Here is a 144,179-nt window from a genome sequence, read left to right as displayed (position 1 = left end):
TACCGTCATACTCAGGGATCTCCAAGCCCTTCTCCCCCCAGGCACTGGCCCCCAAAGAGAGGAAAATCCCTAAAAACACCCAGGCCCACTTCATTGTTGTTGTCTCCTGCTGGCTGCAAGAATGCCTCCTCTCAAAGCCTGTTGATGGCAGGGTAAAAGAGCAACAAAAATCTCTTAAATTAATGTTGTCCCTAACTCGAGTTGGTGTCTGGAACAAAGTCTTCTTCTTCCTGTCCCCAAAGGCTAGAGAAGAGCAGGCCTGACGTTGACGTCCTCCTTTTAAAACAGAGCTGCACGTGGTTTTGCTGATGTCACTGGCCAACTAGAGAGGGTGCTACCCTTTTGGGGTGCAGTAAAGGGGGGCACAACACTGATCCTGCCCATCTACAAGCCATAAGGCTGCCAAACAAGAAGGAATGACAGTGGTGGGGTCAGATTCCTGAGCAGTCATCAGAAGAATAGTAAATGGGAGGCAACATGGGAGGAGCCATGTTTAGGCTATAGAGCCACCTGTTTGATGCTAAGGCTATGAAAAGGGACAACGGTCGTGCTGGGTGTTTGGAGAGCTGCAGATACCAGCTCAGTGTCTTGGAGGACTGAAAGTATGGATGGATGGATGATGAGAGTGGGCAGAAAGAAGAGCTCCAAGATGCCTTTCCCATATTAAGTTTTGCAGGAGAGCCACACTCTCGCTAAAAATAAGACCTCTATGGGACAACACTCTGGAAAACACGGTGTCCATGGAGTCTACATAGAGGGTCAGAGGACAGTTGTCCTCGAATAGACGGAGAGAAATGGGGACACTTGTTTCTTGCTTTGAAAAAACATTTGTTATTTCTTCAATTGTCTCACTTTTTGAACCAAAACAGGATCAGAGTTTAGATTAAATTAGCTATTTCAGTTTTACGTTGAACAGATTTGTACACTGAATCTCATCACTCCATCAAGTTATATGATTCACTGGGTTCGGTGAGTGCAGCTGCTCAATGCCATGGGCAGGATAAACAGTGTTTGTAAAGCTTCAGTTCGGCATTGTCAAGCTGTGCTCCATGACAGGTGTCAGTTATATTTGGTAGACTTGTGATTACAGCACCCAAGTATGGAATACAATCCATCCTTTTGGGTCAAAAGTCTCACTCTTCTCATTGTTCATTGACAGCAAAATGAAAGACTTTTACACTCTACCAGAGCTGACTACATTTATTTTAAATCTGCAGCAAAGATTGCTTCAGAACACATCAGAGAACCCGTGGGTCTTCGCAGAGAGATTCTCTATATGCACTGTTGCCATAACATGGTTGTTCAGATGCAATAAGTCTTGGTCTTTCATCAATAAACCATCACAATTCATGACAGTTTGTTTTTGACTGAAGACAGAGATAATATACTGTATTGTACTGTGGCTGGCTGATACACGAGTGTCCTCTGTGCACACTCCTCAGGGCCTGTGTGTGAACTATATTTGAATCGGAGCGGAGAAATTAGATTTAACAGAGGAGTGGCACAGAGAGACTCGGAGACAGTGTGAGAGCGTGTCAGCTATTAGTTTACAATGTGAAAGGGGAGAGGGCGGCTATTAATAACAGTTTGTAATATGATTGCCCTTCTCATTCTGCGACCACGGGGGGGTCAGGTACCATGTGTGTGAGGGTGCTGAACAGATGAGGCATTTTGACACCAAGTTTTCAAATGTAAGCATATTTAGCTGCACATCTGCAGGTGTGTGGAACACCCGATAGTCAGTTTACAAAGGAATGTGGTGGGAACACTTTTTAAATCATTAAGATTGACCACATTGTTTTTTTATAAAAGAAAAGCTTAGATATTGATGTTAATTAATATAGAACATATTTACTTTGTATGTGTGTACAGTATTGAGCCATGCCCCGTTTCTTTATATTTTGCTAGGAAAATGGGAAATAGATACAAGAATTTCTTGAAACATGCAAACATAGACTGTGCAATTCTAATGAGCTTGAAAGTCATTATTTGGTGTGACCACCTTTACTCTTCAACACAGTCTGAACTGTCTTAGGCAGCTTTTTCTTGTAGTTTCTTTTAGCAATCTTCAGGAATAGTGCTCCAAATTTACTGAAGGACAATCAAAGCTCTTCTTTGGTTCTTGGCTGCCTTTTGTTCTATTCTCTGTCCAGCTGACCCCACACTGTTTCAATAATGTTGAACTCTGGGCCAATCCATGACTGATGGTGTTCCATTATGTGTTTTTCTATCCAGGTATGCTTTAAGTGCATTAGCAGTGTGTTTGGGATCACTGTCATGCTAAATAGATGTTTTCCTCTTTCCTGCATTCATAATTCCATCATTTCTGAGTAGATCTCCAACACCACTGGCTGAAATGAAGCTCCAAACTGTGACAGAGCCTTCACCATGTTTTATAGATGGCTGTAGATACTCACTGATGTGCCTCTCTCCTGACCTCCTACAGTAAATACACATTGATGATGATTTGAACCAACAATTTTCAAATTCCAGTTCCTCACTCCATCAGTCCTGTTGTCACTGATTTTCAGTCCAGTTCTTGTGTAGTTTGGCATACCTCAGCCTTCTCTCCCTATTTCCCTTCCTTAAGAATGGCTTCCTGACAGCCACCTTTCCACTGAGACCATTTCTGATGAGGCTTCAGTGAACAGTAGGTGGATCAACTGAAGGCCTACATGCATCTCTCAGGTCTTTTCAGGATTTTTTTTTTTCCCCATTTCTTAAGAACATGACTTTCCGGTACTGTTCGTGTGCTGTAGAGCCTGTAAGGCCTGTCAATTTTAATCTCCACTTGTCCAGTTTCCACAAATCTTTCAGCACAAAGTTTTCAGCTAATAGCTCTTTGCAAATCACCTTGTTGGCACAAAGGATGTACTGAAAATGAGTGAAAAAGCAGCCAATGTCCAAAGAAAAACTTTGAAAGTCCTTAAGAAAGCCTGAAGAACTATCGCTCAAGACCCCTTTAAAAAAAATGTATGTATTCACACTATTTGAGCGCACTCTTGCAACACTTCTTGTTTCATGCTCTGTATCTTTCAATATTGCATTCCATTAACCAATATTCTTGTCCAATTTAACAGAAATGTAAGAAAGCCACAGTTTCAAATCCTTTGGCTGTGTTACAGTATCTACTCTCAAATGCCAAATCCATGATAAGCAGTCTATAAATGTTTACAAGAGATCCACAGTAACAAAGCAGTCAAAAATCTTTTAAAATTCCCAAGAAGAAGGCAAATCGCCAGAAAGTCGCTAAAAGGGTGGCATGAATCCAATCTTTAGCAATGATGGCAGAGTAGCAAGATTAGACAAGCAGTAAAATGCACAGTAGACGATAAGGATATACAAAAGACACTTGACTGGAATATTCTGCTCACTAACTAGGACACGTATTATGTAATGCTAGTGCAGTGCCTACTGGTGTGGCCATATGCTGCTGTTGGTCGCTGGCATCTCTGTGAGATCACTGGTCACAGATGATGTCGGAGCATAAGAGGATTTGATGATGACGCCATCAACAGACTGTGACAGGATCTGCACACTGACTGCCAACACCCTCAAAGTGAGACCACCTTTTATTATTGTAGGATCTTTACCTTACAGTATAAAGCACTTTGAGGTGGTTGAAGAGATGACTACATTTTACTTTTAAACATAATACTTTGGAAAACTAACAAAGGGAGGAACTAAAAATGACAAGGGTGCAACCTTTTAGCGTACAGCTTTTTGTAACAGTGAATTAACCAATCGCTCTCCTCTCTGGTGCTGCTCGTCCTGTTTAGCAGATTTTCTTTCCGAGTCCAGTATTTCTTTGACTTTCCTCGTCTTTCCTGCGGCTGGCTTTCAGTCACTGATCTTGCATGTTCAGTGTAAGTCTGATGCATCGCCCCCTTTTTCACTGTGTTTACCTTATCGACTGCTTTCCTGTGCACAACCTGTGATTTGCGTACTCAACTTTGGATTATTGTATGCATGTAAATACTATGTTCTAAGCCTGAATCATTACAGTAGAGTATTATAATAAATGAAGGCACAAATGAAGATAAAAGAAAGGCAAAATAAGAAAAAGGATGTTCTAAGAAGTTCAAGACTACCCAGATTTTTGAGGCGCTCAAGCAAAACCCAGTTGCATTTTTCTTTTCTTCTTTACTGGAAGTGCATAAAGGTCTGCTGATGAGCTTAGACTACATTATCAACTCTGAATGGAGTATTCTGAAAAGCCCTCACAGGAGAGACAGTTGTGGGGTCTGGACGATAACTGCAGGATTTTATATTTCCCAAAGACTCATCAGAGAACATGCTGACTGACACAGAGACACTAGCAGAGTGCACATTTCCTCTTCATATTCAGCTTCCTGATATATCATTAGGGAGAACAAGTAATAGGAATGAGACTTTCACTGAGAGCTGGTGCTTCCTGTTAAATATTAACAGGTGGGGGACTAATACCATTAGCTACTGCTGCCTCTTTCATTCAGCTATAACTGTGTCTGCTAACTGTTGCAGATCTGAGGACAGCTCCCTCCTCTGGTTGTTGCCCCAATAACCCTCTACCCTTTTGGCTTGTTATTGTCCATCTTCTCCCTCTCATCCTCTTTAGATTGTCTCAAGCAAGACAAGTAATAACAAGCAATGACACGGTTTGTGCCGAGGTCATTAAACTGTGCGTGTGCTGTTGCTAAGGCGATTGGTAGGCTGACTCAAACAGCTTGTTTTGTGAGGAAAGAGAAGGATCACTGCAAATGTGGCTCATGCAGAGCTAAACCAGATCTATCGGTTTCAATTAATTATTTTTGTAGTGATATGTCTCTGTTGGAGAATGAAGGCTAATTTTCCACTGTTTTGCTTTCCAGATTTAAAAAAAAAAAACAAAAAAAGCTTTTAAGATGTCTCCATTTATGACTTTCATTTTTTCAGCACAGACTTCGCTGTACTTGTACTTTTAGTTCCATATTGTACGTCACCTCCTCCACCAATGTCATGGCCGGGGAGGAAACGGGCAAGGAAGGGCAAAAACGCAGGACTCCAGGGGTAACTTAAAAGGGCGTTTATTCCACCGGGGAAACACAAAAATACAAAAACCTTGGAAGGGAGGCAAATGAAACTAATTACACAGGGGAAGCAAAGCTGAACACAAAGCACAGGAAAACCAGACTGTCAAAATAAACAGGAAGTGACAAACCAAGGAACATACTGACTAAACACGGGGAACAGGCACAGACTCAGGACAGAGACGCAGACATATCACAACACTAGGAAATAAACTAACACAAAACGCTGGGCCAACGGCCCAGGACATGACAGTACCCCCCCCTCAAAGGCCGGCTCCCGACGGCCAAAACCAGAAAACAAAACCAGACAAGGGCGGGAGGCGGGGGACCAGGAGGGAGGGCCCGAAACAAAAACAAAGACAGGGAGCAAAACAGAAATCACAGCGCGTGAACAAAACAAATCAAACCCGTACAGGAAGAAAACAAAAACACAGGACCAGAACAAAAGGCGACGGCACAAGGCCGGAGACAGTCCAAAACAGGGGGTCGAAACAAGGAACAGTCCAGGAGCTATGACAAAACAAAACAGCAGGGGAAAAAACAGTCCACAGTTCAGGGGAGTCAGTGGGAAATCCAAAACAAAAAACACACAGGTCAGGAGGCCGCAGGGGCCAAGGGGCCACAAAGCAAATTCCCAACGAGGGAGGCCGACCGCGCTCCCAGTGGCGGCGGCGACGAGGACGAGGAGGAATCACTGGAGGCCGACCGCGCTCCCAGCGGCGGCGGCGACGACGAGGGGGAGTCACTGGAGGCCGACCGCGCTCCCAGCGGCGGCGGCGACGACGAGGGGGAGTCACTGGAGGCCGACCGCGCTCCCAGCGGCGGCGGCGACGACGAGGGGGAGTCACTGGAGGCCGACCACGCTCCCAGCGGCGGCGGCGGCGACGGGGAGCAGGCACCGGAGGCTGACCGTGCTTCCAGCGGCGGCGGCGGCGGAGACGCGGAGAAGACACTGGAGGCCGCCCGCGCGGCATGCGGCGGCGACGAGGAGGGGTCACTGGAGGCCGACCGCGCTCCCAGCGGTGGCGGCGACGAGGAGGGGTCACTGGAGGCCGACCGCGGGGCGTGCGGCGGCGGCGACGGGGAGCAGACACTGGAGGCCGACCGCGGGGCATGCGGCGGCGGAGAAGGGCGACCCCGGGCTCTGGTGGGGAACCCTCTGGCGCGGAGTGCTCGGACTGAGCGGGACCCCCTGGCTCGGACTGAGCGGAGACCCCCATCGGCTCGGACTGAGCGGGACCCTCTGGCGCGGAGCGCTCGGACTGAGCGGAGACCCCCATCGGCTCGGACTGAGCGGGACCCTCTGGCGCGGAGCGCTCGGACTGAGCGGGACCCTCTGGCGCGGACTGAGCGGAGACCCCCATCGGCTCGGACTGAGCGGAGACCCCCATCGGCTCGGACTGAGCGGGACCCTCTGGCGCGGAGCGCTCGGACTGAGCGGAGACCCCCATCGGCTCGGACTGAGCGGGACCCTCTGGCGCGGAGCGCTCGGACTGAGCGGAGTCCCCCATCGGCTCGGTCTGAGCGGGACCCTCTGGCGCGGAGCGCTCGGACTGAGCGGGACCCCCTGGCTCGGACTGAGCGGAGACCCCCATCGGCTCGGACTGAGCGGGACCCTCTGGCGCGGAGCGCTCGGACTGAGCGGGACCCTCTGGCGCGGAGCGCTCGGACTGAGCGGAGACCCCCATCGGCTCGGACTGAGCGGGACCCTCTGGCGCGGAGCGCTCGGACTGAGCGGGACCCTCTGGCGCGGAGCGCTCGGACTGAGCGGAGACCCCCATCGGCTCGGACTGAGCGGGACCCTCTGGCGCGGAGCGCTCGGACTGAGCAGAGACCCCCATCGGCTCGGACTGAGCGGGACCCTCGTGCGCGGAGCGCTCGGACTGAGCGGGACCCCCTGGCTCGGACTGAGCGGAGACCCCCATCGGCTCGGACTGAGCTGAGCCCATGGGCTGAACGGGGCCTACATAGTGAGGCACCGGATGCGTAGGCTGGGACCGCGGAACAGGGCACACTGCTGCTTTATTGAGCAGCAGGGGCTGCTCTGGGAATAGCCGAGGTGCAGGGGACTGCGTGGAAGCAGGCCGGGAGACGACTGGCTGCGTGGAAGCAGGCCGGGAGACGACTGGCTGCGTGGAAGCAGGCCGGGAGACGACTGGCTGCGTGGAAGCAGGCCGGGAGACGACTGGCTGCGTGGAAGCAGGCCGGGAGACGACTGGCTGCGTGGAAGCAGGCCGGGAGACGACTGGCTGCGTGGAAGCAGACTGCGAGCTAGGGAGAGCAGACTGCGAGCTAGGGAGAGCAGACTGCGTGGAGGCAGACTGCGAGCTAGAGCATGCCGACTGCGTGGAAACTGACCGAGAGCTAGGGAGATCTGGCTGCGTGGAAACAGACCGAGAGCTAGGGAGATCTGGCTGCGTGGAAACAGACCGAGAGCTAGGGAGATCTGGCTGCGTGGAAACAGACCGAGAGCTAGGGAGATCTGGCTGCGTGGAAACAGACCGAGAGCTAGGGAGATCTGGCTGCGTGGAAACAGACCGAGAGCTAGCTGACACTGGGGCCTGAGAGGGAGCTGACACTACAGAAGGAGCAGGAGCAGAGGGAACTGGGACCAAAACCGAAGGAACTAAGACAGGGGCTGAGGGAACTGACTGAGAGGGCACTGAAACAGCTGACACTGGGGACCGAGGAAGAGTTACTGGAGCTAGAGCTGACTGAGGGCGAGGGGGAGCGACTGGAGCTAGAGCTGACTGCGGGCGAGGGAGAGCGACTGGAGCTAGAGCTGACTGAGGGCGGGGGAGAGCTGCTGGCTGCGTGGGAGCAGACTGATGGAGAGCCGACTGCGTGGAGACTGACTGAGAGCTAGAGAGAGCTGACTGCGTGGAGACAGACTGAGAGCTAGGGAGAGCTGAGGCTGAGGGAGCTGATGCGGGGAGAGCTGGCTCTGGGGAAGGTGAAGCGGGGAGAGCTACAGAGGCTGACTGAGACTGAGCGGTGGCTGGAGCGACAGCTGACTGAGACTGGGAGGTGGCTGGAGCGACAGCTGACTGAGACTGGGAGGTGGCTGGAGCGACAGCTGACTGAGACTGGGAGGTGGCTGGAGCTACAGCTGACTGAGACTGGGAGGTGGCTGGAGCGACAGCTGACTGAGAGACAGGCTGAAGAGGCACTGTGGATGACACTGAAAACTGCTGTGAAGGCTTGGACCTGGCTGCCCCCACCCGCGGAACAGGAGCGGGCGCAGAGGTCAGCCCGTCCGTGGCTGCCTCCCCCCGCGGAACAGGAACGGGCGCAGAGGTCAGCCCGTCCGTGGCTGCCTCCCCCCGCGAAACAGGAACGGGCGCAGAGGTCAGCCCGTCCGTGGCTGCCTCCCCCCGCGAAACAGGAACGGGCGCAGAGGTCAGCCCGTCCGTGGTTGCCCCCACCCGCGAAACAGGAACGGGTGCAGAGAGCTTCACAGAGGCTGGCGGAACCTGGGGCTCCTGGAGACGAGCTGGCATCACAGCAGACAGGGGCGAGCGCGACCGGGGGGGAGCGTGACGATGCCGGGTGCGCTGCTTCCTCCGCTTTCTGTTGGAGTGGGAGGCACGATTCTCTGCATCCAGAATGTCCACTAGCAGAGGAGAATCAATGATTTCAACATCTTGCGGCAGCCAACAGAGGTCGGGCTGCGCGACGGTGGAGTGGGAAAAAGTCTCATCACTTGCCGCAATAATATCGAGCCCGGTGGTACTCACGGAGGTGGTGGCCTGTGCGTGAAGCGGTGACAATGTCCGCGGCGTTATACCGCTCGGGTCTTGGGGAGAGGTGAGGGGAATGGAAGATGGCAGGGCCGGAGAGCAAGGCAGTGCCGGGTGCGATGAGGGGCCATGGAGAGGAGGAGACGAGGATAAGCCGTCTGGCTGCAGGAGAGGTGCATTAGTGATGGCTTGAAGAAAAAAATTTGAGTCCCTGCCCTGGACTGGGCGGCCAATATTGTGCAGTTCATATTGTAGGTTCTTTCGGAGCATGATTATTGAATGGGCAAGTGAAGCGGTGTCAGGATGGGTGAGGAGCCAGGTGGAGGACGAAATAAGTCCACAACAGAAAGCTAATTGTATTAACCGGTGGTGACTGGTGGGGGCCTGAACAATTCTCTCGGAGAAATCCTTGAGCTCCTGGATCTTCTCTTCTTGCTCAGAGAGGGTCCTTATATCTGCGGGGTCCATAGTTTGGTCGCGTCGTTCTGTCATGGCCGGGGAGGAAACGGGCAAGGAAGGGCAAAAACGCAGGACTCCAGGGGTAACTTAAAAGGGCGTTTATTCCACCGGGGAAACACAAAAATACAAAAACCTTGGAAGGGAGGCAAATGAAACTAATTACACAGGGGAAGCAAAGCTGAACACAAAGCACAGGAAAACCAGACTGTCAAAATAAACAGGAAGTGACAAACCAAGGAACATACTGACTAAACACGGGGAACAGGCACAGACTCAGGACAGAGACGCAGACATATCACAACACTAGGAAATAAACTAACACAAAACGCTGGGCCAACGGCCCAGGACATGACAACCAAGGCAAAGGGTGAAAGTATGACACATTCGAGTTGGGGTGCTAATGAGATCTAAAGGCTTGATCACAAGGAGAGAAAGTGGGAAAAACGAGGGAGGTGAAAAGGTGTGACGGGTAATTTTAGGTGAGAGACTGAAAGGTGGAAAAGAGGGGAAATAACAAATAGGTGGGGGAATGAAGAAATTAAATAATATAGAAAACAAGAGCAATTGCTTTTGTGACTAATAATTGGGGAGAATTTAATGTGGTTACAAAGTTACCACAATAGAATGAAAAAACACAAACTGATGATCAAAACATTTGGATGGTTCAAACACAGCAGGCAGGTTGACTCAAACACTACACCCCTGGCGGACGTCACGCTCACCCTACCAGTTTAACCAGAGGGGTAACAGCATAATCCTCCATGAAAGCATCTCGGACGAATGCTCAAACTACTGTCCAAGGCTTACCCAGAGTAATCTGGTCCTGGGTGAAATTCCACCTGGTGTCTAGCCACATACCACTGATCTCCTGTGCACCAACCACCTGCATTGGCGATGAGCCTGTGTCAGCTCTTTATTAGATTTTTTTTTTCCCTATTTTTTAAGGACATGATTTTCAAAGACTGTTCGCCTGGGACCATGAGAATTGGCAGCATTATTACATATTACAAGTACATGATTTGATAATAATAATCTGCCATTTCACAGAAGCCATTTCTTAATTCCTAAATTTGGAATGGTCATTGTCATGTTCTGGAAATATTTACATCCTAACATGTCATCATCCTGTGATACTATAAAAAATAATAATCAGGCTTGAATATGCAAAGACATAATGAATAAGAATCTCTGAATGTGGCAGAGGCTGTGGCATTATTCTCATATTTTGCTGAATTTAACTTCAAGGAGGAAGCAATGGTTTGAAAACTGAAGACAGCCTATGCTATTTATTTCTCTTTATGTCTGACAGAAACAGTAAGTGGGGGGAAAAAACCCAGAGTAGTAAAATATCTTCAAATTCTCAACTGTAGCATAAATCTGGCTCAGCCATGAAAAAGATGTCCTTGGGGCTTTTTTCTCCCTTGGACTATTCCTATTATAGATGGTATATGTGAATACATTCATTTTAAAGAAAAGTATAAAATATTTTAGCTTTAAGATGTAACAGCATTAGCTTCCAGCCACAGTGGGAAGATATTTAGAGACTTTAAGTGGGAGTAAACACATGACATCCACCTGTTGCATGTTTGCAGTCATATTTATTTAATTGTGAGTCATATCACAATGCAGAAGCAGAGCTGACCTGAGACAAGTTTTGACTAATACGTTATCAGATCTAAATAATGTTCCAAATCAGACCCAAGTCACAACCCTCCACACACCTCCTACCAGGACCAGTCTGGCCCCGGTGCTCACTGCCTCTCTGTCCCACACCCACGGTCCGTATGCTGGCTTAAATGTTGCTAAGCATCTCCTCACAAAGCTGGTGCTTTCTCCCGCACTGACACATGATCAAAGTTTAAGAAATTCACACAACAAGATGTATGTAAGCAGATTGTACAACAGAATTTTTAACAAAACATATACACAAGTGTTCAGACGCACAGCAAGAAGAAAAAAATACAGACCACACACACACACACACACACACACACACACACACACACACACACACACACACATTTCTTTTGGTAAACTAGTGGGTTGGCTCTCTGTGTGAAACAGTGGCCAGCCTTTGTGTTCTGGTGTCCAAGCAACTAGAGGGGGCAGAAACGCACACAGACACACACACACAAATGCACACACACACAGAGCAATGATAGATAAGAGGAGATTCTGCGATGTGCAGTTTAAATTATTAGCAGTTAAGGCCTTGACATTTTCAGAAGAAAAGGGAAAAGTGTTTGCAATGTGGCCTTGAGTGAGTAACTTTTTTTTATAGTTCAAAAATCCCCATCTTTAAAGTGAGGCACTTTGAGGGGCTGTCAGATTTCACCTGGCTTCCAGGATGGCAGTCAGCTGTGAAAGAAAGGGTAGTGCAGTTTGACTTTAGATTCAATCCTTGACTGTGGAGTCAAAAAAAAAGGCCTGAGGCTAAGCATAGCTCATAAACAGAAGACTGCTGACAGAAAGAGTGATGGCATGCTGCAAGGAAAGAAGTATTTAAATTTCATTTTGAAATTGTGAGAATAACTGGACACTGTCAAAAGAGTGGCTTGTAGTAAAGAACCAAGAAAGAAATATCACCTCGATGTGCAGCTCTCCTGGGCTTCAAGGAGCTGTATATGACTGAGCTGAACAACCACTATTTTACTTACTTATGTCCACTTTTATGGAATTACTTTTATTGGCAAAAATGTAGCTTATCAGTAAAATGGTGGCAGCAGGGCTAACAGCAAGTTACTGTCAAAATCCCACTTCCTATAACATTACTGAAATAGGTTTCAGCACAGAAGGCATACAGTTAACAAAGGCAGCACCAAGTAAAATATTTCATTTGTTCATTTAATAAAATTGCTAACATTTCAATACAGACAAAAATGTTGCTGACATTAAAGGAAATATGCTACAATTGTTTGAATTGTATCTATCTGATAGATTCCAATTTGTGTATGCAAATGGTAAAACTAAAAAACTGGTGTCTAAACATGTCATTACCCTGGCCTCTAGTAACACTGTGAGAAATCTTGGAGTCATTTTTGATTGGGATGTGCTTTCTTTCATCTGCACAATAAGACTAAAATTAGAAACAGCCTGTCTTTAAAACTGAAAAGCTAGTTCATGCATTCATTACTTATAGGCTGGACTGTTGTCTTTATCATCAGACTAAAAAAATCCTTCGAAAGTCTCCAGTTAATCCAGAGTGCTGCAGCGAGAGTACTGACAGTCTGTTTTTTGTCCTGCCTCCCTATGCTTTTCTTTTCTTTTCTTTTCTTCCCCCAACCAGTTCCAGCAGATTGCTACCCTACCTTGAGCCCACTTCTGCATGAGGTTTCTTCCTATTACAAGCGAGTGCTTCGTTCCTACCGTTGCAAAGTGCTTGCTCATAGGTGGTTACTTGATTGTTTTCTCCAGGTGTCTTACAGTATAAATCACCTTGAGGTGACTGTTGTTGTAATTTGACACTATATAAATAAACCTGAATTTAATTAAACACCGGGTCAATACCAATAAAGCACCTGAAAATCTAATATTGGAGGTCAGATAGAAATAAAGTCTGAGACTATGTATAGTTTTCATCCAGTTAAGAGGACAAAAAGGATAAAAGTGAAAGAAAGAAGAACATTCATGCTTCATTTAAACAGAGGTAATGTAAGATAAGATAAGATAAGATAAGATAAGATAAGATAAGATAAGATAAGATAAGATAAGATAAGATAAGATAAGATAAGATAAGATAAGATAAGATAAGATAAGATAAGATAAGACTTTAATGATCCCACAACGGGGAAATTTGCGCATTACAGCAGCTCAGTACAGAGAAAAAATGAAAAGGATGAGTAAGAACAAATAACTAAACTAAAACTAAAATAGAATAGAATAAAATAAAATAAAATAGCAAAAAAACTATACACATATACATAAGCACTATATACATAAATATATATATCAATGTCAATACACACATCAAAAACACTACATACAGATATCAAAATATTATATACATTTGTAGCCGGTAAGGTACACAGCATACACAGCATGCATTATATGGGTGAGTGTAATAAATAAAATGTATCTGGACTGTATGGATAAAGTGATGCCAGAGGAGGTAAAGTGTTCAAGTGACTCAAGACATTATGATGTGTTATACAGTCTAACTGCTGTTGGGATGAATGACCTGCGAAAGGTTAAAAAGGTTATTTAACATATTACATCCCAATTCATTGAAATGACCAAGAAATGACCACACGTGTTACAAAAGGGCCAACACTCTGAAGTTTTAAGGTGTCTTCTAAGGTCTTAGGGTGTACTCACACTAGGTGTTCTGTAGAGTGCCTGAGAACATTTGACCCCTAAAGTCAGTTCATTTGACTGGTGTCATCAATGAGTGCCATTAAATCATGGCATCAAGTCGACTTGAAGAGGTGGACCCAGGTGCAGTTCAGCTTGACACATGCATGGTGCACATTTATTGTTATCGCTAACCACACCCAACCACAGGACTCCGATAATTCCTCAATGACAGCCTCCATGAAAATCCATGTTAAGTAGATATAAGGCATGTGAGAAGACAGAAGACACTGTTTCCAGAATTTGCTCCAATTAAACAACAAAATGCATGAGATCATGGCCCTCATTGTTCTCCATGAAAGCGGTTTTGAAAGTGTGAGCTCATGGAAGCGAGAGAGAGGAGGAGTGAGGGTTTGAGATGCTGAGACAAACTGAAGCATACTTGTCCCGGATCATTGAGTACATCATCTGAGTGCAGGCCAGAGGCAGAGTGCTCAGGTACGGTACAAAGCAGCTGTGTCTAGTTTGAGTACGCTCTTATTTATAACCCCTTCTACGTCTACTCTTTCCTCCAGTTATGGGGACACATTGAAATTCTGCACTCTAAATTCAATCTCAACAGACTGCATCCTGTCCTTGAAGCCTCCAAAGAGGCAAAACAGAATATGCTAACCAGAAGATAATGAGGTCATTACATTCAAAAAAGACTTTATGAAAAAGATTTTACTAAATGCACAACAGGCTGATTTGAGCAAAAATTCTGTAAGAACCTTGTGGTTGATGAGGAGCATGGAGCCTGATCTGTTCTTATGACTAACAACACAGCATTTTATGTCCATGTGCCACAAATATGTCAATAAAAAGTTATTTTGGTTTAAATTTATTTTTAAATGTCTTAAAATGTATGTTTTTTTTATTTTATTTTTTATCATTAACCCAATTGATAAAAAAAAAAATAAAAAAAAAATAAATAAAAAAAATAAAATAAAAAATTTTCAAATTTTCCCATTTTCCATAAATGTGGGGAGGGATACTTAATTGACCTATTACTGATATTGGGCTGCTTTAAACAAGCCATTCATGCTCAAAAACCCTACAATGTGGCTGAACAGTTCTGCAAAAAATAGTGGGCCAAAAATTCCTCCACAATGATGTGAAAGACTCTTTGCCAGTTATCACAAACACTTGATTGATGTTATTGCTGCCAAAGATGGCGCAACAAATTATTATGTTTAGGGGACAATTACATTTTCACACATGGCCAGGTAGGTTTGGATAACTATTTTCCCTCAATTAATCTCATTAAAAATGAGCATTTTGTATTTACTTTGTTTGATGATCTGAAACATGTAAACATTCCAAATATGCAAAAAACAAACAAAAAAATAGGAAATCAGGAAGAAGGCAAATACGTTTCCACAGCATGCACATGTGGAAAAAGAAAACTTCAGGCAATGTCTCCACCTGATTTTTTTTCTTTCAGAATTCATGTGCAAAAATGGCTTTAGTATGGCAAATTTCACCATCCACCAAACTTCACACTATCAGCACTGAAACTTTTCATATGGTTTCCAGAAAGCAACTATTTATTTCCTGGGGAGCTGATGAGTGAACTAACTTGGGTACTTAAATCAGGAGCCCCCTAATAAGTTATAAATCTTGTGTAAAGTTAGATTGTCATACGGGTAAATAACCCAGTGCTTTTGTATTTTTATTTATTTATTTATTACTAACACAGTAGTTTTAGCACAGCACTAAAATGTCCAAGCAACTGGAAATGTTAGCATGATGCTGACAGCTTTTCCAGCTGCTTCAGGCTGTGCTCTTGGTTTTCTACCTTTTTTTTTTTTCCTTACGGCAAAAGCACCAGATGGAATTCCCCAGTTTCACATCAGTCGTGTTGGACCACAGCAACGTGCTTTTGTATTCACCCAGAATATTTTTAAGCCAATGTCAACATAGTCAAATGAGGAGAAAGCTCACAGACTTCTAATTAGAGGTACTTTGAAGGCTTTGCTGCTCATTTTTTATGAATATTTGACAGGGAAACAGAAGTTAATTTCTGACTCCCGTGTGTATGCACTGTGAGACCATTTAGTCTCTGTCAAGAAATGTCAATATGAAGAGACTCTTTGACAGCTGGCTGATGACTGGAGGATGAGATGTTGCTAAGAAACCAAAAACCTGACAGACTGAGAGATCAAGCTTCAGACCGAACAGTTGGCGTGTGTAGGACGGGTATACGTGCTGTAGTAAGTGTGTGTGTGTGTGTGTGTGTGTGTGTGTGTGTGTGTGTGTGTGTGTGTGTGTGTGTGTGTGTGTGTGTGTGTGTGTGTGTGTGTGTGTGTGTAAATCTGCAAACCAGCAAAAATTAAAGTGCCTGAGGCAGGGTCACTGGGTTCATCCTGTTTAGAGAGTGAATGCAAACTGTATGAAAAATAGATGGCATGTAAAAACTAAATACATACAGCAGCCACATGATGCAAAACAACCCAAAAAAAATACATAAATAAATAAAAACATTATCACCGCATTATCACCATCATCCGGTGTCTGTCTAATGCTGCTTGTTAACACATTAAGCAACAACATCATGACTCATTTGGATTCATGCTTGTAGCCACCTGGCAAAATGATATTCAACGTTCACCTTCTTCAAGCTTTCTTTCAAGCTTATTCCAACTCCACAGGGAATGTCTGACTCCTGAGCTGCTAAATGGTGCATTTTGTTCACCAGCTGGTCACTGTGCTGTGCTGGTTAATGCTTTATTTTGTTTCCTTGTTTTTTGGGTTTTTTTTTTTTCCCCACTGGCAACAGCTGCTTTTTACAGACAAAAATTATGATATTATGATAACGGTGAGCCCTTCTACTCAAACTGGCCTTCCTGTTTCTAAGTTACTGTCCGCTGTCTAGTGATGAGCAGGTACTGCGAAGTTCATAATGTGTTGGACAAATGCACAACTTCTGCAGTTCTGCCTCTGTACACCACCACATGGATTTAAACCAAACAATAATGTGATTGAAATGCAGAATTTCAGTTTTAAATCAAGGGTGCAAAAGTATTGCACTGACTGTTTAGGAGTTACAGGTATTTTTATACACAGCCCTCCACTTTATATTAATTAACTGACAAGCAGTTTCATGGCCACATAATGTCCATTCCCTTGTTATTTCATATTAAATCAAGTAGACATGATATCTGAAGTTGATTCAGTGTTGAATTTATAGTTTTTAGCTTTTCACTGTAATTTTGAGGCCTAAATAGAGGTTAGTGCAAGTGAGGGAGACCATCATTAGGCTGAAAATCAAACCTCTGACAAAGAGTCAGAGCTCTGTAGAGCCAAGTATAGTAGATTTGGTAAGATCGTTATTCACGTCCGCAGTAATGACACCCGGTTACGCCAATCGGAGGTCACTAAAATTAGTATTGACTCGGTGTGTAACTTTGCAAAAACAATGTCGGACTCTGAAGTTTTCTCTGGGCCCCTCCCCAATCAGACCAGGAGCGACATGTTTAGCCGCATGTTCTCCTTGAATCGCTGGCTGTCTGAGTGGTGTCCAAAAAATGACGTGGGCTTCATAGATAATTGGCAAATTTCTGGGGAAAACCTGGTCTTGTTAGGAGAGACGGCATCCATCCCACTTTGGATGGAGCAGCTCTCATTTCTAGAAATCTGGCCAAATTTATTAACCCTCCTAAAAACTGACTACCCAGGGTTGAGACCAGGAAGCAGAGTTGCAGTCTTACACGCCTCTCTGCAGCTTCTCTCCTCCTGCCATCCCCCCAAAACCCCATCCCCATAGAGTCGGTGCCTGCTCCCAGACCACCAAAAAACAAAGCTAAAATCAGCAAAAAGCTATTTAAGCATAAAAATTCAAAAACAATAAATAATACAGCTTCATCAACTGCACCAAAGAATAAAACAATTAAATGTGGATTGTTAAACATTAGGTCTCTCTCTTCCAAGTCGCTATTAGTAAATGATTTAATAATTGATCAACGTATTGATTTATTCTGCCTTACAGAAACCTGGTTACAGCAGGATGAATATGTTAGTTTAAATGAATCAACACCCCCGAGTCACAGTAACTGTCAGAATGCTCGAAGCACAGGTCGAGGAGGAGGATTAGCTGCAATCTTCAATTCTAGCTTATTAATTAATCAAAGACCCAGACAGAGTTTTAATTCTTTTGAAAGCCTGACTCTTAGTCTTGTCCATCCTAATTGGGAAAATCAAAAAGCTGTTTTATTTGTTATTATCTATCGTCCACCTGGTCCCTACTCAGAGTTTCTGTCTGATTTCTCAGACTTTTTATCTGATTTAGTGCTCAGTTCAGATAAAATAATTATAGTGGGTGATTTTAACATCCATGTAGATGCTGAGAATGACAGCCTCAACACTGCATTTAATCTATTGTTAGATTCAATTGGCTTCTGTCAAAATGTAAAGGAGCCCACCCACCACTTTAATCATACTCTGGATCTTGTCCTGACATATGGCATTGAAACTGAAGACTTAACAGTATTCCCTGAAAGCCCCCTCCTGTCTGATCATTTCTTAGTAACATTTACATTTACTTTAATGGATTACACAGCAGTGGGGAATAAGTTTTATTACAGTAGAAGTCTTTCTGAAAGTGCTGTAACTAAGTTTAAGGATCTAATTCCTTCATTGTTATGCTCTTCAGTGCCATGTGCCAACACAGTACAGAGCAGCTACCTAAACTCTGCTCTCACTGAGGTCGATTATCTCCTCAATAGTTTTACATCCTCACTGCGTATGACTTTGGATACTGTGGCTCCTCTGAAAAGGAAAGCTTCAAATCAGAAGTGCCTGACAGCTTAAAGCAGATAACCCGAAAGCTGGAGAGGGAATGGCATCTCACTATATTAGAAGATGCTCATTTAGCCTGGAAAAAGAGTTTGTTGCTCTATAAAAAAGGCCTCCGTAAAGCTAGGACATCTTACTATTCATCATTAATTGAAGAAAATAAGAACAACCCCAGGTTTCTTTTCAGCACTGTAGCCAGGCTGACAAAGAGTCAGAGCTCTGTAGAGCCGAGTATTCCTTTCACGTTAACTAGTAGTGACTTCATGGATTTCTTTACAAATAAAATTTTAGACATTAGAGAAAAAATTATGCATAACCATCTCAAAGATTATTCTTCATGTTCGGCTGCTTTCAGCACTGCTGGTATTTGTTTAGACTCTTTTGCTCCAGTTGATCTTTCAGAGTTAACTTCAATAGTTACTTCCTCCAAACCAGCAACATGTTTGTTAGATCCCATTCCTACTAGACTGTTCAAAGAAGTCTTTCTAATTATTGATGCTTCAATCTTAAAAATGATCAATCAGTCTTTATTGGTTGGCTGTGTACCACAGACCTTCAAGGTGGCTGTAATTAAACCTCTACTTAAAAAGCCATCACTTGACCCAGCTGTCTTAGCTAATTATAGGCCAATCTCCAACCTTCCTTTTCTCTCAAACATTCTTGAAAGAGTAGTTGTAAAACAGCTAACTGATCATCTGCAGAGGAACGGTTTATTTGAAGAGTTTCAGTCAGGTTTCAGAATTCATCACAGTACAGAAACAGCATTAGTGAAGGTTACCAATGATCTTCTTACAGCCTCTGACAGTGGACTCATCTCTGTACTTGTCCTGTTGGACCTCAGTGCAGCTTTTGATACTGTTGACCATAACATTTTATTACAGAGATTAGAGCTTGCTATAGGTATTAAAGGTACTGCACTGCAGTGGTTTGAATCATATTTATCTCATAGACTCCAATTTGTTCATGTAAATGGGGAGTCTTCTTCACACACTAAGGTTTATTATGGAGTTCCACAGGGTTCTGTGCTAGGACCAATTTTATTTACATTATACATGCTTCCCTTAGGCAGTATTATTAGAAAGCACTGCATCAATTTTCATTGTTGTGCAGATGATACTCAGCTTTACCTATCAATGAAGCCAGATGACACACATCAATTAATTAAACTGCAGGAATGTCTTAAAGAAATTAAGGCCTGGATGACCTCTAATTTCCTGCTTCTAAATTCAGATAAAACTGAAATTCTTGTTCTCGGCCCCACAAATCTTAGAAACATGGTGTCAAACCAGATACTTACTCTGGATGGCATTACTTTGGCCTCCAGTAACACTGTGAGAAATCTTGGAGTCATTTTTGACCAGGATATGTCCTTCAATGCACATATTAAACAAATATGCAGGACCGCTTTTTTGCATTTGCGCAATATTTCTAAAATTAGAAACTTCCTTTCTCAGAGTGATGCTGAAAAGCTAATACATGCATTTATTACTTCTAGGGTGGACTATTGTAATTCATTATTATCAGGCTGTCCTAAAAGCTCCCTGAAAAGCCTTCAGCTGATCCAAAATGCTGCAGCTAGAGTACTGACAGGGACTAGAAAGAGAGAGCATATTTCTCCCATATTGGCTTCTCTTCATTGGCTCCCTGTTAAATCTAGAATAGAATTTAAATTCTTCTCCTCACATACAAGGTCTTGAATAATCAGGCCCCATCTTATCTTAAAAACCTCATAGCACCATATCACCCCAACAGAGCACTTCGCTCTCAGACTGCTGGCTTACTTGTGGTTCCTAGGATACTTAAGAGTAGAATGGGAGGCAGAGTTTTCAGCTTTCAGGCCCCTCTTCTGTGGAACCAGCTTCCAGCTTGGATTTGGGAGACAGACACCCTCTCTATTTTTAAGATTAGGCTTAAAACATTCCTTTTTGATCAAGCTTATAGTTAGGGCTGGATCAGGTGACCCTGAACCATCTCTTAGTTATGCTGCTATAGGCCTAGTCTGCTGGGGGGTTCACATAATGCACTGTTTCTTCTCATTCACCTTATTTACTTTGTTTATACTCCACTCTGCATTTAATCATTAATTGATATTAATCTCTGGCTCTCTTCCACAGCATGTCTTTTTTTCTCTCCCCTCAGCCCAACCAGTCGCAGCAGATGACTGCCCCTCCCTGAGCCTGGTTCTGCTGGAGGGTTCTTCCTGTTAAAAGGGAGTTTTTCCTTTCCACTGTTGCCAAGTGCTGCTCATAGGGGGTCGTTTTGACTGTTGGGTTTTCTCTGTATTATTGTAGGGTCTTTACCCACAATACAAAGCGCCTTGAGGCAACTGTTTGTTGTGATTTGGCGCTATTTAAATAAAATTGAACTGAATTGAATTGAAACCTGTCAAATCAACAATCTAGTTGTTAAAAATAATGAATGCACTGACCAGCTCAGCAACATCAAAGGAGCTGAAAGACCAGAGAAGAAAACGAAAGCACGCAACTATGGCAGAATTAGTTCCATAGTAAAATATTAAAAAAAAAAAAAAAACCTTTACAACATCTAACCAAGTCAAGAACACTCCAGGAGGTGGGCATATCATTGTCAGCATCTATAGTCAAGAAACACCATCATGAAAGGAAACAGAGGATTTACAATAAGGTGCCAAGCACTGAATAGAATAGAATAGAATAGAATAGAATAGAATAGAACTTTATTGTCATTATACATACAACGAAATTAATCATTATACAACGAATTATACAACGACATTCCATCATAATACTGAAAAACTGTATGGAAATGGAGAAAAACAGCTCATGGTCCAAAGCATATCACATTATCTGTCAAACATGGTGGAGGCAATGTTATGGCATAGGCATGTATGGCTGCCATTGGAACTGGTTCACTGGCGATTATTGATGATATGACTGCTGCTAGAAGCAGCCCGATGAATACTGATGTGTGCAGGGTTATACTTTCTGCCCAGATTCAGACAAATGCTGCAAAACTGATCAGACAGAGCTTCACAGTGCAAATGGATAATTACCCAAAGCAAACTGCAAAAGCAACCCAAGAGTTTCTCAAGGCAAAGAAATTGGATATTCTTCAGTGAGAATATCTAAGCCTCAAAGTCAGTCAACTGATCCCAATCAAATACAGCATGCTGTTCCGTTATTAAATACAAGACTGAATGCAGAGAGACCCACAAACAGGCAGCAGCTGAAGGTGGCTGGAGAAAAGACTTGTCACAGCATCTCAAGGGATGAAACACAGCATTTGGTGATGTCCATGGGTTCAGGCAGTCATTAGCAGCAATTGTTAGAAGCAATCCTTATTGTTAGTTTGCTCAATTTTGAGCCTCTGAAAATGAGGGACAAGTTTAAAAAATCTAATTAAAACCCATTGAAGTCTGCACTTCAATTATATCCTGATTGTTTGATTTAACACCCACTGTGGCGGCGAGGTAAAACAACAAAAACTGTGTGATGGCTGAGAAATTATTGACCAAACAGTATAACATGGACAATATTATTGCTGGTACCTGAAAACAGTGACCAGAGTATTCTCTTTGTTTTCACTGTTTTCATCTACCAATGCACAAATGCTACTAAAGGCACAGGTTTCAGTAAACATGTATAGTGCTCCAAACCTGCAGGACCATCTCTGCAGGTTTCTTCTTACCTGTTGAAACTTGAGCTTTGGCTGTTTGGTTGGGGTTGGCATACACTAAGCTTTAGAATTTCTGATATCTGGACATATCTTGTTGCTCGCATACACTGTATATAAAAGATGGACATCACCAAAGACAGTTAATAAAGTCCCTTTGGGAAGCCTCCAACTACACACTTGGTGCTTAGAAATGACATGTGATGAACAAAGGCTGGATCTGACTGAGACATACTACACTCTAATACAACAGTATTATGTCAGTCCCACTTTATCCCTCTTTTTTTTTAACTAGCCCTGCAATAGGGACTGGTGAATTTTCCAGGGTATATCCCACCTCTGCCATATGACAACACGACCATCCATCCATCCATCCATCCATTCTCTTCCGCTTATCCGGGGCCGGGTCGCGGGGGCAGGAGCCTAAGCAGAGAAGCCCAGGCTTCCCTCTCCCCAGCCACCTCCTCCAGCTCCTCCGGGGGGACCCCAAGGCGTTCCCAGGCCAGCCGAGAGATATAATCTCTCCAGCGTGTCCTGGGTCTACCACGGGGCCTCCTCCCGGTGGGACATGCCTGGAACACCTCACCCAAGAGGTGGCCAGGAGGCATCCTAATCAGATGCCCGAGCCACCTCAACTGGTTGTGGAGGAGCAGCGGCTGTACTCTGAGCCCCTCCCGGATGGCCGCACTCCTCACCTTATCTCTAAGGGAGAGGCCAGCCACCCTTCGAAGGAAACTCATTTCTGCCGCTTGTATTCGCGATCTTATTCTTTCGGTCACTGTAGCTACTCTGGTCTGCTCAAAAGAACTTCACGCTTCGTACTGATGTCCACAGACATTTATTTCTTTTACAGGTCATAAAAGATGCACGGATCATCAATGGAACATCTGGAACACCGGGAAAACTAAAATAAAGGACAAAATGGCTTCGTTCAAACTCTCGCATTCATATTAAACATAAATCACACATTTCAGTTGTAACAAATATTAACAGCATTTCAAATAATCATTACCGTGTGCGCCTGTTGACCAGCAGTAGAATATTGTTAGCAGATTTGTGTCTTTTATCGACGATTTCGTTACTCTCTGACTTCTCTTGTGTCCGTTCTCTCCCGCTACTGACAACACACACTTCCGGGTCATGCAATTCCATGACTTAATACAAATATAGTTTTCTTTTAAGCACCGGTAATTTTACAAACAAACATTAACTGAAATGCCATATAAAATAATTGTGCCATTATTAAACCAAAATTAGTGAATAAAATCTCGTAGCATATTCCCATTTCCTGTTACTACGGCAACCCACACAGACCACATCCCAAAGATGTTATTTTAGTGGACAAAAATGCTTTAAAAATGTTTTTGCTGAATCTATTTTCAGAGATACTTTTATTTGTTTCCCTGGAAGATTTTTTTATTGCATTTTACAAACAATTTCTTATGATCTCTTAATTTAATTCTGATATTCTTTTTCCTGGCACACTCTGCCAAGCAAAGCCAAACAGTCTTGCGTTTTATGAGGAAAAATATATTTATGGTCATCATTTCTTTCACTGCATCGTTTCTCAGCTACAAAACGCAGCAGCCATTCTGTGTTGTGATTAATGAGCTGTAATCAATCCCTCTGCAGGTTTCTGAGCAACACCTAATGTAACAACCCCTTTAGGCAGAAATTGCACCACAGTTAACGGGCCTTGTGAGGATGGTATAATTAAGAAATGTGGGGTAATGGAGACCAGTTGTCGATGTACAGTTGTCTAACTCAGACCTGGCCTAATGTTCCTGAGAGAGAAGGCATGGTGGAAGCAGTCATGAAAAACACAACTACAAAAAAGGAAGATACATAAAAATCCCCATGTTGTGCTCACTTGTTGTCTTGTTGTTATAAAGCTGTCTTTATAGATGTTTTCCAGCATATCTGACGTGATATCAAAAATATAGAAAAGAAAACCTAAAATACAAAGAGGAAAAGATGCCAGGAGTTTACTTTGCCTGTTGTACATAATGAAAGAGAAACCCTTTATCTTTATGTGCCATTTACAGTTGTATAATATCCTCTGTGAAGGGCCCATTTTGTGGCGTGGTACAAAAATTTTAAAAAGGCTTTGGTTTATTCAGTCATTACTCATTGTAGCACCAGTCAATGTGAGACGTAATTAACAGACTGCACCAAGGAGTCATGACCATCTGTAACACTGGGACACGTTTAGTCGAGGCTGGAGTATTTCAGGAAAGTGGCAAACAAAGACCCGAATGACTCAAGTCGCCCTGAGGAGATTGGGCTTTTGACTCATTATTTTAAAATCTATAAATTTACTTGGTGACTAAAATTGGAAAGTGCAGCTGGAATTAATTGGAAGATTTTCCTGAAGCTTTTTCTTGTTCTGTAACTGAAAAACACGTGTGTCGTGTACATGCACTGCATTGTAAAATGTCTTCTTTTTTGCTTATGGTTGATATCAGCTTGCTATATTGTTTGTGGATTTTTTTAGTTGTAGAGAACAACTGTTGGTTTCTGTTGAGTTTGGTTTTCTTGTCATTCCTGGATTAAAGTTAGATTAATTACACTTGGATGGTTCAAAAACAGTAAATATATCAAAGAATTATTCCATCCATCCATCCATTCGCTTCCGCTCATCCTGTTCAGGGTTGCGGGGGAGGGGGGGGGGCTGGGCCAAGGTGGAATCAAACCCAGACCTTCCAAATGTTGTTCTAACTGTGAGACAGCAGTGCTGACCACTGCACCACCGTGCTGCCCCAAAAGAATTATTATCAGAAAAAATTAATGAGAATATTAAAACATTGATTTTCATACACAGCTGATACAGAACATCAGAATCCATTTGAAGTTGTGTTTTAGTCCATCTAACTTTTGCCACATGGATTTAACTTTCACTGGGCTGTTGTTAGCTGTCTCTTCATACTGATTGAGGTGAGAGGAGGAAACACACTCGCACCCAAGATTTACATGCCCATGCTACAGTATTGCTTGGTCTGTTCATGCTATTGGTAAACTGATATACTAGGGGTGGTAGATCTTGTTATATAAACAAATGGGAGATAATTGTGAGACTTACTGCATATCACTAAGGCATTTTATAAGGCCCAGGTCTATATACCATACAAATTTTAGTAATTTAGTCATTTTAGTCTTTTGTTAGGTGGTTACCAGGCAACTTGACAGTGTCATAATATCATACATATCATATAGCATAATATTCAGGATTTGTGGATGTAAGCCTTTTATAAGGTGTTATCGGTGCACAAATGCTAAAAATTGGTCATTTTAGCCCAGTGGTAGGTGGCTACTATACAACATGATGATGTCATAATATCAAACCTAGATAAGAACCTCAAGGGGCTTCATGGCTGCAACCAGCTATGAGATCACCAAGATCTGGACCTCAGAATTTTATTTCAAAATAAGACAGTAAAAACTGACACCACTCAATGTGGCACACTCTAGATGGCTTTTACTTCCAGGTTCCTCCCACAGTCCAAAGACATGCAACTGGTGATTCTAAATTGCTAACAGGTGTGAATGTGAGTGTGAATGATTGTTTGTGACAGGGTGGTGGCCTGTCCAGGCTGTACCCTGCCTCTCACCCTACGACAGCTGGGATAGGCAGCAGCGACCCTGAAAAGGATAAACGCAATCACTTGCACTAGTTTTAAATAAAGAGGGCATATGATCAAATAGAGTGCCACCATTTTTCATGCCACAAATTTCACTAATTTCTAGAAATCCTACACAAACAACACCTATCTCAACATTTAGAACAATAATTCATTCACATAATGTGTGAGTTTCATGAACTTACCATTACTACTTTCTATGTTATGCATAGGCAAGGGTGAAAAACTAAATTTCCCTAAATTTGGAAGAACGTTGAAGGTTGAGATGCTCCAGGCCATTACTGATTGGTCAGATGCAACAATGACACTATGTGTATACTGTGATCTTTGCTGATTGGCTGGGTGAAATCCATGTGGTTTTGCAGCCTCAGAGAGATGCACAGAGAGGCCAGTTTTGATGTCCATTGAAGTTACAGTATATGGTTCCTCGCCACATAAAGGGTTAAGAGAAAAAAAAATTCTGGACCGCACTGATTTCTAAACCTCAGTTACAGATGTATCTGAGTGCCAAGTTTGAACTCACAAAATGTCAAGGTAAGACCCTGAAACACAACAGTCCCCCCAGCCTTGGGCAAGTCCATGATGCCAGTCAGAGAGAAAATTAGCAAAAAAAGAAGTTAAATTAGTTCTAAAACCAAAACAACGAGTTGAAATATGGTTGAAAACAATAATGAGTACAGGTCAGGAGAACAGCAGATTTTATGGTTATTGTCTGTAAGGCATTTTCTGCACTCCTCAATCATCTGTAATGATTCCAGCTTGTTCAAGAAAATAACTGCGATAGGAACATTAGGTGAAAGTTGAACAGCAATTTGGTTAGTTAAATAAACTCTTTCCCTTCTGAACAACTTTTTCTGATCTGTGGGTTCGTTTGAATATTGTAGCCTATAATTTCCAGGCTGCTCCTGTTGCGTACCTGGTTAAATAATATGTTATTATTACCTCCATGCTAAAAAGAAAACTATGAAAAAGCAGCAAAACAATCCAAGCTGTATCAACATGAATATAAATTATCTTCTATCTGAGACACTTCTACACACAGAACCCTGAAATAGCAACAAATTTATACCTGTTGTCCACCTGTCTGGACATTAATTGAAACTACTGAACAGGGCATAATAATTACTATTATTGATGGATTGTCCATGGTAGCAGTAGTAATAGTTGTGCTTTTAGTGTTATTATTTAATCACAGGAAAGAGCCCAGCAGAAAGCATTAAATGGTCACGGTTTAACAAGGGAGGGCAGAGTTGTCTGTCTGCCGGCTGCTTTGCAGCACTTGTCATTACTGCTCTGATCTGGCTGCCTCTGTGTTTATAATAGGGTTGGATGCCCCGAGCTGCCGGCCTGCACTTAGTGCAGTCGGTGATTAGAGCTCAGCCTTTAATTTCTGCTACAGAGTCAGTGTCATCGTGTGGAAGGGTGAGGAAGTGAAAAAAAGAGGGAGGGGATGACAGCAGGACCGATGCTAAACAAGGAAAATAATGGCAGTCTGGAGGAGGCACTTGTTTAAAGTGGAAAAAAAATGTTTATGAGGGAGAGAACGTGCAGGTAGGCAGTGAGCAATGAGAGAAGGAAGGTGAGCTCATAACATGGCAAATAAAAAAGATGCAAGCTGGAGGACAAAGTAGACAAAATTTGTGTCAAACCCATCATACATGTTGTGGTGCATTACCGTGCTTACCTCATATTATGACTGTACATTTTCTTAAAAAGGAACTCCAATTTCACATTAAAAGTCTTTTAAGAGATCTTGAGAATAAAATCAGCCTGAAAAATAGCAAAGAAAACTGGAGCTCTGTAGCCCTAATGCTTACTGTTTTTCTATTATTGTTATTATTATTATTATTTTGTGGGCGCTCACAAAGCTGGTCTTGACTGCTCCATCCCTGGATGTGTTGGTCAAAAGTCCTTGTTCCTTTCGCAGCTTTGCTAACAAAGATTCATATCTCTGTTCCAGCTCTGCATTAGTCAAGTTCTTGTATTTCTCTGCATGTTTAGTCTCGTAACAGGGATTCAAAGTGTAATCCTGCAAGAGCAATCTGCTCTCCACAAACTAAGCACACGGCATTACTGCTGTCTTCAGTAAAGAAATACTTAGAAACTTTAAATTTTTCATCAATCTTTCTTTTTTTACAGTGTGAGCTGACACAGTTGCAAATTCTCACTTCACAAGCTGCATTTGGTTGCATACACATACATTCAGAAATTTAAAAAAAAAGCAACTACAAAAGCAACAAAGTTGTATTTTGTATTTTGATTTCCCACAAAATTGCAAAAATAAACAGTAAACCATTCTCTGATAGGAATTCTGTGGGCTGAAATAATAAAAATTGCATGATGTTTACTTATTTTGCATTTGAATCCTAATTTCCCACTGACCTCATGTGGGCTGTTAGAGACAACCGGGTGTGGTCTGTGACCCATATAATGCTGAGGTCTGGACTAGACTCAAAAAGAATTTTGTTAATGTTGCTAGAAAGAGTGTGCATGAAAGAAAAATACTGAAATATTAAACAAAAGCTAATGGTACAGTGTATTATAGTGATTATTCATTGAATTTTTTGAATATTTGCTTTCTAGAGTATGTAAACTGTTGTTTAATGATGAGAATATTATCTGGCATATCAAGTTGATGTCTGAATCTGAAAAGATCAGACTCATTTTCCAAATGATTTAAAAGCAAATTGGAAAGTTACTCATGGCAACAGGTGGCAACAACCAAGAAAGCTATGAAGCTTAATTCAGTCATTAATGGTAAGCCGAGCCTGCTGGCATCATATCATCACTTTAGTAGCTTTAGGAATTCACTGTTTAAATGGCGATACATTTCAATTTAAGCACAAAAATTAAGGATGCATATGGGTAATGACACCTGGGCCGGATTCAAAAATATGAGTCTATGCTGCTTATTCTCACTGATTAACAGTCAACACAGTCAACATGTGAGTAAAGCCTTTAAAACAACAGAAAGGAAAAGAAAGTTAGGGAGCATAAAAGCAATAGTATATGAGCTCTGAATAAAAAGAGGTGCTGTGACTCTGCATTTTCATTGTTTCCCCTTCCACTGACTCATCCCTCTCAATAAGCACATTCACACACAGTGACACAAAAGTCCCCCTCTCTCTCTCGCCCTCTCTCTCTCTCTGTTTGTCTGTTGTCTCTTTTCTTTCTGTCCTTTCTCCATCCTCGTTTTGCTCTTTCTCCCTCCGTTTATCTCCTAATTGTGGTTTATTCTTTTATGTTTCTTATGACTTTCTCCTCCTTCCTTCCTTCCTTCCTTCCTTCCTTCCTTCCTTCCTTCCTTCCTTCCTTCCTTCCTTCCTTCCTTCCTTCCTTCACTCCTTTCTTTCACAGCAGCCAAACCCTCACAGTTTTGCTTGGAGTAGCTTCCTCTCTGGTCTTTCATCTCTCCTCAAATAAATGAGCCAGTCTTGTGATGGGAAGCAAGAACTTCCCTATTTAAGTTGTTCTGGGAAAAACACACATGCAAACAAAATCACACGCACACACACATCTGTACACGCTCATAAAGCTTCTACACTACATACTTTATGGGGACATAAACCCCAGTTTCACACAAACATGCTCTACATTTAATGCATTTTACTATTAAATTGTGGTTTAACCCAACCTCAGATTAGTGTGTGTGTGTGTGTGTGTGTGTGTGTTAGAGGGAGGGCTGGGGTGGGGGAGAGAGCCTTTTGTATTTGATCTGGGCCCTGTTTGTCTGATAGGACAGCCACTTCCACATTCCCAGGCTGCAAACACACTGAATACCCCCGTGCTGTTCGCTGCACATTTTAAGTGCAAAAGTCGCACCCAGGAATACAGGAAAATGTTCCAAGTATAGGATAAAATTCAGCCTTTCCAGAAATAATGATTATGATCTTATGATCTTGTGACCTCCGCAAGAATGGTACTAATATCAAATGAATGGATTACTTCTCAGACTCTTTTCATGGATCTTGGTGAAATCTAGTTTTAGTCACTGTGTACTGGAGCAATGGGCAGAATAGTCAAGTTTATAATATATATTATATATTATAATATATATATAAACATGGGCTTAAATAAAGGCTTAGTATCTTCACACCAGAGTTTTATTTTTTGTGGCTTTAATGAACACAGGCTGCACAGGAAGAGTTTTACTGACCAGCCCATCATCACAGATATTTACCTGATAGAAGACAGTCTAATAGATCGATGCTCCATCCTGTGTCAGAGGATTTTTTTTTTTCCCCGCTGTAATGGCACTGTTATTTTGCTACTTCAGTTTTTTTCTTTAATTCAAAGTTCTTGTGAAAGGTTTTTGTTACCATGGCAAGCCTGAGCAAATGTGTTTATTTTGACCCTAATGTTTTTCATATAACTGTTGAGTAGTTGGAAAAAAAACATAAATCTCCAACCAGATGTGACAGAATCACAGTATTGTTCAGAGATATTTCAGAGAATAAAGGAGATGGTCTCATTTAGAACTCTTGACATGGAAATGATTGAAAGATTAACTCTTCATTGTTCTTTGAGACAAAGTTGGGGAGCTGCTGTTTGTCATGTTGAAAATGTTTCCATAAATCCCAGCATGCTAATCAGCATATGGCCTCCTAGGCGAACAAAGATTGCCAACTGACTTATCCATCACCCACTGAGATCTATTTGAATATCTGACATGTGATGTATGAGTTAGAAACATAAGCTGCAGCATGCCACTTCTTTTGTATTTGGGAAGTCTTGATGTGTTTGGTTTTGTTCATGAAAATGTTTAAAGTTAAGAAGAAGAAGAATTTTCTTATATTAAACCCATAAAGAAAAAAAAAATTAGCCTTTGTGTGGAGGCTTGTGTATCTGTGTATCACTGTGAGTCCAAAGAGCAACACCATTGTTTCTTTCTCCATTTCAGATGACTCTGTCCTTAAGTGCATGCATTAACAACAGTGTACCCATTGTTACAGTGAAACCAGACTCTGAGAGGACTCATTTAAATGGTGACAGGTACAGGAAATCTGGACCATCAACAGCTGCAGTAGTCACTGTACTGACTGCTGTTGGCAGCATAATGATGACAATAATAATGTGCTATGGATTCAAACCTTTGGAGAAAGAAAAACAACTGTTTTGCTTTAAAGGTGGCACTATGAATTAAACATTTCATGGTCTTGCCCAGAAATACATTTCAGTCTTCACATCCAAGCATGTTGTTGCTCTAACTGCCCCTCTTTGTTCTATAAATGAATAATAAACCCAAAACCAAAGTTAAATTTGACTTCTCCCGTGCATTAACTTTTGTTTTCTTTCAGGTTAACCAATGTGTCTGTAATTAAAAAAACAAAAAACAAAACAGTGATGTTGATATGACAGTGTGAGGAATTTAATGCTGTTGGTATTAAAGCCGTTTCACACCGGATGCATTGCATAAAAACGACACAAAATCTTTTGGATGTGAACTTGTCGTGTAACCTACATACACAATGGACGCATTGCATTTTAGCAAATAAATCGTCATAAAACGCACTGTGAAAGAAAGGAAATCGATATCAAATGATGATGTAATGAGGTTGTGATGTTTCTAAACAAGAGGAGGAAGAAAGAGAGATTCTGGGTTCATCCAACTCATAAGAAAGCAGCAGCTGGGAGAGTTTTAGCTGCATCACGGCCGCTTTCACGCATATTTCAGGATATCAGTGGGCAGTTTGATTATTGGCAGAGTTGGGATCACATGTGAGGAGGCAGAGAATAATTTCAGGGAGCCGACTGACCCGGAGCAGCGTGTAGCTGTGTGTCTGAGGTCAAATAGTTTGATTTTATTGTTCCCACATCACTGTATATTCAGTACATTGGTGCGCGTTTTGAGCTATGACCTCACATGTTGCTTAATGCAGCGCTCTGATTGGTCAGACCTGTTTGTTCGCTTGTGAAAGCCAGAAAAATCGAACTTGATCCGAAAAAATAAATGCCGCAAATTCGTCCTGTGAAATGACGTTAAAAACAGGCGAGTCCGAAAAATATTTTTAACGCACGAAACATTCGCACAGAATTTACGTGTCCAGTGTGTAAAGGCCTTTAGAGTTGATTTACAGTACTGACTTAAATGGTTATGCCAAGGCTGTTTTAATTAACAATGTAAACCGCTAAGAAAACCACCAAATTGTATTCATAGCATTCACTTATTGTGTCTTAAGTGATTTGTTATCTTAGCATAGCTTTTAACTTAGCTCTTAGCTGAGTCAATAGCAGCGTGACTTTTTCGTCTGTTCCTTCCACACTTTCTTGCTCAGTGTGTCAAATTTTTAGTTACTTCTCAGCTTCCTTTGACAGAAATGATACTTAGATGTAGTAATAGTAATAGTAATAGATGTAATAATAGATGTAGCCAGTTTGCAGCCTTGGAGGCCAGGCTCAGTGAATTTAAGACTCGGCTCCGCACCCTTGAAAATCCTGCAGCTAGCTAAGCCCCTGTAGTCAGTCCAGACCAAGGTAGCTTAGCCACCGTTAGCTCTCCCCCAGGACATTGTCCCGAGCAGCTGGGAAAGCAGGCCAGGTGGGTGACTGTGAGGAGGAATTGTAACCTTAAAACAGAACCTCCAGGTACACCATCAATGCATTCACGTTTTGAATAATTTTCCCACAATCGGAAACATACCCGCCGAGGAACAAACTTTGGTTATTGGTGACTCTGTTTTGAGAAACATGAAGCTAAAGACACTAGCAATATTGTTGGCTGCAAAAACCAATGTGGGTTTCATAGATAATTGGGAAAGTTTCTGGGGAAAACCTGGTCTTGTTAAGAGAGACAGCCTCTGTCCCATTTTGGAATGGAGCAGCTTTCATTTCCAGAAATCTAGCCAAGTTTATTAAAACCCACAAAATGTGGCTACCCAGGGTTGAGACAAGGAAGCAGAGTTGCAGTGTTGCATGCCTCTCTGCAGCTTCTCTCCTCCTGACATCCCCCCCAAAACCCCAACCTCATAAAGATGATGCCTGCTCCCAGACCACCAAAAAACAAACCAAAAATCAGCAAAAAAAAAACTATTTAAGCATAAATATTCAAAAAGAAGAACAATATAGCATCCTCAACTGCACCAAAGAGTAAAACAGTTAAATGTGCATTATTAAACATTAGGTAGCTCTCTTCTGAGTCCCTGTTAGCAAATGATTTAATAATTGATCAACATATTGATTTGTTCTGCCTTACAGAAACCTGGTTACAGCATGACAAATATGTTAGTTTAAATTAATCACACTGAGTCATACCAACTGAATCCTTGAAGCACAGGCTGAGGAGGAGGAGAGGCAACAATCTTCCACTCCAGCTTATTAATTAACCAAAGACCCAGTCAGAGTTTTAATTAATTTGAAACTCTGACTCAGCCTTGTCCTCTCTAATTGGAAAACTCAAAAAACAATATATTTGCTGTTATCTATCGTCCATCTGTTCCTTACTCAGAGTTTCTATTTGATTTCTCAGGCTTTTATCTGATTTAGTGCTTAGTTCAGATAAAATAATTATAGTGGGTAATTTTAACATTCATGCACATGAGTGACAACGCTCAACATTGCATTTGATCTATTATTAAATTCAGCTGGCTTCTCTCAAAATGTAAATGAGCCCACCCACACTCTGGAGCTTGTTCTGACATATGGCATAGAAACTGAAGATTAAAAAGTATTCCCTGAAACCCCTCTTCTACCTAATCATTTCTAAATAACTTTCAAATTTGTAGTGATGGAATACACAGCATCCAGCCAGCCAGCCAGCTGTCTTTCTGAAAGTACTGTAACTACATTTAAGGATATAATTCCTCCACTGTGTGGAAAAAGAATTTGTTGTTCCATAAAAATTAGCCCTCTGTAAAGCTAGGACATCTTACTATTCATCACTGATTGAAAAAATAAGAACAACCCCAGGTTTGTTTTCAGCACTGTAGCCAGGCTGACAAAGAGTCAGAGCTCTGTTGAGCTGAGTATTCCTTTCACTTTAACTAGTATTGACTTCATGAGATAAAAGTATTCATAATCATCTCACAAGGGCAGCATTACATACAGCTACTCTCAATACTCCTGATATTAATTTAGACTCTTTCTCTCTGATTGATCTTTCTGAGTTACCTTCAATAGTTACTTCCTCCAAACCATCAACATGTCTATTAGAACCAGTTCCTACATAACTGCTCAAAGAAGTCCTACCATTAATTAATACTTCAGTCTTAAATATGATCAATCCATCTCTATTAATGGGCAATGCAACACAGGCTTTTTAAAGTGGCAGTTATTTAATCATTACTTAAAAAGCCATCACTGACCCAGCTGTCTTAGCTAATTATAGGCCAATCTCCAACCTTCCTTTTCTCTCAAAGATTCTTGAAAGAGTAGTTGTAAAACAGCTAACTGATCATCTGCAGAGGAACGGTTTATCTGAAGAGTTTCAGTCAGGTTTCAGAATTCATACAGAAACAGCATTAGTGAAGGTTGCAAATGATCTTCTTACAGCCTGTGACAGTGGACTCATCTCTGTGCTTGTCCTGCTAGATCTCAGTGCAACTTTTGATACTGTTGACCATAACATTTTATTACAGAGATTAGAGCATGCCATAGGTATTAAAGGTACTGCACTGCAGTGGTTTGAATCATATCGCTCTAATGCCACATTTCCATTAGTACCTACTCAGCACGGCTCAACTCAACTCAGCGCGGTTTGTTCCTGTGATGCACTAAGTGTTTCTTCTTCATTCACCTTCTTTCATTCTCTCTGTGTTTATACTCTCTGTTTATAAACTTTAATCATTAATTATTATTAATCTCTGGCTCTTTTCCACACCATGTCTTTTGTCCTGCCTCCCTCCCCCTCACCCTCAGGTGGTTGCAATAGATGACTGCCCCTCCATGAGCCTGGTTCTGCCGGAGGGTTCTTCCTGTTAAAAGGGAGTTTTTCCTTCTCACTGTGACCAAGTGCTTGCCCAGAGGTGGGTCATCTGATTGTTGGTGTTTTCTCTGTAGTATTGTTGGGTCTTTACCTTACAATATAAAACCCTTTGAGGCGACTGTTGTTGTTGTGATTTGGCGCTATATAAATAAAACTGAACTGAATGGAATAGAATTGATTGTGAAGACAAGGTTTAGCAGTATGAAATAAGAAGGCAGTCATTACTGTGTGTCACATGGGAAGTTTTCAGCAAAATAAGGCATCATGAAACTCATCATTTTTTTAAGTATTTTTAAGGCGTTAAAGTTGCTTTTATTCTTTTAGCAACATAAAATGGTCTTTATACATCGCTGAAGTGAACAAGCTTTCTTTTCTTTTTGCACAAGTTTTTTATGCACAAGTTGAACATGCACATGAACTTTGAAAAAAAATAAAAATTGATATTGCCTGAATGTAACTCCAGTTCTGTTGAGTATGTAAACAATCTGCCATCTGTCTTTATCACAAAGAAAATAAACAAATTTAACCCCAATAAATGTGTGCTTTGATATTTAGATTTCATGTTTTAAAAAAGTGAAAGGGATATGTGTGCTTGCTCTGGTGCTCTTGCACCCTTGTGAGTGGTCATGTGTACATGCTTGTGAATTAGTATGAAAAGGGAACTTTTTCATTGCCTCCAGGTCAAAGACCCGAAAAGAAAAGTCTTATTCATAACCTCGAGATTTGATGATCCGCCTCATCATGTGTTACAGACCAACAACAAAGTCACAACTCTGTTTCTGATGAAGAATAAAGTGCAAACGGAAAGATGGTGAATCATGAGATGCACAATAAAATTTTGGAAATTTCTAGACCACAAAGTAGCAAAGTGACGGGTTCATTTTGAAATCTTCCTGAGCTCAAAGATCAAATTTGGGAATGTAAAAAATGGTCACAGTTATTTTAAAGCACTGAAAAGAAAGTGTGTGAAGCCATTAGATGTCAGTTGTTTCCAGCAGAAACATTTCTTTCAATGGCCTAAAGTGTAGCTGTTGGACCTTTGGTCTACAACACCTGTGAACATTGGGATTTAATTTACACTTTGCAGGAGTGAATGCAGCTGTGCACTTCACACCCACATACGCACATTTCTGAAGACCTTTGAAAAGGAAACTGTGGGGTGGCTCAAGCAGCTTTAAATAGGAAGCAAATTTTGAATATGTTTTTGTTGTAACCTGGAGATGCTTTAAAACAGGAAATGTGACATCACATATGAAGGTATTTCTGTCACACGTACTCATTATTTTTAGTTGTCTGGATGTAGACCATTTTACTCAATGTCACTGACTGTCATGAAGAAAAACGGGAGTTGTCTCCTTTTCATAATAAACCATTTAATGGACTAGCTGGAGTTTAGAGTGTGCTACAACCCTTTATTCATCAAGAGTAAATACATACAAAAAGTTTAATTTGCACAAAAAGCTTGTAGGGTGAAGCAGGAACTTGAGGGAAATTTGCCACTAAAGCTTAATTTTTAGTTCTGTATTGTAGAGCCTACGACATAGACTATGCAAATTGCTAATGGCACTGCCAGTAATTTTACCTGTGCTTCCGCTGCTCTAAAAAACTCCACTGTCAAAACACTAGTTGGCAGTCAAATCGAAGAAGATGAAGTAGATGGAAATGCATAGGCGGAAATCAAAGTTGTTGTGGGCTACTGTAATGGTCACTGTAATGCTGTGTACTGCCACATGGTGGCACCTCTTGCCTATTGTGACTGTTAAGTTACCCTTTTTCTTCGTTGTTCTGTAGAGAAAGAGAGACCTTACCTCTGTGTGTATGCGGAATGGTGTGTTTCTCAGTAGTGTGTAGCTTAAACCAGTGCCTTATTTTTTTTTATGTTTGGAATAAACCACCCTTTTTGTGGAATATTACCAGTCGTTGCTCTTATAGCTATCCACCTGCACACCTCCGTGGTTGGCTTCACCTCGCCTTACATTACATTACGTAGTAACATTTCTAGCAAAGGGCATTAATAGCGATTACTGTGGAAATTAGGGCTTAGAGTTTCCAGTCACCAAGCTGGACATCTTGACATGTTTCTGATGTTGATGACTTCTGACTAATTTTAAATGCAATTATCTGTCAGATAATGTGACAAATAACATCTATGTCTTATGACTCTTTTACACTAGCACTTCCTCGGCTCAACTCAACTCATTTTCAGTAATTTTACCATTACAACTGAGTACTATCTCAGTGTCCCGTGCCATAATTACACAAACAGTTGCTCCATCTATTCCCTCTGGATTCTGTTGTCAGTCACCAAGCACAAAAACATCCGCACCTTGTCGCTGGACCACAGTGTTGGTTAGTGTGTAGCCGTTTCCCTCATTGTAGGGTTAAAAAAATGCTGGGTTTAATGCTTGTGAAGGAGTCACTAGAAGGACTCATCTAGTGACATCACTCCCTAGCCAGTCAGTCTGTTGACATCACGCTTTCAGCTCGCTTGGAACCACAGCTGAGTAGACACTAAAAAAGTACCTGATACCACGTATTACCACCTAGTGGAGAACCCTAAAAACTAAGTAGAGTTGAGTCAAGTCAAGCCAAATAGGTACCAGTGGAAAAGAGGCATTAGCATTGTTATAATGTATGGATGCACCTCACTAACCAAACCTGCTAGCTTTAGCTGGTAATTTAGCACTTAATCTGTTGATCCAAATATGGTCACTTCTGGCCCACCCAAAAAAGGCAAAGATTTTTCATGACAAACTGCTAAACATGAGCCTTTAAAACAGGTTTTCACTAGCCACTCGGTCACAACCACATGGCTACAGTCTATGTCAAAGGCAGGTTCAATCAGCCACTTGCTTTGTGTTGTATAAAAAGTCCTTCTACTAAAGTCCAACTGAGCAATGTGATGGCAAATGAAAGAAGACCTAGATTCAATCCAAAGGCTAGACATCTAAAACAATTTTCTGACAGAAAAATATGTCTTCAAATCAATAATTATGGTTGTGTTTTCCCACTTGTGTCCATTTTCATTGTGCAAAGTGGTAACCTTTCTTTGGGAGGCCAGAGGGGAGAAACTAATGAATGATTTAACTTCATTTGAGGGATCAGCACCCAGCAGCACAGCTTCTGTTGGCTCGCTGTCACTTTTAAAAGAATGGAGTCGAAGCTGGGGGTGAGGGCTGGTGTTTTGGATGATGATGTGATGGTAAGAAAGGAACAGGAGGAGGGATTTGCAGACCGGATAGCTCGGTGACATCAGCTTCGAAAAATGTGTGTGGAAATGAAAGTGTGTGTGTGTGTGTGTGTGTGTGTGGAGTCAGAGGGAAGGAAGGAAAGAGTTCACACTCTGCTCGTTTTATGGAGAACCAAAAAACGTAAAATATTGCTCAAGCTTAACAAATCATGTTAATCCTGCTGCTGGCAGACTTGGGATAAAGCATGCTAAAATTCTACCTTTAATATGTGTTATAAAACCAGAGATCAATTAAAGAAATGCATATGACATAAAAAGACAATTTAGGTCAATTAATGTCAACTTTTAGTTGTTAACTGTCATGAGTATCATTTTTTTAATCTTTCTCTTTGCCACATAGCTATAGCAGAGGAAGTAATGTATAAAGACAAGCACAATCATCACTCAAGCGGATGGGATCTACATAACAATCAGTTTGCTGTTGGAAAAGACCAAGAGGAGCAGATATCACTGTCTGGTGCTTTTAAAGGGAACAAAGTATGCCCCTAATGATGTATTCTTTTATGGTCCATTAGCCATTTGAAAATTCAAGATGGTATTTTCAATATGGCTGAAAATGAATTAATATAAGGTAAACTAGATTTAGAGAAAACAAGAGGAAAGAAACTCAACTGGTTACCCAGTTCTCATCTATTTCCCCCAAAAACTTGTTGTTTATGGTGGCTCAAGATTTAGAGCAGGTTGTCTCCTGTTTAGAAGGTTGTAGTTTGATAACTATCTCCTGCAAGGGCCCCCCGATGCAGCCATGTGGGTTTGCATTAAAAATGTGTCCATGGATGGATATAAATGACAGTCCGTTTACGCAGGACTAAACTAGGAGAAGGTAAGACAGACAATACTCGGAAGGAAATAAGTTCTTACAGAAGATTAGACACTGGTGCTCACTGCTGTGAAACTCGGCTTGAGGTTCATTAACGGTGTATTTAGATTAGTTACATGACTAAGCCAATAAACAAAAGCTAAACCAATAAAACAGCTTGGCAGCACAGTGGTGCAGCAGTCACTTCACAACACGAATGTTCCAGATTTGAACCTGACCAAAGATACTTGTCAGGTTAACTTGTACGTACAGTAAATCTAAAGTGGTTTTGATGTGACTTTGATGGTTAGCCCGTCCATGTGAACATCGCATCTCAGCCAGTGTCTGGGATAAGCTCCCATGAATTGGATAAGCATGCCAGCCTGAGAGAGCTGAGCCAAAAGTAAAGGAGCCTTCATGCATGGAATACTTGAAATTTGTGAACACGGACATGAATAAATTGGCACCGGGTGAATGTCTGAACCATTACTATCAAAGGGTTAAAATCGTAATCCCTCAACCTGCATAGCACCGTGCAGCTGCAATTCCCACTGGACCAACATGTAACATATGTCATTGCAATTACGTCAAACAAAGAAGCAGTGAAGAAGTTTAAGAGTATAAATTTTACTCACATATATTCAAAAGTATTAAAACTCAAGAGTAAAACCTCTATAATTTGTTCAGTGGTTGAAATTCTGTAGTGAAACAGCTGTTTCCTAAGGTGGAAAGGATGGCCAGATTAGAAAACTTTGAAATTTTAAAAATTAAAGAAATTCAAAGGAATTTTCAAAAATAATGGCTCTAAAACATGCAAATTTTGGTGCTTGTATCCACTTTTGGACTATTGTTTCAGTCAACAGCTGCCGTAAAATACAAAACATTGCATATAATAATACAAGTCTTTTAAGAATCAGTTGTCATATAAACTCTGCAACAAACTGGCAGCCTGTCCAGCATCTAGCCATGCAGTCAGGCTTTACAAACATCTGTGTAATAATGTGTTGTTCTAAAGAGATTGCTGTATTCGAGTGTGGTACTGTAACATGATGCAACAAGTCAGCTTGTGATATTCCTTCCCTCCTAGATATTCCATGAATAACCATAAGTGGTATTACAGCAAAGCGAAAGCACTCAGGAACTGCAGCAACTCAGCCAAACCTCATCTGGCATTAACATCAGCACATAAACTGTGCGCTGGGAGCTTCCTGGCATGGGTTTCCATTGGCAAACAGCTCCTGGAAGTGTAATGTGTAGCAAATACAAAGATGGTAAGTAGTATCTGACTGAAAAACTGGGCACACTGCAGCAAAGAGATCCTACTTGATCCACATTTTTTATCCTAATGTGAACCATTGTTTACAAACTGAAGATATTGCTGTATTTAACAGGTCTTTATGCAAATTAGACCATAAAGCCATCAGCAAAGTGTTTACTGAGGTTATAAATTAAGTGAGCAATAGGGTCATTTCACCATGGATTCATATGGACTCAGGCTAGTTTATGCAACCAGAGGAGTCGCCCTCTGCTGGCTATTGGAAAGAAAGCAAGCATTTTCTGCATCGGCTTCACTTTTTTCAGGCCACATCCATCTTTTGGGCACATTCATAAAATTAGGTAACAATGCAGAGTTTCTAATAGAGTTATAATTTAACTGGAGTTATTTACAAACAAATTAACAAAACCAATTGACAGTTTGCTGCAGGGAAGTTGTACCCATTGGCAAATCAGCTGAGAAGACCGGCTTGCATTTTATTCTTTTATGATTATTCTCAGGCGCCATCGGCCCCTCAGGTCTCCTTTAAAAACTACTATTATTATTATTATTATTATTATTATTAACATCTTTCTTATCTATGCAGACATTTATAGCGTTATGGAGTAATTCCTAATAGAGTGAACCGTTGTTTCCAAGAGACGATCTCTGGGTGAATCAGACCAGCGTGCTTAACCGTGACCGAGAGAGAGAGCGCGCGAGGAGGGGGGGGGAGAGAGAGAGACAAAAGGCGTTTCCACGTTTCAGCAGCCGGTTTCAGAGCGGCGGACAGCGAAGCACACGGACACAGGGAGACATCACGAGCATCGTAAACCCAGCTTTTCTCTCGTGTTATCCCCAAAATCTCACTGACAGTTCATCTAACCCGTGTCCCCTTCACGGCCGCGTTTTGCCACGCTGATGAAGCAGACTCCAATTCATCACTGAGCGACTTGAAGACACATAAGTGAAGCGAAACCAAGCGGGACTGACCAGGTGGACTTTCTTCTGCACCACGGCTGCTGTCTCTCTCGGGCCGGCGTCACATTCACACAGACCAGCTTTCTGCGTGGTGTAGAGGAAATCTTCCTTCCCACAGACTCACGCATCTCTCTCTCCCCCTGTCTGTAGCTGACTCGTTTGTGCTGCGCTCGGGGTGAGTACATTTCTCTCTACCCCCCCCCCCCCTTTTTTTTTCTGCTTTTCTCACATTACTTTTTTTTTGGGGGGGGGGGGGGGGGGGGGGGGGGGGGGGGTTGTTTCTTTAAGTCACATTTCCTCCCAGAGTGTATTTCATTCATATGGCCGTGCTGGGCGTCATTCCGCTCTCCATTCATGGATATGGATCTATTGTTGCATACCGTTACATGATGACTGTGTTAGAAACTCGCCTACTTCCCAGTCTGCTGTTGATAAAAATGTAGCCCCCATGAATATAAAGGACATAACCATCTTCCAGATTAAATCATTCAACTAGGTACTTTGCAGTTTTTCTGTAAACAATTTAAAAAAGTTAAACATTAAAATTTAGAGAACTGCCAGCAAACGTTTAAGTGCGTGTCCTTATTTACTTGCCATAACTCATTCATGAACTTTTAAATAGCAAATGGATGGATGTTTCATTCTCAAGAGTGCACTGAATACACCATTGATTAAACTAATTGGATTGAGTGTGGTGTGGATGTGGGCAGGCTATTCATGCATCCAGTGTCCTTTTCATTACACCCCTGCTGAATATCCCTTTATTTTTTCCATAGAGACTGGACTCTGTGATATTACAATATTCTCCCACTGAATCTCACAGCTATGTATGTGGCTTTTTGTCTGTGATGTTTTTAGTAGATCTGTATTTATGAGGATCACATGATCTGGAATATTCTGGCTCTAAGCCAGAAGAGCAGATGATGATAAAGCACTGGTGACCACCTGTGACTGTCCCGGATGGCTGAGAGTGTGTGTGAGCGGATGGGGAAGGGTTGGGTCTTTTATGAATGGATGTGTCTAGATGGCCAGCACTTTGTGTGTATATATGTTTGGTGGGCCGGGTGGGGGGTGAGCAGAAGTTTTCTTCAACTATCTGAACTAAGCTACTTTCCTTATTCCCTTGTGAATAAGGGAGCATGTTTGATTTGGCAGATTTTTAACCGGATGCCCTTCCTGACACAACCCTCAAGGGGTTTGTGTCTCCTCCCAGGACTGAATCGGGGATCTTTAACTTGTGAGGCAAATGTGCAAACCACTACACCATGGAGCCACTGTGTTATCTAAAGTTTCCATACTGTCTGTTTTTAATCATTTTGATACTGTCACAAAAGCTGCTTTAGGCCTGCAGTGTTTTTAGAATCAAGGTAGGATTTGTTATACACAAGCCACAGGTGTGATGAGCTCAAACCTACAAAAGGCATTAAGATGGAAAAACAAAACTAAAGGGGTAACTTAAAGATACACTTATTAGCTTTTCTTTTTAGTGCGTTTGCACTAATGTTTGAGTGAAAAAGCTGGATTGGGTATTGGTGCCAGCAATCTGACAATCTGTTGAATTAAATCCTTTGTTGTACTGTGTTTACTACAGACAGCGAGCATTTGACACGAGCAGCTAACTCCCTGTTAGCTCACTCTCCTTCAGTTTGGTCTAACTCTTGTTGGGAAGCTTTTACTGCACCTATGCTAACACGCTAACAGGTGTTAGCCGATGATTTCAGCTACTGTTTAGTTCTCCTGTCTGCTCCACTCCATGTGTTAGGGGCCCATTTTACTCGCCACATTGGGCAAAGTTTAAGCAGAGCTGGATACTGCCTTAAGCACAGTTAGAGCTTACTAATTTAACACTGGTATTGGACGGGTATTTGGCTAATACTGGCAGATACCCAAAGTCAAGGTATTGAATTGGAGCTGAAAAAATGTTAAATCTGTGCACCCCTAGTTATGTACATATAGTGCTTTTAAAGGTGAATCCCACTAAGATAGTAATTATAGTACTTGTTTTTTAGCTTATTCATAGTGAGAGGTGATACTGTTACTCAGTGTCCTGCTAGGCCTGAATTGACCCCCACCTCACCCAAGTGTGGGATAATTTAGTGGTTTTAAGATGTTTTGTGATACAGGTCTTAACTTAATGTATCCGCTTACTAACATATAAAAGCAGCTGATTTGGTAGCATGAAGATGTAACAGAAACAGGCATTTTTTGTGATTTGATGCCGCTTTACCATCAGCCTTTCTCTCTAATCTAGTCTGATCTTCACTAATAAGCCCATGGTGATCTAAAATATTTATTGCTGTATGTAAATGAAATATGTGTTTGCTCATATTTCCCAAGCCCAATGTCAGGACTCCACAGTGCTTGCTAACATGAACTCAGATATGTTCAGTTTTCTGTGGTCAGAAAGTATGGACTGAACATGCTGATTGACTTTGTCGCTGACGTGTAGCTCCTGCTCTAATTTTTTTCTTTTGTCATTAATTCCTGCATATTCCCTGCATTCTGACCCCATCTGCCACACTCATACAGCACATCGCACTTTAGCCTGTAACACATGCACAGTGTGACAGCTGTCAGTCCATTTCCTGTTAGGCCACATTCCACTCATTTTATTCCCAAACAGTGTGGACTCTTTGCAAGCTGTCAGACATTCCCGTGAACTGATAATACATCTTTGTGAGGAGGTTTTTTTTTTTTAATATGAGCATATTTTGACTTTGCCTGAGGGTAAAGCTTAATTTTAGGTTATGAATAGAGCTAAAGGGTCCTCGCAGTTAGACAAATAAAGGCTTGTGTGTGTGTGTGTGTGTGTGTGTGTGTGTGTGTGTGTGTGTGTGTGTGTGTGTGTGTGTGTGTGTGTGTGTGTGTGTGTGTGTGTGTGTGTGTGTGTGTGTGTGTGTGTGTGAGCCTTGACTCAGCTTTTGGAAGCTGGTTTTCTCTCCTTGGTGATACATATCGATCTGTCGTTATGCACACAGGAAAAAAAAAACTGGGAGGCGCAGCAGAAATGTGCTTCCTCTCTCAGGTTCACTTCCTACATATATATATGTGTGTGTGTGTGTGTGTGTGTGTGTCTGGGTCTGTCTGTGGTATCGGATGTCCCCCACCGCCGTCAGGGGAATGTTTGTGGTCGATTGTTTGCAGGCGCTGAGTCAAATACAGTTTTCGGGTGTTAAAGTAGTGCTTGAAATAATCAGCAGGAAAGTGAAAATATGCTGTTCCATTTTGTTTATGTTTTGCATGCACTTTCACGACTTCCTCTTCAGCAAGCTGTTGGTTGTCACACATTAGAGATGACCAACAATAGAAACCTAAGAAACCCATTTGTGCTACAGTTTTCAGCCCAAAAGCGTTAAAAGGATGTTATTTTTGGTAGAACATCGCTTTACCACAATCTGAAAGCCAAACATGCACTCCATTTTAGCCTATGTGAAAGTCCAGTGTTGCATATGGTTGTGTCTCAAACTACAGGAAATGAGGAATTGAAACCTTACCGAGACAAATCTGGACTCACTAACATCCGATGCATTTCCTCTAACCTGCTTTTAGTTTCATTTGTTATGCGATGCCACAAAGTGCACTACATTTCCTCCTCACGCTGTCTTGCAGATGTAAAGGCATTTTTAAAATTGTCTTTATCTCAGAGCAACAAACATGTTCAAAACAATCTAATACATGTACTTCCCCAATTTCAAGAAAGATGGGATGCTGTGTAAACCATAAATAGAAACAGAATTCAATGGTTTGTAAATCTCATAAACCCATATTTTATTTACAGTAGAACATCAGATGTTTAAACTGAGAAATTTTACCATTTAAAGAAATATAACAGCTCTGAATTTGATGGCAGCAACATGTCTTTAAAAAAACAAAAAACAAACAAAAGCTGGGACAGGGCCATGTTTACCACTGCGTAGCATCCCCTCTTCTTTTAACTGCAGTCCTTAAACATCTGTGAACTGAGGAGAGCAGCTGCTGGACCTTTGAGAGAGGAATGTTGTCCTGTTCTTGTCTGATAGAAGATTCTAGCTGATCAACAGTCCTGGGTCTGCTTTGTTGTATTTTCTTGTTTCATGGTGCTCCAAATGTTTTCAGCTGGTGAAAGGTCTGGACTGCATGCAGGCCAGCTCAGCACCTGGACTCCTCTACTGTGAAGCCATGCTGTTTTTAATAGATACAGTATGCTGTTTAACATGGTCTGAAATCTGCAAGGCCTTCCCTGAAAAAGATGTCTGGATGGGAGCATATGCTGCTCTAAAATCAGAATATACCTTACAGCATTGATGGTGCTTTTCCAGATGTGCAAGCTGCCAATTCCATAGGCACTGATGCACCTCCATACCATCAGAGATGCAGGCTTTTTAAGCGAGTGCTCTCCTCTTTAGTCCAGAGGATGCAGCGTCCATGTTTTCAAAAAGAATTTCAGATATTGATTCGTGTGACCACAGAACAGTTTTCCACTTTGCTTTAGTTCATTTTAAAAGTGTTTTGGCCCCGAGAAGATGGCAGCGTTTCTGGACCATGTTCACATATGGCTTCTTCTTTACATGATAGAGCTTTAACCTGCATTTGGGGATGGCACAGAGCACTGTGTTCACAGTCAGTGATTTCTGGAAGTGTTTCTGAGCCCGTGCAGTAATTTCCATATTGGTTTTGCACACAGAGATTTCTCCAGATTCTCTGAGTATTTTCATGATATGTGCTGTGTCTTCATGATTTTACATTGAGGAACATTATTCTGAATGTTTTTATTCTGAATCCCCAGCTGAATGAAAACTGTTTCCAGTGAAAGCTTTATTAATTTGAAAAGTGCTGTATTTCATAGAAAATACCCAGATATATTTTGAGTATTGCCATTCAACCTATAATATGGAGATATACATTTTTTTTTATCATTTTATTATTGCTTAGATTTCGAAGTTCTTAAAGAACTGCATTTTTTTGAAGTGGATAAAAGTCTCTGAAAAAGCTCTTACTTCCTCGTGAGACAGATGAAAACCTAGCCTAACCAGTTCATGAGTTGCAGATGACACTGACATCCATTATTAAATAAAACCCAGTATCAGTGTGATCTGACAACAGTGCATGTCAACACATCGCACTGGGTAATTAAGCTCACATCATTGCTGAAAACGAATACAAACGCGTGTGGTCTTAAAGTGTGGACTCGGATATCATGAAAAGCAGCCCGTGTTTCTCAGTGAAGATGCCTCGCTGTCACTCTGGAGGGATCGTTTCCTGCAGCAGGAGATCCTCTGACATCCCTCTTGGTTCACAGAGGGGAACAGATATTTCACTGTCAGACTATCCCTGCCTTTTGTTTCTCGTGGCCTCCCCTCTTCTGCTGCAGATTTATTTATTTTCACCATGTGTACAGTCCGCTCCCCAGGAAGCTATGAGTTACAGAAGGTCAGTGGTATTATGGCATCTTACATCACTGCCTGTAATCTGCACTTACAGCTCCCATCGTCCTGCAGGCTGCGCTTCACGGCTGTGTTCTAGGTATCCACTGACAGACTAAACTGTAGGAACAGATTCCACTTTCTATCCACAGAGGAAAATGCTTCTTAAAGTCACCAATCAGCCAACACTTCCTGTCCACACAACGAGCAAATGAACTTAATAATAACATAAAAAATACAACAAAATTTGCACTGGACACTAATCTTCTATAAATGTGCAGGTAGTTAAGCTTAAAAATGGCACTCAAAAACCCTCTAAATCCAAGAAATCTTATTCTTTTTTTTTTTTCCTTCCACCAGTCACTTTTTCCCAACAGGCAACCTGCCAACCTGCAAATGAAGGTCGACTCTATGTCATTGTTTAACTGGCTAATTGTCTCAAAGGATCTTTCTTTCCATTGATCCTGACTGGATTTAAGAAGCGTACCACCTAAACATCAATGGATTTAATCATCAGTTGAAGCCCCTGATCCTGAACCTCAATTGGACCACTGTGGTTCTTTTTAACTGAGTCATTGCTCACTCGTTTCTGTTAGCAGACTCCTCCACTATTCAATGCGGTTGACTTTTTAGGTCAAGCGTGTAGAAGCGCCATGCTTCATTTTGCAGCTGTTTTAAAAGCAAAAGTCTTTCAGGAAAAACTTTTAATTTGTCATAATCTTATTTAAAGCATATTGAAGACAGATGTAGTCATGTTATCTTTATACGTAGCCGACACAAACTTAAAACCTAATAATAATAATAATAAAAAACTAAATATTGAGCCTGCTTGGATAGGCTCTAAGTGCTTAGAAAATGGATGGGTGGATGGATGGATGTGGCTCAGGAGTTGGAGCAGGTTTTCTACCTATCAGAAGATCAGTGGTTTGATCCTTGACTCCTCTAGTCTGCATATTGAAGCAGGGATAGCGCTAAGATGTGTCCATGCATCCCTGAATGCATGGAAGTTATCATTGGCAACTTTTTGCCTTCAGATTTTAGCCAAAACAGCCATGAAATCAAGGTTTGTACACCTTCCATAGGCCCTTCCTTAGCCTATGGATTATGGAAAGAATTATCCAGTTACTATATATGTAATAAGAGAAAATCCCAAGCTAAAATAATGCAGCATAGTTTCCTTCCCCACCACTCTCAGCCCAAGCCTCCCCCTAAGTCCCTAGCATTTCCAAACACTCAGTAGTGGCCCATGCCTTCCCTCTGTCTGAGTCCCATTGCTGTATAACAAGTTTGAACTGCAATTTCAGGGTACAGGCAAATGTACAGTACCAGTGAAAGGTTTTTGACTTTTGACTGGTACTGTTGTGAAGTATTAACAAGAAGGTATCTCTGCTGTTTGCCAGTAGAGAGTTATACTTCTTACTAATATAAAATAATTCATTGGACACCTGCATTTCTTTCGTTGAATTATTTCAAAACATCTTTGTTTTCAAGACGTCTTCTTCAGTTTACCTTGGACGCAGCCCACACAGCACAGCTTTGCACATGAGTATGTTGATTGCCTTTCAAAATTTGGACTCAAACAGTTTTGATTTTGGAAGAAACACGAGTCCACTGATGAAAAAATGGACTCACAGTTAGATTAAAAGCACTGAGGCATAGAAAAAATTGTTTGTGAATGAAATATGCTTATACTGTAGTAAGAAAGTGCTTTTAGTCCTCAAATAGAGTAGAAAGTACAATTTATCATGGATGGATTGTGTAGGTCCCCCTTGTGCCACCAAAACAGGGGATTATGTTGATTGGTCCCAAGAACTTGGCAGCAGATCCTTTGGATCCTGTGGGGTGGGGCCTCTGTGGATTGGTCTTGTTCTGGGGCATACCACAGATACTCGATCAGATTGGGATCTGGAGAGTTTGAAGGCCAGATCACCCTGAGGTGTTTGTCATGCTGTACAACAATTTTTGGTGTGGCAAGGAACATTATCCTGCTGGGCAAGGCTGCTGCAGATAGAAAGGGTGTGATTGCTGTGCAGCAATGTTTAGATGGGACGTCGGTGTGAAATTAACATGAATGCTTGCTTGAATGCTATATTATCCATATATTATCCATAACTGTACATCATGTGGAACATGTCGCTGCTTCAGTCATTGGTGTCACAGGATGTGATACCGCCAGCAGGACCAAGTAGTGGTCATAAGTGAAACCTGGACCTGCAGCCAAGTTTGCCACCCCCACTGGTTTTTAAAAATGTCAAACACTGTTTACTGTTGAAAATTTACCCGGAGCGCTGGACACTCCACTCTTTGGCAAACAGGATATGATGCCTTGAAGGGGAAGTCCACATTTCCAATTACATCACCAGATGTAATCTGTTTCTGTTCCTTTGCCCTGTGCTCTTGTATTCTCGATAATCATCCTATTATGTGTTAACCAAATCCACCTACACGCCTTCGCTATATCATAATGTTCTGTTGTATTTCCAGGTTAATGTACTTGGCAGATGATGATGATGTTGATGTTTACCTTAAAAGTTAGCATCGTGTCCTGTATGTACGTTATTGGGGAAAAAGAAGAGGAAATGAGCAGCCAGTCATCATTAATCATGCATTCATGCTAAAGGAGAGATTTACTTTGATGCATTGTTTGTGTATCTGGAGCATGTGTGGTGATTTGTTTAAAAGTCCCTAGTGCCACAGAGGTTAAGCTCTCAGGCTGCAGCCGTCATGCATCCCAAAAAAAAAAAAAATCACCACAGAATTAATCCCTCCAGCAACTGCTTGGTTGCGTGGTTGGTTGGTTGCTGTGCTACAAGTGACGCCTACACAGCTACTTTGTAATGCTTGCTTCCACTTTTGAAAATGTTCTTCTGCACTCCTCTGTGTTGTAAGTGAAGCTATGCAAAGAAAACACACTGCAGCTTTCCTCTTTTAGGGTGGAGCAGCAACATGTCTGCATGGTAGCAGGAAGGTGTGATTCCAGCATGGTTGTTGGCTAAACTGGAGAGATCCTGTTAATCACTTAATTTTGTTTTGTTTTTTTGTTTGTTTGTTTTTTAAAGGACAGAGGGAGAAACACAGGAGGGGTGTGTTCTGCTTTAACACAGCTGTGTAAGTGTTTCATAAGCCCAATCTGCCTGACTGGCAGTGTTTCACAGTGGCCAGAGTAATGGATAAAATGATCCACACACACACACACAGTATACCTAAGCTTATGCAGAAAGGCCAGAGTCACACAGACGGCAACAGCGCAGACTGACACATGCACACACACAAGCGCTCTCTAACACTGTTTTACATGCACACACAAACACACACACACTGATTAAGGTCATTCCTCTTCATCCGCGTGCATAATCTTCTCTGCTGCTTGACTCTGAATGAAACGCCTCAGTGGGGCTGATTGGATTTGATAAGACTTGATTCGATTGAAGCAGGAGATGGAGGCAAAAACAACTCTGCTGTGTGTGTATGTGTGTGTGTGTGTGTCTCTGTTTGTGTGTTTGTGTATCTTTCAGGTGTTAAAGGATATTATGTCAAAAGTCACCTCGTATTGTTCCTCTGTTTTTGTTCAGTCATTTAACACTGACTGATGAATCATTAAGGCATAACATAGGCACCTGATTCAAGGGATGAACCAGTGTTGTGTCTACACTATATATATATATATATATATATATATATATATATAATATATATATAATATATATGAGAGAGAGAGCTAGATATATATAGATATAGATAGATAATAAATTATTTTTTCTTTTTTTTTTTTTTTTTTTTTTGTAGAAGTGATGAAAGCAACATTATGTTAATCTAGGATGGTAAAAGCCTACCTGTTTCCTTATGTCTTTTTGCCTCTGTGCTAAGCTAAGCTAACCTCATTGGGGCTGTAGCTTTAGATTCACTTCATATATTCTACTTTTAATTGGTGTCAGTCTAATCATGTTGCCCGTGACAAGAAAGTCCATAAATGGATTTCTGAAAATATTCCCTTTAGTGTGAGATTTTAGAACAGTCCATTTATAATATTACAGACAATAAAAGCAAATAAAATATTCACTGCTTTTTTCCCCCACCTGCTGTCATTTCATCATTAGAGAGAAAACTGAAAGTAAAAAATAAAAAAAATCCCTAAACTACAGTAACCTTGTTGAGTGTGTTCATCTGTGTGTTTGTGTGTCACAAGCAGCTAACTTTTTTTTTTTTGGACAGTTTTTGTTTTCGTGTTGCAACAGACGAGGAGTCAGCCTGTGGCGCCGTGGAGAAGCTGGCAGTGCCCGTCGGGGGGTCTGTTGTGTTTGTGCTTCTTCATCTGCTCGTTGGATGATGATGGATCTTTGTGTGTGTGTGTGTTTGTGTATGTGTGTCTGTGATGAAGAAGCTTGTGGCGTGGGTGGAAAGCACGGGTGTATAACAGTTGCTCTGATGAGCAATGAGTGGCTTGATGAGACACTTTGTGTTATTGAGGTGATTCAGAGCTCCAGCCGCCTTTTATTCTGCCCTGAGTTGGACATAAACTGAACCAAATGTTGTCTTTATGTGCCTCATGCTTTTGCAGTCTTTTGCGTGCTTTACTTTTGAATATCGTGATTTTTCAGATATTTGTTTTCCGCAGCTGTCTCAACTCTGAGCATCCACCCATGTCTCAAAAAGGATGTTTGCCTCCTGAACGAATCAGTTAAAGCCCCCGAACGTGTCTTTGAATGTCTCGCTGCTGTTTCCTCTGTCTCCTCGTCAACTGTTACGCATGTGTTCAGTATTGTGCGCGTGCATACTTTATGTGCGGTTGATAAAGCCTCAGGAATCAGGTTAACCTCTTTGCCACAGAGATGAAAAATTCAGAGGACATGCAGACACACACGTACATGTAGATGCAGCTTCTCTGTGCTTCAAATGAAACTGATAAAATGCGATGCAGGTGTCGAACTTGTTCTGGGTACGTTGTTTATGTAACCCTCTGGGGACCTGTGTATCCACCTAGTGTTGGAGGTATTGCAGCCTGCACTAATGCGTTGTACCATTACACAAAGACCCGACTAGAAGCTTTTATGTAACACCTTTTCACGACTTTTTTGGAGCCAATAAATATGAGGTGAGCAACGCGCTGCCTGCAAGCCACGTCTGCCCTTGTTGTTTAGTTTCAGTCTGATCCCAGCACTTCAACGTTTTAGGAACCTCTTCAGATTGCATGACATTTTGTGCAATGATCAAAGAATCATTATTAGCTGGAAGCATATGGGTCTTTGTTTCTGTACATTTAAAATAATGAAAACTGAGAAAACTGTGGCATTTTACTTTCAGTTATATTTGAGCTGATAGGAAGCCAACATTAACTCAAAAAAAACCACTTGTTACAACCGAGGTTTGCAGGAGAGCATCTCTGAATGCACAAAGCATCGAACCTTGAAACAGATGGGCTAAGATAAGGAAACTGAGGCTATAATTTGTGTGGGCTCACCAAAATTGGAAAACAGAAGATTGGAAAAATATTGCCAGGACTGATGAATCTTGATTCCTGCCTGCAACACTCAGATGGTGGGGTCAGAATTTGGCATAAACAACATGAAAGCATCGATTAATCCTGCTTTGTATCAACAGCTTTGGACCCCTTTAGTACCAACTGAGCGTTTTTTAAATGCCACAGCCTACATGAGTATTGTTGCTGTACCAATCCCTTTATGACAACAGCAGGATAATATGCCCCGTCTCAAAACACTTATCATCTCAAACTGGTTTCTTTTGCACATGACAGTGAGTTCGCTGTGCTCAAATATCCTCCACATTCATCAGCTCTCACTCCAATATAGCACCTTTGGGATGTGGTAGAATGGGAGAGTCACATTATAGACGTACAACAGACAAACCTGCAGCAACTGTGTGATGCTATAAAGCCATTATGTACAAAAATCTCCAAGGAATGTTCCTCAGAGATATTCATGATGGATACTGGATATCCATGATATCCTTTTTTTTCTGGTTTTTTTTTTTTTTTTTTTGGAAAGCTTCCATTAATATTACAAACTGTATGAAGTGGTTATTTAAATACAACCAAGGGTAAATATTATATTTGCACAGAGAAAATCTGCATGTGCTTGCTGTAATATAATTTAATGAAGCAATTACACTTTTTCTCACAGACTTGTATCCACTAACCGAGGAATCTTATATGCTCTTCGTTCTTCTTTAACTGTGCCACTAAAGGGTGTGAAATGTTTTAGTTTATACTTTTTTATACCCAACTGTTTCTCATCTGAGCAAATATTGCCATTCCTTCAGATGGTGTCACAGAGATGTGCACAAGATGTCCTTTGGCATTGGCGCTTCAATGCACTGAGCCCTTTTATAAAGAGCAACAACGTTCACATTAATCGGTCGGTGTTGAGCAAGTTAGTCAGAACTGTGTCAGCCAGGAGACTGGGATACGTGTCCTGTTTGGGAGCTTTTCTTTCCCTAGCTTAGCTTTTACTTAATTTTACTTTTGCTTTCGGTTACTGCTCACATTTTGGCACTAAAACTATTTGGTTAATCTCAGGAAAGAATAATGTTTTGTGTTAAATATGCTAACATTCTAACATTAACTTTACATGTTGAAAAGTGATGCGTGCCCACTGTGTTCAAATATGAAGCCAAGGTGTCTTTTACAAGGAAAGGAAGTAGTGTGTGAGGCACTCTGCCTCCTTACTTACCTGATAATTGTTGAGTGCCATAAAAATTTTCATAATTCAGTTTCCAGACAGAGCTGGCGTGTAAATGAACACTCGCTGTTTTTTTGTTCGCAGCCACAGCGACCTTATAGCTGGCCTCCAACATGCAGTTCAATATTTGACTCACACTCCACTCTTTGTGCACTCCATTATTACAAACAGCCCTTTTAGTCATCAGCGATATGCACTGTTGCTCATGTTGTGCACAGTCTCTTGGCAGACAGAGTTTGGAAAGATGTTGAACTATTGAGCAGTAAAGTCAATCGTACTAAAGCGTTAGCAGGAAAGGCAAAGCACACACACGTCACTGCTGCTGGATCGCTGTGAATGAAAGCATCAACAGAATTAAACAGTGAGAGGCAGTCGATTTAATAACCCTCTCGTGTTCCTTGTTAACCTTTTATAGGACCTGTACAGATCGCCAGCCTGTCGCAGGGCTAATGACCTTGTTTTTCTACAGGAAAATGAAACATTTTGAAAAATGCTACAAAAATAATTGAGCTTTGTTATGTCCTCCAATAGCATTTGAAGGTTGAAATCTTGAATTTCAATGAATGTCCTATAAAGGGTTAAAGACCTTAGACAGCATCTAGTCTCACATTAGGAGGGCAACAAACATGTGCAAGAGAGCAAATGGAGCCTTAATGGTTGTATTACATAAGCAGTAATTGAATCCAAGCAATCTCCATGATAAAAGTTGTATTTCACTGATAATTACAGCAAGAGCTTTAAAGCAGGCAGTTTGGTAAGCAAGGGACTATTTAGCAGTGTTTCATAATAATACTGCTACTTATCGTAGTTAACATGTGTTTTTAATGAAAGGGGATAAAGCTGTTGCTTCACTGTAATTTTGGATACTTTGATGGCTGTTCTTTATGTACCAAAACTAAAGGGCACAGAGGAAACTCTTAAAGGTAGTAAAGAAATAATTGCCGTCTTTATTCAGAAGTTTCCTTCATACTTGTGAAAGAGTTCCCAATCTACTTATATGTAAGAATTTTACTTTGGAGATGCCAATATCAATCAAATAAGTTGGTCTAGACAGCAAGCACTTGCCGGTTTTACATAAAATGTTGTGCCAGATGATGAATTCAGATGGTTTTAGTAATATTAAACCCCTTCTAAATGTTGTCAGCCCATTGAATGGCTGCTGTTATAAAGCCCTATACTGTGCATATCTCAATTAGTATCAATAATTTTCATCTGATTCAGTGGAGGTTGTTCCAGTCTGCTGAATGAAAGCAGTGGGTTTGTGTTTACTCAACAAAATTCGGCATTAAAGTGAAGAGGGTGCCCACTGACAACTGTGAGCATAAATTTGAGGATGTAGTTTTATTTATTTATTTTTTTTGGTTGGGTTTAGTCTCCGAAAGTTCTTGGTTGCACAATGACCACAGTTTGGGTTGAATGCTCCATATCACAACATTAAGCACATAATACAGGGCTCTATTTACTAGCTTAGCACAATAGTTATTGTATGTCCTTCCTTATACAACCACTAGAGGCCTCCTACATAACCTGCATTTATTCCTGATTACAGTGATATGCACGATAATCATAATTACTAATAATGGCCTTTCAGTAAAATCTAAATCAGAGCACCTCTGACTTTCTATAGCGCCGCAAGACTCGCAGAGCTGCTAGCATGATGTGTTCAATAATAAGAGGCGCCACTTTTGCCATTCCTTTTTAACCACCAGGTTGCAAGCACAACATGACCCTTAATATCACCATATTCCTTCTTTGCAAACTTATTTTTATGTTAGTTATTGCCTCAATAATGCAGAGGAGAAATTCTTGCACTTGGAGTTCTGCAGTGGATTCGTGTACTGTTGTCTTATTAGAGAGATCCATAATAGGTAAGGTGAAGAGGTGATGAGGGCTGGTAGGTAAAGTATACCAGTTAGATGTCTTGCGTCTCCCCAATGCAGGTTGATGGACTGAGTTTAATTTTCTCTGAATTAAACCCATCGTCCTCCCTGGTACCAGCATGCTCAATCCTCTAATGGAACAATACAGTGAAGTGAGTGATAGAAAGGGAGCCTGAAAGAGGCAGGGAAGAGGAGGGAGGCAGACGAGCCAGCAGAGTAATTTGAAATTTTGAGTCATGCCTGGAGTCTGAAACATAGACTGAACAACTTGTTTAATCTCTAATGGACTGCTTGGGGACTCCAGCCCATTTGTGTGTGTGTGTGTGTGTGTGTGTGTGTGTGTGTGTGTGTGTGTGTGTGTGTGTGTGTGTGTGTGTGTGTGAGGGGTCAGTGACTCCAATATAGACAGCCATTCCCCACAGTCCCTGACCATTTGACTTCATGTCCCTGTTAGTGAAAGAGACGGGGAAGCTGCCATTAAAGATTTCCTCTCCTCTATGTGTGTGTGTGTGTGTGTGTGTGTGTGTGTGTGTGTGTGTGTGTGTGCGCGTGCATTTTTGTCTCCTCGCCACCCTTCGGCTCGTGGTTGTAACTGACGATGACTCAGACTGTCCCCCCACCCCCTTCCTCCACCTGTCCCTCATCTTGCTTTTCTTTTTTTCTTTTTTTTTTAACCTCCTCTTCCTCTCTGCTGTTCCCATCTCTTTTGCTCTAAGTGTCAGAGTAGCTGTGACTTTAGTGTTTTTAGTTAAAGTAACTGTAAAATTAGGGTACACATATGTCCAAGATCAAGAGTAATCCTTATTCCCTCAGTGAGGCCTCATTCACACAGGTCTAGAGACTGGTCACCAACCCTCGCAGCATCCTTTGGTTGCTTGGTAAAAATATGTATTCCCCAACTGGTTATTTGAGATTACTGGCCAGGTGAAATCAGCTGCAAAGATCACTTCCTTGTGATTGTTTTGGTCACTGGCAGAATGCCGCTGTTGCTCATAGTTTGCATGGAAGATGCCGACTTGTCCACAAACAATCACCAGCTGTAAACCGGAAACGGAGCAGGTTTACCTTCAAAATAAAAGCTGTACCTTTTGAAACATGTTGGTTGCAGCAGTAAGGGTTTTACTTTGAAGGCGAACAGTCTCCATTTCTCAATTGCGTCACATTATTCACAGTTTTACTATTAACACAAGGCTGGAAACAATATTGGTCAGAAGTTGGAGGCGTTTGAGTCAGTGAGGGGTCAGGAGGTCACTGAACAAACTGCTCTCCATCATGGACAACCAGTCTCACCCACTCCACACTGCTGAGGCAGAAGAGCTCCTTCTCCCTCAGACTGATTCAACCATGAAGAACGCTTCAGGAAATCCTTCTTACTGTTCTCTATGAAACTGTATAATAACTCTGTGATAGGTGAACACACCTGTCAGGACATAAGATCGCACACACACATATTTTTTTTTTTGTATATCTTCTCGTGACAGTCTTTTAGATTCCTAGTGTACATGTTATTTATTAATGCAATTTGCACAGTGTCAGTCTTAATATTACTCTTCTTCACCTACATTTTTGTATTTCATTTATTTTGTGTTTTGTCACTGTTGTATGTGTATAGTTTTGCACTGTGGCATTTCTACTCTCACTTTGTTGAAGACCAGGGGTGTCAAACTCAATCACAAAATGGACCAAAATTGAAAACATAGTCGCGGGCCAAACAGGATTAACATTTATTGAACAGTCTAAAATGAAAAAAATGTAATCAGCCAGTTCATCGCACCTGTGTGATTAAGGCACGTCACCAAATTCAGAAGCTATTCCCTCCGAAACTGCCGCTGATTTAAACCTTTGCCTCTTATAAAGTTCCCTGTCTGTGTTACAGTGCTTATGATGCGTTCTGTCTTCAGGACTTTGCTGCGCAGCGTTTCCTGGTGTGTGATGCACTGTCAGCTCACCTGGGCAGGTCTCCCTCTGCATCTTCTCCTGCATCAGTCCCAACAATCCACTCTTTTCCCCGCACATCGCAGGCGGGGGAAAAGAAATACACGGGTTTACCTCTGATGGTCCTTCACCTCCCACCTGTTTTGAAAATTCCTCTTTTCAAAGTCCACTTTTCATTTGGCCATTTTGGGGGTTTTCCCAGCTTAAATGTCACCTTAAAAGCATGATTTTATCTGCTGACCACTGATCAATGTGTCACTGGCAATGCAGGAAAACGGGTTAGTGCGCAGGTCTTGACCTGCGAGGCAGCTGTTGCAGTGCATAGTGGGATTTGCAGTATAAGTGATGGGAGCGCTATTTACCAGCGGACCATTAATAATAGCCATACCTGCGGGCCTTGAGTTTGACACGTGGTAGACTGTACTTTTTCTTGGTGCTGTAACATAACTTTCCTTGCGGGATCAATAAAGTATCTGTCTTTCTGCTACTGCTCAGCAAGTAGTTGGCAAGTGTTTGCAGACAAGTCTTCCTCAAAGTGAGCAACTATGGCAATTTGTTAGCGACCAAAATTTCAAGCAGATTTTCATTGTTGCACTATTTACCTTTTTTGCGACCAGTTTCATCTAACACCTGAGAGCAACCACTCACCATCGGGGGTATTTTCCCCTAGCAGCCAGAGGGTATCAGGGGCTCGCCAACCACTATATAGGCCTGTGTGAGTGAGGGCTTATCAGACTAATCCACAAGTGCAGTTTACAGGGAAAACAATCAAACCTGTCATCAATAAAACATTGAAATTGAAAAGCCTGGTATGTTGGTTTTGCAGCAGTGTCATATCCTCTAAGATTAGAGCGTTGCGACAGTAGAAAAAAGATTGCTGCAAAATGTGAATTATGCTGCAGCCTGTAAACTTAAGGCTCCTGCAGGAAATCAAAGAGGCAAGGAGATGTTATTATATAACTCAGGTTCTCAGATGTGTGCTTGTGTGTCGGTGTCAGAGCTTGCAAGGTGTGTTTGCGAGGAGACACAAAAATGCATGAGAAAAAGTATAAAATCAAGGAATATAGTCAAAGGTTTTCTGTGTAAGAAGTGCACAAAATGTGCTTGTTTTCTGAAAATCTGCTCCTGCGTCAGTGTGAAAGCTGAAGGTTGAAGGTAAATACCAAAACAAATCCACATAACTACATGTAAATTAAAAAAAATGTCTTATTAGGGCCTTCTCTTTCTTCCCTGCTGTGTTTAAGGATCCAACCAGCTCTGGTACAGAACTATAAAAAGAGGCTTTTTGGCTTCCTCGTCTAAACGGGTCAGAACGGGGCGGAATAACATTCTTACTTCTCAGCGACAAATCCTCTCACACGTCGCGGCTCCTCTGCCTTTCTTGTCACACTGAAAATACAACAAAAGGCAGTTTCTCCTCCTCCCACTTCTCTGCCGTTTCCAGCTCCTCCGCCACCTCTACTTTCTCCTCTTGTCACACAGTGGAGCTGCACAGTTGCAGCCGACACTCTTCATGAAGTGTGCTCCATGTGAGAGTGCGTATAAACATGATGTTGACATGTACTTGGACCACTTCTGTCGCGTCTTTAATCGGATGCCCCTGAGTATGACTGTCTGTTTCTGTCTTTCATACATGCAAGCATTCATGTGGGTTGATGGTGCTCTGGCGCGTGCGTGTGTGTGTCTGTGCGCGTGTGTGTGTGTGTGTGTGTGTGTGTGTGTGTGTGTGTGTGTGTGTGTGTGTGTGTGTGTGTGTGTGTGTGTGTCTGCAGCTGTGGCTCTTGTCCACTGTGTGAGCCGAGGTTATGGCATCCTGTTCCTTTTCCTTGCTGCCTCTCCATCTGGAGCAGAGCCAGCCTCAGTGAACTGTGCATTACAGTGGGATACAGCCCCATTATCACTGTGGAGAATGCCGGCATCCGGACCAAGGCTGGCTGTTCAGTCGTGCATCTGTTTTTGTGGGTGCAAACTCATGTTTGCGTGTGAGTTTATAACTAAGAGAAAGAGCTCTTCAGTTAGATTTACCTGAAAAATCCTTATTAAAACAAAGTTTTACTAAAGTACTAAGACCGTGGTGTATGTATGACTTTAGGTGTATGCCAATGTGTTAGTGTGGGTTTTGTGTTTTTACTCCTGTATATATCTTATATCTTGGTGACTCTTCAAATGATGCATTCAAATGATTAAAATAATTAATCTGCATCAGTGATCCTTCCCTGTTTGGAAAACACAAAAACAATGTGGTTGTTCTGCTGGGACTGGCACCAGATCCGTGTATGTGGTTTGTGTTTGAGTCGTAGGACTTTGCAAACATCATAGCAACCAAATTAAGTGGTCACAGCTCTTCATTAGGAGGAAACTATACATATTTTAGAGCCACCATTTAAGGCCTTCAAACATTAAACTGGTTGATGCTTAAATAAGCTAGTTAGGCTTTGGGAGAGCTATCACATTTCTGCTCCATCTCTAGCTGAGCCCAGGATTTACAGTAATAGTTTTTGTTTATATACTTGTCAAACTATTGCAGCAGTACCCTGCCGCTCGCCCGGATATGACCTGAACATCCCTGAATTGGATAAGCGTGGATGGATTAATATACTCTGAGCAGTTCATCCATTGTCTGAAACAAGTTCTCTTCCCTTTACATCCAACTTCTCTTTAAGTCAGCTTTCTTTCCACTGGCTGCCCCTCGGTTTGAACAGTGAGTGGGTGGGGCTTTAGTTCTCACAGCTCTCTGTGTCTCTGGGTTCTCTGGCTTCAGAGACGTGCGTGTTTTAGGTTAACTGGTGACTCTAAATTGGCTGTAGCTATGCGTTAGCCCTGCACAGACTGGTGACCTGTCCTGGGTATTCTGTGGTTCCAGCACCCCCACCCCCCCCACAAACACACACACACACACACACACTCTGAACAGGATAAGGGTGGATGAATGGAATATGAGTATCCATCATTCTAGCAATATGTATAAGACAGATAAGAAAAAGCATAATGGCTTTAAGCCTAAAGCATCAAGGTCAGTGAAAGTTCATCATAAAGTAAAACTGTGTAAGTTTTCATCACCTCTGTGCAGCCATGTTCTGTCTCTACCCTGGCAGCAGCTGCTGTAATGACAGTGAAAAGCACACTAAACACACCCGGAGTCTCAGTCTAACACTCATGCCTAAACACCGCATATGCTTCACAGTCATTACTACAACAGGCCAACAACAGGAAAGGCAAACAGGGTTGGTTTTTTTTTTTTTTTTTTTTACAAAGGCGTAATGTTCACACATTCATGTCAGGCTGCTAAATGCAAGAATGTGGGTTTGTGCAGGTGTATGTCAAATACACACTCGAAAGCATGCAAATACACCCACACAGTGGGACAGTGTGCAGCAGATGAAGTGTAGGATGCTAGCTGGAGAAAACCAGTATGTATTTTGGTGAGTCCCAAGCAGAATAAAACCTCCCAATTTCTCAGCTCATTATATGCAGACTCATGAGCAAGAAGTTTCTCTCGCTCATCTTTCTTTCCTGTCTTGCCCAAATGCTCCAGCAGCATATTTCCATGTAGTTTCTCCATTTGGGATTAGGCAGGAGCCAAACAGGAACTGATCTTTTTTTTTTCTCAGTCTGCAGCTTGAAGTTATTTATGCAAAGGTGCTGTGTGCAAAGCGAGTGGGGAACTTAGCCTGCACCATCAAAGTCAGAGTGGGCCTTTTATCAGCGTTGCTTTGCATGTCTGCATAAGTGATTTTGACCCAGTGTGTGTCTCTCTCGGCCCCCGTGCTTGTTTCACTGGCTTTGTTTGCATATTGCTGAGAGAAACACAAAGAAGATAGAGAGAGGAAGTGCAGTGTATGTGTGGCGGTGTTGCTTTTTAAAGGTATGAAAGCCACATCGTGTCCAAAGCTGTACTCGCCTCCTGATGCCTTCTGTTGTTTTAAAAGGCCTCCACAACAGGAATATCAGAGTACGAATCTCATCCCACTTTGTTGTAGATTATGTGGGATGCAGCCTTTGAAGTTATTTCCTCAGCAGACAGAGATGGATGCTTTTGCTTCTTAAGTTTTCAGGACATAAAGAGCTCAAAGCCATCATGACAGCATTGTTGACATTTTACTGCCACATCACTGACAAACTGATAAGCTGACTAGTCACTGCTCTCAGCCAAAAAAAAAACTGCCGACTACTTCCTATAAAACCAAAGCAATTTTACACTTTGGTACAAATCAAGCAAACAAGGTATAAATGTCAGTTTGAACATATTTTATGCTATGCTAAAGTAAAAGGCTGTCTGCACTCTTAATACTTGTAGCTCCAAAATGGCCAAGCAGCTGAGCTACAGTGTCACTGATTTAACTTTGAAGTGTTGCTTGGCCTTGTTTATGTGTGCACAATTGGTTGATACTTCACTAGACCACTGCGGCAATAATAAAGTTGTGGGCAGCTCAACTCTGATTTGTTGCATCATGCCCATTGTGCAGTGGCTACTGTTGAACTTCGGTTTGTAGCTTCACTTCACTAGGCTGCACTGAAAACAAGTAGGTAGTGTGAACCAAGCAAAAGAAATGCAACCTACATGTTTTTGGGGGGTTTTGCATTACATAATTGCTGCTTCAACTTTTTAGTATTTGCTTTTTTTGAGAATCTGCGTTTAATTGCTTTAACATAACAGAGTATAAGAGTGTAATAATAAAGAAAAAGCATCTTTAAGTTAAACCTGTTTAGTCAAGCTATTTAAAATATGCTGCAGGCATTGAACTGCATGTACATGTGCAATAAAGTAAATTAGAAAGTTAGTGTGCTTAACTTAATTACTACTGAGTGTAGATTTAGTGGATACGCCACGTTAAATGTCATTTTCATTTAAGTCAGAAGTTAAAGCAACTTCTCCACCAGTCAGAAGGGTCGGTGCTTCAGTCCCCAGCTCCTCCACTCTGCATGGGCTTGAGTCTTTTGCCAAGATCCTAGACAGCTGTAATCACATTACGTTTTTCAGTAATGTCACATGTTACTGTACTAAATTCAGTAATCATATTACAGTTATGATGTTGCTTGGTGACAAAGGTTCTTTAATGCATAATGAATGGATAGAAGGGGGAAAAACATCAAACATGCTTTTTCTTCCTGTGGACTTGTGCTACAATCAGCTGATCTTAGTTTGTGCGCAGGCTGGAGGAATATGATGGAGCGGTCTACTGCAAACTGCATCCAGGACAGAAACCACTGCATTTTTCTGCTAACACAACTATAATCTGTGTGCATGAGACAAAAGTTGATTTCACACATTATTTCTGGGATCTGAACTGGCACGAAGAAAGGCAGTTTACCTTCAGAGTCAAGATTAGTGAAAGTTTAAAAAATAAAGACCCACATATCCAGTCATAGAAGAAGCTAGCTACTTTCGACTGCTCCCGTATATTGATTTGTCAGAGTTTTTATGCCAGATTTATGTCTACTCCCAGGATCAACCTGGGCAGCTTTTGCTTGTTAGGCAAATATGTGGAGCCGATAGATGTGCCGCTAATCGTGGAGGGTGAAATTGTATTGACAAACAAAACAGCTGCACATAGTTTGTTAAATTCATGTCTGAAACTTAACAAGAGAAAAGTGATGGGAAGGTGCAAATGGATAAATGGATGAAGTAAAGAAACAAGAAGACATGGCAACGAAAATGTGTTGCTATAAAGATGTGAGAACAGATAATGAGTCCATTATCAGTTTTGAGCCAGGCTACCCCCCCCCCCCCCCCCCTTCATTCGTGCAGGGATTTTTTTCATCAAAACATCAGAAACATAGAAGCAAAATATTATTATTTTGATTGTGGAAAAAAAAATCATTTGTATTTAAAAAAAATACAGGATGTATTTAAAGTCTGACCTGTATGTGGACAATGTGTGTAGCTCTATTGTTTTACTGTATGTACTGTAATATACTCTATTACTGTATATTCATGCAATCTAGTGGTTACATTTCACATAATGAACGCTTCTCTTAGCAGCAGTTACGACTTGGCATTGTTTGGTCGATAGTATTCTGACCTAACAAGGTGTCCCAGAACCTTTTGTGTTGTAAGCTTTTCTCCAGCACCTCCACACATTACAGGGCATTTATTTTTGAGCATATGTTATCCCCAGTGTTTTTTCATTTACAGGCAGCAGGGTTCTGATTGCTTCATTTAGGTCTCTGCCGGTTGTGACCAGTGAAAAACTGAAAAAAATTCCCGTTTATGTGCGAAGAGGTGACAAAGGAATCTTAACCAAAGGGAAGCTTTTTGGATTTATAAATTACAGGCCACCAAATATCCTGGCTTAAATGAGGACTTTGATTATACTCCTTTTTTTTTCTTTCTCAAACCTTATTTGCCTTTGGAGATACATTCATGTGGTCGCTGCTGCTCTATGTGTTGATACCCTTTTGGGCTGCTGCCTCTGTCCAGGTTTCGAAGATCCCTGCTTAATGGAGTTTCTCTGTTGGAATATTCCACTGTCATCCCAGGTGGAAGCTTGCCATTAGTGGAACACCACAAGTGGAAAGTTAGAAAAGATCCAGTGTTTTGAGCTGTGTTTAACTCCCAGATGAAGGCTTGTGTGCCAAAATGTGCTGGAGTTTTTAATTGTAAACATGACTGTGCTATAAAGGCATTTTAAATTTTATTTGAAAAGATTGTGCCTTGGAGTTCTTTGGTGATTTAGCCTACTGTAGGGGTTGAAACTTACAGGTTAACTTGGTTGGGGTTAGGTAAAATCAAGTTAAAGTTAATCCTCTAGAAAACAAATGGTTGGTGTCATGGATTAGCCTAAACTTCAGGTTAGGCAAAACAGAATTTGACCTGTCACTGAGCTAAAGTTGGGCTTGCAGCAGTTACCATCATTTCCTGTGGGGAAATCATGGATTTGTAATAAAAGATAACTGAATTACCAACGTAAAAATTCATCCCACTGAACCTTTATCAACAACACAAACTGGCTTGTTAAGCAAGTGGGACTGCAGATTTGCATGGAAATCTGATAAAAGCTCAAATGTTTTTAGGACAATGAAGACTTTTTAGTTTTTAAACCAGGTTGTGTTATTTATTTATTTATTTTCCGTATTCTTCATCAAACTCCTGTTTGAGCAGCCGCCGTGCTGCCGTCACGGGCTTCTGCTAAACTCGATTTACACCTTCAAAAGGTGTTATTAAGACTTGGCATGAGTTGACTTATTTCAGTCCACAGGAAAGAAGATGGAAGAGGTGTTTGTTTGCTGTTGAGCTTGAGCAGCAGTTTGGGGTGATGAGGTTATCATCAACTGCTTTTCTGAATGCTTCTGAAGCTCAGTGTTTTAACTACTATTAGAAGTGTTACATCGAGATGGTTCATAATAATGTGTTGCTAACTGAGCCATGTGTATTTTAAACTGTACTTAGAAATTTGTGGAGATTTCAAAATTAAAGGAGGCTTTAAATTTCATTATAGGCTTTTTAGCTACTTCCTGTCTATGGAGCTATGTCTTCTTTACCTCTTCCAATGATGAGTCAAGGCTGTGTGACCTTTAACATCTTGAGGAAATGAAGCACCATTAACTAGGCACCAGTGGCTATTCTGCTGTGATCTTTGATCAATAAAGGTGTCTTAAACATAAGTCACAGCGTAAAATGCTGCACAACTTTAGCATCTCAGCACTGCCTGATTCCTCTTTTATCCCCTCCTCTCTTCCTCTTCCTCCTGTCCCTCAGGTCTCTCCCTGCTTGTCTTTTTAATTCTGTGCTCACGACTCAGTGCACACACATACAGAAATGCACAGCCAGACACATCAGCAGCAGAACGTAAGAAACCAGCCAGACTTCCGTCTGATTTTCTTGATTATTGGACAACCAATCAAAACATCTGACAGTGTTTCCCTGCAGGCTGACTGTGTCTGAACAGTTTTGGCTCTTAATTAAATTTCCTGCCTGAGCACCCAGCCACCTGTTTCTCTGGCTTTCTCAGAGAAAGAACTGCGCCTTTTGGGGCAAAATTCACAATCCTGTTCATTAATCCTTTACAGGACAAGTGACTATTTTTGATAATTTCCACACACTTTATATATGACGCCCATCCTGCGCCTCAGTGAGGTTAAGAAGCATGTGGTTATGAAGGAATACCCAAGGTTGTACAAAGTCATAATGTGTATGTTGTAATGTTCTAAAATACATGTTCCTTTCACCATATATGTGTTTTTGTTCTACAATTCTTGGAATTTTTGGGCAAAGAATCAAATGTGGTTCACTTGCCTTGATTTTCTACATGAAACTGAAACATTTGAGAAATATCACAAAAGTAATTAAGACTTATGTCCTCCAATGAAGTTCTAAATGAACCAAAGCTTTGTAAAGCATTTGTTGATTTACTCAGCTGTTCTGTGTTGTTAGCCACTTATTTCAAAAACATAACAAAACATAATACTTACTAACAACATCTTTTTAAAAACTCTTGCTTTCTTTACTATTTGAATAGATTAATTGCCAAATTATTAGTTCCATTGCTTCTCTGTAGCCCTTTCCAGATGGTATGGCATGGTGGATCAAAATCTGATCAAATCTGTTTTTCTGTGCTCATAATTCCATCAGTTTTGCCAAGAGCTCCAACACCACTGGCTGAAATGCAGCCCAAAACTGTGACAGAGCGTCCACCGTGTTTTATAGATGGCTGTGAGCACTCGCTGTTGTACCACTCTTGTCTGTAAATACTGATGATGTTTTGAACTAAAAATGTCATATTTGGATTCATAACTCCATCAGACCTGTTGCCACTGATTTTGAGTCCAGTTCATGTGTAATGTGGCATACCTCGGCCTTTTCCCCGTTTCCCTTCCTTAAGAACGGCTTCATGACAGCCACTCTTCCACTGAGACCATTTCTGATGAGGCTTCAATAAACAGAAAATGGATCATCTGATGGGTCTGATGTATCTCTCAAGTCCTCCGTCAGGTACTGTATATCTGCTGTAGATAGTTTTTTAGTCCTGACGGTTCTTCGTTTGTCCTCCACTTGTCCAGTTTCCTCAAAATTTTTTGAGGACACACTGCACACCATGCCAGGTTTTCAACTAATAGCTCTTTAGGAATCACCTTGTTGGTGCAAAAATCCATTTTTATGCCTGTCAAACTGTTGTTTTTGGCATTTTTTTTTTTTTTACAGATTCCGCTAAAGAAATGGGAACAAATGTGTTTTTGCAACAGGCTGCTTGTAACAAAGTACCTAAAGATACCATTTAAATTTGGTTCTTTGCTAAGTTGTCTGACACAACACTGGTTCATCCCTTAAGTTGGATACCTTTCTTATGATTGAGTGATTCATAGGTCAGTGTTAAGTGGATTAACAAACAAACTGTCCTCTGAAAATGGTCAGTCAAAAAGTAGCCAATCTCCAAAGAAAAACTTTGAAAGACTTTCAGGAAGCCCAAAGAACTATTGCTCAAGAGCACTTTAAAAATGACAAAGTCTGGCTCCTTGGAAGCAAAATAGAAAGGAAAAAAAAAATGGGGGGGGGGCTTGAGATTTTTGCACAGTACTATAGTTAGAATAAGCATAATATATTTTTATACATACCATTAAAGTCTGAACATATGAAGTCAAAGGCATACATCTGCATACATCTGGAAATCCTAGTTCCAGTTTGCGTTACTGCCAACCTCAGAAGAACAAAAACTTCCCGCCTTTTGTTTATTTGACCTGTAAGTTTTTGAGTTTGCTTGAGGTAACACACACCAGGAATTTTAAAGAGAGTAGAACAAAGGCGTGTTAAATGATAAGCCTTTCTGCATGCAAGCTGCATTTCAATTTGAATTTTGGATTACCACTTAAGGAAAAAGGATGGAGAATCCATCACTTGTACAGCAACGTTTTACCTTTTTAGTTATTTTGAACCCATACATTTTTCATGTTGAAGTGACACACATACGCGTTTAAGGCAATCGAACAATTAACATGATCATTGAGATTAAAGCTTTAAAACAAAAGTTAGTCATTTTTGCTATTGGACAGTCTTTGTATTTTTACCTTTTAATGTGATCAAGGGCGGTTTAGTTGAACCATCTCACTTGTGTTGCATCAGGATTTTGCTCTTCTTTCCATATCCAGGGCTGAAATATTTAGACATTAAAGCTGGTGCTTTAAAAAAAGCAAGGTTCCTACACCATAATGTTCCTGCAGGTCATGGTGAAATGACTGGATCTGAAATTGGTTTAATTTGGTATGACACTCAGTTTAGTCCTTTCATCTAGTCAAAACAGGTCTGAAAGGTGTCACACAGTTTGTGGCTAATTGCTGCTAACAGCTTTTTGGACAAGCCTGGAAAACAGAGAGATTTGAATGTGTCTAAATTTGATTTTAAATGGTTTAATTATACTTGAAATGTGTATGTATATTTTTAGACAAAATGATCTTTTCTCTTCAACTTTTAGCTACAAAGCCACTTTTTTGTTTGTTTTTTCTTTTATCCCGATCACCAGCGTGTTTTCATGCGCTGCTGCGTACGTTCTTACAAAAGCCTGCAGAGTTGTTTTGACGAAGGAGCTGGAGGAAGAAGTGAGGACGGGAATCTGTGTGAAGGTGGCAGAGATGAGGTGAGGAGATATTTTTGACTTCACAGCCGAGTGTCTGAAGAGGCTGACGTCAGCTCGTGAGCGGCACCTTTTGTCATTTTTTTTTTTTTTACCTGGAGGTTTTTGCTCAGAACGATGTGGCTGTTGCAACCCTGGCCGTGCACAAACACACAGATCGACATTTGCAGGAGGAAAAAGGAAAAAAGAGAAAAGAAATCCTCATTTCATCTACACACACACACACACACACACACACACACACACACACACACACACACACACACACACACACACACACACACACACACGTTCATGCATACGCTCGGCCCCTCCCCTCCTGATCCTCTCTCCTCCCAGAGGCACAGAGATATTTTTATCTCCCATAAAGCCCAAACGCTAATGAAGCATCGACGACACAAATACATTTCCATGATTTTTCATATCTGGCTTCTGCCGCTGCAGTCATGACACACAGGACGCAGGATTTCTCTGCGAACTTGTCAAGGCGCATGACGTACCAGATTATTCGGTTGCATTTCAGTGGTAATTGTACATTTAAAATCACTATTTAATCATGTATGGAGTCTTAAAACCTCATTAGGTGAGAGAGGCAGCAAAGCGAGATTATTCCACTTATTTCCAGTCCATTAACTTGTTTGGAGCATTTTTATAAAGCAGCACGCAGTGTTAGAAAATAAGACCCACAACAAAATGTAACACTTGGATGTAACCACCACAACTGCTGGATTCGGTCATGTTTACAAAGGGTAGGGGGGGAAAAAGTGTAGCTATAGATATAAATGCAATACATCCTGGAAATATTTACTTTATTGCTGTGTCACAAGATTGAAAATGCCCTCAAATCCTAAATCTGTCACCTGACGCACAAGCCCAGCCTCACAAGCTCAGAGCTGTATCACGTTATTGCTATCGAGGGATGTGCTCTCAGTCTGCATGATGCAAGAGGCTGTCATCAAGCCTGACGTTTGGAGGCAGTTTAACTCGTCGGCCTTGTGGCCGGACCGCGCGGCTTCATCCTACCAGAGGCATCCTGGCAGCACATGCAGCACTCGGTGATAATGATATACATGTTTATGTAACAACATGATCCCCTGCAAACATACAGTATGTATAGTGCAGTGGGTCATGGCTAACATCTAAAAGCAGTGGATCCAGATAGTCTTCAGCTCACCCTGCTCATGCTGTGTGAATCAAGTAATTCCTACAAAGTAAGAATTAATAAGCCATGTGAAGGTATCTAATCCTAGTGCTGTACAATTTTCCAAGGTAGAATGTAATTAACTCAAGTGTTATACTCACTAAGAGTGTTAAATTACTGTCTTTTAAAACATTTTCCTTAGATTGCTTTTCTTGGATATTTATTTTGTTTGACAGCTGACAATTTCAGCTAAACACAAGATGACATGGCTGCAGATGATGGATTTTTGGAGCTTAATGCAGGAAGACAGGAACGCATCGGCCGCAGACAAAGGCTTGTATTGTAATGCAGTCAGTAACAGTAAACTAAGAAAACTGACAGCAGATTGATAATTAGTCATTTGAGCAAAGCTTTATTGCCTCAAGCTTCTCAGATATTAAAATATGCTGCTTTTCTGTCTTATATGATTAAATTTGTATTTTCTTTTTTAGGTAACTGGATTTGTAATTCATTGGCACTGGAAAGGTTGTGTGCATGAACATTTTAGTACACTCTATAAAGGGCTGTATTAATAACACAAAATGCTGAAAACTGTCAAATATCAGCTGGCAGTGACCATCTACCACATTCTTAGTCTTGTTTACTACACTATATGGACAAAAGTACTGGGCCACCTACACATTACACCAATAGGAGCTGTTCACCCATGGAAACCCATGAAGCTCCCAGCACACAATTTATGAGCTGATGTTGATGCAAAGGGACGTTTGGACCCCATTCTTTCCCAAAAGCTTGTAAAAGCAGACTGCATGGCTAGGTGCTTGATTTTTATACACCTATGCCAATGGGACTGAAAACACCTGAATTCAAAGATTAAGAGGCATGGCCCAACACTTTTGTTCACATAGTGCAGCTTTGATTAAGATAGTAAGTAGTAAAAAATATAGAAATAAGAATAAAATATCGAGGGCTTGGCTTGGAGCCCTCGATATTTTGGTCAAAATTGAGATCTATATATCAAATGAAAGCTCTTGATGTGCTCTATCTACTGTCAAAATTACAGAAGTGAAATATTAATAGAAATAGTTATTCAACAAAAAACGATAAGACTTAACTCTGAATGCACAGAAGAAGTTGGTGCCTAAAGGGCGTGAGTGCATTTTTTGTTTTGGCTCTCCTGTAAAGTTGGTGAGATGTCACTTACTTTAAGCCCTCCATATGTAATTCAAACACCATGAAAAGAGGGAAAAAATAGATCTGATTTACTGTGGCACTTCTTTGGGTTACTGAAGAGATGAAAAGACAGCTTTAACCGGTACATTGGAAATTTGTTTTAACAAACTAGATTAATTAACTGGATTAAGAATGGACCAAGCTATGCTGGAGTCAACAGTCACAGTCTGCTTTTGCTTTTATAAAAAAAAATAATAAAAATAATATGACTGATTCAGTATTTTTATGTGAGTTAACCTGTGAATGCAATTTTAATGTTGCATATGGAGAATGGCTGCAATAATTTGAATAAATACTCCACCAGTGAGAATTTGTCTTTTTTTTTTTTTTTTTTTTTTTTTTTTTTTTCAACAGCGTGGGAAATTAGCAAAACAAACTGCCCCTTCATCTCAAAACCAGTCCCACTGAACAGATGATGATGAACCATTAGCATATTTTGGCTGCAGCTAACAGAGGCTCAGCCCAAGTGACATTATGCAGGCCATTATGTGAGCAATTATGGTAATAATTTTCAAATGATAATGTCTGTCAAGTCCGCTGATCGCATGGAACAGAAGAGCTAAATTATATTTGAAGTGGTTTGTTGTGCTAATATTGGTGACTCCTTGATTCTTTTAGTAGATGCTGAGCTTTCTGGTTATCAGCTGCATGTAACGCTTTCAACAAAAAGTTGGCGCACGCACGAAAAGAATTTAAGCATGGGAGCCCTGCTGAGAATAACGCCTCAAAAAGCTCCAATCATCAAACAAAAGAAAATACCATTACTAAGAGCTCTGCTGGCAGCTTAGAACCACACTAAACCATAAACGGCTTGTAATGACTGTTGACTGCGCCGACTTACGGGATGCTGAAGGTAACTGACTTGCTTAAGGTAGCTCAGCCCCATGGAAGCAGGGTTTTAATGGATTAGAGAATTAGAGCTGACGGCGGCTCAGCATTGTGGAGGTGCCTCGCATGAGATCGCGCTTTTGTCGCCTTGTTTGGCTGACTACCGCAGGGTCACTGGATCGTGAGGTATGTCTTGAACACACAGGTCTTGGCTTTGGTTAGAGGAAGTAGCACAACCACTGATTTTGTGTGTGAGACAAAATTAATGTGAGGACTCAATAACTCACTCCTGGTATTTCTGTAAATGCTCTGATTATTTATCTTCATCTGATCTGCATGTGTGCCTAATGCATCTGGACTCTCTCTCTCTCTCTTTTTCTCCGGTTTTAGTCATGGCCATCTGGTCTTTCCCTGCAGCCACAATGAAACGTTTGCCATTTAGAATTTAGATTAAGTGGAAGGCAGCTCCCTTGACGGGAAGGAGTACTCTCTCTCTCTCTCTCTCTCTCTCTCTTCCTCTCTTTTTATTTCTGTTTTTCTTGATCACCCCGGTGGGGTTGGACAGGGGTGCACCTACAATAAAATGTTGGGCTTGTTCACATTCAGGTTGTAGTTGATGGATAGAAAAGCTGTTACACTCAATTTGTCAGACTCATTGTGGATTTATGATCCGACTTTCTTTGTCAGATCTAGAACTCAACTTTTTGGTGATCATCTTTGCAAAATTTAGCACGGGGATGCGGTGGTTAGCACTCACAGCCAGGAAAGTCATGGGTTTTAATCCATCGGCCATTTGGGCCAGTTTGCATGCCCTTTCCTTGCTTGGGTTCTGGCCAGGGACTCTGGCTTCCTCCCACAGTCCAAAGACATGCATGTTAGGTTCACTGGTGATTCTAACAAGGCTGTAGGTATGAATGTGAGCACAATTATTTTTGCAATTATTACCTGTCTTTCTCTGTGTTTGCCCTATGACAGACTGGCAACCTGTCTAGGGTGTACCCCAAATTTTGCCCTACGATGGGTGGGATAGGTTCCAGCCTGGAACCGGATCCCCTTCCTGACGCAGCCCAAAAGGGATTCATGTCTCCTCTCAGGATTTAAAAAAAAAATAAAAAATGGAGAGCTTTTGCTTGTTGGGCAAACGTGTAAACCACTACACTAAGGAGCCGCAGATGATGGAGAGAGACTAAGAATAGTTATTACTGAATTACTGCATAAATAATAATGTTGGACTACTGTTTCTTATTTCATAGGCTATTTGGGATTTACATTGATGAATATAATAAGTAAAACTAATGAAGCATTTAGAATTGAGCCTGAACTTTAGTATTGGCTGATCTTGGCCTATCTAAGAAATATATGCATGCAGTAATTTAGAAACATCACAGTGTTCATAGTATATCACAGTAAGTATTCTGCTACCACTAAATGTCTTGTGTACTGCCTGAAGTTGTTCCTTTGGATGTTTTTGAAGCATCTCCATCAGCGTAGCCTTACGAGTGTGGTCCAATAAAAGAGAGCCACTTTCATCATAATATCTCCCCACAAACAATCCAGTCAGTGAGAAACCGGAGAGGACACCACTGAACAAACAGACAGGATTAACTCCAGTTTTAATTCCGATGGCGAGTCCACCAGCTGCTTTTACTTCTCTCCCATTCTCACTCTCTTCATCTTACTTTCTTTCTTTATTCTCTCTCTGTCCTCTCTCTTACAGAGAAGGTTTTTTTTTTTTTATTTTGTTTTTTTCATTGCACTAAACCCAGGGCCAGGAAGTGTGTCCATGGTGACGGCAGGAAGTAAAGCTTAGGCTGGTCAGTCCAAGCCAGGTCTCTGCGGCACAGAACACACTGTCTTGAACTCTTTGTGATGTTTTGTTTTCACATTCATCTGAAACCCTTACAGTGCTTTAACTCTTGCGTCTCTGGCACTTCTAATGTGTTCTAAAGCTAGTCTAGAATCAAAAATGGCAACACATTCCTTTCAGTCTGCTCTAATATAATGGAATTGCTTCCTCATTTACTGTGATATGTTGCTGTGCATGTGTGCATTTTCCTGTCTGTTGGTTTGCGTGTGTACACATACTGGTTTGTGTGTTTGAGAAAACAGCATCTGGTCAGTCTCTTGCACCACTGAACAACAAATGCAGCAACATGTACTCATTCTCACATTTTCATGTTTTGAATTTCTTCCAATGTTCACATACCAAAAGCACTGCCGTTTATTTGCGGTGAGTCTCCTGCGCTGTTTTCCCTTTTCGGTTTGGTGACCTTCACCCTGTGGCTTTACGCAAGCTTGTGCCAAAAAATGAGGAGTATCTGTATGCAGGACACATCCACACTGTGCCCAGTGTGTGTGTGTGTGTGTGTGTGTCTGTGTGTGTGGCTGTGTGTGTGTGTGTCACTTGGGAGGATTGATTGTTGCTTCTGCCCACACAAGCTCTCACCAGTGCTATTCTTCTATAGAAGAATAACAAGTTAAAACACCCACATACATGTAAACACATACGTGCACATGTGCGTACCTTAAAAAGTATAATGTTGAAGTGCACGTGAATAAAAAGTTCACCTTCATGGGTTTTTGTTTTGGATGCTTTTGATGAATTTGTGTTTTTTTTGTTTGTTTTTTTTTGTCTTTTTTTTTTTGGTCTTTTTTTTAGTAAATCGTGACACTGAAAACAATATTTGATCATTTCTATGAAGCTTAAAGAATCTGTTCAGAATTTGTGAACTAGTATTTTTTTTTTTTTAATTATGAAACAGAGTAAAGAGGGAATTATTTGTGGAGTAACAGATGAAGTGTTTGAGGGTTGCGGAGAGCACAGAAAGTTCAATTCCACTTTGTTCTATCTGGATGGCTGCAGAAACCAAAACTGAGAAAATATCACAATCTGGACAAAGAAACCCAAAACCCGGCTATATTTGATGCAAACTATGTTTTCCTTTATTATTTCGGGGAACTGACTCCTGACTCATTAGACTTCAGCACATTCCTTTCCAGGCAATAAGAACTCCTGTTCTTTCCTAATCCCGCTACCTTAATAAAAGCAGGAGTGCTAGATGGAAGGAGATCTTACAGGAAAGGGTGAAAAATAACATTTGTTGGATTTGTTCTTTTAAAATTACAGGTTCAGCAGCACTCCGGCATATTTTACCATTAGCCATCTACACAGTGCACAAAGTCTCATTCAAGTTGGGTTTATTATTTCATTGATCAAGTCTAATCAAATAATTATTCTTTGAAGCATACTGTAGATTACATTTTCTCATTGTTTATGAAATCTTTTGCTTTAACGCATTATCATATAGAGAGCAGTTGCGTAGTAACAGTAACAGCAGAGGATTATAAGTAAGGCTGACAGTAGGTTTTATCTTTATAGACAAAAGCAATGTCACCACTCAGAGTTTGTGAGTCAGCTTCCATTCATATCCTTTTTGCAGTTCTTTTTTGTCCATCAGCAGAATAAAATATGGACGTAGCCACTGTGACGTCACTCATTGGTTAATGCAGGATGTGATTAAGGGAGGAGGATCATAGAGACTTTTAACTGACGAGATGTCAGTCAGCGATCACACCCTGGTTTATCCTCCTTTTTGACTCAAATAATGACCTTTACAGAACTTCATATTTCCTATTCTGTATAATCAGAAACTAGCAATTGAGACCAAGACAGTGTTTACTGGGGTCACTTAACAAGAGAGCTGAGGGTCTTTTTTCCCGAAAGACTTAGCTACAGCTGGATGTTACAGAGGAGTCACCCCTTGTGGCCACTAAAAAGAGTGCAGGCTTAATGTACTTTTGCATTAGCCTCACTTTGTAGACCTTGGAGCTACCTGCTACTATTTATACTGTTTACAGCCTTCATATTTAGATCCACTATTTTAAACAAAAAACTCACCACTTTTGATTTTACCTTTAAAATTATTTTGGAAACATTGCAAAAATAGCAAATTTTAAAACTCTAATTTCCTGCACAATTTAGTCTTTGGCAAATATTACTTTATTGTATTTGTTGGAACCATTTTCAACTGCAGATTGAAATACATTTAATGAGATGAAGGGGTAGTCCTTGCAAAGATGAAAGCATTATATTCGGGTTTGCCCCCTTCAAGTGTACAGTTAGTAGCCTTGTGCTTGTACACCATCTGATGGCAAAATTTCCAGTACTTAAACCCAAGCACACTGGTGTTAGGCATTTTAAGTGTATTCTTTTTACTTCCTTATTTTCACCATGGCAGTTATTGTCATTCATTCTGACCCATGAAATATTTGTATTAATCCATCTGAAAATGAAATGATTTTTGCTGAACTTCAGGCAAAGTGTTCAAAACCATCTTCAAGTGGATGGACTTTTAAATAGGTGAGAAACGAGTAGTTAAAACATTAAGACAAACTGACAGACTGTTAAAAAAGGATATTGAAATCAGCCGTGCTATTTTTACACTCAGCAAATCTTCTTTTCTCCTCAATGAAAATGGGCCAGTGGCCTATATTCTCTGGCGCTTCACTGCCTCTCTCCAGATTAGCGCTTCCTCCTTTTCCTCCATTTCTCTCCCTTTCTTTCTCCCGCTCTCTTGCTCTGGGCTTTTGAACTGATAAGTGCTGGCAGTGCCCGCTGCCTCATTGGACATGAGGCCGTCTGTAAGGAAAATAACTGAGCGTTCTTCTTTTTTTTTTTTATATATCCCTGTTGCCTTCATTTTTACCCCTCCCCATCCAATAACTGCGCATTATCACTCTTCACTCTTTGTTTTCAATTATATATCCCTCTTTTCACTGTCCAAGCTTGTGTTGTTGGGAAGGGTGCAGTGAGGGAATATGACTGACCAGACAATGCTTAATCCTGTAGAGAAGTGGTGGGATTCTCCCCAAAGCATGCAAAAACAAACAGGACATCTGAGAGAGAAACAGTTGGACTCACAGAAGATGAGAAGACAAATGAGCCAAGTGTTTGAACGAGGGAAACAGCGTGAGTGATGGCATTACAGAAGGTGTTTTATTTGGTGAGTGAACATGGGCAATGTTCCCAGCAAGAGTGACATCAAAGTAAGATTAATGGTCAGAAATAAATTCTAATGTTTCCCAGCAGCAAGATGCTCCTGTGATGGCGACTTGAAAGCCTATTATGTGTCTGTTCCATAAAGAGCATGGGGAGGCCTAAAAAAAAAAACCAAGTATGAAGACTCCAAGTGAAGCGTAATCGCAGCATGGCGATAATGGACGAGGAAACCAAGACAAGTTTGGAAAAAGAATCAGAGATGACTGAAAAATGATGTAGATGTGGAAAAGGGGGTGGATGGCACAACCTTGGAGTATTGTGTTTGACCTTTCAGTGACAGGATTGCGTTTTAATTTGAGTGTTTGTGTTTGTGTAGCAGATGTGCCAGATGGCAGTACCACTCTTAGCCGTAAAAAAAAAAAATAAAATGCTGTAGGAGCAACATAAACGTCATCTCTCTTGAAAATCCATTTCACTTAAACGTACCTTTTCCAAAAAAGGCATCATCTGCTGTTAACAGGAATGATTGTTACTGGCTGCTTCGCCATTAGACTGCCATCTTATGCCTGCTATGAATAAAACATATGTCCATTACTGAATCCATTTCATATTTTTGAAATGTGAGCCGAATCCATGTCAGCAAAATTACCAGAACTGTAGACTAATTACTCAAGTGCTGTACTTTAACCTGATTAAATATTGAACTTTTGTTGCGTTGTGTGTAATGTTATACACTGATTTCAGTGGAACTTATGATACTGTTTGGTTACTGATGAATGTGATTTACAGTTTGAAATGGCCTCTGGTTTAATCTCACCCTGCAAATTGTACTTTTCTGAGTGTTTTCTTAATTTTAGATTAGTTGGTCAGTCCAATATCTATTTATTGTTCCTTTTTAATCATCAAGGAATTCAGTTTCCAGGAATCTTCCTAATTTATTGCAGAACTTGAGCCTATTTGAGCACTTTAAAAGTGCAGTGCTCCTACCTTTACATAAGCAAAAGCTTATGAATACAGCTGGCTTATTTAAGGCCTCAGTCACACAGACCTAGATACCAGACAGTGACCTCCTGGCAACCTCTTGTTGTCAGGGAAAAATGTGTATTCTCTGACTGGTTGCCAAGTGGTTGCTGGAGATTGGTGGCAGTTGCTGGGTGAAACTGGTCGCAAAGAGAGTGCCGCACCAAAAACCTCCTTGCAATCGCAAGGCTTTGCTAGCAGATAGCCACAGTCCTCTTTATTTTGCATGGAAGAGGCAACTTTTCTCCAAACAGTGAAACTTAAAGTGTGACAAACAAGAAATAAGTTGGTTGCAGTGATAAGGCCCAGCTTTTACACTGAAGGCAAACAGTCTCTGTTTCTGGTTTGCGTTGCACTTTTCACAGATTCGCTAGCTTTTAGTGACTAGTTTTCATGTCTTTACAGACAAGTCAGTGTCTGCAGAGTGACTGCTGCAACGTGCTAGAAACAAGGATGTTTTTGGTGCAGCACCATATACCTCTTTGCAACCAATTTTACGCCAGCGACTACAAGCAACCATTCGCAAACCGGTTGCACCCGTTTCCCTAGTGCCCAGTTGTTGCCAGATGGTTGCCAACTGGTCTCTAGGTCTGTGAGATTGAGGCCTAAAGTCATGAATTTTGATCCAGATACCTTGAATAGTTAGTCCTATGAAATATATAATTCTCAGCTCTGAACTAGAGTTGACCAAAGTAGGAAAAGCATTCGACACTTTGTTTTACACTGAAAGACACAAGTTGAACTCTTTCCTAGGTGTGTTCCTCATGTCCCCTCCCTCACTATGACAGCAGGGAATCTAGATACCTAACCCACATGTTAATTTAGATTTCTCTGTTATTGGCATTTGGCTCATTTGTTCATTACTGGTTGGGAAAATCCAGAGACAAAAGATTTGCAACAACTGCTTTGCCAAACAGGAGCCAACATTAACACAGATGGAGAATTACTACTAAAGTTGCCCACAACCCCCTGAGTCAAAATGAAAAAAGAAGGGACAGCTGCATGCTAACATCACAATGTCATTCTGTAGCTCAGCAGGATGCCGCGGTGTAGCTGCGGTGGATCAAGCTGTTACATGGCAATGTGAAGCGGGTGCTGGCTGATCCCTGCAGTGACCGGACAGTTTTTCTTCCTTCTTTGATTGCCATCTGCCGGGTACAGCTGTTTGTTGTTTAATATTGAACAAGAAACATGCAGGGAGGCAGACTGGCTTAATTTAATGCCTGTGGCATTGAACACTGATCAATTTCTGACTGTTACTTGAGAGGCAGAGATTCTGCAGTGGGTTGCGCATAGGTATGGTTTGTATTTTATTGTTTGTTTGCATTCTTTGTTGGTGCTTCCTAAATCATGAGTGAGTCAAGTTGTAAGTCAAGGCTGGGATATGAATAAACCCTTGCTTTTTGAGCAAGTGGGAAACTGGTCATCAGGTTTATAGTCATGTATCGGTGTGACGACCTGTAGATCTATAATGACAACTGCATGTACACTCATTATTGTTGTGACTAGTTTGTATATGTTTGGGTTGTTTAAACTGGGAAAACTTTGTGTGTTTTTATAAAGAGGAAAATGCATCTTCTGCAGCTCTCTATGCACCAACGTTTTGTGGGCATGGCCATGAACGCAGTGAAAACAGTAATAGATGATATGCCCGTGGTGCATAGCAGTGCAGCCAGTTCACAATGCACTTTCAGCTGCCAAGTTCTTTCTGCATGGTTTTCTGTAAAGTCATTTTTTTCCTGATTTCCAGGCCTCTTAATGGTTTTTTTTCTGTCTTTCTTTTTTTGGATGGCTCCATGAATTTCTCTTCTCTGTAGTTCTAATGGTTCTTTGCAGGTAGAGAATAGTTTATCCATGTACTGAATGCAAAAGATGGATGCAGTTACTACATCTGAAAAGTGAAGCCACAGTGATTTAACCCAACTTTTTAAAATTAAGGCTGCAAATACCAGAAACCACATTCAGCAAAACACTGCTGTGAAAGCAGAATAGCTACTTTGTTTCTATCTCCATCCAAATGACTTCATCGGACCACCCTAGAATTTAACTAAGGAAACCTATTTAATATGTATGCAGTTCCTGCTAATCAAATACACTTTATTAACTGGTCATCAGCAAGTGTGAGAAACCTCTGTGAAAGCAGGCATTATGGCAGTTTACAGCATTCAGCAGCCACGATCTTCCCAGGAGGGGACGTCCCAGCAAATTCACTCCAAAGTCAGACCGTGCAGTTGGAGTCATCCAACTCTTGGCAGAGAAACAGCAAAAAAACCCCAAGAGCTATATCTCAGACTCTACAGGCCTCAGTTAGCATGTTAATGCACAGCACAGAGTATCTTCACAGACATCTCATACTGTACCAACTGTGAAGCATGGTGGGGGGTGATTTGGGTTTGTTTTGCACCAACGGGACCTGGGCATCCTACCATATACTTTCCATATATTCTAGAGTCAAACAAGACATCTGACAGCTAAAGCTTGGCTGAAATTGGGTCATCAGGACAGTGATCTTAGGTTGCAAGCTGCAAATATACAACAGAATGACTGAAAAAGAAAAGAATCAAAATATTGTGATGGTCCAGCCAAAGTCCAGCCTGACTGAAATGCTGTGGTGAGACCTGTGCATAAATGAATGCCGACAAACTGAAACGAGCGGGCAAGAATTCCTCCACAATGATGTGAGAGACTACTAAAGTTATACAGGAAACAATTACTTTAAGTTGTTGCTGCTAAATGGGGTATAGTTAGTTTGTTTTGTTTTTTTCTCCATAGGACTGCATGTATTGTGATATTTGAACAAAATGTTAAACTTATACGATCCCACAGAATTCAATCTTAATAAATGCAACACAAGAATTAAAAGCGCATGTAAACAACGTGTGAAGGTCTAATATGAGTCTATTGCTTTAGCAGCTACTTATTGTTGGTGATGCATGTCGTCACTTAAGTAAATAAAGTTGTGCTGCACTGGGCAGCCGGCCAGTGACAACAGAATGAGGGCAAATTTGTACATAAATTTAAAACTATACATCGAAAACAGCAGCTGAAATTAGTTTGGCCACATTCCTCGACACATTTCTTTATTAATGATTTTACAGTTTATTTTATAATTAGTGAGCATGAATATGTGGGGATTTAAAAAAAAAAATAGCAATGTAGGTGGGTTGAAGTGAAATGCATGAAAGACAAGGCAATTAGCTACATGCTCAGAGATGCTAATTTATCTGTTTTTGGGTGGGAGGGAGATTTCTGACCTCAGATGTTTTGGAGGCGGACATTCGCTGTGACCTGCAACTGTGAGCTCTTCTGCCTCCCACTCCCTGATCCCTTACCTCCTCTGCTCCTGTAAGGCTGAAGATGTACTCTGAGAAAGGAAGACGCTGCTACTGCACCGAGAGATGAGAAAAATAAGATATACTGAGAGGGAAAGACAATATGAAAGAAAGGCATTTAAGATCACTTAAAGCATGGCATGCTTCAAAGCAGCATTGCCTGAATTAGAGAAAGATTACATCAGGTAATTATATAATTTTTGGACTAAGAGCCACTGCTGTTTCAGAAAAGGCGCTGCTATACGTGGAGCACAGAGGAGATTTTTGTGAAGTTGTTCATGAGAGATTTAAAGATGGAGAGTGGGCGGGACTCCTACTCTCTGCCTCTTAGTGCATCTGAGTGAAATAGAAAAATATCCTGAGAAAGCGAAAGAGATGAGGGGAGGTTCTGAAAGGTCAGGATATATTTAATGAATAAGACAGAAACCAGCTACTCTGCCTCCCTGATTAAAGGAACAGATAGAAGACGAGCCAACGATAATTAGTGTTTACAGTATTTTTATTATACACTGTTAAAAAAAATTAAGGAAGATTTAGAGTATAGAATCAAGTCAGGTTCACTTCTTGGATATTGATCTGGTCAGTTAAGTAGCAGGAATGGTTTCTCAGGTGGAGGCCACTGACATTTTTCCCCCCTCATCTTTTCTGTTTCTTCACTAGTTTTGTTTTGGGTAGGGTCAGTGTCATTACTGGTAGCATGAGGCGATACCTGGACCCTACAAAGGTTGCGCAGGTACTCCAGCTCCACAGTGGCACATCAGTACATACTGTTGCCAGAAGATTTGCCAGCACAGTCTCAAGAGCATGGAGGAGATTCCAGTAGACAGGCAGTTACTCTAGGAGAGCTGGATAGGGCTGTAGAAGGTCTCTGATGTGTCTTCAAAGTGTTCCTTTATCCACAGTGGACATATGTGTGTCCACTGTGCAGAGAATAGTAGACTCTCTTGGCCTCTCCATTACAACACCTGTTTGGTGTCACTTTGTTGCTTTGCTTTGGAGCAAAAACAAGGGAATGGGCTAAAGACTCAGACACTCTTGACTAGAGATTGCTCAAAGGGGGGAACTAAAGGTCACTCAAGGGTGGGTGAGTTTGCTGGTTGTTGCTGTCGCTGGGTGAAACTGGGCACAAAGAGGGTTCCTAAAACCTCCCTGTGACCTCAGTTTGGTCACAAGCAGATTGTCGCGGTCACTGGTAGTTTGAATTCTTGTTTTTCTGTAGCAACTAGCAGTTGTGAACCAGTCTCTAGGACTAAAGTTTCACAGGGAATGACTGACAACCTCCTGTTCAATATGATCTATGAGAAATGCAGAATTAAGAATTGCAAACATTGATAATACCACTGATGAGAAAGATGCTAACTTACCGTATCTTAATTTCAGCCATATTGGAATTAATAATAAGTTGATACATAGACCAAACATTAATGCTCAGAAGTACTCTTTGGCATTTTGGTAAGAGTTGTAACACAGAGTCATCTGACTCTAAGGTCTAAACGGTAAATATGGCTGTCGCACACAGCAAGTTAACTTGGCTTGGTAGCAGTAATACAGCTAGCTTTATCCAAAGGTGGCAAAATCATTTGGCAATCGATAATGCTAAAATATAATTATTGCTGTTATCCATGAACTTAGAAATTTACTGTTTTACCAAAAAGAAAAAAAAAATCGCAAAGTACATTCTTACTTTTTGATTAATTTCTGAACAGAAAAATTCAAGAAACCCGTGTTTGTGTTCATGAAAATGAATTGTCACTTTTTTCCATGATAGTCAGCCTGACTTTGCAAGTTATGTACTTCAGCAGAACATTTACTGAATGTCTGCAGCACATATGTTCGGACAAAGGGAGACACATCACCATGACAGCCAAGGAAACAAAGCTATAAAAAAATTAGAAACCATGTATTTTATCCTAAGCATGCTCTATTTCTAAATCTAACCCAGTAGCTTTCAGTGCCTTAACTAAGTCATTTTATGTGCCCAAACCTAAGCACGTAATCTATTTTGAATTAATGTCTTGAATCCGTGATGTGTATGACTCAAAGTTGGCCTTTGGTGTGAACAGCGAAATGATTCACTTCTCCACCAACCTCTCCAACCTCCAAATTAGACATTTTAATCTTTTAAAAAAATATGAATTTTGTTCATATAAGGACATGATTCAGCACGTATGAGACACATGAGATGAAAAACTGTGAGAGAGACAGAGAGAGAATGAATATATTATTGATATTCACCGACGTTCAAAAATGTAAAAAGATTTATTTGAAAGTTTCTTTTAAAATTTTGATGACATGACTTGTGAAAATAATGGAAACGTTATTTGATATTTGAAAATGCTCATTGGTAGCAACCCAAAGGTTTGTCGTGTTTCCTTATCAAAAGTATGTCTTGTCTTTTACATTTAAGGAAAAAGGTTCAGCATGAAGTATCATAAACCTTAAAACTAATTGAACTAATTGTAAAGTGCCTTTAACCGTAAGCACTCAAAATCAAAGGTCAGCAGTGAGGTTATTACAACATTTACACAGCAGCTCGCTTTTATCAGTCTGAAGATACTGAAAAACATTTAATAGATAAAACCCAACATCACTTTTTCTTCTTTTAGACAGATGTTCTTCTTTTAGGCACCTTGTTTGTGTGTCCAGAATATATGATAGAACAAGAGAAAGCCAAATCTTTTAATATTAATAGACTCCGTGCAGGGGTAACAGATTCATGCACCTGATGAAGATGTAGGAGGACTAACAGCAATAAAGACAAAGGTAATACATGTGTGAGGGAGTAGGAGGGGAGGAAATGGAGAGCTGGCAAAGATGAACCAGTTGCACAGTTTGAATAAATTGTATAGAGCGGAGTCTGTTTCTTGGTCCAGATCTCTGTCAGGAAAATTTTGAGCTGCAATCCTTGTGGTTTGGTTGCTATGGTAAAATCTAAAGGCTTGTCTCCAAGCTGGAGTCCAGCACAGTTGTGTGTACTGTGTTTGTGCTTGTGTGTGTTTGAAGGAGAGAGAGACTGTGTGTGTGTGTGTGTGTGTCAGTTTAGGTGCCTTTGATAAAAGGAGCCACACAGGAGACGTGTGTGTCAGCATGTCCATCGATCGTGTGACTGTCACAAGGTCACAGTCAAGAGAGGAGCATCCTCACATCGTCTCTTTGTGTTTAGTTGTAGTGTGTGAATTTAAAGTGCTCTCCTGCACTTTTTTTTCCCCCTGTACTGTATTACTTGGTGTTTCTGTCTCTGAAATAGACTTAAAAAAATAAACTTTTAATACAAGAACTTTTGAGCTTTTTGTTAATAAGTCAGCCACCTCTGTGGCTGTGTGGGCTTTTATTCTGAAAGCGTTTTTTTTGCTCTGTAATATTTTAAGGTCTGTATCTTACAATATAAAGTGCCTTGGGATAGATGGCGTCTGTTATGAATCGTTATGAATAAAGAAATTGAATTCAGTGTACGAGGTGAGGTGAAGTGGAGGGGGGAGGGTCTCTGCCGTGTCGCTAGGTAACAGTCTCCAGGCCTTAAAGGCAAAGCCATGCTTGGTTTCCATAGCAATGTCATTGGTGAATGGAGTTTGGGTGATTGTGGTGTACATATACAATATATATGTGTGTGTGTGTGTGTGTGTGTTTGTGTGTTTGGAACAAAAGGAGCAAATCGAAAAAGGAGAGAGAGGCAAAAATTCGACCTGTATTGGGAAATCAGAGTAGCGGCTTTCAGGCCGAGGGCTCCTCCGTCTGTATCAGGCGTTATCTTTGTCTTTTCACTGCTGCCTCATGTTTTGGTACAAAATAGCGATCAGCTGCTGCTGTGTCTACTCCTGTGCAAATTGTGCGCATGCATGTTGTTGCACATTTATGAAAGCCTGACAGGAGGCGGGGAGTGGGGGGGGGGGGGGGGGGGGGGGGGGGGGGGTAAACAGTAGTAGTGGGTGAAGAGTGTGTTGTGTCTAAACAGATAATGACCTGATTGCACAGCAGACTGCGGGAGGTGGGCGGGGAGGGGTTAACAGTTAACAGTAATGAAGTGGAAGGAGACTGCTGCTTGGCTTCCATTCACACTGAGGGCTGTGGGAGTGTAGTCAGGACCAAACTACAGCTAATTTATATATTTGCAGTATGGCTTTAAGATAAGTCAGCAGCAAGAAACCAGACACAGCACAGACACTCTAAAGGAACTTCTGTGTTGTGGCCTGAATGAGAGCTGCCAGTTGGATGTGTAGAAGGGTATCAGCTGAGTCGTGAGCACAGAGATCAGCTGATCTGCTGGTACTGTAGCTGAGCTTGACTTCATCGGCTGCCTAAACTAACACTAAGCTTCCTCTTTTGACTGTCTTTGTAGCTCAAAATAGAAGTGACTCTTTCTTTTAGGATGCTGCAGTCTGTAACAGTACTCTCCAGACACTTGGAAACAAAACAAGGTGCAGCGTTTTGAAATTCGTGAAAAATTCAGTGACAGCTGAACGCTTTAGCTTTGCATTGCCTTTCGGCTACACATTTCTGCATATGGGATAAGAGAGCCTGTGTCACTAGATACGACTAAGCTCCAGGGCCTCCTTTGCGCACTGTTTTCAAAGTTGCATAGTTTGGATGATTGCACACATGAACAACCACAGGGTAAAATAATCCGCTCTGTCTGCTGAATAATCTCAGTGTGCTCCTGTAATTTGTTTGTACGCCTCAAATGATTGTTCCACATACTTTTGCTTTGTTGTCCACAGAAAACTCAGAGCCGGGAGCCAGTTAGCTTAGCTTAACTCAGACTGGAAGCAGGGGAACTGAGTGCAGTGACTTAGTAAGCATGAAGGTGAAGGTAGGCAGTGATATCGATCTAACTCTCTTCCCACATGTTCAGCTATTCCCATAATAACAGACTGTAATATAAAACATAACTTTAACAACATAAGCTGAAAGACTGAGTACGGGCGCCTCCTATTGCAAGTCTGGATCTTCCCCTTTGCAGCAAAATTAGATTTCCTGCTCATCCAAATGTTTTGTCACCAATGAATGAATGATTGAAACGTCATTTTGAGTTTTTAATTGCAAAACACAGTGTTCATTTCCTGCTCCAGAAACCTGTTTTTCTTCTTCTAGATCGCCTACAGGCTTCTTTAACAGCTGAATCCACAGCAACAGTTTATCCAGCGAATAAGCTGACATCGCTGTTTGACTTTGTAATTATAATTTCACTGACAGCTCTTCTTCTTCTTGCTCTCGCTTTCTCTGGCAAACACTTGGGGGGAGAGAGAGAGAGAGAGCGAGGCAGCAGAGACAGGGGAACGAGCAGACAAAAGCATGTTTGTGTTCATGAGAATGTGAAGCACAGTGGGTCTCTATGTATGGAAGCAGTGTCAGGCTCGTCCCAGAGAGACCAAGGCAAGGGGGGGGGCAGTTAGAGAGGATTTAACAGACTGGAGCCTGGCTACAATACTGCATGAAGATAAATTTTAAAAAACAAAACTCTTTTTTTTTTCTGTTTTATAGAGAAATTAGGAACTCGTCAGTGGCAGAAAACAGATCTTTAGTGGCGTTCACTTCAATAATCAATAACATAAAGGTGATTTCATTCATCAGGCAACAGCGAGCCTCAGTGCTGCTACCCAGCAAACAGTCGTGCTCACTGAGGTTTATTTACCCAACAGTTTAAAGATGTGTGATCGAGAGCATCTGCATTGTGGATGAAGTTTGTTTGTCCCAAAATTTGCATTTTATAATTATGTAATGAGGATCTTGGATGCCCGTAAACTAATCCCTTGTGTCTATTTGTGAAGCTTCCTCATATTGCAAAGTGCGGCAACATGATTAATATTGTATGCCAGAAGTAGTACTGCAAGATAAATCCCTTCATGTGTGGTGAAAAATGTTGCCAAAAAATTACTCGAACTCCTCGTTTTGCTGACGTCACAATCACATTTCAAAAGTCAGAGCTACAGGTAGGTCCATCATTTTCATCTCTGGGCACTGCCAGAGCGGGTTTAAGGTCTAACAACCAAGGTGCAATTTAAGTGCAGACTTTGAGCTATGATTTGAGGGTTTTTTAGAAAAAAATTTAGCATTAACTGTTTAGGAGTTGCAGACGTTTTTATGCATAACAACTCATTTTCAGAGGCTCGAAAGTAATTGGGCAAAGTAGCATAACTTTAAACATAAGGATTGGTTTTAATACCCATGTATTCTGGACCTACCTGTGTAACATTTACAGTGATTTAAAGTGGAAAATAGGCCACATACACTCAGCTTTTGATTGAATCTGTTGAATTATCTGTTAAACTGCATCGCCTCTATTTTCGTAAATACAGAACTGCAGCGATTGTAGGCGCTAGCAGTAACGTTAGGATGCCCACTTTACGGTTAGCTCTGTGGCTATTGTTGTGTCAAGTAACTTTTAAAAAAGCATCAAAAAAAGTAAATAAAAGTGAAACTGGTATTTGATACTTTTCATGAGCTAAAAAAAAAAAACAGAAAATAAATTTAGGAAAGGAAAAAGGAACGTACCAATAAAACAATGACATTCATTCATTTATTTATTTGTTTGAAGCACAATCAAAGCTCCATAATCTCAGTAGAGAACTCTTTAATTCATAGTGAAGTAAGTTAAAGGCCGCAGGGAGCTGGAGGAATGTAAATGGGGATGGTAGGATAGAAATACTAAATGTAGCCACTCCATCCATTGTTGTTTTGTTTTGCCGTTCTCCTATAAAAGTACACAAAAGCAGCGCCAGTCCATTGTGGTGCAAAACAGGGAGCAGGCAGGGCGACCTGGGTTGAGAGAGGAGGCTCACGGACACGCGCACGCACACACACACACACACACACACACACACACATGCACACACCATTCATTCTTTCAATCAGCTTCGCTCTGTCATGGGCACAATTCACAAGCTCATGAGTTGAAGCATACAAGCATGCATTCACTTGAGTACACGTGCACACAAATACAATTCACAAACTTGCAGACACACACACACACACACACACACACAGTATTCAGACTCATTGTGTTGAGAGGAGTTAAGGTGCATATTCTTGCTCTCTCCCACGCAGAGCTTTGTGTTGATTGAGCAAGTTGCTCTTGTTAGAGAGGAGATGAATGTGACATTTAAGACTGAAGTAACACACACACGCACGCGCAGTAACTCTCGCTCATACACACTTGTGCGAGCACGCACGCACATCAAAAATGCTCTGTCATCATTGTCCTCTCGCCCCGAGGCTGAGATCAGGGTTCAGAAAAACCAAACCAAATACCTCCATTAGCCATTAGAGAACAGACAAACAAATCTGACCTTAAATCAGCCTCTGGGACAATTACATTACCCATCATATCTGCTCTGCATTATTCCACACATCGCATGCCGATTTGAATCCTGTGTCATTTTTGTTGGTGTGTATTTATCTGATCTCCAGTTGCTAGTTCTAAATGCATTTTTTTTAAATTATTTTAGTGTACTTAAAATGTCAAATTTTACTTTTTGAATGAATGATTGATCAGAAAAAATGGTGTACATGGTGTTATACGTCACATTTTCAGGCACAATGTATCTCAATCAGTGATGGTCGAAATAAGGCTTAGATGATATTGCTGCACAACCAGATGAACAAGCAAAGCTGTCACTACAGTTCCTAATGCTCCACAGCGAGTGAGGGCCCCCTGGTGGCAGCTGTAGGTAACAGCTGCACTGTTATATAGGTCACACGACTGATCGTAGAGCTCTTCTGGGCTCTATGTATGGCGTGTTTATCTGTGATGAGACTGAGGGGATCAGAGACAGACAGACTGGCATGCCAGTGCCCATGATGCACTGCACAGAGCAGCTGCCTCTTGCCAGCTGCATGTATGCCAGGAATGGGGTGGGGGTGAGGGGTGGGACAGAAAGACATCAAATCAAATGTATAATTGTATGTTTATGTTGCATATACAGGATTGAAAGTAGGTCCTGTTATAACTTGTCCAACTCCTCAAAGTTGAAGTGCAGAATTGTCCCTGAGCAAGACACCAGATCCCCTCTAGGTCCCAAACACATTGTTTTGGTGACCTTAATCATTCCAACAAAGCTAATCTGCTGCCTCAGTAAACTCTCTTAGGGATGGGGAAATCTCTCCAGGACTTTGGAAATCCAGAGGCAGCCGTGTGATTGGTGGGAAAATGTTGGAAACATAAACACTGGCAGCCAACTCTGTCTCAGCCCCTCTATCTTTGTCACCAGACTTCATAGAGCAAACCAGGGAGGTGTGTGTGTGTGTGTGTGTGTGTGTGTGTGTGTGTGTGTGTGTGTGTGTGTGTGTGTGTGTGTGTGTGTGTGTGTGTGTGTGTGTTGATTAATCAGTACAAAAATATGTATTTATTGTAATAAAATATATATATATATATATATATATAATTAGTGTAAGATCGGTAACTTAGCAAGACACTTGAAGACATTGCCAAAATGTGAATCAGCAGATCAATGTTAAATAAGTCACATCCATCCATTTTCCAGTTCAGGGTCTGGAGGGTGGGGTGCACCCTGGACAGGTTGACAAACTGTCTGAGGAATAACGCGTAAAGACAGAAAACCATTTATGCTCACATTCACACCTACAGCCAATCACAGCTAACCTAACCCTTTCCATGTCTTTGGACTGTGGGAGGAAGCCAGAGCCACCACGTGACTGTGCCACCCACAAGTAAATAAAATAAAATAAACCACATTAAATAAAATAAAAAATTAAATCTAAAAACATAGTAAAACACTCTTGGACAATGAAATATCAGCAGTTCTGCTTAATTGATTTAATGCAGCACCTGCACAAATCTCTCTGTTGTTCCTTCCTCTCTCTTCACATCATGTAAATCAGCACCACGCACTCGTCCGATCTATGAAAGTGCATATAAATAGCTTGACCCAAATATGATAAAACCAAGATATGAGCTACAGTCTCACTATAAAAGCTCACATTCTCCTCGTGCTGCATCTTCTTTGCTTGTTCTAAACCAACAAGGCTGAACAGAGGAGACGGCTGCGCAACACTGAGACACTGTCTGCTTTTCTGTCTCTGTTTCACTGGGGGGGTCTTTTTTTTTTTTTCCTCACTGGCTGCTTAGATCTGAACAGCAAATCCAGTGCCCACACACACACTCCTGCACACACACAGCCAAATACCCCATCTTTGTAAGCATAACCCTACAATCTTGACAGGACTCGCGCCTTTAATGCCAGAGAGCTCTTTGACCGCTGCATGCCTCTGCACTGAATATTCTGGCTGCTGTTTCCATTTCATGTCAAAAGCTGAAAAGAAGCAGATGTTAAAAGCAGTAAAAATTGTGTGCCAGAAATGTGAAGCTTAAAAATCAGTTATTCAAACTGGTACTGAAGTAAAATATCACAAAGCACACCTTTTATTCGAGGTGTTATTCACTAGAGATGTGCAACATTACTTGCTCGACTCTGTGTATATAATTTCATTTTATCCTTCTACAATGAATATTACATTTTAGCTCAAGTGGATTACATAATAATGTCTGTCAGGCTTCCCAAAGTGTGGGCTGTCACCCTCTTGTGGCTAGTGATTGTACAGCAGATGGGCCATAAATTGTTTTATTAAAACAAATAAGGCAAATAAACATACTAATATTAATAAAATATCGAACAATACATATTTATGAGATTTGAAATACATATTACTCTATTTTCATCTGCCATACTTCTGATCAGGAACTTCTTATCTTGTGTGGTGGGACAAGAGTTAAAATGTAGCCATAGCTTTCAGGCTACATTACAGTGCCAGTACTGGCTTTACAGAGAACGGTCTGAAAAAACAAAACTATCCAGTGAGCACCAGGTCTGTGGGTGATGTCAGAGAAACATGCCCAGACTGCTTCAAGCTGATAGGAAGGTAACAGGAACTCAAATAACCACTCGTTACAACCAAAGTACGCAGAAGAGCATCTCTGTGTGTGCTATATGCCAAACCTTGAAGCAGATTGGCTACAGCAGCAGAAGACCACACCGGACGCAAGAACAGGAAAACTGAACAAGAGAAAATTGGAAAAATGTTGCCTGGTCTGAATCTTGATTTCTGCTGTGATGTTCAGATGGTCGAATCAGAGTTTGGTGTAAACACAGTGAAACCAGGGTGTAATGGTGTGGGGGATGTTTCCTTGGTACACTTTGGGCCCCTTAGTACTGAGTAAGCATCGTTTAAACACCACAGCCTACCTGAGTATTGTTGCAGAGCACATCCATCCCTTTATGACCATAGAGTGGTGGTCATAAAGGGATGGACACATAGCTTAAATCATCTCAAACTGGTTTCTTAAACATGACAAGTAGTTCACTGTACTCAAATGGCCTCCACAGTCACCTGATCTCAATCCAATAGACCCATAGCGATGTGGTGGAATGGGAGGTTCGCATCATGGATGTGCAGCCAAAATCAGCAGCAACCGTGTGACGCTATCACGTGAATATGGACCAAAATCTCTGAGGAATGTTTCCAGCTCTTTGTTGAGTCTGCTCCACAAAAAAGAATTAAGGCAGTTCTTAAGAAAAAAGCGGGTCCAACCCAGTACTAGCAAAGTGTGCCTAATGAAGTGACCAGTGAATGAGCAAATACACAGTTTAGGCAAAAAGTTCTGACTTTAGTCAAAAATTGCCTTCTTCAGTCATTCCACTAGAGGGAGACAGTCACAAAGGTTTGCATAAGCATTTGAGCTGGTTTAAGCAGGAAATGTGTCATTTGAGCATGCGTTTGGGGAGTTTTAATAGATCGCGCTGATGTCATTCTGTATTTCTTATTTACTAATTTCATGAAAATAATGAAAATAAGAGAAATCTGTTGCTCAATTAGGAGTAACACGTTTCTGGGGAACTATTTTCTGCTGTGGAGTAATACATATTTGACACACTACACACTGCAGCAGGAGGATGGTACTGACCCAAAATAAACTGCAGTTCCAGTGTTCATTGTTAGCATTGCAATGAGAGATATCTTCGTTTATAATACTCGCTGATGTATTTTTAATAGTGTTTTTGGACAAAGCTGGGTTTCTGTGTAATGTATATGAACTTTAATGAATATCAAAATAAATCCATAGCCTCATGGTGGGGAAAAATAGACTGATTGTTGATTAAAATCCTTCTCTGGGTTTAAAGATCTTCCCTTTGGGACCTTCTTGTTATGGTTAAAGTCTGTGTTTTGACCAGTTTTTTCCTGTTCTTTCTCTTCAGTCAGTCTCCTCTTCCAACTCTCTGCTAAAATCCAAACCCTGGCAACAAATGACCTTAAAAAAGGAGATGACTCTGTGTCTTTGTGCTTTTCCATCCCACTCTGATGGTGTGCTATTGTCATTAGCTAAGATTTCCTAGCTCTTTTTCCATTGTGGAGTCTGGGAAGTAGGTGGGCTGCTGCACACAGCAATATTACCTTAAGATAATTTAAGAAGTTCTTTCTTCCTTCTGTGTAGATTTAATTATTTCGTGCTGACATCCTTGTAAGTTTGAACATAATTTCAGTTCTAACAGTTTCTCCTTTCTCTTCTCACTGCCTCTGATCAGACCATGGCGGAGTACAGCTCTCTGCTCAGTGATCTGTCTGAAAATATCACCAATGAGGACTTGGAGCAGCTCAAATCTGCCTGCAAGGAGGACATCCCCGAGGACCAGAGCAACAACATCACCTCCTCCAAAGAGTGGTTCAGCTACCTGGAGAAGAATGACAAGTTGGCTCAGGGTGAGAGACATAAATTAGATCAACTTCTGGTTGTTTCCTTTCTTATGTGGCTTGCAGCATTTTAAGTTAAAAAAAAAAAAATTGATGCTTTCCAAATCAGATAACCTGTCATACATCGAACACATCTTTGAGATCTCTCGGCGACCGGACCTGCTGACAAGGGTGATCGAGTATCGTACCACAGTGCTCAAGATTTCTGAGGATGATGAGATCGACACCAAGCTCACACGCATCCCCTCGGCCAAGAAATACAAAGGTAAAAAATGGGGAAGGTTTCGTTTATTTTATTTGAAAGAAAGTGCAATGATTTGATTTAGTGTTCTACCAAAGCTGGTAATGTTCTGCCTCCTAGTGGCCAAATCAAATAACTGCCTTAAGTGATTCTGATTTTCAGTAAACATATGAAATGTGGTGCTGTACTCATTAAGTGATTAAAAAAGGATCATGTTTTACATTACTGGACTGATGCTGGACGCACCAACCAATAAAAAGTAACATCACCATAAAAGCTTGAACAATACTTGAGTTTTATTTTTACATTTAACCCACGGGTTTATATAAAATATAATTATTGTTGTTATCCATAACTTTTCAAATTTATGGTTTTATATTTAAAAAAAAAGGAAAATTAATAAAGCACATTATTACTTTTTAATTAAGATGCCAAATTACAGTTATTTACTTGCATTCCTGAACAGAAAAATTAGCAGTTGAATGTTATGCTTTATTAATTTCTGATTTCTCAGAGACGTCCAGAGTGTCGTCTCAGATTTGGGTATAAAAACATGAATTCAGTGATTTTTTTTTTTTGTTGTTGTTGTTTTAAACACGCTTTTGACAGATTTCTGAAATATTTGTGTTTTCTTGTTTTTATGACAGAGGGACTAATAAATTTATTAAGCACTGTAATGGTTTATGAAGATGATCTATTCATAAAACCAATCTAGCATTTGATCATGTGGTCAGTTGTGGTTGACTTATGTATGTAAACTTATCACTGTGATTAAATCACCTTAGAAACAGGCAACGACAAAACCGTTGGTGCACTTTGGTACCTAAAGGCACAGCATCTCTATCCATGAGTACATGAGTAATCACGATCTCACTTCATGCTGCATACAGTGTGTCCAAAAAGGCCAAATATTACTGCTTTGTTGGTGCATTTTTGATGAGAAATCATAGTTTATCCTGGTACTGTGTTAAGAGACTGTTTAAGAATTAAAGTCACCTCAAGCTGCAGCAGCTCAATATGTTAATGTGGAGAAACACATGGAGAAGTTACCCAGTAACAATATTTGACTGAACAGCTATAATAATAGCAGCATAGTCAGATATTTATACACACATTTACCTAATGTGAAAAAAAGACTGATGTGCCATCTTGTCTTCCACGTTTCTTATGATTACTTTTTCTTTCTCTCAACTCCGTTTTTCCAACACCCCGCCCCTCCACTGGAAAAACAAAAGACATCATCCGCCAGCCATCTGAAGATGAGATCATCAAGCTGGCCCCACCCCCTAAAAAAGCGTGAGGTCATGAAGTCCGGCCCTAATCTTTGCACCTTGATTTCTTCACTCCTGGCACACCAGTTATCCAACCAACCATTTTTGACCAACTCCATCACATCCTCCTTCACCCCATCGCACACCCAACCTTGCCCCCCAGCCCCCCACCCCACCCCACCCCCTCCCTGCATTACCACATGCCAGAACCACGCAGGCCACCACCTACAAAGCAACCAATCCAATCATAGTGATGCAGCCTCTTCCTAAGCTGAGGAGAGACTGGGAGCTGCAGAAAAGACATTACAAGAAGAAATCTGGAGACGGACCAACAGAGTATGTGTGTGAAGAGAGAAAGAGAGAGCCAAAGTCTGCCCCCGATTCAGGCGCTGAGTGGGTCAGTTCAGAATGAGTGCGATCTTTGATACTGTGTTTATGCAACCGTCTGTGTGTGCATGTCAGTCAAGGTTATTAAATTTAAAACAAAGAACTACATCCATCCCTGAGGAAGCAGAAATTACAACCCCAGATTAAAAAAGAATATGAAATGGCTAATTTATTTTTTCAGAAATTCAATAAAAAGCGGATAGGAAACTTCTAAAGATGTGTATGCATTATATGTACAATGACACGTAACTAGGACTAACATAATTTAGCACTATTTAGATGTTTCTCCTTTTTTTTTAATTCACCTTGAATGTGCAAAATAGCCAAAATGTCAAAACCAATTGTGTAAAAACTACTGAAATACCATCTAAGACATGTAAACAGTAGTCTACATGATCACAAATCATTTTAAAATCAAAACTGCAGCTAAAGCAATTACATGTTGAAACTAATCTAAATCACACATCTGTCTTTCTGTGGCGGTGCTTGTTATAGTGTGTAGCTGCATAATTATTTAAAGGAAGGTTAGCACTGGCATAACAGATTAGCGGATTTATCTTTTGACAGTCAGATGAGCTGCTCTAGCCTGTTTCTAATCTTTAAGGTAAGCTAAGCTAAGCTAACCCACTGCTAGCTATATACAAATCCAGCAACCAATTTGTGTGTTTGTGTAAATATAGTGCACCTTTTTGGTCTCAGCAGCTGCTGCTTCGTACAGTCTAGCATGCACATACCGGGGTTTATATTGTTTTATTTGCAGATGTTTTCAACCCACGTTGAAAATATGCGAGAAGTCGAAGTTGTATCTTCATGAAGTGACTGCAGTTACCTTATCGATAACTAGGCTATACTTTGCTACACACACACAACACAAACTGCACGATATATTCCAAACTATTATTATACTATGACAGTGAAAGTGATTAAATTTGAAATTACTGGAAGGCAGTCTTGCTGGAATCTGGGATTTGTAATGGGTTGGAGTAGTTTCTTCATCCTCTTTTAACTTCACCCTTTTTTTTTTTTTAAATCCAAATCAAATATGTTTATGGTCATGATTCACCTTGTAGCTGGCTGGTGTGATTATTTATATAAGGATTTTTCTGAAACATCAGTGGAGTAAATGAATGGGAAATTCACTTCTGGAACTGGAGCCCTTAAAAAAGTGGGTTGTCACTGTTGACCTTTATGTAGAGAAGCTAACATTATATTTTTCATAATAACTTCCATAAGCTGATTTGAGTTAATTTATTCTGTGTTTCCATGGTGCCCATAGAGTGCGTCTTAGTCTAATAGCATTAGCTAAGAACTGCTGGCGCTGCTTCAAGGTAGCAAGGTATCAAAATAGACTTTTGCAAACTAATTACTGTGAGGTTGGTTAAGGAAAACCAAAGTCTGAGTTGTTATTATTCTTAATCCACTTCTGGCAACCTTATTTTAGCGAAGCTCCACTGCAGTAATGTGACTAGTTTACTTCTGATACTTTTCCGGATTCATGTATAGCTTAAAATATTTTGAGTAAAACTGAATAACAAACATCATATTTCCACAGATGTATAACTATTTATTTGAATCCCTCAAAATTTATTAAAAACAGACAGTTATCAATTTACCAGTATGTCCATCATTTTTAAAACAAAACTCCAAATAATACGTAATGCCAGGACGATCGCTATTCCTCAGCTAAATGTTCTATGTGCATTCCCTTTAAGCCCCGTCCACACAGGAAGCGACTAAAGACCACGGAAAGTCGATGACATTCAGCGACTTCAAGTGACGATGGGCGATACAAGTGGGCAGGTCTCGAGTTAAACTTTCTCAACTTTGTGGCAAGCAACTGAAACGACTACCACAGAGAATGCAGAAGGATACCACTGACTGACACGTGACACGTCAGAGGTTTACCTAGACAAGCAGACCCTGGAACATCTGCTAGTGAATAACCATCAGTGAATTCCTTTGTTGACGGGGCTTTAAATATGTTTCATGAGCAAAAAAATAAAAATAATTTTACAGGAAGATATATGAAGTTGATTTTCATAGGAAAAGCCAATATTTGCCTTTAGCTCATCATCACAGCAAGAATTATTTAGAGAAAATATTTAGATATAAACTCTATAGCAGTTGGTTCTATGCTATGGAAGGTTTTCTTTTCGTCACCAGTTAGCATGAAAGCCTTTTGTATGAGCTGGTTAGAGATGTAAATATACAAATAATATATTACAAAAAAATAGAAATAATATATTGAGACCTCTGACTCTAGCAGCAAATTTCCATTGTACGTGCAGACTTTCACCCTAATTTGAACTAATCAGTATCATGAGTTGAAGTGAGATGGAAAACAAAATTTGGACTACTCTAGAAAACTCTAAAGTATATTTTGACTAAATATATAGAATATCATATTTACTGTGTAAAAATGTTGTTGTGCGATAAATATAAAGACAAAACTTTTCTTTTCTTTTAACCCATTGTGTTGCCATTTCATTTGTTGCACAGGAAATAACTGACTGGTATGTGATTTCTCTTTGAATGATAGATAAACTGAGGCCTCTTGGGGGAAAAAAAAAAGGGGCAAGTCAAGGTGCAGAAAAGTAGACAACATCAGAAAAACAATACAAAAAAAAAAACCATGGCATGTGAAAGTAACGCATACATTTTTAAAAAAGTGTACATAATTGTGACAAGGATCTCTAATGCACACAGCGGCTCATAACCTAACCTAAACTGACTATGCCATTCCTGCCATGCACCAAACACAATAGCTAGCAAGACTGTTTAAACTATAATAACTGCTCTTTTGAACACTGTGTATCTCTTTTCCCCACAATGAAGCCTTAGCAGACTTTGTGTTTACCCCCAAAATTTTCCAGAACTGTGAGGGTTTGCGTGTGAGGCTGAGTAAGCCGTCGGGCACACACGTCAAGTCAATCACTAAATGGCTCTCACTTTTTAAGAGAGTGATGCTACTTTTATTCTGAAATTTGCTAAGGACTTCAGTGTCAGTGTGTGCAGAATGTTTGTGGTCTGTTTCTGCACCTGTCTTTGTTGTCCTCACAGCTGTAGGATCCAAAAAATGAGTCAACCACATATAAATCTTATCAGTGTATGACTAGTTATTTATTCCAGCCCTGCTACCTCCCCGCTACAGCCCCTTCCCTTGCCACCGCTCTGCACTCCGACCCCAGTGCCAATGACCAAGACTTTTATTTTGATCAATGTTTTTGTGATCTGTTTCTGTTTTTTTTTTTTTTCTTTTCTTTTCTTTTTTGTATTTCTTGATGTTTGTTGTAGTGTTGGACTGATTTGTATCCTATGCATTCTGTAGGGAAACTGCACTGTAACATAACCTCCCAACAAACCACTTAATCTAAGGATCTAAGCTCTTTAATTGTGACTAGTCAGGGTGTTTTTAAAAGAGCCTGATATTCCTCCATTGACGTTGCATGGCTTGTGTACTGGATGGAGTGGCAGTTTTAAGGAGGAACTGAAAGTGTGCAGTTTTAGGAAAGAAAAATGTGTTTGTTTTCCAATGTTCATTGTTTAAAACTGGGGAATTATACCTTGTTAGACCAATTATACTGTAAAACTTACATTCTGCTCTTTAGCAAGCCAAGTCTTAGTCAAAAGTCCTTTAATGAATGCAATCGTATGCTGAGGTTAACCACCAACACTGGAAATTTATTTTTTATACATAAAACATCCAGTTAATCAAGACCAGATCAAGCTTTTTATATTACTAGAAAACTCCACCTTTAAATACTTGGACACTGTTATAGATATGCTGCGCCTTGAACTGATCTGATGTTTAGGTCTTATGCATTGCACCACCAGTTGCAATACTGAAGTGTTACAGCTTCTCAATAACTCTCATATGGATGGCCATGACAACTGGTTTACAATTGTAATCAGTCTTCATTGACTGATTCCTCTTAGTTTTCATTTTATGTGTGCAGTGTTCTGAAATGGAGTCCAACTGATATATCGGCTGCTTGGGTATTTGACAATTTATTGGTGGTGGCATTTATAACAGCCGATAAATGAAAATTTAAAAAGTAAAGAAGAGACGGGAGAAACACCCTTCAACAATGTTATCAGTGTTGACATTGCATAGTTTGTCCACTAGAGGGCACTCTGTAACTTCCCCATTTGTAACTAATCAAACACAACATCTAACTGATCCAAGCAGAGTTGGACAGGGCACGAATAGTAAATAATTAATTATACATAATAAATTTTAGGGAAATCTGTTTGTGTTCTGTACATCTGAAAGAAAAAAACAAATCTGCAATAATATATTTTACAATCATCAACCATCTGTACTGGTATCAGTCTTAAAAAGCCTCTATCAGTTGGGGCTCTGCTCTAAGAAGCATTAACCTCAATTGTACATTGTGTTAAGCATAAATTAAGAAATGCTAGCATGCTGATATAGTAAATTAAAATAGTGACATGTAAATTCAGTGACTTTTTTTGTCAAGTTTTTCCAAATCAACCAATTTTAAAGTTAAAAAGAAATATTTTCATTTAAATTCATTAGTTATATTACTTTAAATATAAGTATTCACACAAGAATAAACTGAAGAATCAGATAGTAGACTGTAATTCAATTTCAGCTACAGGATGTATTTTGTGTAAACCTTTTAATAGGCAGATTTTTTATAACAGTGTCAAAGTATTTCTGGGTGGATTCTCCCATCAGAGTCCAGACTAGGCCAGACCCCAAGTGAAGCGGTGGCTGCCTTCCTAATTTAGCCTATTGAACACAAAGTGGGAACGCTACATCTATCACAGACCTGAACCATGAGCATTTTGTCAGGCAAAAGGAGGCAGTTGTATTCACTGCTATGACCTGTGGGTAATGGTCTTTCACAGTGTTAAAATGGGTGAGATTATTAGCCATGAATGTTTGATCGCCACTTACTAATTCTTGTGAAGAGATTTTTTTTTCTTCTTCTTTTAAACAGGCCAAAAGGTTTGCTGTTCAGGTTTTTCTTTGCAGACCTTGGCATGTGTTTCCACTGTTGTTCAAAACTATGAGCAAAGGAGGATTAGGACAGCTGAATTTAACTTGTATTTTTTTTTTTTTTTTTTTTTTTTGAAGTGTGTTTTGAACAGCAGCTTGTGAATTTAGATGTATGTAACTAAGTGACTTTTTTTTCAGTTGGCAATGGACTCATACTTAAACAATGTGGTAGTTTGTTAGTAGTTTGAAAGTAGTAGTTTGACAAAAATCCAACTGCCTGGTGTTCGAGACGCTCCTCATTACAGCCCAAGTTAAATCTTTTAATTAAGGTTGTTCACAGTCAGCATCAAAACGTGGCTACACTGCACCTTTACCTTGTTTTTGTGTTTTGTTTTTAACATTTACTTTTACTAGTTTAAAGTCAGCTTCCATAACTGTCACCACAAGGCACAGCCCCTCTGACTTCATGAGAGGCAAAGTCTGTTTGGTATAACTTAGATTTTTTTCTTTGTAGCCACTGGCACATAGTATTTTAACATATCAGTCACAAATGATGTCAAATTTGGATTTCCATGTACCAAGTACATATCAACTTACTAAATGCTGCAAAAGTTTTAGCCTACTAAAATATTTGTGTATCTATGGTAAATTTATAATTATATACATCGCTATGGATGAGCTAGGTGAAGAAGGTATTCAACATGAAATGCTAACAGTCAATTAAAATTCATTCAAGTAACATTTTCCCTCAAGAATAAGACTTATTTTTCTCTTTCATTTTAATAGGTTGTAAATATGTATTTTCAATCTATAGCACTGTGTTTGCTTTTAAATTGATTAATTTATTCAATGCCTATATATTGTTGTTTTTACATATCCTGATATTGTTTTACTAACTGGAAACAAACCAAGGGGATGAGCACATTGTGCTTAGTTAAAGAGATCATCAACATTTTTCTAATTCATGTTATTCTCTTCGTTTGTTTTGCTGTTTCAGCTTTGGGTGATGTTTTTTTTATATATATATATATAAAAAATGTGATATTCATTTAATTGTATTTACTGATATGTAACATTATGTTTTATTGTGTTGTAATTGATCAGATGTGTTGTGGTCACTGCTTGTAAAATAATTTTATTCAGAGAGTTTCCAAATCATGACAAAAGACAAAGGTCACAAGTATTGTATTCTGCCATTTTGTTCGTGTGAGACATGTTGTCATTTGGAAATTGTACCAAGAACAGGAAATTTAAAGGATACAGACTCAAAATGTTGGGCTAGATGTAGGTACAAATTCAAGAAACGTAGACCTGAGATTTGTGAGTCTAGCTAACATTGCTAGTTAGTTCAGGTAATTAGCTAGCTAACTGTCTAATAGTTCATTTGACCAACCAAATTGTTCAGGATATATATTTTTAAGTTCTAGTCACAAAAAAGCAAACAAAAAATTGGAAATTGACAGCCATCCTCAGAACAAACAGCAGCTACTGTAGTTTTTTGTGGAGCCTCAAAGTCTTCGATATAAAGTACATAAATGAATAATTGTAAATGCACTGCCACATCAGTAAATTCTGTAAAAAAACATAATCAAATATTTGACAGAAAGCTCAATAGCTGTTACTGCAGTTAGCCGGTTAGCTCTTGTAATTCTGATTCATCCAACCAGATTTATATGGAATAATTATACCTAGTAACCAACCTTTATTTTAACAAGGTTGCACATGCTACCTATTTAGCCTGCTAACAGTATTAGCATCTATTACCAATGACCAAGTTAATACAGTACATCTGAAATAAAATAATTGCAGTACCTGAGTGCTGTGCTGTGTTTAAGCCATCCAGAATTTGGAAATAATCACAATTCCTCCTGCGTTATTTTTGAAATTGCAGAAATTAACGGTCTAAATTTAGGTACAGCACTGGGTAGCAGCCTATAGCTACACGATTAGCCAAAAGGGAATTTTGAATAAACATTTCTATAAGACGGTATGAATAAAATTATATCACAATGAGGTGATAATTTATCTTACATTTATGTTTTATACAATGTAGTTTTATAGTTATATCTAATGATGAGCTGTTAATCTATTCGAAAATAAACATGTGAGGCTCCGTAGTTTTATTTCCTTTTTTATGTTTAAAGTCAAGTGTTAGCAAATGGTTGAAAGGTGTTTTTATGGGATGATGGAGTGAAAAGGTAATGATATGAGTGTTGGGTCGTTAGTGTAAGTAGGGAGGAGTAGTGTGGGGGTTTGTAGCTGTAAAAAATACATAGAAGTGTGGCAGATCAATATATGTAGGTTCATACTTGGGGAAGCATCTCGGGGGTTTGTGCAACTTGTCATAATGTCTACATTAAGTTGTAGCAGATCACTTTGAATGTGGCAGGTCTTGCACAAGAATGCTGTACAATGGTGAGACATCATTAATGATAATGAGGCTGTTATTAATGTAGGAATGCTGAATGTCCAGTGAGTGATGTGATGAAGTTGTGCAGCAATGTTTTGCCTTTTGTTGTTTTTGCTTTGAACTCTCACAGAAAGACTGAGTTGAATTAAGTTGGGCTTTCCTGTTGTGCTCAAATTTTGTCTTTTTTTTTAACATCACGAGCTTGCATTTCTCTAGAGCTGCACAAGAAAAACGTGTTCTTGCTTTTTGTTGTGACAAATAAAGTTTACATTTCATGCACAAACATTTTCCCATCGTAGGTGAAAGTGCCAACTTGATTCAGTTGCTGGAGTGAATGAACTTGAAATTGGGACATTTGACATTGAGCAATTTCTCATGACGTTTGTAGGGAACAATCTTTATTTTTAAGCATGCGTGTTTTGCAGTAGCAGACAATAGAGGCGATTTTGAAGTATTTTTAATGCTAAACCTATCGTTTTTATGGACTGGTGTGCTGTGTTGCGATGAGTTGATGTATAACTTACTCCTAAGCATTCCTGTGGTTTTGGTTTGGCTTCCATAGGCATCTAACAGAGTTGGCACGAAAGGATTTGCACATTAGAGGAAGTTTTTGCAGCACTTGAAAATTCTAATTATGTTCTGTTTTTGACAAATGATCCCAATAGATCCACATTTTTAAGTTTAAAATATTAACCTCCAGTTAACTAGTTTGGATCCATTAGCGTGGGAACCTGGAAGAAAATGTAAACATTTAAACTGATATGTTATTGAGTTTGTTAGGCACTGAGAGTTGCCTGTGTGTGTTACTGCCTTTTGAGTCAGTCAGTGGGATGTTTCGTCTCATATTCTACTAGTCTCTTATTTTTGTAACGTGCATAGTTCTTAAATGGTGTAGCAAGTGGCAGGTGTGGTTGTTTCATAGTCAACTTCATTATGTTTGTCAAATATTGTTGCTCTTAGAGTTAGGCCTGTTATTGTGCGCATGGTCGAATTTAGCTTGAGACAAAGAAGTGATTTAGTTCTGTCGCATTTTGAAGAGTGTGACACTGACCTTAAGAGTGCAGTAAAGAGCATCATTGCGACCATTAAATATTTCCGCTCACACAGTAACCCTGTTGGATGCCTGTTGGGCTCAGTGCTGTTAGACACTTTTGCTAAGGTTTTCCTCTCACGGGGCAAGGAGTACTTGAGGATTTATGATTTCTTTTGCAACGACTGCAACAAAATATCTTGAGGTTTTCAAACCAATATAAAGGTGTGGCTTTTTGTCATGATTTAAATGAGACTGAACTGAAATTATGCCATTCTGTCATTGTGCTAAAATGAATATAAATATTATATATTAAAATATATTTGCTAACCAAAACTGTGTTGCCTGGAAGTTTCTTTCAAAGTTAACTGGGAGGGCATTTTATTTACAAAGAATGCATAGCAACCTGAAGTCCATTACAAGTGTTGTCACAACACCCCAATGTCAGGATGAATGCATCATGTATATAAGACCCTGTGTCAGTACCAGAGATTTAATTTAATTCTGCTAAAACCTGACAGACAGGTTTACAGAGACATGCACCTGTAGGTTTCAGTATGAGAACAAAAGGAAACTTTAAAACTGTCACAGATACTGTTAAGAGTGTTTTAATTCCTGTTGTTAAAATTCATTGAGTAATTGACTATTATTTCTTACTTGTTATTGAGTGTTACAAAGGTTTATGGTAAAGAATTGGCATGGCCTCACCCAACCCTTTATGTCCAACCTTTCCAGTAAAACGATACTGCTGCAGGAAAGTAAGAAACAGAAATGGAATTCATTATCTGGATTTAAATACCACACTAAAAATTCCTTGTATGCATCTTGCGCAGGAGTTCTCCTCCTCCATCCCTCTGACGCTCCACATGATGCTCAGTTCTGCCCTGATTCAATAACCATATTATTGCAGAGCTGGAATGTGTGGGGCTTGGCTCTTAACATTTTTAGAGTGAGGACTGAGTAAAGAGTAAAGTAAAAAAAAGGACAGAGCTCACTCCACTGAGATATCCAGTTGGGAGTAAAATAAGATGACATGCATCACAGCTTTAAATTTACCCGAATATATGCAGCAGATTGTCTGTAATTCATTACTTTGCATTAACTTGGAGAAAAAAATATGTAGCAGACAAGTTGCTCATCACTGCAGACTGATTGCAACGTGTTGGTAAATCAGTGGCCATGGAAATTGTAGCCTCAGTTTCCTGTTCTTAGCTGACAGGGGTGGTACCCGGTGTGCTCTTCTGTTTGTGTAGCCCATCTGCTCCAAGAGTTGATGTTTTGTGCATTCAGAGAGGTTCTTCTGCAGACTTTAATTGTAACCATTCTTTATTTCATTTCCTGTTAACTTCCTGTCTGCTTGAAGCCTCTGGGTATTCTCCTCTGACCTCAGACATCAGCAAGACACTTGAGGACTTATATAAAACCCTGTGGCACTACCAGAGACAGAATTGTTTCCAAAGAAATGCAACAGAAGGTTTCCGTGTTAGAATGAAAGGAAACTTTAAATGCCTTTGAAAGAAGCGAAAGATGTTTTCATAGCATAAAACCAATGAAACTTTCATTCTATTAAAATTAGGGGTGGGACTTTAACGTGTTAATTTTGATTAATTAATTACGGGGAAAATAACGAATTAAAAATTTTAACGCATTTTAATCGCACTTTGCACCGTGGAACGTTTCTCAGTGCACGAGTTCCAGCCATACAGATTATATCAAGGCACGATGATATAATCTGTATGCCTGGAACTCGTGCATACAGATTATATCAACGCACAATGTCAAAAATTCAGAGGCCACATCGTTTGAAGGACCTGGCGCACGTAAGCTGTGTCCAAATTCAGGGGCCGCATCCTTCGAAGGACCCGTCCTCCATAGCCCGGGTCCTTCGCAGCACACGAAGACCACAAAGGCCGGAAGTGAGCGGCTAGCCTTCATATCAGCGCCGCCTGCCCTCACCTCTGCATAACTCATGTCGCTGTGAGTGCGAAGCACAGCTGTGTAAAAGCAGCTGGTTAAACGGAGAACAAACTTTTTCTCCTTTTTGTGGTTTAATTTTAAGTCTTTAATTCAAAATAAGCTGTTAAAACAAGCACGACACATTTCAACATCAAGGAATACAGCTGAGCGAATGATTAATTTCCAGCTATATTAAGTGAGACATTAATGTTGAATAAAACTATCCAGTTATGATGCTTAACTTTAATTTCAGTAGTTTGCTTATCACAGGAGCACTTCCACCCTTCGTTGGTCTGTGTAGTAGACTGGTGGGAAAATAAACAACATTTTGAAGTTTAAGCTTATGTATATTGATTTATTCATCAACCAAACTTAAATTAATATTTCTCATGTTAAATATTTAAATGTGATTAAAATGCGATTACAAATTACAAAGCTCCTAATTAATTCGATTAATTTTTTTAATCGAGTCCCACCCCTAATTAAAATTCATTTAGGATTTAGACTTTTAATTATTTTTTTACAGTGCAGTTAGTGTTACAAAAGTTTATGGTAAAGGATTTGCATGGCCTCTTGTCAGTAAAATTACATTTAAAATCTGTTTAAATGAACTCAGCCCACTCTGTAGCACTAATGCCCATCCTTTCCAGTAAAATGATTCTGCCGCAACAAAGTAAGAAAACAATACCCAAAGACACTGTAGATATTTTAGGATGAACACCAAACATACAAAATTTCAAAATTTTCTTAAGCATACTCCTAATCTTTCATTACTAGCTTCATCTTTATTTTTCATCTAAATATTTTAAATAAGCCTCATTCAATGCTGTCCCTTTTTTTTTTTTTTAAAAAAGCAAATATGCCGTACGTTATTTCCTCCAAATATTTTAATCATAGCATACTGCTTACTCTGGCATCCACACTCTGATGCTTTACAGGTTGGTATGGACCCACACACCTACCTGGGTGTGGCATGTGTCGGTATACTATATATACCAGCTACCTCTGAGGTTACAGTACATATTTACCAGTCACAGAAAAGCAGAACATGTGAGAGTCTTTAGATACATTTGCTTCAACTGGAATACAAGGTAAGAATAATCTTTATGGATCTGCAAACATGTTAAAGTTTTTTTTTGAATGTAATGTTGTAAATGTGTATCTTGACACTAAGAGTGCTCCATATAGTCCAGGCAATCTATAGTTTGCTCTAGGCAAAACTAAAAGCCTGAAACACTGGAAGCTGCTCTGCTAACTATAAAAAGGAAAACAAGATGTATCCTGTCTGCATCTTGCCTTGGGATTCTCCTCCTCCCTTCGACGCTCCACGTTCAGTTCTCCTCTGACTCAATTAACATGGTGTTATTGTGGAGCAGGAATAGGTGCAGCTTAGATCTTAACACTCAGAGTGAGGACTGATTAAAGAGGTACAGAAAAGACCTGACGTTTTGGCAGTGTTCTCACAGCTTTGAGCTACCCAGCTCTGCCAATTACATGTTTGTCCCCCATTCTCATTCCTAGCAGAAACTATCATATGCATTGTGCAAAATAAGACATGCTTCAATGTGCAGTAAATTTTCTGTGCTTCATTACATTGCATCCTAAGTTGGAGGAAAAAGATTATGGAGCAGAGTTGTTTATCACTGCAGACAGACTGATTGCAACAGGTCTGTTTGTTCATAAAATATTTTTTGCAAATATTTGCCGTCAAAAGGTTGAAGCTTGAAGGAGTTTGGCTATTCTCCTCTGACACCAACAAGGCATTTTCTCTTTTTTGGACCATTCTCTGTAAATCCTGGAGATGGTTGTTGGTGCCAGATGAGCTAGTCTGGCACCAACAACAATGTAACCTTGATATTCCTACATTATTAGCTGATTATTAGCTGATTAGTTCTTAACATTAACAAGCAGTTGAACAGGTAGACCTACTAAAGTGTTAAGTTAATATTTAGCAGATGAAGGCAAATTTAGGGGTCAGAATTATGGGCTTCATGTACAGGTGTGTATCTCTACAGCTACTTAATTTTCCAAAACACTTGTTACATGTCACATTTTAACGAAAACCAACAATCACAGCTTTACAGGAAACTCAGTATGGCACAAGCCTAATGCAGCAGGTATAATTAGCTACTGTTATCTACTGTAAATGATTCATAGAGTCACTGAGAAATCCTAATCTGCAAAGACTTATTTCAGATGTGTTTGCTACTGCCTGGACTGTACTTTCAGCCTCGAAAAACAATCCAGACTAAATGACTTTGATTTTCTAACATTCATCACAGGGCAGGACACTTAAAGCTGAAGATGACAAACGCCTCAAGCCTGTCCACTGCTAAAGGTGGGGAAGTATGTCTGGGGAATGAATTCTCACTGTTGGATGTTCTTTATGCAAATCAATTTGATGGAGAAAAATCTGATCCAGGATTCCAAGAACACGCAGAAAAGGTTGAAAAGAATTTTTACAGGGGGGCCCCACCTGAGTGGTTAAACTTCTACATCAGTGAACAGGCAGTGCCAAATGGCACTGGATCTGCTTTTATCAAACGAGATGGATATGTAAAACTTGTGGAACAAATTGAGCAAAAAAGAAAATATTGTGGAATATCAACTGTAGAACTCTTCCACCAGCCAGGATGTGGGGGAACTACAATGTCCATGCAGGTGTTGTGGGATTTGCGGAAAAAACTCAGGTGTGCTGTTTTAACCGACTCAGCCTCAGACATCGCAAACGTTGCAAATGAGGTGGTTGAAATTTTCAAAGCAGGCAGTCGAAATGACCAGAACACTGTGCTGTTGTTAGTGAATGATAATAAAATCCTGGAACATCTCCAACAGAGCATTATGATGACAGTTGCTGAGCAGAAGCTAGTTATCCGTAAGCCTGTAGTCATTTTTCTCAGCTGTGTGAGAAGCAATGTAGATCGACAGAGTGGTCATGTTGTCCTAAAGAACAAACTCTCAGACAATGAAAAGGACAAATTCGATAAAAAAAAGGAAGAGCTTAGACGGAGGTACCAAGATGAATGTGAACAATTCCATGGATTTAACATAATACAAAGTAATTTCTCTCAAGACTACATCAGGAAGGCATGCTCAGTATTCAGTAAAGTACAAAGAACAAAGAAACCACTGAAAACGCAGCTTGTTGCCATCCTTTCCCTGCTGAGTGCTTATGTACCAGGTTCATATCTCTTGGAGTCTCAGTGCCTGGACTTCCTCAGTCATGAAGACTATGAAGGCCTTCCACTGGAGGACATAATGCAGCCTTTCAGTCATCTCATCATTACCTTCAAACAAGATGTAAGATCTGAAAAGAAAGTCCGCATGGCTCACACTATGATAGCACAGTGTTGTACTGAATTGTTGGCCAATGCTGGTGTGACCAGAAGTGACACAGCAATAAACCTCTTGAATAATTTTTGCAGAGATTCATTTTCTCTATTTTTGCGTGGATTTGTCAAAGACATGCTAACCAAAAGAGAAATTAAAAGAGAAGAGGACCCAATTCATGGCACTGACATTAAAGAGGAGAAAGAAAACTTTTCCAAACTGATTCTAGATATTACAAAGATGGAGAGAAATGGCAATCATGGGAAGGAAGGCAAAATCCAGAGTGTGTCAGTTCTGAATGAGGCCTCAAAAACATTTGATCGAAACCCATTTTTTCCACAAACTCTTGCTCGTTTTTATTATATAGAGCTAAAAGACTACAAAGAGGCAGAAATTTGGGCAAAGGAAGCAAAGCAGAGAGACCCCCGGAATTCATTTGTTGCTGACACACTAGGCCAAGTCTATAAGAACCACCTAAAGAACAAAAAGGTTCCTGCCAAACCAAGAGAAATTTTGCAGTTGGCCAAAAAAGCCATTGAAGCGTTTGAAGATGAAGAAAAACTTGCTGATGATGAAAAGGGCCCAGACATGAAAGAACATGGCAATGCAAGAGTCTCATCTTTTTATAACTCAAGAGGGCTTTTTGGTTACCTGCAGGTCTGCAATATTCTGTATGACAAGCTTTTCAATCAAAACAAAACCTGGAAAGGAGTTCTCACAAAGGAAGTATCAATGGGCTCTGTCCTGGAATCACTTGAAGACAGCAATCTCTTCAGATTCAATAATCTAATAAGAAGCCTCAGAGATGGAGTTGAAAGAAAATACACATTTTTTAAAAAATATCTCAATTATTCAAAGCCTAAGATGGAGAAAGATGATCCTGAATATATATCTAAAGACATCTCAGACTGCTACAGGAAGTATGTTGGAGACTCAACTCAAGTAAATGCAGCTGACAGGTCTGTGGAAGTGCTATCATTTCTTGTTGAAAAACACACTCAATCAGAGTTGAACTACATATTAAGTCCAAGCACAGATTCAGAAGCAGCTCTGGTAAACTCCATCCTTGCACCACTTAGACAGAAAATGCCCCTCCACGAAGACCCACCTGAGCTGCACTTGTTAGCCCTTCTCTTGCACTGGTCTGACAATGAACACAAATGTGCTGATCTCATCCAATTAACTCAGCAACTTCACTCCTCTTATAAAGATAAATGTCAGAGCTACTTTCGATCAAGGTACCTTGTCCCTCTGATTTTCATTGGAAAAGGTAAAGAGTGGAGCAGAATTGTTGGCAGAAAATTCATTGAGAAACATGGGAAACCAGACTGGAGATATGACTGGAAGGAAGAACAAATCTTCAAAAATTCTGAGGTCCAAGCACTCCTTCTCAGAATTGATGGGGAAGTAAGAAACCACAGAGTGTACACAACTGTTGGTGGCAAAGAGATTGAGATTGACGCCAATCAGCGAAACAGCCTTTGGAAAACACGAAGTGTTACCTTTCACCTTGGATTCACTATCAGAGGTCCTGTGGCCTTTGGTATCCAGAACAAAACTGCTGACACAGGTAAGATACTATGACAGTAAAACTGCAGTAAAATAAAAATAATCCACGAATTGCTGTGACCATGTTCATAACATGATAATTCCCAGTCATCATCCCTACATCCTCCTTACTGCGGTCATTTGCAAGGCAGCCAACAAATCTTCATTGGTGTCTGTTGTCCAGTGATTTGAGACCCATTGATTTTTAAGCATATAACCAAAATCACACTAATTTCTCAGCTTTTTTTAAGCCCTTCCCACATTTCAGTTACAGTTAGACTGCAATATCTATTCAATAATGAGATTCCAATGGCTAATCTTATTTCAAACTACTGACAAAACAGTAAGAGCAAGAAGTGCCAATAAGTCATGAATACTTATTAGACTTTTTAGATATACACCATAGCATACTATTGTATAATACTGTTTTTCAACCTCTAACATCTGTGATTGTGTTTTTTAATTTATTTTGTGTTTACTGGTTACCTCAGGCAAGTGTAACGGGACAGCTCTGACCAACACTGTGAAAGAGACCAAAGACAATGAGGGACATTGAACCCTGATCAAAACACCCACAAGGAAGACAATCTGAGGCATCTTATTTTTGAGTATTTATGCGTTTATAGTAAAGGGGGAAAATGTGCTGCAGGTTTGAAACCCCATGCACAAGAAACTAAAGTATGTGTTAAGGTCATTTTAGTTTTAGAGAAAGATTGATGCACAGAAGCACGACATAGAAGAAACTGGAGGACTGAACTTTTTCATGTGCTGGAGCACTTCTAGTTGTGTATGAATTTATCTCTTCTAACACCTCAGATCAAACAGTTTTTCTTAACTTAGGGAAAATTTAGCCCTTAAAATTTTGTTTTTTGAACTGTATCTGTTTAATATTTTGTTTATGGGTTTGTGACATTTATGGTAGTGTTGATGTCTACTAAAGGCGAAAAAGCTTCTGTCATCTCAAAGTTTTTTATTGTTCTTTTATCAGTATCTTAACTTTAAGTTTTGAGAATGTCATAGAAATACTTGAAATTTATTACATAACATGAGTGAAGCGTACCTAATGAAACTGCTGGCATACTCATAATGTTGATTGTGTTCTAAAGTTTAAGGGTTTCTTTTTATTAAGATTTTGAAAATTATAGATTTGTATGAAGTTTGTGTCATGTTTATGCTCCATTTGTTGCTCTATTTGTGAAATTAAAAAATTACAATAGGATATACTATAAACTTGGATTTATCGAAGTTTAAATATGAAAGGTGTTTCTGTCGTTGCCATTTTCCATGTGCTACCAGTGTTTTTTGTTTTGTTTTTTTATCTTGCCGTGACAAGAAGATTATTGCTTTTTTATCTGAATTTACTCAATATTTTTGTTTCCTCAGTACTGAATTTGGACATTTGCACAGATTTGCTTCTGATTATATAAGTAGATTTGAAGAGTTAAAATGCATTGCTCTCGTCTCATAATAATATTTGACATTTATCTGGTGCTAATTTTAAATGTGTTTACAGGTTATTTAGTATCTCTGAAACAATTAATCTGATTAGGATAATAGTTTTGCATGTCTTGTCTTTAGTTTTGTGAGGTGGCATACCGTAAAAAAATATTTTAAAATGAAATATTGGTGTGGTTTGCTTTTTTCTTTGTTAACTGAATGATGCAAAAAACTTGCTCCAGAATTATTCATCTGAAAACTGAGGACTGCACAGCAACCTTAAGTCCACTACAAGTGTTTCCACAACACCCCAGTGTCAGGATGAATATGTCATGTAAGGACCTGCATAAACCCTGATAAAAGAGATTTAATTTATCTCAGGTAAACCTGACAGACAGGTTTACAGAGACAGTCAGAACTGAGAACAAATGCAGTTTTAGGTTTCAGTATTAGAATGAAATGAAACTTTAAATGCCTTTGAAAGAAACGTTAAAAAAAAAAATAGATGTTTAATTGCATGAAATAAATGAAATTTTCTTTCATGTATAAATTTAAAACATAACATACTGATGGATTATTACTGAAAAGTTTTTTTTTTTTTTTAATGAGCAATCACTAGTTGGAGAGACTTATGCACTTATTAGGAGATAAATTTTGTGGCATTTGGTCCTCAGATGAATTAGCTTCACTGCAGAGGTCATTTAGATGTCCTTTCCAGGTATATCCTAGACATCAACCAGGAAAGCACTGGCTCCCTTTAACTCTTGAAGAAGATGGGATCACCACCTTCTTTGACTCTTGTGGATTTCCACCTCGGATTATGTAAATTACCCTAAAAAGCTCTCGACATTTCTGGAAAATGCTTGTGAGAGAATTTAGTACCATGGAAAACAACTTCACCATCCTCTGTCTTTGGTCTGCCGACATTTAACCCACAGAGCCTGCAGCCTGTTGTACCAGTGTGGGCTAACTTTATATCAGGAAACCCTAGGTCACATTTTTTGTAAAAAAAAAAAAAGATATAACTGCTACATAAGAAAATGTCATGCAGGAAGTTTTAATGACTGTCACATTGATTAAAGCTTAATAAAGATCTGAGTGGACTAAATTGTGTGTGTTGTGTTTTCATTTGTATAAAATATGGACAGGCAGACGATAAATGTAACTTTTAAGTTAAAAAAAAAGTTCTTTATTGAACACAGTTTATTTATTAAAAGTTCAGCCAATGAGGGGAGAAAGTTATAATCTTTTCAAACATTTGTCTCCTTTTGATGACATCAGTTGGAATGCACCATGTTGTGTTGTTCTGTTGTCTCCATGTAGGCAGATTCTCTGTGGTTAAGGTCCAAAATATCCTGGAGCTTCAGAGTATTTTTTTAAAATGAAAATTTTTTTAATTAAATATTGCTATCATGTTAATAGCACACATCTTAAATCCTGGTGTAAATCTTTTTGTTAAGCTTTTTTAGAGTTACGGACACAGACTCTCTTTCTGTCATGGTTCTGGGCTGTGCCCAGTGTTTTTTGTTTAATGTTTGTTCTTGTGTCTTAGTCTTGGTCCTTGTGTCCACTTCCTGTCTTATTTTGGTAGTGTCTGGTTTCTTGTGCAATGTGTTTAGTTTTGCTTCCCCGTCATTGTGATCGTCAGCTGTGATTCCAGCTGTTGCCATTCCCTCATTATCTCTCTGTGTATATATTGTCTGTGTTCTTGTTAGTTCTTTGTCAGGTTGTCATCTATACTTACGCACGTTATGTCAAGTCAAGTCACATTTTGGTTTGAGTTACGTTTGTGCTGCTGGCTCCCACCCAGCTCATCCTGTTTTCCTGTTGGAAATAAAGCAAAGTCAGAGCAAAGCTTCTGCCTTTGGTGTCCTGCTCTGGGGTCCTCATCCTGCCAGCCACACAGCAGTACATGACACTTTCTCCACTTCCCTTCGTTCGTATTTTGAGTCCAATTCATCTGTCAAACAACAACAACAAAACATTCTACGCTGTAAGAATTATAAAATTAATTATATTGACCATGATAATCCTGTAGTAAAAATCTGATTATGGTAACCTGATAAACACACATAGGGTTAGCCTACAAAATTGTTAATTTGTATAAACTCTCCACTTTACACACCTGCTCCTCATTAATGCACTCACCTGTTTGCTGTTCAGCAGAGTGGGCCCTAACCTTGAAAGGCAGATGTCTCCATCAAGCAGGTGCTGGAACATTGCTTATTAGTAGTGTTGGAGGTTCTGTGTGTCAAAAAACAAATACATAAAAGCATAATAACAGACATCCACATTTTGCAAAGCAAATAAAGAAATAATTCAGGAGTAGTAATAGAGTATAGACGTGTTGTTTCTCTTTAATCACTTTTAATATAATCTCAGCCTTAAGTAATCCTTTTTTTGATCTTTTTTAAGTTTGTTTTATTTGTAATAGTAATCATCATATTTTAGAAAAAAAAAAGTTTTGATATATTTGTATCTGGTTTTTTTTATTATGAAGTATCCATGTACATAACCCATTGTTTTAGAGTTATTCAGAAGCAGAATACGGGAGACATACATGCTGCAGCGCTCTGTGTGTCTGTGTGTGTCTTAACCACAAAGTGCACAGGAAGTGCACAGGAAGTCAGAGGTAGCAAGATGCAGAGAGCTGCTGAGCAGGAAGAAGAAAAAGAAAAAAGAAACTCATACTGTGCTGATGTATTGCTTTATTCTTTTGTTTTTATTGTTCTTATTTTTCTCTTATTTTTTTATCATTGTAATCAGTATTTGATCTATATGTAATATGTGAAGAAGAAAAAATTAAATTACATTTTTTATATACATATATCCCATGTAATCTTTTTACGTATGTGCTGACGCAAAAGGAGGAGGACACCTCACTATAAAGACAGTTGATGCTAAAGATGAGAGGAGTTGGTTAAACATGGGTGTAAGTGTGTGTAAGTAGTCAGCCAGAGAGGAGTGTATTAGTTTGAACAGGAGATCCTTTGGATTTATTCTTTTTTCCCTTTTTGGAATACTGTACTGGTGGTTGTCAAGTCTTCTTCATAGTAAGTGCGTTTTCATTGTAAGCTTGTTATATTTTTCTATTAATAAGAGAGGAATTAACTCTCTAAAAGGCCTGTGATACTTGGGTGGGAGCTAGAAAGGGGTACCTTCAGCCCCATCTCTGGGAGGAGGAGAGCTGCTCTCTCTGCTCCACTTTGGGGGATAAAGGGGATAAAGGTTCTGCCCAGAGCTTAAATATTCTATGTCAGCGAGCAGAATCACAGTTCCTGGTGAGCAGGTCGCTGCACTCTGCTCACTCAGGAAGGAACATCAGGGGGCTTAATAGCCTGAGAACCCAACAGGACCCAGGGTCTTGACCTGGAGGTCAAGTGAGCAAGTTGGAGCGTGCCCCGATAGCATTTTGCTGTACCCTTCCATTTTTCAATCAGTTTCGAACTTAAGATCAAAAATTACCCTGCGTAGGAACGTAGGAAGTGCTGTTAGCAGCTGATCAGATTGATAAAACACAGGGATTATGTTTTTGTTGTGTACGCTTTTTACTTGATTTCTGCAAACCAATTAGTGGAAGGAAACGGCACTCTGGGACACGTTGAACGCATGATATGTAAGTGTAGCTCTTCTGGTTTATATACAAAAAGAATTATCACTCTATCAATTAGAGTCCTGTGTCGGTTCTACCTATGTGACCAGAAATCGCTGAAACGTACACGTAACGTGCACCCATCAAGCAATCTAACTACATGTCAGGTCAATGCAGCCCCTCCCCAAACACGCCAGGCTTGGAGGAAGATATGGGAGACGAGCTTAAATGTTCTTTTTTGATGTCCATCCATCCATGTGCCATTCACTGAATCTTAATTTCTTTCATCCTGCAGTTTTAGTCAGATCCTTTTATTTGTTTAAATAATTCCAAATACTAAAACACTGTTTAGCTGCAAACTGAGAGATGCACAGCAACCACAGACCTCTGTTTGTAACCCGACCCCTGTGTCAGTAACATGGACTTATTCAAATTCTGAACCTGACTAACAGGTTAATTCAACCACATGAGTGAAGTAGTGAATGAATTATTAGCTTTCATCATGAAAGAGTTCACAATAAAGTCTTTGTATTTCCTGTTATGGTAAGAATTTCACATTCAAATTACCTGACCCCACCTGCGACTTTCCTCTCTTTAGCTTCTGATTGTGCAACATTTTACATCCAACGTCTGACTTACTGACTGAATAACTTAAGTGTAACCCCTGCTTTTTTTTTTTTTCTTTTTCCACTCAGGAAGAAAATGTAATCTAGATCTGTACATGTCCTTGCGTGATCATACCTGCCTGCCTTGGGTGTGGCCTCTACCTTCCGGGTTATAGCACACAGTCACCAGATATGAATACACAGCATGAGAGCATGGCTTTAGAGATGTGTGGGCCATTTGGAAGACGGTAAGAAAAATCTGTTAAGATCTGCAAATTCATTTTATTTTATTTTATTTACTGAAGTTAGTGTCTGGTTCTTTGCATGGAGAAAGTTAAATAGGCAGATTTAAGCGGTAGTTAAAATTAGGCTTGCACTGACTAGAGATTAAAATGGCTATTTATATGCATTACATTTCATGAAGTGAATCTAAGACCCTAATTTACAAATATTCTAAGATAGAAAAATGACTTGTGTTGTTCTGTTTTGTTTAACATTCATTAAGATGAAGCAAAGTGAAAGTCTGAAGATGGCAAACAGACTCGCCCTGTCCACTGCTGAAGGTGGAGAAATATACGTAAGAAGCAAAATCCCTGATTCCCTCTCAATGTTGGATGTCCTCCATGCCAATCAGTTTGAAGGAGAGATTTTTGATCCAAAACTCAGCGAGCAAGTGGAGGAAAACTTTTACAGAGGTGCCCCACCCAACTGGCTAAACTTCTACATCAGTGAACAGGCAGAGTTAGGTGGCACTGGATCTGCTTTTATCAAACGAGATGAATATGAAACCCTTAAAGAACGAATTCACCACAGGAGAAGAAAAGGCCCTGGGACATCAACTGTTAAACTGTTCCATCAACAAGGATGTGGGGGAACCACGTTGGCTATGCAGGTGTTGTGGGACTTGAGGAGAACTTTCAGGTGTGCTGTTTTGAAAGGCTCAAGCTCAGATGTAACAAAAGTTGCACAAGATGTGGTCAACCTTTTTACAGCAGGTAGTCAAGGCCACCAGAATACTGTGCTGTTGTTACTGAATGATGAGTTCATTTTGGACACACTCCAGGACAGCATTATGGAGGAGATTGCTGAACAGAATCTGGAAATTGATATGCCTGTGGTCATTTTACTCAACTGCGTGAGAACCAGTGATGATGTTATCCACCAAAAGGAACATGCTTACAAAGAAAAACAATCATTGCAGAAGAATGCGAGAAAATCTATTATTCTCAAAAAAACACTCTCAGGCAAAGAGAAGGCACTCTTTGACAAGAAAAAAGAAGAGCTTAGCAAAAGATTTGGTGATCGATGTGAACAGTTTCATGGTTTTAATATTCTGCAGTCTAATTTCTCTCAGGAATACATCAGGGAGGCATGTGCTGTATTAAAAGATATCAAAAGAGCAAAGAAACCACTGAAGATGCAGCTTGTTGCCATCCTTTCCCTGCTGAATGCTTATGTACCAGGTTCATATCTCTTGGAGTCTCAGTGCCTGGACTTCCTCAGACATGACGACTATGAAGGCCTTCCGCTGGAGGACCTAACGCAGCCTTTCAGTCATCTCATCATTACCTTCCAACAAGATGAAAGGGCTGAAAAAAAAGTTTCCGTAGCTCACACTATGATAGCACAGTGTTGTACTGAACTGTTGGCCGATGCTGGTGTGACCAGAAGTGACACAGCAAGAAACCTCTTGAATAATTTTTGCAGAGATTCGGTTCCTCCATGTTTGCTTGGTTTTGTCAAAGACATGCTAACCAAAAGAGAAATGAAAAGAGAAGAGGATCCAATCAATGGCAACGACAAAGAGAAGAAAGAAAAGTTTTCCAGATTGATTCTAGATATCACAAAGATGGAGAGAAACGGCAATGATAAAAAGGAGGGCAAAATCCAGAGTGTGTCAGTTTTGAAGGTGGCCTCAAAAACATTTGATCAAAACCCATTTTTTCCACAAGCTCTTGCTCGTTTTTATTATATTGAACTAGAAGACTACAACGAGGCAGAAATTTGGGCAAAGGAAGCAAAGCAGAGAGACCCCCGGAATTCATATGTTGCCGACACACTAGGCCAAGTCTATAAGAACCACCTAAAGAACAAAAAGGTTTCTGACAAACCAAGAGAAATTTTGCAGCTGGCCCAAAAAGCCATTGAAGCGTTTGAAGAAGAAGAAAAACTTGCTGAAAATGAACATATGAAAGGCAGGAAAGGAGGTGGGAAGACAAAAGTGTTGCGTGGTTTAAATACCAGTGGGCAGTTTGGTTATCTGGAGGTTTGCAGTCTTTTGTACGACCAACTTGTCAGTCATGATGAAATTTGGAAGAAAGTTCTCACAAAGAATGTGTCATTGGGCTCTGTCCTAAAATCCCTTGGAGGTCAAAAACTCTTTAAGTTTAATGAGCTAATTAACAATCTCAGAGACATGGTGGAGAAAAAATTTGAATTTTTTGACATTTTTTTAACTTATTCAGAGGCTGTTGCAAATAAAGACAATCCATCCTACATTTCCAGAAAGACTGCCGAATGCTACAAAAAGTATGTCGGAGATGCAGAACCAAATGATCAGCTCCAAAAAACCCTCCACAAACTTAAACAAAAACTGGCCGTCACTTCTGCTGGAGTACTTTTAGGTCTTGAAAGATGCACGAGATCAAACATGAAGGACATTGCCATATGGTGGAAAGAAATCTGTCAACACAAAGAGTCTCCTAGAAATGCCTTAGCTAGCTACATTCTGGCTAATATCATGCTGATAAACATGAAAGAAACTCCCTCCAGTTCTGACTACCAAAGAGCACTTAGAGAGAAAATGCCACTGGACCCTGAGATGCAACCCGAGTTTCACATGTTGGCACTGTTGATGTGTTGGCCTACAGATGATGAAGACAAATTGGTCTCTGACCTCCATCGTTTAATTAAAATTATTCAATATTCCTGTGAACAAGAATATAAGACACTCTTTCAATCAAGGTACCTTCGACCCCTGTTTTTTATTGGACCGGGTAGAGGCCTGAGCAGATTTGTTCACAGGCGGAACCTCGAGATCTTGTGGACTAAAGATGCATTAAAAGCCTCAAACACAAACTGGAGGAAAGAGAATATTTTCAAAGATCCCACAGTCCAAGACAGCCTTCTCAGAGTTGAAGGGGTGGTGCAAAATTACAGGCTGTATGCAACATTTGGAGGCACAGAGGTGGAGGTAAATGTCAACCGAAAAGAGAGCCTCTGGAAATCAGGCCAAGTGTCTTTTTACCTTGGATTTACAATCAGTGGTCCTGTTGGTTTTAGCATTCACAGAAGAACTGGAGGTAAGAAAATGATTAAAATCATTATGCTTAACAAATGAAAATGCCTACCTCATAAAGTATAACTTTAATTTTTTCACATTGTAATAACAATACTTGTTTTAACATAGTGAGGTTGATAATTTGACATCACTAAATGTTGTGTTTCCTCCCTCGATATGTCCTGCTAGAGACGAGTAACACATGGCTTATTACATCTTGTCATTATTTAACAATAATTAAGTCAAAATGCAGACGTGTATATAATTCAGTAGCACGTAGAACCACCATTAGCAGCAATAACGCGAAGTACTCATTTTCTGTGTGACTTTATCAGTCTCTCACATCATTGTTGAGAAATTCTGGCACACTCGTCTTTCCAGCATTGCTTCAGTTCATTCATGTTTGCAGGTATTCCTATTTGCACAGCTCTCTTCAATCAGGTTGAGGTCTGGACTTTGGACCATTGCAGCACTGTGATTCTTTCCTTTTTTAGTTATTCTGTTGTAGATTTGCTGCTGTTTGGGATCATTGTCCTGATGGATGACCCAGTTTGAGTCAAGTTGGACATTTGACTCTAGAATACTCTATAGGAATTACGGTTGACTGCAAGCTGCTCAGGTCCCATAGCTGCAGAACAAGCCCAGATCATCACCCCTCCACCAATGTACTGAGCATTGGTACGAGGTGTTTGCATAGATATACATTTGAGTTTTTTTGCAGTTTCTCTGAGCATTATGTGGTCTGACCTTGGGTTGAATTTGCCGGGATGTCCACTTTTGGGAAGATTGTCGCATTGTGTTAACACACAACCACAAATCAACAAACAAACACACACAGTCAAAACGTCTGCTTCTGTAGAGATGCTCACACTCACTGATGCTCAAATAATCAAGAGAATTTAATTAGCAGCACCTGGCACCCTCTTAGATCCTATGAAAGCAGTAAGAGTGAGCTTAGTTTTTCCCCACACCGTTTCTGTATTTTTGGCACAAGTTATGTTAAATAATGACACTTTATTTAAATAATTTTGGAACCTGGTGAGGACCAGATTATTATTATATCCTGATACATAAATCCTAAGAACTGATAAAGGTATATTTTCTTTTTCACATGAATATATATTTTAATAGAGACCTGTACAGCATCTAGTATTCACTGTTTTCATTGTTTTTATTTCCACTCAGGTTGACATTTCATGGATCACTATCGAACAGCTCTGATTAACAGAGTGAGCGAGACAGGAATCATTCTGGACAAGCTTCGGGAAAAGGATTTGATCTCAGATGAGAACTATGATGCTGTGAGACGTTTAAATACAACACGAGACCAAATGAGAGAGATTCTCAGGTTTGTGACATCAACAAACAAAGGCAAAGATGCTCTCTATGAAATTCTGAAAGGGATGAAATTACTGGGGTCTCTCATGTCTGAGCTTCAGGTATCTCAGTGAAAAAAATACTGTTGGTGTGTGATAGAGCCAAGTTGGTCATTTCATGACTGATGACAGCTGTCACTTATAAAATGGAGCCGAGCTGTACATCTGATGAACCTACGGCCTTCTTCATGCCTCCTGTGTAAGGTGGACAACTTAAACAAAAATTTGTCTTTTTTCAAGATGTAAAGTAAATCTACCTTTTTTAATATTTTTATCTTTGTAATTTTATCTGTTCCAATGTTTTTGTACAACATGGGTTGTAGAACTAAATGTTTTCTCAAACATAATATTCTGATCAGCACCACAGAAATTTTAACTAAGCATACCCAATTATTCACATTGTTGTTCAGCATACTGTAGATGAAGGTATACAAAATGTAGGCAAACTGTATTATCATGACTTTAGCGCATTTAGCTAGTGGGCAGAGCCATTAGCACTAGCAAGCACTAATTGAAAAGATCCTGTGAACTCCGACTAATCACTGTGAGTGACACAATGTGTCACTCAAAAACAACCTCCGCAAATCCATGATAATCAGAATACCTAAATTTACATAAGAGCAGTTAATTTTAATGTCTAAATATATTGATTCACACATATCAGGCTTAATTTACACATGGCCTATGTTAGGTTCGGACCACCGTTAAATAAAGAAAGACACAGAAACCCGTAGTTGATTTTTTAACCTGCAGGGAGATTCTCAGTCAGCTAACACTCACGTGCCTCTGAAAGAGAGTCTGACTTCTTTCTTCCTGCCGGTGCTTTTATTTTAGCGTCACGTAAGTGTGTGGGGGTGTGTGTATGTGTGTGTGACGTCAGGAAACAGGCGTTACCTGCTTTCCTCACCTGGAGGGTCCGGGTGTGTGTGAGTATGTTTTGTGCTTACAATCTAATGGTCATGTGCATGTTTATGATGAACACATTGTGATACATAGAAAAAAAGTTACATGTTTATCTATTCTAACAATTCCTCCCTGTTTATCATGAACATAGCACATACAATCCTGAATGAGGTTGAGGTGAAAAACCTGTCATGCGGCTGTCTATCCTTCTTTTGACCCAAAGTCACTTTCTATTCTTTCAAGACAGGAAAATTCCTCAACGGCCCCGCCGCTCACGGCAGCCACTGCTAGTCAGTCTCACTCGGGGAAGCACCTACATACATTTGCAAATTTTAAACATTAGTTGGAAAACCAGTTTACATCCACCCCCATCACTTGGGCTCTCATTTTCAATGGGGGTTTCATATTTGGTCTTCTGTTTCACCCTCCTGCCCACCCTGCACAAGGGTACACTGATAGAAAGCTGAAAGGAAAACATTCGTTATCATTTTCATTAAACATGGAACAATACAACTGAAAAATAAACAAAACAGTAACAGATTGACCCCTGGTGGCCCTAAGACTTTCAGCAGGGCTTGCCACCAAGCTCCAGTAGTCAGCCAAGAGAGCCAGTCTTGACTCCCTCCAGGTGTCTGCTGTTCCATATACTGCTGCAGGGTGTATACTCCTCCTTGCGGGGCGGCCAGCAAGTCCAAAACCACTCTGTTCTGCATCACCATTGCACGAAAGGCGCTCAACTCTTGTGTTGCAGTCGCGATGGTCATCAGTGCGCCCAGGGTGCAGATCCAGTTCACGTGGTCATTGCATGTGAACGAGCCATCCCTATTTAGTGGGGGATTCAGTTGTTTTCTTCACGGGTTTGAGACGAAGGTGGCCTAGGGCTCACCCCCCCCGTTGTACCCGGACTTCCATCCCCTACTCAGCGTTGGTTGGCTCAATCCTTTTGCACTGGCTGAGGTGGATCCACGTGGATCTCTCTGCTATTTTGACTGCAGTTGGCGTGGTCAGTGGTACTTTGTAGGGTCCGTCCTACAGGGGTTGGTTCCAGCACTTCTTCTTAATCACTCTGACCAGGACCCAGTCTCCCACTGCCACCGGATGTTCCTGTGGAGAAGCAGAAGAGCCTTCCGGCAGTTTATTTGTATCAACAACATTTTTGCTTTGGGACAAACTTTCTCATTCAATCACTCAAGTTTGTCTCTTCCTCTGCTTGTTGTTCTTCTGTGTACACCGGGAGTCTAAAAGGTCGGCCAAACAATGCCTCATAGGGGGTTATCCCTGTGTTGTTGGAGGTCACATGCATGTATGTTTTTACTAAGTCTATGCATTCTACCCAGGGCCTTCCCATTTCTGCCATACATTTCCTTAGTCTGTTTTTTACTGTACCATTCGTTCTTTCAACGAGTCCTGCGCTTTGCGGATGATAAGAACAGTGATTTTTTTAGCTGTACCCCTAGGTTTTACGACTAAGCAATACTTATAGGTCTTACTCACTATCCCCCCCTGTTGATACATGTGTTAAAGCATGTATCAATATGGCTGCTGTTTTGAATAGTGACCTAGGAAGTTGTTCCACTTCAATTTTGCTTGCTGCTGCATCTCATGGAGCACTTCGAGTCACAAGCGTTCCGCAATTGTCGTGTAATTGCTGAGGTGCCATATTTACCACTTGCGGCCAGCTTTGCTGCTTTGTCAGCGTAGCTGTTTCCCAATACTATCAAGTCTGTGCCTGTTTTGTGTGCCGCGCATTTACAAATGGCCAGGGCTGATGGCAGTTTTATGGCTGCTAATAGGTTTTTTAACAGTTCAGCATGTTTCACTGGCTTTCCTGTAGAGGTCAGCATTCCCCTTCTCACCCACTGCGCTGCAAACAAATGTACGGCAGAAAAGGCATACTGGCTGTCGGTGTAAATCGTGACTGCTTTACCTGCATAATGCTTGCATGCTTCGGTTAATGCGATTAACTCGGCTGCTTGAGCAGAGAGGTGTGAGGGCAGTTTCTCCGCTTTGATTATGGTGGTATTGGTGACTATAGCGTAGCCCGTTTCTGTTTTGCTTTATCATTTTTCCCGCTTGAGCCGTCCACAAACCTAACGTGGCCTTTCGCCAGTGGTTCATCTTGCAAGTCTAAGCTGGGCTTGCTGTTTTGTTCCGTCAGCACTTTGCAGTCATGAGGGTCACCGTCATGTGGCGTTGGTAGCAGAGTGGCTGGGTTTAGAGTGATGCAGCACTCTATAGTTATGTGTGGTTGCGATAACAGGAGCGCTATGCAGCTCCGGTGTCTGGCTGGAGATAAGAATGTCATTTTACTCTGTAAGAGCAGCACCTCAAGTGTAAGTGAGTGGAAAAGCACCAGTTCTCTGGAGGCCTACATAGCGAATGCTGCTGCACATACTGCTTACACGCAAAGGGATCCATGCTCTGCAATAATTACACAGGCCTAAAAAGGCCATCATTTGCTTCTTCGTTTGTGGTTCAGGTGTTTGTGCTAGTGCTGTGTGTGTGTTAGATGCCAGTAATGAGTGAGTGGTGTGTGTGTGTGTGTGGGTGTCATCTCACTTCCCTTCTCTGCTGATCAAGCAACTTGCCCTCATCTGACTTGTCCGAAGTCCTCCTCTCCGATCAGTGTGACACAGTCTGGTTAGTCCACGTTCCATTAACCAGTTGTGGACATTCAGTTCACCAATGACCCGTCAGGCTGCAGTTGTAACATCTGTCATCTCGATGCACCGACGATCATTCTGGTCCGGACGATGTCTGATCGGAGGGCAGGAGTCCAGATCTGGATCAGAGATTTTCAGCGCTTATAAATTTGCCTGAAAAAAGGGCATAGAGAGATGAGGTATCACAAGTAACAACAAATGGAGGTGGCCACAAAACCGCCACTCCATTAATTAGGGCATCAGCTGTTCTGCCGCTCAAAACTCTGCTAAGATCGCGCTCTACGCAGAGTTCTTTAACTATTAATTTTCTACTCCTGCGTTCCCATCTCCATTTTTTCCCAGTGAGACGTCTCTCACAGGTAAGAAAACAGAAAAAAGGACACGTTCAAGGAGGCCTAATCACCTTAGGTTAAAGCCACCCATTCGCTGATGGGTGTTACCCTATTAAGCAGACTCCCAATGTCTATTCGTCTCTGACAGTGACAGATGCAATTTTTGATTTAGCTTTTAAATCAAACTTTTTCCCATTTTAAATTATTTGGAATCTTTCTCACTCGATATGTGTTATAGCCGTGCCTCTAAGGCAGGGTCCTTGAATCCAGGCAGCTGTCCAGCAAAGGGTGAAAATTCGAGTTCCTCCATAATTTGCAAATGCAGGAGGACTGAAGCATTTTTTTTTTTTTCTTCAGCTGGCCAGTGACTCGTCACTTCTTTGTGGAAGAACTTACTGGATCCTACCAACAATCACCAAAATTGTTATGGAAATTTATCAAATGAGAGAGACAAGATTCCTGTCGCCCATTGTTCTATGTCAATTTTGTGTGGGGTTAAGTCTTTAACGGACTCTTGCATTTCAGTCTCAGTCCAAGGTCGGTAAACCAAAATAGTGGGAGGTTGAGCGGCGCTTGCTGTCCCTGTGTTTGGGTTCGCGACTTGGAGCATGGGGAGGATTTGTGCCACTGGTTCCAGTGCAGGTGGGGGCCCTCCACAATTGAAACAATCCCTTTCATGCCCGTACTCTGTTAAAACGGGATAACCTGCTGGCTTAGGTGTGGCATGCACATCTATGTGCGCCAGTGTTTTAAGTTCCCCATTTCTGGTGCGGCTCGCAATGGGAGAAAAAGCTGCGGGAGAAACAGCTGTTAAGCCTTCCCTTGCTTGGGTCTCATGTTGTTTTGTCCCACTAACTCCTCCCCCCTCTAAACATGGCGCGGCTTGTTTTACCCCGTTAGCTCCTCCCCCCTCTAAACATGGCTCGGCTTGTTTTACGCCGTTAGCTCCTCCCCCCTCTAAACATGGCGCAGCTTGTTTTGCCCCGTTAGCCCCTCCCCCCCTCTAAACATGGCGCGGCTCCGGGTGCCGCAGGGTCAGGCCCACTACGGTCTTGCTGGGATCTACATACAATGTGAGTTTCCTCATCTGCCTTTATTACAGCTACATGCACGTGTGTGGGTGGTTTTAACGCTGTGGCTTTTGCCTTCCGCTGTTCCTGTCTGCGTTTAGCTTGTAACAGCCACAACTTTGCACACTGCAGTTCCAACTGCGCCTTTTTGCAAAATGCTGCTTTTTGTTGCAGCTGTGTTACTAAGTTTTCACATTCTGTCACTACCAACTTTCCCTTAAACCCATATTTTTTCTTCCATTTATTTATATATTGAGTTGACCCTTGTTTATCCCATTCCATAAATTTTACATCGCCCTCTAATACGGCGGCCTCGCATTTCGAGAGGACTTACCCATTGTTCCCGACGTACAATCAGCCTTTGCTTTGTCTCGTACAGACCACGTGTCTTTATTGAGACCTAAACCCAAATCCGCCCTTCACTGTGTACTCCAACAGACCATGAAGTTGAAAACCGTTAGATTTTCTTCATGCTGCTGCTTCCACTTCAATGGCGGCTTTCACGCTCTCAGTCACTCACTTTCACACACACACATACGCGTATTTATGGCGCCTATTTTAAATCTTTGTTTACGGTGAGAACACCAAAATTCCAAATTAAGGCCAAATTAAAATTTCTCCGTTGGGTGGGAGTTACCAATTTACTTTCTCCTTTCGGCGAGAACACCTACGGTACTGTTTTATACTTTATTTGCTTTTCCCTGAAAAGCTAACTTTCCCTGAAAGTTACTTCGGCCGGTGCCCCTCGTGAACCCTGTTCTGAGGGCGCTTTTCCCTGAAAAGCGAACTTTCCCTGAAAGTTACAACGGCCGGTTACCTCACGAACCCGGTTCGGAGGACGTATACTACAGTTTTCCCTGAAAAGCCAACTTTCCCTGAACGTTATCCTGGCAATCGGACCCGGTCCGACTCAGCAGTGTACGATTTGTTTGTGCTTTTCCCTGAAAAGCTCCGGCCGGTTACCTCACGAACCCGGTTCGGAGGACGTAGACTACAGTTTTCCCTGAAAAGCCAACTTTCCCTTAAAGTTATAATGGCAATCGGACCCGGTCCGACTCAGTAGTCCACATTTTGTCCTACCTGGTTTCTGTCGTCTTCACTTGGTGGATCGGGTCTCGAGGAAAGCGTTCCCAGCGACCGCGGAGAAACCTATGAAGCCGGGCCTGGCGACAAACGTCATGCCCCAGGTCTTTTGTGCAGCGCCTCTATTGCAGCTGGCTGTCCGGACAGTCTGCCGGCTTCGCTCCGTAGTCGTTGGGAAACCTCCTCACTGCCCGCCCGGCTCTGCAGGGACCAAAAAATGTTAGGTTCAGACCACCGTTAAATAAAGAAAGACACAGAAACCCGTAGTTGATTTTTTAACCTGCAGGGAGAGTCTCAGTCAGCTAACACTCACGTGCCTCTGAAAGAGAGTCTGACTTCTTTCTTCCTGCCGGTGCTTTTATTTTAGCGTCACGTAAGTGTGTGGGGGTGTGTGTATGTGTGTGTGACGTCAGGAAACAGGCGTTACCTGCTTTCCTCACCTGGAGGGTCCGGGTGTGTGTGAGTATGTTTTGTGCTTACAATCTAATGGTCATGTGCATGTTTATGATGAACACATTGTAATACATAGAAAAACAGTTACATGTTTATCTATTCTAACAGCCTACAATTTAAAAGTATTTATATTTGTGAAATTTGGGCCTGATTTTTCAAAACTGATGGGCGGCCATGATGGATCGTTGACCCAAACATTCAAAATACTCCTTTGCATGTTCAGGCTGGAATAAAATTTTATCACATATTACAGAAGAATGGATTCTAACATCCTATCTACCCTTCAGTGTATTCTGAGACCTCGATCAATGAATTTGGAAGGGTGGAAAACAGAGAAAAACTTAAGATTGGTAGATGTAAACAAAGAAGTGTCGTACATGAAAAATTTCAAGACAAGATTAATTCATGGGATTTCCCCTACGTCATACCTCACAAAGCTCCAAGAATTGCCCCCTACGAACCAATGAAAAAGGCACTTTCCAAAAGCAGTTTACAGATCGTGATTCTTGCCTAAAGCTGCACCTGGAGAAAATGACCGACCCCGGATGCACTGATTTCCAAGTGCCTACGTGCTGGTACTGCAACTAACGCTGCGTTTCACACCTAAGATGGGCAAAATGTGATATATACACAATTTCCTCTAGTGAATGGGCAGCACTATTATACACTTTGCTGTGATACAGGGTTGCTACAAAGGGTTTTTTCAATGTTGTATCAGTTTTGAAAGTTTTGAAAAAGTTATTATGTAATGAAAAATATTTTGCCATTTATTTCACAAGATGAGTGAAGTATATACCCAGTGACATTGCTGAATTTCAAAGATTTTTTTTTTTTTTTTTAGATTCTGGAAATGGTTGATCTGTAAGACTGAGGTTTAATTTTTTCTATTTGTGTAGTAAAAGTTGTGCAAATGTGCTCTTAATTTCATGGTTATGTTATTTTCATTGTGCTGCCATTTTCCCTGTTTGTTTTTACCACTTTTTTGTCATTTTATCTTTTTAAATTAAGAAGAATATTGTTTGTATGTTTATGAAGGCATTACTCAATAAAAGTTTTATTTCTTCAGCACTGAATCTGTTTGCATATTTGCATATAATTTTAGAATTCATTTGATCCTGATTTTTTTAAATAAATATGAAAAATGTATACAGTAGTTTTGTATGTCTCCCCTTTAGTTTTGTAAGGTGCATCCATAGCCTTGGCATAACTTTGAAAAACTGTTATATTTTAAAATGAAATATTGGCATCATGCTAATAACACCCACAAAAAAGTAAATTTCCCCAAAACAGCCCTTCTTCCTGTGTTAATTTTGACAGCAAATTTTCATTTAGTTTTAGTCGTAGTCTTTTGACGAAAATGTAATTTAGTTTTAGTCATAATTTATTCATCTGAATAGTTTTAGTTTTAGTTGACTAATTAGCGTAAGAATATAGTCAACTAAAATATAAAGGGTGTAAAATGTAAATGCTTTTTCTTCAGTTCCCTTTAATTAGTCATTATACACACTTACACAAAATTAAACATTTATTAAAAGTTATGGAATATTATTGATGCTTAAATGTTTGTCACAACATCAAAGGCGAAAAAAATGTGTCTTTCTCCCTGCTTACATTCTATCAAAACTAAGGACACACAGGGTAGTTTGGCCTTCTCGGGTTAAGATCAGATTTGTGCAACTCTGCATTTGATTGGACGTTTTCTTAACTTTTCCCGCCCTCTCACAAAATTAAATAGATCTGATTGGATGTTTTCCTAACTTGTCCCTACCTTTTGCAAAATTAAATAAGTTCTGATTGGATGTCATCCCCGCCAAGCACTTTTCATCTCATTTTCATTTGTTAATGAAAGTGTCAATTAATTTCGTCATTGTTTTTATCCTTTTAGGTAGTCTTTATTTAGTGATTGTCTTGTTTTCGTCATGAAAAAAAGGGTCGTTGACAAAAACTATGATGAAAATAGTTCATCAACGAAATTAACACAGCCTTATTCCTTTGAAATAAAGCAGTGCTCTCTAATATGCATGAGGCAGCAGCAGAACCAGAGTATCTGAATTCATTTCAGTTCATTTATAAACAGGAATGGAAGGTAAATACAAGTGAAAAGACCATTACAGCAAATTAGATGATGTAAACTTAACATATGAAGGGATTTGTCCCTGTTGTGTGATTTCAGACCCAAAAAATAAATAAATAAATCCCTAAAATTATCAAATTTCAAACTGGGGCCTCCAAATGGAAGTGATTAGGCCGTCAGAAGATACCAGGCATCATGCCTGGTCTTGGAGTTTAACTTTCTATAATCCACACACAACCTTAAGTTACCATCTGCCTTCCTCACAAGCACAATGAGTGAAGCATAAGCACTTGAGCTCTCTTTGATGAGGTTTGTCTCTTACGTTTAAGGAAAGTTTAATAAATGACTTTTATTTAAGTGAACCTCTTGTGTGGACTCCCTCAAAGATAAATATATAAACAAACCAATGATGAAATAAAAATCACAAATTAATATGGAGCAAGCATGTAAATCATAAGAAGCAGGAGTAAGAAGAAGAATAGGTGAGTTAACATTAAAGGGCGAATGGAGAAAGCAATGTGTGTGTGATTGTACAAATGCATGAATATATGTATGCTTAAGTGTGTAGAAATTATAGGGGAAAGTGTGTGTGTGTGTGTGTGTGTGTGTGTGTGTGTGTGTGTGTGTGTGTGTGTGTGTGTGTGTGTGTGTGTGTGTGTGTGTGTGTGTGTGTCATTTCATGGATCCAAAGAAATGCCACACACATTTCTGAGGTCAACTTCACCAGCCTAACCTGGGGTGGTCAGCCAGGACTGCACTGATATTAAGAGCCAGAAGAGGATTTTTGTGAAAACTAATCTCATACTACTGTGATTGTAAATTTAGCAACAAAATTTTAGGGTTTAATGATGTCATATTTAAAATGTGTATACCTACTTTCTTTACTTTCTTTTTGCCTGAAAAACAAAAGAAAACAAGCATTAGTCTTTTGTCTGTCAATGTTGTTTAGTGAAGTGGATTAGCTTTTAAATTTAATCAGTCCAAAGTAAATTCTGCATATAAATTGGCCCACATGACAAACAGTGACATAAATTCATTAAAAACGTGGATTGCATCCATTCAGGGTCAAATCCAGTTCCAGTCGATGAAAATCTTACTGCAAACATAAAGAAATGATCACTGGATGAGTGCACAGGTAATAGTTATATATGCAGCCTTCTTTCAGCCTTCAGCATAGCCTGCTCATATTCACCAAATCCATGGATGTTCAAACCACAGCAGTCAGCAACTCATCACTGGGGATGCACTCCTGCACCTCTTTAGACAACAGCTATTCATATATGTCCGTCATCCTGGTTAGTTTCCTGTTAAAGGCACATAATGTCTCAGGTATGATCTCAGGTACCTGTGGAAAAAGTCCAGTGAAGAAAGTTCCAATTTCTCCCTGTCAATTAAATAACATACCTGCAGGTCTTGTGGGTCAATAATTACATTTACACAAACAAAGACAGGACATCAAAATGCCCATAACTATTCTAAGAATGTATTTATTCAGTGGCTTTTAGTTATAAATCTTTTATTTTATTTATCAGTCTGAGAAAGTGAACTTGCAATTTTTATATACCACTAATATACTAACTAAGTGGATTCAATCCACCAAAGGTGAACCTGATTTAATGCACCTAGAGTTAAATGATTGATTAAATGTTAAATGATTAAGCAAAAAGCCAGTATGAGCTCCTGTCTGTCTGTGAGTGTAAGCTCCTTCTTTATTGCAAGTGTGTGTGTTTTTTTCTTCTCTCTGTCTACAAGGTCAGTGTCAGCTGTCTCAATTTCCATCCAATTGTAAAGTTAACTTTTGCATTTTGGTCTCAAACTCATCAGGAAATTTAAAATACAGATTAATGTCCTTAAATTAAAATTTGACACACTTTCTATGTAAGCTAGAGTGGAACAAAAAGCACACAAGAAAACAAAAAACAAAACATGGGATAAAACTCAAAATATCTATAAATAATCATTTTAAAGTTCTCTAATGTTAAACGGCTCTTGGATAACTTTGTCTGTACCTGTAAAATTACTGCACTGTTCCAATCTGACTCCATTGCATGTGAAAATCTGGGCAAATAAAACATCTTAAAAAGATTAACAATCAAAATCATTTCAAAGGATTATACTGGACTCAAAATTATATTTATTCTGTAAGGGTCTGTACCCCAAAAAAGCATAATTATGGCAGAAAAAATATGGCTTCATAAACCTCAGGTTACTAAACTGTGAAGGGGAAAAATGCACAACCTTGACCTAAAACAACATCAGCACTTGTTACTACTTTGCCAGTGAAATAGTGTGCCTTTAACTATTTTCTTCTCACTGTGTAGTTCTATATTTTTAAATTTAAACCCCTGTAGTGGGGTTTCACCACAAAACAAACAAAAATAAAATAAAAATGTTATGGACAAAGTCTTTAATCAAAACATAGATACTTTTAGGGTCAGAGGTCATACTCACAACACCATCGTTTGTTGACCTTATTTGGAGCTCACTGCAGACTTGTCATCTTTGGTACCCAGATGACCTTGAAGTCTCCATTTCTATCATTTGTGTAGTCTCCATCAGGGGCTGCCGAGACAGAGTACTTGCGTCTGTTATGGATTATCTGTTAGAGATATACCCTGAACGAACTGTTCTTGGCTGAAACCAAACATTATGTGCTTGTGTATTTTAATCAGTTATGTTTATTTTACAGTCTAAGACAAATTTCTCAGGCAAGTAAATGTACATAAGGTATACATATGGCATATACCGTATTTTTCGGACTATACGTCGCTCCGGAGTATAGGTCGCACCAGCCAAAAAATGCATAATAAAGAAGAAAAAAACATATATAGGTTGCACTGGACTATAAGTCGCACTTTTTTGGGGGGGGGGGGGGGGGGGGGGGGTTGATAGAATCCGAGACCCAGAGCAGAAATTCCATCTTGAACGGCAATTTAAAATAATAATGGATTAAAGAACAGGACGAACACGGTTACGCCTACGTTATGCTAACGTAACACATTCAGCTACATGACGCACAACAAACATGTGTTCGGTATGTTAACGTAACATTAAGTTATTCAGATAACCATAGCATAAAGAACATACTAACAAGTTAACCAAACCATCAATCCATTGAATTCTTCATCCTCGGTGTCACTTGTAAACAATTCCGTACACTCCGTAGACGAAGCGTCGCTTCCTCTTCTGTGTCGAGTTAGTCAGACTTGTCGTCAGCTGCAGTTCCAATTATTCCAGCCTTTCTGAATCCCAACAGGATGGTTTGGTTGTCACTGAAGCCCATGTTTTCTTGATCCATCCAATGACTTCCAGGAAAGTTGGGTGGCGCATTCTCCCAGTTGCCGTTAAGCTGTGCTCTCCATCCACTGCGCCCACAGGTTACGCAAGACTGCCTTAAAGCTGCAGTTCACGGAAATGTCAAGTGGCTGGAGTATTTTGGTTCATGTGTTATAAATGTCACATATACGTCGCTCCGGAGTATAGGTCGCACCCCCAGCCAAACTATGAAAAAAAGTGCGACTTATACTCCGGAAAATACGGTACTATGAGTATATTCCTTCAGGCCTCATGGGAATTTATAAGGAAAAAACAATAGTTAGTGTTGGAGGAAGCATTAAACAAATTATACTCTTGAAACCACTAAATTCTGGCCCCTATAGGGGTGGCCTAATTATAGTACTACTGAACATAGCATAACTGAAATTAAAACATTGTAATCAATTGTTTTCTGCCTGGGAGTTCTTTGACTTTTGACCCTCTAATATGCTCTGGTTCTTCACTGAGACCCTGTGACTGGTCACACCTGTTGTTTTCGACCCCCACGTCAAAGAGGACCCTCCCCCTGGGCTCAGACTTGTACACAAAGATCATCGGTCAAGAACTCTCAGGTCACCTGTTCATGAGATGGTTGGCCTCCTTCTTGAGCATCATGTGGAACCAGGAGCCTTTTTCTTGCATCTTTAGAGCTGTCGGTCTGTTCAGGAGATCTTGGCATGAGCTTGAATCACCTTGTAGTGCACCAGAGTTTCTTTATTTGTAACTGATCAGTCCAGTCTCTGCAGCCCCAGTGATGTTGTTCAGGCTCCTGTTAGAATGAAACTGAGATTTTTATTAGTGACATCATCATTTCTTAAACTGATTTAGTTTTACTTTGAAACTTTTCACTATAACTTGGCTTCCTTTAGAAACTCTTAAAGTTTAACAACAACCTTCTAGAAAATGACCTCTAATAATTTGCAAAAAATACTTCAATTTGGGATTTTCAAGACATTAGTCTATTATACTGGCTTTATTTATGTATTTATTAGTTTTAAATCAATGAAATCCTGACTCCTTTTTTTGTGATTTTTCAGTTTTTTGGGGGTTTTTTTTGTCTTTTGTCTATCTGTGGTTGGATTATCTCTCATATGTATCAGAAGCGAAAACTTCCTTCTGAGAATTTTTTGACCTGCATACCCTTCATCAACAACCATATCTACCCAAATTAAAGAAAAGAAAAAAGAAGAGAAAAAACTTACAGGGCTATAACTCATCCACACACACACACACACACACAACCTCTGTCTCTCTGACACTCACTTAGATTCATACGCACACACACAGCAACGTTGTAAGTGACACACACACACACACACACACACACCACAGCAGTTGTTTTCTTACACATTCACGGACTCAGATACACACAAACTTCAAATCGAAGGGCACGCACACACACACACACACACACACACACTAAACAAAGCAAGCTTTTTCTTTTCTCTCTCTCTCTGAAACACACATACAAACACAGACACCAGGTCTGAGTTTCACGCACACCAGCATAAGCAACAAACAAATACAAACACAGAATGACAAACATTTATCATTTTCTCTCTAGAGATTATTGTTATAAACTGTTTTTTTTCCCCATGTGATCAGATTTTGGGATTACTTGGCAAATCTTTTACTTTCTGTTGAGTCAAACACCAATTTTTAACCTAATTTTAAATGGACAGGTCTCTCCTTTAAATTTGCTTTCAGCTTAATATCTGTGCTTGAAAGTTTACACTAAAATAATTTTTTTTTTTTTTTTTTTTTTAGCCTGTCATGTCTGGCATCTTTCACAATCGGAATGATGATCCGAATGCACTGATGTACCAAACATATTTGCTTTGACAAGAACAGCTCTATATGTTTCCTATAGGCTCTTCTTGTTAATGTTTGCAATTTTATTTTTATTTATTTATCTTTTTATTTAGTTATTCATGCCAAGTCTGACAGGCAACAAGGAAGGGGCAAGAACAAGAGGTGGGGGGGAGAAAAGGGGGGGGGGGGGGGGGGGGGGAGGAAGAAAGGAGATAGAAAAAAATAAATAAATAAATAAATAAATAAAAGGGGTTGATATATTCACACACACACACACACACACACACATCCATACACACACCCATATGCACCTACATACACACACACACACACACACACAAGTTTATTGTTTGTAGTAATGTGTGTGTATGCGCCTTTGTCATGCAATGTATTCGATAATGAGGGCGAGAAACTGCAACCATGCCCCCCGCGATCCAGAGGCAGATAGGGAAGGACCCAGGGGACCCAGGCCATCCACAGCACAGGAGCTCAGAAGACTTGGGGCCACACATCCCGATGGCAACCGCGTACACTCCCCAGAAGAGGAAGGAGGGAGGCTACAGACGGAACCCCCACAATCCAGGGGCTAGAGTCCAGAGAGCCAGAGACGACGGGCAGCCCACCCCCCCCGGCAGGCCGGCACCCCCAGCACGAGCCAGGCATGCGGCCCCCGAGGCCCCAAGCGCCCGAGAGCAGCCCGACACCCGGCAGAGCCCCCCCACGCGCCAAAGAGGCCCAAGCCACCCCCAGGTCACGGCCGCCAAGGGAGCAGGCCAAAAACCATGCCGAGACATCCGGCCACACATCCCGGGACCCACGGGCACCCACACCCCAGGGGCGGCAGTGACGACCAGTGGGGAGCAGCGTGGAGCGGTAGGGAGGGGTAACTCCCACCCTCCGTGTCCCACCGGTGCCAGGGCTTGGCAAGCCACCAACCCAGGCCCAGCTGTCCACACACACACACTCTCACAAGCACGCACGTACACACACACACACACGTACCAGTCATTCCCTCATGTACACACACGCACATACACACGCACGCACATTCGCATGCACCAGTCACACACTCATGCATACACACTCACACTCACACGCACATACACACACACACACACGTACCAGTCGTTCCCTCATGTACACACACGCACATACACACGCACGCACATTCGCATGCACCAGTCACACACTCATGCATACGCACATGTGACATACATGGACACCTAATGTGAGAGAGCGGGTACCAGCACCAAGCCAGCGGCAACCCAGGGAAGCAGCTAACCCAGCCCCGAACAATGAGCCAGTCCCCATCCCAGGCGGGGTGCATGGAACTGGGGTGTGAGAAGGCCCGCCCTCCCCCTCCTCCCACTCAGCGTGTTGGGGGGGTGATGTGAGTGTATGTACTGAGAAGAATGTGTATGGCTGTGTGAAAACTACAGTGCTTTTAAAATTGGAGGGACAGATGTAATAAGAGCACTGAATAACAGCGCCCATCCACACTGTCCCCCCAAGGCCCTCAATGTCTAAAATGTAAATAAAATTGAGGTGCAGGCAGCAGTGAACAGACAAGTGAGGCCACCTCAGCAGTGCCACCCACTAACCACTGTGTGACACACCTGCCCCCCAAGGCCCTATATGTACTATGATGTGTTGTGAGCTGTATAATGCAATTACACATTATACACATTATACACTGGGCAATGCAAATACACTAAAATAATTTTACATCACTGGTTATTTTTGAAGTTTCACCCTCTATTTAATCGGAGCCCCTTTTCTACACCCATTTGTCGGTCAGTCACCACAAATTGCAACAACAATAACAATGTTAACAAGGTACCAGCACTTATATTTTCTCTTTTTTTAGGGATTTTATTTTTTATTACAAAAAACTCTTGAGAGTTTAAGGGTTGGCTGCTTTTTGTGGCGGTGTGGTCTGAAACATAGGTGCCTCAAACCGTTAAATGGGTTGCTTTTACATCCCAGACCAGAGCGCCTTAGGACCTCTAAACCTGTTGAACCCCGGGGGGCATTCTCGGTAGGGTGATCAGCTCCTACCCGGACTTTCACCGGCAACCCCCGTCTCTCTTCTTTTCTCTTTTACTCTTTTAAAGTCTTTTTTCTCTTAAACTCTTTTTTCTCTTTTATACTTTTAACTGTGTAAAATGGCTTGAATTACACCTTCTTCCCATCTTACCACCAGTGACCATTATAATTTGATACAATTCAATATGCAGATATTTAGAAAAGGCCTCTGCCAACCTTTAGATGGAGATCTCCTGGTCACTGATAGAGTCTGGAAGTCGGTACTGTCACGCGGAACCTCAAAGCTGCGATTATTGGTGGCCAAATTCACTCCATATTCCCAATAAACTCTAAAAACAAATAAAAACATCTGAAAATCAAATACATTCCTGTTCAGTCATGTCAGGCATCACCATCTGAAGAAACCTGCTACCAGCTTATTCAGGTTTCGGCGTGTTTGTTCAACATAACAGAATAAGGAGTTCAATTATTAAATTTAATTAAGCCATTTGTCACACAGTTTTACAGATTAATCTGGGTCAGAACTGCATCTCATCCACGTGTGGGATGGCATGAAGTACTGACAAGTCAAAGCTTATCAAGCTTGGTTACATCATATACAAAACAAAATGTGGAAAACAGAGAACTTCAACAGCAGGGTGACCTTGAAGTCTCCATTTCTATCATTGTGTAGTCATCATCGGTGTGGTCCATTGCCCACTGAGAACACAAAGTTCCTGATGACACGAAACATTATAAGCTTCTGTATTTTTAATCAGTTATGTTTATCTTCCAGTCTAAGACAGATTTCTCGGGGAAATAAATGTACATATGGTAAGCACAAACATATACCATGAACTTCATGAAAACTCAATTCCTTCACCTTATTCCGTTGTTGTATCTGATTGTTGTATCTGATTCCTATCCAGGCATGCTTTTACTGTATTGCCAGCGTGTTTGAGACTTTTCTGTGCTGATAAATGATTTTTGACAAGATCTCAGCACCAGTGGATGAAATGCAGCCCCAAACCATGACAGAACCTCCTCTGTGTTCTACAGACAGCTGTAGACGCTCACTGTTGCACCTCACTCCTGATCTCCTCCATACATCTCGATTATAATTTGAACAAAAATTTCCAATTTGTGTTCATCACTCTATAAAAGCCATTGTTAAGTGCCATTTTTGATTAATTCATAGTTTATTTTTAAGAGCCTTTTGAAAAATTCCAAAAAGCAGGATTCATGAGTATCAGTCAGTTTATCTTCAGCACACATTTCTGAGAAGGCACATCTGTGTGATGGTGGAAGGACAGTTGGGACGATACTGTCATGCAAATCAGGTTTGTCACCAGGGAGCAGAAGTATGAGGAATCAAGAATCAAGAATCAAGAATGCCTTTATTAGTCCCACAAATGGGGAAATTGCAGTTAACAGAACATCCATCCAAAACAAAAACATAACACAGACAGGGGGGGACAGATGTCTGAGGTCATGCAACCGTTTCACAACGGCGCTACCTTTAGCAGAGAGACAGAAAGAGATACATTGGGATAGTTAGGTTCAAAAAAATCATCTCATACTGTGTTCATAAAGAACACCTTACGAGGTTCCAAAAAACACCTCAGCAAAAAGCATATTGCACATATAAAGCCGGGATAGCAGTATGGTGGGTAGGGTCAGGGTCAGGAGGGGACGCAGACGGAGACGAGAGGGTGGGGGCATTGTGGAGCCCAGATGCCAGCTCCCAGGCAAACAGTTTGCTGATAGTGATGGAAGTTCATCAGCAGCCTTGGTACACCAGATCCAGCTTCACAAATCACAGAGAGGGCTGAGGGGGATAGCGGCCTTCACACATAGTTCTGGAGAGATATGATTGCCAGCCAAGGCCGGCTAGGGAGCCGAATTCTGATAATGCAGGTGTTGTTTTGGAACAGGCTGCTTGTTTTTTCAACAGCCTTCAGTCTCACTGGGAAACCATTCAATAAATCCAATAATCCAAATTCATTAGTTACCGTCCTCACTGAGCAGAACCGTACCTTATCTCCAGATCGAACCCCTCACACCTGCTACTCCCCAAGTCTACGGCTCAGGTTCATCAGGCTTTGAGTCTGAGTCTGTACCATTCTGGTCAGCCCATCCACCTGGGTCGGCAGCCTCTGCAGATGTCGAACTGCCGTCCAGGTTTTCTTGATTTCACGGTAAATCAGGTATCCTCCGAGCCCAAACAGAAAAGATACCGCTACCAGATAGCCAAATATGTAAGCGTCTTCCACGTCTTCCACCTCTAGGGCCGAGAAGCACACAGGTCTCCACGAGCTCCAAGAGTCGATGACGTATCCAACCGGGTCTGTTCCACTCGGACACGCAGGCTCCCCTTTCCCAGATCTCATAGTGGAAAAAATTCGATCCATGGTCTTGAAGGCCCAGTTTGCCAAATCCATATTGCTCTCAATCTTATTCTTATTCGAACAGTGTGCAAGAGACGCTCTCACAGCAAGCAGCAAGCAGGAAAGATAGGGAGGGCAGGGAGAGAGATAGAATGCGACCGTCCCCGTCAGAGGCTGGAGCAAAAAGGAGGTGGTGGGTGTTCATATTAATGCCGATGACACGTTATAAGCTACCTTTAGCAGGTAGCTTATAAAATAATTTTATTACTGATAAAAGTGGAACTTCATGCAGAACTTCTAACAGGAGACTGAAAAGGGGGAAAGCTTAGATTGCTCAGTGCAGCGCTACTTAAAAAAATAAATTAATTAAAAAATAATTATTTATTTACTTACTTATTAGATTCACAAAAATAAATTGATCAAAAGAATGTTTGGTGATTTGCAGTGGAAAATGTGTGAAAGGTCATACTGACTAAAAATTTATCCATCTATTTTAGATTTTCAAAACTTGTTCCACCGCTGGTTGCAGCTTTGTTTTAGACAGTGAAAATACTTCAGCATGAAATGTTAAAACATTTGTGAATCACAGAAGTCAAAGTTTTTGTGAAGAAAGCGCCATCTCTTAGTGACACTCTGCAATTGAGGGAAAGGGGTGTGGTCATGCTGGGAAGTAGATACGCCCAGAAGAAGGAGGGGGGAGTGGCAACTTTGAGTGGCTTCTACTGTACATTTTAAACATCCATCCTCAGGGAATTGTGGCCATAGTCTGGACTTGCCAGACCCAGCTGGCTTCTCTCTGCCCATCAAACTGTCTTTTACAACATTGTTAACTCCATAATAGCTTTGCCTTGCTCAGAAACAATTTTTTAGTATATCATCAAGTAGAAGACTGATGTTGACCCGGCCTTACAGACACGCTATCACATATTATGTTTCTACTCCTTACAGGGGGTTAGTCTTCTTGTAGCCAGGCAACTGCCTCCTGCCGCACCTCAAACAGTGCAGTGCTCTCAAGTTGCTAATGACTATAAAACGTCTGCAGCATTGAGCTGTACTGCATTTCTCACTGTACGCTTGACGCAGTATGTTAAGTAACTCAGCAACGTTATCTACATAGCCTCACTTCCCGTGCTGCACCTCTAAGGAGAGAAAGAATGAAGTCAATTTGATATTAGTTGTTTAAGCCTTGGATTTGGACTGCGCAGTTTACTTCATCAAGAAATTCATGAACAGAGTGACCATCAACATTTATATGCCCACTGAATGGAATAATTGGGCACTCTCTGGGTAAGTAAACATAAGACCTATTCATTCCACCACTTACAGCAGTAATTTGAGACACAGATTGCTTTGGGAAGCATGCAACTTGCCATAATGTCTACATCTATTTGTAGTAGATCACTTTGAATGCTGCACAATAGTGAGACACTGTTAATGATAATGAAGCTGTTGTTAATGTAGGAATGCTGAATTTCCGATGAGTCATGAGATGAAGTTGTGCTTCAACATTTTTTTCCTTTGTACCTTTGAATTATCACAGAAAGACTGAGTTGGATTAAGTTGTGTTTTCCTGAGTTGTGCTCAAATGTTGTGTTTCGTTTTTTTAACATCATGTGCTTGGGCTGCATCATGAGCTGCACAACAAAAGCTTTTCTGCTTACATTTACATTTCATTCAAAATCATTTTCCCATCGTAGGTGAAAGTGCCAACTTGATTCAGTTCCAAACTGCTGGAATTAATGAACTTGAAATCGTGATATGTTTGACAGTGAGCAACTTTTTATGACATTTGTAGTGAACAGTCTTTATTTACAGGCATGTGTGTGTAGCCCAGTTAAAAAAAAATGGAAAACCAGTATAAAAAAGAACTTCATAATAAATATGTTATTTGTTTAAAGAGAGTTAAAATATATTTTGTTGTGTTAAGTTCATGGCTGAAGTATTAAGAATGTTAAAGACTATTTCTTACAGTAGATACAGTGAAGAACCTAGGGCCCCATCTACATCTTTATATGTATATATATATTAGGGGTGGGACTTGATTAAAAAAATTAATCGAATTAATTACAAGCTTTGTAATTAATTAATTAATTAATCGAAATTAATTGCATTTTAATCGCATTTCAATATTTGACATGAGAAATATTAAGTTTGGTTGATCAATCAATATACATAAGCTTAAACTTCAAAATTTTGTTTATTTTCCCACCAGTCTACTACACAGACCAACGAAAGGTGGAAGTGCTCCTGTGATAAACAAACTCCTGAAACTAAAGTTAAGCATCGTAACTGGATAGTTTTATTCAACATTAATGTCTCACTTGTTATAGTTGGAAATTAATCATTCTCTCAGCTGTATTCCTTGATGTTGAAATGTGTTATGCTTGTTTTAACAGCTTATTTTGAATTAAAGACTTAAAATTAAACCACAAAAAGGAGAAAAAGTTCATTCTCCGTTTAACCAGCTGCTTTTACACAGCTGTGCTTCACACTCACGGTTGCTAGCCAACATGAGCTACGCAGAGGTGATGGCAGGTGACGCTGATATGAAGGCTAGCCGCTCACTTCCGGCCTTTGCGGTCTTCGTGGGCTACGAAAGACGTGGGCCGGGTCCTTCGCAGGCTGCGGCCCCTAATTTGGACATTGTACATCGATATAATCTGTATGCCGGGAACTCGTGCACTGAGAAACGTTCCACGGTGCAAAGTGCGATTAAAATGCGTTAAAATTTTTAACGCGTTAATTTCCCCGTAATTAATTAATCGAAATTAACGCGTTAAAGTCCCACCCCTAATATGTATATATATATATATATATATATATATACATATATATATAGGATAGATGTAGGACCGCTTTTTTGCATTTTTTTTTTTTTGGTGCTGTTGCATTCGTGACACTGACCTTAGGAATGCAGTGAGGAGTGTCATTACAACCATTAAATATTTCAGCTCACATAGTAACTCTGTTGGATGCCATGGGCTCAATGCTGTTAGACCAGTGCTGGGCAATTCATTTCCCAAGGGGCCACATGAGAAACTGGGACTGTTGTGGAGGCCAGCACCAGTAAGCTGAACTCAATTGTGCTGAACTCAGTAATGACGTTACAATTAAGGTTCAGTACTTGAGGTAGAAATGCAAAGGACAGTCACACCAACAACAAAAGATCTGCCCTCCAATCTATATCTGAAAGTTTTCAGTGCCGGCGCCTATTTGAACCATTCAGTGGTTTTTGCACCGCGAATGCACTCGGTGCTCAGCTGAAAAATGGGTTCAACTCCTGCACTGCAAGCTAGCTGGTTTCGAACCAACAACGCATGACGAAAATGGAAGAAGGGCGTGACTCTGCCATCTCAACATCAAGTTTTCTACCATATTACATGTGTATTACATGAGAAAAGTGATGAGATTTTCACGGCTGTGAATTAGGTTGGTCCCTGAGGCTGAACTTGCTGCTTTGTATCAGTTCATATCACTGATAAAAGGACTCAAATTGCGTACTTGTCATCTTGCTTTTAATCCTGCCATACACATGCTACTTTTCCACTGCTAAGGTGCCGGTGCCTGTGCCGGTGTTGGTTTCAGTGAGCTGGCAAAATGATTAAGAACGAGCCTACATTTCCACCGCGTTTCTGTGAACTGCTCCTTTACGTATCAGTATGGATGGATCCTCGTCTGGACACGGAAGCCAAAGAGCGCAAACATGGGAGAACATGCTCCCCTTTCTTGTGCTGCGAACACATTTTACGGTCCAAACAAAACTACTTTATGTTGATGCCAATGCTAATTAGCAAACTAATGCTAACCACTAAATGCTGCTCCTGCTTGTTAATTGAGTGACGGGCAGGGTTATAATAGTTTTGGATGTTACATTATAGTTTAGTTTGTTTTTTACTTTTTTTTTTCTATAATTCAGTTAGTTTTTAGAGTGGTTTTGCTTGTTTTGTTAGTCTTTTGCTTAGTTAGATTAGATTCAACTCATTATCATTGTGCGCACAAGGCACACAACGAAATGATGGTTCCAGATCACTCATCCAGAGACAAGCATCTGTGGTCATGCAGCCAGAGACCAGCGCTACCGTTAGGCAACGTGGTTTAAGTGTCTGGCCCAAGGACACAACGCAGTGCAGGGACAGGGGCTCGACCCTGCAACCTTCCGGCTGAAAGGCAAGCGCCTACCCACTGCGCCACTGCCACTTATTTTTAGTTGGTTTCAGTATTAGTTTTAGTATTTTCATACCTAATCAGTTGTAAGATTCAAGGCGCAAAAGTGACTACTGTGTAATGAAAACTCAACAAAAGATACCGTTTAAAGAAATATATTCAACAACCAACGGTTCACAAGACAGCAGCACTACGTGCTAAATGTGTGTAATATTAAGGACACACATGAACATCAACAGGGAGAAACAAAGAAAAATATGAACTCCAAAAGTCAATAAATTCTACAATAAACTCCCAATAAAGTTCAGCGTCAGTAGATTAACAACACCTACATGTGGTGTTTGACAAAAACAAACTCTTTGAAGGAGTCAAAGCTCAAATCCAGCTGCATCCTGATGGTCTCCACCACCTGAAGCTGCTTCTGTTTTGGAGCTAGCTCGGTTAGAAGCTCCTATTAGACTGCAGGGTCTTTGAGCCTCTGTGCACAACCTACGGAAGTGTCCAACCTCATGCCCGCATTTACGTTTGTGTAGCTGGATTATGTGTGTTAATCACCTTGTGGTTGTGCTGGTGTTTTATATGCAGTGCTGGCTGGGACTTTTTTTTTTTTTTTTGGTCCTCGCTCTTTGTGCTCAGTTTTTTGGCTGCAAACATATTTGTCCCTGTTTTTTCACTTTCTTCATTCCCTCACGTCCATTCCGATAGTCTCAACAGTCTTCCTGCAGGAATTTGCTGACATTTGTGAGTCCTTATGTTGATGCTTTGATCATTATTCCTGATTGTTATCCTCTCACTGATAAAGTAGCCGTCGAAAAGAAGCCGGAAACGCACAAGGACTGAACAGGTTAATCACAAGTTGTGGTCTACCTGGACCCAACAAGCAGTCACATTTCTCCAGAGGCGCATGCCAGGTTACCTCATAGGATCAGAGCGGTTTCTGTAGCTGCCTTGTGTGCGCTTCTCAGGTGGACTTTGATGTTGGTGTTTTTTTCCTGACTGAGAAGTGTTCCACACATTTTTCATCATTCACAACAAGACACTCGTTTCTATCTGTGCTATTGTAGTCAAAGGAATTCAATATGGGACTCTGCTGCTTTCTCGGCAGACTGCTGTCAGTCCATTTCGCGAGCACACGCATGCACATGCGCACACACTCCCACAGTTGCCCGATTGCGCTCCCAACTTAAACTCGGAGAGCGGAAAAAGTGATTTCATATCGATTCACAAGGCTTTAAAAAAAATAACAAGTAAATGAAAATCAGTTTATTGATAATTTCAGTTAGTTTTAGTTAGTTTGTGAACTCACAATTCAGTTTTAATTAGTTATCCTTTTTTTCCTTTTAATTATACTTTTTATTTCAGTTAATGATAATGTTTTTTCAATTTCAGTTTTTGTTAGTTCATGTTTTTGTTAACTAACTATAATAACCCTGGTAACGGGGCCTGCGTATCAAACCAGAAAGCACCTCTGGAGCCTAGGCAGTAATCACAGTCTTTGTGGATGTGTAGTTACATTTCTCAAGGTGCATGTTGGTTATATTCATAGGACCAATGCAGAACTCTAAATCAGAAAAGAAAATATGACAGCTGACATTCTCTGCATAGTGAGCACAACACACGCGCGTGCGCACACATGCACACTCACAGGACAGAGCAGTGGGGGCATGGAAGAACTCGTAATTAAGCACGCGCTTGATTTTTCCAAAATCAAGCGTGCGCACGACTGCAGCGACATTTTGATTAAAACTACCCATGCTCTGTGGTAGATCATACATAGCAGTGAAATGATACAGGCGCAAGCGGCAATAATAGCTGCAACCTAGCCGGGGCGGGGCTCCTGTTTGCTAAATGCAGTGACATATGGAGAGAAATATCTGTGTGTCTGTAATGCTGGATTTGTTATTTTTTGTAATTTTGTGCGTAACTTCAAGTACTTCAAATACAAGTACAAATATTAAGAAATTACGAATAAAAAATAAAAGTACACACACAAATCTGATAATTACAAATTCAAAAAGGTTCCTACACATACAAACCATTAAATACAAGTATACGAATCACCTGATACACACGGACAAAACGACAGTTAGGCACAAATCAGGTTAGGAGCGCACAAAGTTTTTTTGAGACCGCTTCCGGAGAGCTGCCAGATTCGTGCCTACATGGTGCATTCAGATGCTGGTGGAAAGCTGGGTCATCTGACTTTTGTTCGGAGTCTAATGTTTTGTTTTGTTTTTTGCCAGTAACATAAATTAATAATAATAAAATTAAATAAAGCCGCAATGGATGTATTGACATTGCTGCCATCACCATGGCAACAGTGTGCAAAAAATGACAGGTGTGACTTTACTTTTTTGATCAGGTTGACATAGAGAATGTGTGTACCAAATTTCATGCATTTCTAATAAAGTAAATGTTTATTTTTTTTGTTACAAAAATGTTAAGATTTCCCATTAAACTAAAATGGGGCATTTCGGGCATTGCCATGGCAGCGTCTTTAGGATTACAATATTTTTGTCTTCAGGTTTTTTGATCAGGGTGAGGTGAAGAATGTTTGTACCAAATTTCGTTCATTTCTGAGAAATTAAAAGGTTAATTTTCTATTGCAGTAATGTCAAATTTTTTCTCATTGGAATAAAATGGGGCATTTGGGACATCACCATGGCAGAAACCTTAAGTCCATTACAAGTGTTGTCACAACACCCCAATGTCAGGATGAATACATCATGTGAATAAAACTCTGTGCCAGTACCAGATTTAATTTAATGCTGCTAAAACCTGACAGACAGGTTTACAGAGACATCAAGAATTGTTAGTGAAGAAATGCAGCCTTAGGTTTCAGTATGAGAACGGAAGGAAACTTTAAAACTGTTAC

General features: G+C 40.5%; 3 protein-coding genes across 3 annotated transcripts in view; 2 read left to right on the top strand and 1 right to left on the bottom strand.

Annotated features, from left to right (window-relative positions):
* The window catches only part of casq1b (calsequestrin 1b), a 27,362-nt gene extending 27,096 nt beyond the window's left edge, over positions 1 to 266 (bottom strand). The window contains exon 1 of the mRNA XM_030753738.1: positions 1 to 266. This exon is cut by the window's left edge and continues 143 nt beyond it. Coding sequence (XP_030609598.1) covers positions 1 to 94 — 94 coding nt within the window. The 5' untranslated portion in view covers positions 95 to 266.
* A 40,391-nt stretch (positions 267 to 40,657) lies between these two features.
* On the top strand, positions 40,658 to 93,261 carry pea15 (proliferation and apoptosis adaptor protein 15). Its single transcript, XM_030753227.1, has 4 exons — positions 40,658 to 41,039; positions 91,429 to 91,603; positions 91,704 to 91,859; positions 93,071 to 93,261. The coding sequence occupies exons 2-4, from the start codon at positions 91,432 to 91,434 to the stop codon at positions 93,133 to 93,135; spliced, it is 393 nt and encodes a 130-aa protein (XP_030609087.1). The 5' UTR covers positions 40,658 to 41,039; positions 91,429 to 91,431; the 3' UTR covers positions 93,136 to 93,261.
* A 21,233-nt stretch (positions 93,262 to 114,494) lies between these two features.
* LOC115797026 (sterile alpha motif domain-containing protein 9-like) lies at positions 114,495 to 117,241 on the top strand. The gene is made up of 4 exons (XM_030753508.1): positions 114,495 to 114,615; positions 114,873 to 116,736; positions 116,833 to 116,896; positions 117,238 to 117,241. Exons 2-4 carry the CDS (start codon positions 114,873 to 114,875, stop codon positions 117,239 to 117,241), a joined length of 1,932 nt encoding a protein of 643 aa, XP_030609368.1. The 5' UTR covers positions 114,495 to 114,615.
* The last annotated feature ends 26,938 nt before the right edge of the window (positions 117,242 to 144,179 follow it).

This window comes from Archocentrus centrarchus, chromosome 18 (assembly GCF_007364275.1).
Source record: "Archocentrus centrarchus isolate MPI-CPG fArcCen1 chromosome 18, fArcCen1, whole genome shotgun sequence".
NCBI lineage: Eukaryota > Metazoa > Chordata > Actinopteri > Cichliformes > Cichlidae > Archocentrus > Archocentrus centrarchus.
This window is presented reverse-complemented; position numbering and strand designations above follow the sequence as displayed.

What these genes read in the sequence shown, in the direction of transcription:
- pea15 (XM_030753227.1), top strand. Translation starts at nt 91,432, where the DNA reads ATGGCGGAGTACAGCTCTCTGCTCAGTGATCTGTCTGAAAATATCACC. An exon ending in GAATGACAAGTTGGCTCAGG is followed by an intron (nt 91,604 to 91,703) that starts GTGAGAGACATA and finishes TTTCCAAATCAG; the next exon opens with ATAACCTGTCATACATCGAA. An exon ending in CTCGGCCAAGAAATACAAAG is followed by an intron (nt 91,860 to 93,070) that starts GTAAAAAATGGG and finishes GAAAAACAAAAG; the next exon opens with ACATCATCCGCCAGCCATCT.
- LOC115797026 (XM_030753508.1), top strand. Translation starts at nt 114,873, where the DNA reads ATGAAGCAAAGTGAAAGTCTGAAGATGGCAAACAGACTCGCCCTGTCC. An exon ending in TGTCCTAAAATCCCTTGGAG is followed by an intron (nt 116,737 to 116,832) that starts GTCAAAAACTCT and finishes TAACTTATTCAG; the next exon opens with AGGCTGTTGCAAATAAAGAC.